The sequence below is a fragment of the Salmo salar genome, chromosome 11 (assembly GCF_965601325.2).
Source record: "Salmo salar chromosome 11, fSalSal1, whole genome shotgun sequence".
Lineage (NCBI taxonomy): Eukaryota > Metazoa > Chordata > Actinopteri > Salmoniformes > Salmonidae > Salmo > Salmo salar.
The window spans coordinates 114155433-114290512 of record NC_138301.1 but is presented as its reverse complement, the minus strand read 5'-3'; the positions used below and the strand labels follow the sequence as shown (position 1 = coordinate 114290512).

The window sequence follows — 135080 nt, the reverse complement described above, 5'->3', positions numbered from 1 at the left end:
CATGGCTTCTGGTTGGGATATGTACGTATGGTTGCTGTGGGGACGATGCACTTATTGATGAAGCCGGTGACTGAGGTGGTATACCCCTCAATGCCATTGGAAGAATCCCGGAACATATTCCAGTCTGTGCTAGCAAAACAGTCCTGTAGCGTAGCATCTGCGTCATCTGACCACTTCTGTATTGAGTGAGTCACGGGTACTTCCTGTTTTAGTTTTTTCTCGTAAGCAGGAATCAAGAGGATATAATTATGGTCATATTTACCAAATGGAGGGCGAGGGAGAGCTTTGTATGCATCTCTGTGTGTGGAGTAAAGGTGGAGTTTAGGTAAAATGGATTTAAGTTGGTCTGCGTTACAGTCCCCCGCCACTAGGAGCGCCGCTTCTGGATGAGCATTTTCCTGTTTGCTTATGGCCTTATACAGTTTGTTGAGTGCGGTCTTAGTGCCGGCATCGGTTTGTGGCAGTGCTGTAAAGTACTTCAAGTAAAAATACTTTAAAGTACTACTTAACCTCTATGGGACTCCTTCCCGTTCTCATCCCGGTAACGGGATTGCTTGACAAGATAGCAAAAATCTAATAATTTCAATTTCTCAAACAATCAACTATTTTACACCATTTGAAAGATAAACATCTCCTTAATCCAACCACATTGGCTGATTTCAAAGAGGCTTTACGGCAAAAGCATAAAGTTAGATTATGGTAGGACAGTACATTGACAAAACATTACACACAGCTATTTTCAATGCAAAGACAGGTGTCACCAAAAGCAGAAAAACAGCTAAAATTATGCACTAACCTTTGACAATCTTCATCAGATGACACTCCTAGGACATTATGTTAGACAATACATGCATTTTTTGTTCTATCAAGTTCATATTTATATCCAAAAAGAGCATTTTACAATGGCGGTGATGTTCAGAAAATATTTAGCCTCCAAAACTGCCGGTGAATCTGCGCTACAATTTACAAAATTACTATTCTAAAACATTGGTAAAATATAATATTGTCATTCAAAGAATTATAGATTAACATCTCGTGAATGCAACCGCATTGCCAGATTTCAAAATAACTTTACTGGGAAATCACACTTTGCAATAAACGAGGTACTATGCTCAGAAAAATAGGCTAGGCGATACAGACTAGCGTCATCTTGGAACCATCTAAAATCAAATATATCTATTGTAAATATTCCCTTACCTTTGATTATCTTCATCAGAAGGCACTTCCAGGAATCCCAGGTCCACAACAAATGTTGTTTTGTTCGAAGAAGTTCATAATTTATGTCCAAATAGCTCCTTGTTAGTGCGTTCCGAAGGCTACTCAAAATGTACAAAGCGCGCGGGACTTGTCGTCACGAATGTGAAAAAAAATGTATTTACGTTCGTTCAAACATGTCAAACGTTGTATAACATAAATCTTTCGGGCCTTTTTCAATCAGAACTTCAATAATATTCAAGGCGGACGATTGCAATGTCTTACAAAACGTTTCGGAATGAAAGAGTACCCACGGGCACGGGCATCATAGTAGTAATGGCCCTCCCCCTATGACAAACTTTCCAGGCCTCTCGTTCGGTCAGTTTTTACAGGAGAAGACTCAAACCACTTTGTAAAGACTGTTGACATCTAGTGGAAGCCGTAGGAAGTGCTAAATTAATCCTAACTCACGGTGTGTTTCATAGGCAAAGGCTTGAAAGTGATTCCACAAATCAGATTTCCACTTCCTGTTAGGATTTGTCTCAGGGTTATGACTGCCATATGAGTTCTGTTATACTCACAGACACCATTCAAACAGTTTTAGAAACTTTAGAGTGTTTTCTATCCAAATCTATTAATTATATGCATATTCTCATTTCTGGGTAAGAGTAGTAACCAGTTTAAATCGGGTACGTTTTTTATCCGGCTGTGAAAATACTGCCCCCTAGCCTCAACATGTTTTAAGTAAACTCAGCAAAAAAAGAAATGTCCCTTTTTCAGGACCCTGTCTTTCGAAGATAATTCGTTGCCTATGGGCACACACCCACCGTCGCTGGACCAGACAGGACTGGCAAAAAGTGCTCTTCACTGACAAGTTGTGGTTTTGTCTCACCAGGGGTGATGGTCGGATTCGCGTTTATCTTCGAAGGAATGAGCATTACACCGAGGCCTGTACTCTAGAGTGGGATTGAGGTGGAGGGTCCATCATGGTCTGGGGCGGTGTGTCACAGCATCATCGGACTGAGCTTGTTGTCATTGCAGGCAATCTCAATGCTGTGCGTTACAGGGATGACATCCTCCTCCCTCATGTGTTACCCTTCCTGCAGGCTCATCCTGACATGACCCTCCAGCATGACAATAGCCATACTGCTCGTTCTGTGCATGATTTCCTGCAAGACAGGAATGTCAGTGTTCTGCCATGGCCAGCGAAGAGCCCGGATCTCAATCCCATTGAGCACGTCTGGGACCTGTTGGATCGGAGGGTTAGGTCTAGGGCCATTCCCCCCAGAAATGTTCGGGAACTTGCAGGTGCCTTGGTGGAAGAGTGGGGAAACATGTCACAGCAAGAACTGGCACATCTGGTGCAGTCCATGAGGAGGAGATGCACTGCAGTACTTAGTATCTAGTGTGACCACCAGCTGCATTGACTGTTACTTTTGATTTTGACACCCCCTTTGTTCAGGGACACATTATTCAATTTCTGTTAGTCACATGTCTGTGGAACTTGTTCAGTTTATGTCTCAGTTGTTGAATCTTGTTATGTTCTTACAAATATTTACACGTTAAGCTTGCTGAAAATAAACACAGTTGACAGTGACAAGACGTTTCTTTTTTTAGTTTAGTTTTTTTTTGCTATCTGTACCTTACTATTTATATTTTTGATAACTTTTACTTGTACTTCACTGCATTCCTAAAGAAAATAATGTATTTTTTAGTCCGTCCGTTTCCCCTGACACCGAAAAGTAGTCGTTACATTTTAAATGCTTAGCAGGACAAAAAATTGTCCAATTCACACACTTATCAAGGGAAGACCCCTTGTCCTCCCCAATGCCTCTGATCTGACTGACTCACTAAACACAAATGCTTTGTTTGTAAATTATGCCTGAGTGTGCCCCTGGCTATCCAAATATTTAAAAAAAAATTAATTGTGAAGTCTGGTTTGCGTAATTTAAGGAATTTTTTATTATTTGTACTTTTGCTTTTGATACTTACGTGTATTTTAGCAATTACATTACATTTTGATACTTAAATATATTTAAAACCAAATACTTTTAGACTTTTACTCAAGTAGTATTTTACTAGGTGACTTTCACATGAGTCATTTTCTATTAAGATATTTTTACTTTTACTCAAGTATCAAATCAAATTTTATTGGTCACATACACATGGTTAGCAGATGTAATTGCGATTTTAGCTAAATGCTTGTGCTTCTAGATCCGACAGTGCAGCAGTATCTAACAGGTAATATCTAACAACTCCACAACAAAACCTAATACACACAATCTAGTAAAGGAATGGGATAAAAATATAAAATATATGGATGAGCAGTGACAGAGCGGCTAAGATGCAACAGAATAGATAATGTAGTATACAGTATATACATATGAGATATGTAAACATTCTTAAAGTGGCATTTATTAAAGTGACTAGTGTTCCATTTATTAAAGTGGCCAATGATATCAAGTCTGTCGGTAGGCAGGTGCCTCTCTGTGCTAGCGATGGCTCTTTAACTATCTGATGGCCTTGAGATAGAAGCTGTTTTTAAATCTCTCTGTCGCAGTTTTGATTCACCTGGATCAGACCTCGCCTTCTGGATGGAAGCGGGGTGAACAGGCAGTGGCTCGGGTGGTTGTTATCCTTAATTATCTTTTTGGCCTTCCTGTGACATCGGGTGTTGTAGGTGTCCTGGGGGTCAGGTAGTTTGCCCCTGGTGATGCGTTGTGCAGACTGCACCACCCTCTGGAGAGCTCTGCGGTTGTGGGTAGGGATGCACGATATATCGGTGAACATATCGTAATAGGGACGATATTAGCTAAAAATGCCAACATCGGTATCGGCCGATGTCTAGTTTAACGCCGATGTGCAAAACCAATGTCAAAGCTGACGTGCATACCTATATAACGTATGTACATGACGTAATGACGCCTCGTAAAATGTTGCGCTACACATGCAACACAGCATTCCTAACCCAGCCCACAATGTCTGCTGTATGGATTGAGCAGTCAACAAGTCGAGCAGTCATTTGGAAGAGTGAGTTGTCTCGCTGAAATTTTCTTAAATGCAAAATCCATTAAAGCCAAAATAATGGAATTCATTGCCCTTGACAATCAACCGTTCTCTGTCGTGGGTGACGTTGGCTTTCACCGACTGGTCGAGCACCGGTACACACTACCAAGTGCACTATTTTTCAGATGTTGCCCTACCGGAGTTACACAGTAATATCACTGCTATTAGCCTCACGACATACATACTATCGAACACCATTTGGGTCTTTGCCTAGTCAAACAGTAGCACTGTCAAAGCTGTAGAAAAAAAGTCTGCAAACACCGGCCACGAACGATGCGTTTACAATACGGCGTTGGTAATAAAGCATCATTTGTTTGACCGCAACTTCTGGGGTAGCTAGCTTTAGCTTGGTACCTAGATAGCACCAATACAACCAGCCTGAAAACAATGACCAGTAGAAACTGCAGTCATTTTCATTATTCTTAGCAATGATTAAGGAATCCTTGTGAGTAAGTATTAGCTAGGTTGCCACTTGTTTTTGGCCTATTGAAATTGAACTTCAGTTCATGAAAATAAATAGCTAGCCAGCTACTTAACCCTGTTGCCCAAAGCTAAAGTTATAAGCAGCCAGCTAGCTTCATCTGGCTAGTGAGGCTCGACCGGACCGTGTTATGTGTTGTGAAGCTAGCCACAATAAGGATTAGGCACAATAATGGAATTTTCGGTTTGCCCTCAAAATAAAAGTATGTCATTGACAGCGACGCAAATGAATACAAATAGTAGAATTATGCCGTACTTTTATTTTAAAGGCTAACTGCAAAGTCCACTATTGTGGCTAATCCTTATTGTGGCTAGCTTCACATAGATGGGTCCGACCACCATTAATCAAATAATAACTCTCTTATAAATGAGGGTTATTTTAGATGACACCTAGCTATATAGTTAGCTAGCTAACTATAGCTACTGAAACAGATTGTCATTTTGCTATGCATTTGGGGAAGAACATTGTTTGCATCCATGATCTAGCTAGCTTTTTTTATGACCAGGGCTGTAGGTGCGTGAGAACTTTACCAGTATCATAGCATACGTATCGATGAATCGTTGTGACATAAAAAATTTATGAACGTGTTAAATTATTATGTGACTTGCAGTCATATTCAGGTCCTGATTGGTCAACAAGCTTATTTGACACGTCAAATAGTGTTAAATAGTATATTTTTTTACATGCAAAGGGCGTTCCATAGAGATTCTGGTTGAGAATGAAACCACTGAACAATAGAACAACGAAACAGCACAGGAAGTGAAAGAAATCTGTTTTGATTATGTTTTACTGGTAATGGGGACATATGTAAATGCCAACAAAATAAACTTTTTGGTCAGAGTGTGTGTGTGTGTGTGTGTGTGTGTGTAACCTTTTAACTAGGCAAGTCAGTTAAGAACAAATTCTTATTTACAATGACGGCCAAACCCGGACGACGCTGGGCCAATTGTGGGCCGCCCTATGGGACTCCCAATCACGGCCGGATGTGATACAGCCTGGATTCGAACCATGGTCTGTAGTGACGCCTCTTGCACTGAGATGCAGTGCCTTAGACCACTGCGTCCGTGTGTGTGTGTTAACTATTTAACTGTACTAGAATGCTTAAAAGGCCACAAAAATTTATATCGGTATCGGGTTTTTTGTCAAGGAAAATATTGGTATCGGCCAAAAATGTCATATCGGTGTATCACTAGTTGTGGGCGGTGCAGTTGCGGTACCAGGCGGCGATACAGCCTGACAGGATGCTCTCGATTGTGCACCTGTAAAAGGTAGTGAGGGTTTTCGGTGACAAGCCAATTTTTTTTTTTTCAGCCTTCTGAGATTGAAGAGGCGCTGTTGCGCCTTCTTCACCACACTGTCTGTGTACCATTTCAGTTTGTCGGTGATATGTACACAGAGGAACTTAAAACTTTCCACCTTTTCCACTGCTGTCCCGTCGATGTGGATAGGGGGGTGCACCCTCTGCTGTTTCCTGAAGTCCACAACCATCTCTTGTTTTGCTGACATTGAGTGAGAGGTTATTTTTCTGACACCACACTCCGAGGGCCCTCACCTTCTCCTTGTAGGCTGTCTCGTCGTTGTTGTTGGTAATCAAGCCTACCACTGTTGTGTCGTCTGCAAACTTGATGATTGAGTTGGAGGCGTGCATGGCCACGCAGTCGTGGGTGAACAGGGAGTACAGGAGGGGGCTGAGATCGCAAACTTGTGGGGCCCCAGTGTTGAGGATCAGTGGAGATGTTGTTCCCTACCTTCACCACCTGGAGGCGGCCCATCAGGAAGTTTCGAACACAGTTGCACAGGGCGGGGTTCAGACCGGGGGACTCAAGTTTAATGATGAGCTTGGAGGGTACTATGGTGTTGAATGCTGAGCTGTAGTCAATGAACAGCATTATTACAAAGGTATTCCTCTTGTCCAGATGGGATAGGGCAGTGTGCAGTGTGATGGCGATTGCATCGTCTGTGGACCTATTGGGGCTGTAAGCAAATTGAAGTGGGTCTAGGGTGACAGGTAGGGTGATCCTTGCATAGTCTCTCAAAGCACTTCATGATGACAGAAGTGAGTGCTACAGGGCGATAGTCATTTAGTTCAGTTACCTTGGCTTTCTTGGGAACAAGAACAATGGTGGCCATCTTGAAGCATGTGGAAACAGCAGACTGGGATAGGGATTGATTGAATATGTCCGTAAACACACCAGCCAGTTGGTCTGCTCATGATCTGAGGACGTGGCTCTGGTTGCCGTCTGGGCCGGCAGCCTTGCGAGGGTTAACACGTTAACACGTTTAAATGTTTTACTTACATCGGCCACGGAGAAGGGGGGCTCACAGTCTTTGGTAGCGGGCCGCGTCAGTGGCACTGTATTGTCCTCAAAGCGGGCAAAGAAGTTGTTTAATTTGTCTGGAAGCAAGACGTCGATGTCCGCGACGGGCTGGTTTTCTCTTTGTAATGCATCGCGGAAGTTAGAGTAGCAGTGGTCGAGTGTGTTAATCGCTCATGTACTGCAATCGATATGCTGATAGATTTTAGGTAGCTTTGTTCTCAAATTAGTTTTGTTAAAATCCCCAGATATATGGTTTTCAGTTTGCATAAAGTCCAATGAAATTCCTTGATGGCCGTCTTGGTATCCACTTGCGGGGGAATATACACGGCTGTGACAATAACAGAGGAGAGTTCTCTTGGGAGGTAATACGGTCGGCATTTGATTGTGAGGAATTCTAGGTCAGGTCAACAAAAGGACTTGAGTTTCTGTATGTTGTTACAATTACACCATGAGTCGTTAATCATGAAACATACATCCCCGCCCTTCTTCTTACCGGAGAGATGTTTATGCCTGTCGGCACGATGCACTAAAAATCCCGTTTGCTGTACTGCCTCCGACAGCATGTCCCAAGCTAGCCATGTTTCCGTGAAAGAGTATGTTACAATCCCGTATATCTCTTTGGAAAGCAACTCTTGCTCTAATTTGGTCGACTTTGTTAACTAGGGACTGGACATTAGCGAGTAATATACTCAGAAGCGGTGGGTGGTGTGTGCACATCCAAAGCCTCACTCGAAGACAACTCCGGCTCCCTCTCCTCCTCCGGCGTTGTTTTGGGTCGGCCTCTTGAATTTGTTTGAATTCCCTGGGAGGTGCAGACAAAGGATCCGCTTTGGGAAAGTCGTATTCCTGGTTGTAGTGCTGGTTGTGCTGGTAAGTTGACGTCTCTCTGATATACAATAGTTCTTCCCGACTGTATGTAATAACACTTAATGTTTTCTGGGCTAACAATGGAAGAAATAATACATAAAAAAAAAATACAGCAGCAGTTAACTAAGGCCTAGAAGCGACGCTGCCATCTCTTTCAGCACCATCTTTGAGAACAATTGGTTACTTTTTCCACCACTGGTTTGTGGTGGTAAATAGAAGGCTACGAATAATATAGATGAGAACTCTCTTGGTAGATAAACTGTATACCACACTATCATGAGGTATTCTACCACAGGCGAGCAATACCTCGAGACTTCTGCTATTGTTGTACTCTTCATGTATCTGTCTATAAATGTATGGTGTTTTTCTTGTATTATTAATTGATGTATGAAGTACTTTGTACTGCATTTTTATGGTACAAAATGTACTATATAAGATATTATACAATATATACCGGAGCAGACGCTTTTATCCAAAGCAACTTAGTCATTCCTGAGCGGGAATCAAATCCACAACCCTTGGTGTTGCAAGATCCATTACCAACTGAGCCACACTGTCAAGTGAAGTTTGATGTAATTTGTCAGGCTGAGGAGGAAGCCAACTTGTTGAGGAGACAGCGGCAGTACCTGGAGCTGGAGTGTCGACGCTTCAAACGGAGGATACTCATAGCCAGGCACAACGTGGAGCAGGACCTGGCACGAGAGGTACACACATGCAAACACACATCATTCCTATTCACCTCCAAAGGACATGACAGGTTATTGCTCAACACATGGAGCTGTCTTGTGAACATTCCTCTCCTTTCTCAATTCATTTATTATTCATTATCTCTCATGCTCTCTTTCATCCTCTCCTCTCTTAACACCCTCTCTTCCTCCTCCATTTCTGTTTCAACCCTTCTCTCCTCCTCCTCTCCCCTTCCTCCATCCCCTCACCACTTTTCATTCACGCTGTCCTTTCTTCCTGTCCTCCATCTGTTTCAACCCCTCTCCCCTTCACCCTCCCCCCCACATAGGGAGGCAGGTAACCTAACGGTTAGAGTGTTGGACCAGTAACCGAAAGGTCGCTAGTTCGAATCCCTGAGCCGACAAGGGGAAAAATCTGTCTGTGCTCCAGGGTCACCAGGCTGACCCTGGCCATGACCCCACTCCCCGAGGGTGTCTCTGGGAGTTGGGATATGCAAAAAACACATTTCCATTTCAAACATGCGTAAAAAAACACAACGGTACAAGTGTGAAACACTAAATTATTATTATATTACTTGTCATTCAATCTCTCCATCTCTCTTCTTCTCCCTCTCTCTCAGGAGTTGAATAAGCGTCAGACCCAGAAGGACTTGGAGCATGCCATGCTGCTCAGACATCACGAGTCCATGCAGGAGCTGGAGTTCAGACATCTGGGAACCATCCAGAAGATGAGGGCGGAGCTTATCAGGACGCAGCACCAGACGGAACTAACCAATCAGCTGGAGTACAACAAGAGGAGGGAGAGAGAGCTGAGACGCAAACACGTCATGGAGGTCCGACAGCAGCCCAAGAGTTTAAAGGTCAGGAACACACAGACACTGGCATACACACATACCCCACACACATACCCCACACACACACACACACACACACGCTTTACTGTCCCCCACTCCCTCCCCCAGTCTAAGGAGATGCAGATTAAGAAGCAGTTCCAGGACACGTGTAAGATCCAGACCCGTCAGTACAAGGCCCTGAGGAACCACCTGTTGGAGAGCACTCCCAAGGCCGACCACAAGGCGGTGCTCAAGAGACTGAAGGAGGAGCAGACCAGGAAACTGGCCATCCTGGCCGAGCAGTATGACCACTCCATCAACAACATGCTGTCCACACAGGCTGTGAGTACCACATACACGCACACGCTGTTGTCTCTCTAAACAGGTATCAAACACAGGCAAATTAAAAACGACTTTTTGGGAAGACTTAATAAAAATATGTTCAATCCCTAGTCCTAACCCCAAGGGGCTACTGTTTGTGGTAGGGCTGCATAATTAATCAAATTCACGTCAAAATCGCAATATTGACATGTGCAATCCATATTGCAAGTGATCCATATCGCATTGAATTGTTTAAATGCTGCTCAGCTGCCATCTTTTTTTTTTTTACGTTTATTTTGTTATAGTTGACTTTTTGTAGCGTCTTTCCCACTCCTCTTGTGACTGCTTTCCCACAGACACCAAGCCATCCAATGATTTCAGATCTATTTACTACTGGTCTCCACCTTTTGTTTTGTCCCCATGCCCTCTGTCCACCCTTCTCCCTCCCCAGCTGCGATTGGACGAGGCCCAGGAAGGGGAGTGTCAGGTACTGAGGATGCAGCTGCAGCAGGAGTTGGAGCTGCTGAACGCCTACCAGAGTAAGATCAAGATGCAGACAGACGCCCAGCACGACAGAGAGAGGAAGGATCTGGAGCAGAGAGTGTCGCTCCGCAGGGCTCTACTGGAACACAAGGTAGGGACGAGGGGTGTGTGTATGTGTGATATAGTAGGTGTTGGCATCGCTGTGTGTTTCTGATGGTCTCTCGTCCCCATCTCTCTCTGTGTGTGTGTGTCTCCAGATTGAGGAGGAGATGCTGTCTCTGCAGAAAGAGCGTGTGGAGCGCATCAGGTCCCTGTTGGAGCGCCAGGCCAGAGAGATAGAGGCCTTTGACTCAGAGTCCATGAGACTAGGCTTCAGCAACATGGTCCTGTCTAACCTGCAGGGCTCTGGCTCAGACACACAGGGCAGCCCAGGGGGGTGGGGAGGAGGGGGGTCCGGACTGTCTCATCATGGTCACAGCCACCACCAGGGGGGGTCCAGCTCCCAGCAGCCGTGGGGTCACCCTGTGCTCGCTGGAGGCCCCCCTCCCTGGAGCCTGCACCAGCCCTCTGGAGGGGGGAGTCAGAGGGGGAGTGTGGGAGGGGTGGTGGGGGGGGCCAGGAACAGCCCCCAGGCAACGAGGAGGGCGTCGACGTCAGGAGGGGGGCGGAGCGAACAGGCTATGAGCATGAGCGCCAGCATCACCTCTCAGATCTCCAACGGATCACACCTGTCATACACCTAGACACACACACCTAGACACACACACACACACACCTAGACACACACACACACACACCTAGACACACACACACACACACACACACACACACCTAGACACACACACACACACAACTAGACACACACACACACACCTAGACACACACACACCTAGACACACACACACACACCTAGACACACACACACACACCTAGACACACACACCTGTCATACACCTAGACACACACACCTGTCATACACCTAGACACACACACCTGTCATACACCTGTCATACACCTAGACACACACCTAGACACACACACACACCTAGACGCACACACACACCTACACACACCTAGACGCACACACACACCCACACACACCTAGACGCGCACACACACACACACACACCTAGACGAGCACACACACCTGTCATACTCCTAGACACACACACCTAAACACACACACACACCTAGACACACACACACCTGTCATACACCTAAACACACACACACCTAGACACACACACACCTGTCATACACCTAAACACACACACACCCCCCTAGACAGCGTTTAGAGGGTGGGGTCAGTAACCAAAAGGTCTCTAGTTTAAATCCTCAAGCCGACAAGTTGGGGGGGGTGGGGGTGGGGGGGGCGGATCTGTCGACGTGCCCTTGAGCAAGGCACTTAACCCGAACTGCTTTCAGTCGCCGTTGATAATGGCTGACCCTAGCTGTGATCCCAAAAAACACATTTCCAATTCACACACGTGTATTAATACACACTGGTACGTGTGAAATAGGACTGATATAAACAGACCAAATGGTGATTATTAACTGAACACACTACAGATATACATACCGTTTCTGTCTGATGAAAACCTTGGAACTCCATTTTATCCCAGAACATTTGTATTGAATGCAGTAACTCCCCTCAATAGACTCTGAGACTAAGAACATATGTTTATAATAGCTCCTGAAGTTTGGTAATTATATCTTCGTTAAAAATATAACACTTTTTTTTTTTTGTCAATTTCCTGAAGTGTCTGTTTTGGAGATGGGCCTACAGGGTTCTCATCAGAAAGCGATGATACGTGTGTGTGTGTGTGTGTGTGTACAAATCTGAGAGTCAAACACCCACAGCTGGAGTGTAACACACTTGTCATACACCTGACCGAACGCGTGTGTGTGCGTGCGCACGTGCGCACACACACACACACACACAGGCCCAACTGTTACATTGTCACACAGCCATACATACACAGTGGATACAGCACACTAAGTTGGGAGTCATAGGGGAAACCAATATCTGTTACTGCATGTGTGTGTATGGATGTGGGTACGTAGACCCGCAAGGCACTGTGGCCCCCCACCCCATTAAAGTTGCCCATCCTTGGTATGGACTGACAGGAGACTGTGTTAGAACGAACTGTAACTGTGCCATAGTCTAATAGTGGCTCAACCACGTCTGCTCATGTCATGCTGTTTACATTTTAGTCATTTAGCAGACGCTCTTATCCAGAGCGACTTACAGTAGTGAATGCATACATTTCATACATTATATATTTTTTTTGTACTGGTCCCCCGTGGGAATCGAACCCACAACCCTGGCGTTGCAAACACCATGCTCTACCAACTGAGCCACACGGGACCACGTGTTTGACATACACACACACTTAGTCACTTTTTTAAAATATATATATATATATATATATTTTTTTTTTTAAAGCACTTGACGTTTGGCAATCCTTTACTTGAAACGTCAGGATGCTTATAAACTGGTTATAATACTTTGTGTTCGCCACTGTTTTCAGACCGTGACGGACGCATTTAGCAGAGAGTTGTTCCGTATGCTAGTTTGGAACATTGCAGAAAACTTTGCTAGGGTTTTAATCAGTCACGTCCCTGTCAGTCTCTGGTCTGGATGGCCATTTTGTTCCAATGACAACAGCACTTTGGTGGCACTTACTGTACAAACAGACGTAAACACACACTTCATGAGAGTGGATCTCACATGATCCATATTCACCATTTCTTTCTCTTACCTTTTCTCGCTCTCCTTCACCTTTTTATCTCCATCCTTCAAATATCCCCCCTCCCCCCCAAACTATGGGGCATGGTGTATGTGAACAGAGTGATACGAGAGGGTGGGATTATAGAACTGGTAAAGGAAGCTGAGGTCAAGTCATAGAGGGATTTAAGGGAAGATGGGTGGAAGTGAGGATCTGGGGGTTACTGAATAAGAAGATAACTTTCAGTGTGGGGTTTACAGAATGTTCAAAGGAGAGTTCTAGAATGGTGGAGGTTGTCTGGGGGTAAAAATACTATACAAATACTAACCCCTGTACAGACTAGTACACTACAGTATGCAGTACAGACTAGAACAGAACAGGTGTAGTACGCTACAGTATGCCATACAGACTAGTACAGAACAGGTGTAGTACACTACAGTATGCCATACAGACTAGTACAGAACAGGTGTAGTACACTACAGTATGCCATACAGACAAGTACAGTACAGGTGTAGTACACTACAGTATGCCGTACAGACTAGTACAGTACAGGTGTAGTACACTACAGTATGCCGTACAGACTTTAGTACAGAACAGGTGTAGTATACTACAGTATGCCATACAGACTTTAGTACAGAACAGAACAGGTGTAGTACACTACAGTATGCCATACAGACTTTAGAACAGAACAGGTGTAGTACACTACAGTATGCCATACAGACTTTCGAACAGAACAGGTGTAGTACACTACAGTATGCCATACAGACTTTAGTACAGAACAGAACAGGTGTAGTACACTACAGTATGCCATACAGACTTTAGAACAGGTGTAGTACACTACAGTATGCCATACAGACTTTAGTACAGAACAGAACAGGTGTAGTACACTACAGTATGCCATACAGACTTTAGTACAGAACAGAACAGGTGTAGTACACTACAGTATGACATACAGACTTTAGTACAGAACAGTACAGGTGTTGGTTTATGACTGCTGAATGTCCTTTTGGGTGGGTGGTGATGCTGCTGTTGCTCCTGCACCGCCCCCTGTCGTTACCCCCCTACCCCTTTCTCCCTACCGGACCACCGTCCGACCCCCTCCTCAAATACAGACAGACCCCTCTCTCTCTCTCTCTATATATATATATATATATATATATATATATAAGGTGGGGGGAGGTGTGGTAAAATAATATATATATATATATATATATAAATAGTTGATTTAACAGCAATTTCATGTGGGATGTATAGGAAATAATGTGTTAATATTGTACATGTTTAGAATTGTAAAAAGAAAATCGCCATTTAAAACAAATCCATGTTGAGACCAATTAACTGCGTGTATTGTGAAGACACAAATCGCTGTGATAACTGACATGGTCTCTAACGATGCTTTGAAACAAGGAAATGAATGAAAAAAACATGATCAACAACACCTTGTACATACACACACACAACGTGTGGTCCTGGAGTAGTGTTATTAGATTCCATTGGGGTTCTATCGAGTTCTGTTGGATCCCATTAGATTCTATTGTCTCTACTAGTTCAGACTTGCCACTGACCTGTGAACTATTCTCCATCTTCTCTTGTCCACTCATTCTTTCTGCAAAGAACCTTCAGCTCTCTCCCCAAACTGAGGAGGATGTGCTGTACTGCTCTTCCTTTTAATGGTTTTAATTTACTGTTCAGGTTTTATTTCTCTTATCGAGAGAAATGGTTGGTTTTTATCTACATCGATTGATGTAATTCAGTTGGTCAGATTATGATGCCATCTAGATTATACTCTGAATGGTCAGATTAAAATAAGAGATCCACTCTGGTTCATCCTTGGAGAGGCGGGATCTCTGTACAGTCTGATCAGTATTCCTTCTGATCGTTACAGTTACAGGAACGATTCCCACGCCATGCAATCTGTATTAAACTGTATAGGTTGTGCAAAAAAGATGAATGTCTTACATAAAAGAATATATACAATTATAGAAAAGGTGATTTTAAAATGTTTAAAAGAAATTGAGAAAGAATGTTTTAGGAGACAAATGTAATATTTTGTTTGTAATTACTTATTTTGTTTGGCAGAGGGCTACTGAACAAAGATTCCACTGTAATAAAGTAATTTTAGTACTTCTGTGTCCTGTCAGTGTAGTGGCGGTTCAGCGTGAGTGTGTGTACTGCTTATTTAGAAACTGCAAGGCAATGAGTATGGTTACATGCACACAATAATATGATTATTGTGAATATTCCAATGTAATATAAGTTTGATTTAAACGTTTACTTGCTTTCCAAGAATAACGATTTCCCAAATAATCCTGTTTACATGGACACATCTGAAATCAGGCTGCCTGATGGGACTTTGATAAATGCAGAAAATCGGCAGTTGAAATAAACTTTATTTTTGGGAAGCCTATTTTATATAATAATAATCATTTCAAAGATTGCTCAGAAAACCATGTTTTAACCGGCGTACGCTTAAGATCAGCAGAGTAAGGTGTTTACATGACAATCAGTTTAATACTGAGTTATTAGTGTGGGTACTCAATGACAGTAGATGAATATAAATCCTTATCTTTAAATATAAACCAAACACATGACCAGGAGTTTTTCTTCTGTCAGGTCACGTGGTTGGACAGGTATGGCACCTTGACCTGTTGAAAGTCTCATTCCCTATAGGCCCCTTTCTGTGTTTGCAAATATTGTTGCACAAGGGCGTTAAGGGCTCAATTTGGTTGCAGAAACCCCTCCCTGATAATATGGACATCTGCTTGGAGCTCAAATGCAGAGAAAAAGTTTGTAGTTTTTTTTTCTGACTTTACTGAGAGAGAGTGACAGTGAGGAAAGATATCGGCCAAAGGGCAGCAGGCCGGATTCTAACCGATGCCGGCATAGGTGACACCATAGACCTGTGCCGTAGACCACCCTGGGCCACTGCTGAGTGAAGGTTTTGTTTAATCACAATCTATTGTGAATATTACAGATAGCCAATGTACGAAGCACAATGTCCTTATCACGACTCAGGATATGACCCAGATGCAGACACAGGAGGTAGATGGTTCAGGTCTCAGAATATATATTATAAGAAAGGAGTAGGCAAAGGGCATGCTCAGGACAGGCAAGTAAGGTTGGAACCGGGAAGACTAGAAAACAAACACTTGAGAAACGGGAAACACGATGGTAAGACCTGACAAAACAATACGAACTTTCAACAGACAAACGGAAAACACAGGTATAAATACACAGGGGATAATGGGGAAGAATAGGAGACACCTGGTCGGGGGTGGAGACAAGCACTAGACAGGTGAAACAGATCAGGGTGTGACAGTCCTATAAACCAGGGGTTCCCAACCTAGGGTAGCATGACCAAGAGCAGTAGTTCCCAAACTGTGGGTCGGCCCCCACTTGTGGGTCGTGGCAGGGGTCCAGGTGGGTCGCAGGATGACATTGCCAAATACATCTTTTGGATAGAAAAATGCTTTCAGTGTAAACTTAAATGACTAAAACCTAATAGAAAGTATGTAGAAAAGATGATGGACATTTTTCAATAGTAGCCTTTCAGGTTATGTCAATGTAGGACTCGTTTTACTGTGGATATAGATACTTTTGTACCTGTTTCCTCCAGCATCTTCACAAGTTCCTTTGCTGCTGTTCTGGGATTGAATTGCACTTTTCGCATCAAAGTATCAACTAGCTAGTTAGTTAACATTAGCTCACCATTCATGTAGTCAGACTTCTAAGTGGTGACATTCTAGCTAACCAACAATCCTTGCCATAGCGCTGGCCTAACTTTAGCTAGCAAGTCTGACTACACGAACAATGAGTTAATGTTAACTAGCTAGCTAAATATCAATTTCCTGGTGGGCTAACGCTAGCTAGCATGTCACCACGTAAAAAGTTACTACACTAAAGACTTGTCAACAAAAAGGTCAAAATAGTCATTATGCTAGCCTATGCTGGTTTTCTTTTTACTTGTAAGGATGGTAACATGCGTTGTACATGTAACTACAGTCGGTGGTTATCTAGCAAATTTTCATAAGCACCTAGCTGACCACAGATCTTTGACCTAACCAAAATAGCTTGTTAGCAGCTAGCAAACAGGGCTTATCTTATCACACAGCTCCAGTTCATGCAGGAACCAATGGGGTGCTGCATACAATGCTTTCGGGAAAGTATTCAGACCCCTTGACTTTTTCCACATTTTGTTACGTTACAGCCTTATTCTAAAATGGATAAAATCAATAAAAATATGCAGCAATCTACAGTACACACAATACCCCATAATGACAAAGCAAAAACAAGTTTTTAAAAATGTATTAAAATAAAAAACAGATTCCTTATTTACATAAGTATTCAGACCCTTTGCTATGAGACTCGAAAATTAGTTCAGTTGCATCCTGTTTCCATTGATCATCCTTGATGTTTCCACAACTAGATTGGTGTCCACATGTGGTAAATTCAATTGATTGGACATGATTTGGAAAGGCAGACACCTGTCTATATAAGGTCCCACAGATGACAGTGCATGTCAGAGCAAAAGCTAAGCCAAGAGGTCGAAGGAATTGTCCGTAAAGCTCAGAGACAGGATTGTGTTGAGGCACAGATCTGGGGAACGGTACCAAAAAATGTCTGCAGCATTGAAGTCCCCAAGAACACACTGTCCTCCATTATTCTTAGATGGAAAAAGTTTGGAACCACCAAGACTCCTCCTAGAGCTGGCCGCCCGGCCAAACTGAGCAATCGGGTAGAAGAGCCTTGGTCAGGGAGGTGAACATGAACCCGAGAGTTCTCTATGGAGATGGGAGAACCTTCCAGAAGGACAACCATCTCTGCAGCACTCCAACAATCAGGCCTTTATGGTAGAGTGGCCAGACGGAAGCCACTCCTCAGTAAAAGGCTCATGACAGCCCGCTTGGAGTTTGCCAAAAGGCACCTAAAGACTCTCAGACCATGAAACCAAGATTGAATTCTTTGGCCTGAATGCCAAGCGTCATATCTGGAGGAAACCTGGCACCATTCTTATGGTGAAGCATGTTGGTGGCAGCATCATGCTGTGGGGGTGTTTTTCAGCTGTAGGGACTGGGAGACTAGTCAGGATCGAGGCAAAGATGAAGAGAGCAAAGTACAGAGATCCTTGATGAAAACTTGCTCCAGAGCGCTCAAGAACTTAGACTGGGTTAAGGTTCACTTTCCAACAGGACAACGACCCTAAGCACACAGCCAAGACAATGCAGGAGTGGCTTCGGACAAGTCTCTGAATGTCCTTGAGTGGCCCAGCCAGAGCCCGGACTTGAACCTGATCGAACAAGTCTAGAGAGACCTGAAAATAGCTGTGCAGCAACGCTCCCCATCCAACCTGACAGAACTTGAGATGATGTGCAAAGTTCAATGGGAGAAATTACCCAAATACATGTGTGCCAAGCTTGTAGCTTCATACCCAAGAAGACTCGAGACTAATCGTTGCCAAAGGTGCTTCAACAAAGTACTGCGTAAAGGGCCTGAATACTTATGTAAATGTGATATTTCAGGGGTTTTTTAAACAGTTTTTTCTTTGTCATTATGGGGAGTTATGTGTAGCTTGATCAGGAAAAAAACCATTTAATCCCTTTTAGAATTAGGCTGTAACGTAACAAAATGTGGAAAAACTGACATTTACTCCCGAGGTGCTGACCTGTTGCACCCTCGACAACTACTGTGATTATTATTATTTGACAATGCTGGTCATTTATGAACATTTTAACATCTTGGCTATGTTCTGTTATAATCTCCACCTGGCACAGCCAGAAGAGGACTGGCCACCCTTCATAGCCTGGTTCCTGTCTAGGTTTCTTCCGAGGTTTTGGCCTTTCTAGGGAGTTTTTCCTAGCCACTGTGCTTCTACACCTGCATTGCTTGCTGTTTGGGGATTTAGGCTGGGTTTCTGTACAGCACTTTGAGATATCAGCTGATGTAAGAAGGGCTATATAAATAGATTTGATTTGAAAAAGTAAAGGGATCTGAATACACTGTATACAGGAATACCCACATTCACTGGAATGCCCCGAATTGAGGGCTGCAGTTGCACACTATTGAAACATCTGGATAAAAACAAAAAGCTTCCAGCAGAGATCCCTGCTCTCAGTTATGAGTTCCTAAACTTGTCAGATGGTAGTGTGACATCCAAGGATTCGAACTTCATCATGTGGTATTCTTACTTTGACACAGGGGTTTAGAAGTTTTAGAAGTAGTGGGGGGGTGGGGCATTAGATTTATTGTATTTATATTTTTTTTTTGAGGGGGTGGTAGGTTTGCTTTAATATTGCAGATAGATTGATGGAAATTACAATGTAATTATTTGCATTATTCCAATCCCCCATATACTTTTTTGTAAATACACTACCAGTCAATTTTTAGAACACCTACTCATTCAAGTTTTTTAAAATGTATTTTTACTATTTTCTACGTCAAATTTTATTGGTCACATACACATGGTTAGCAGATGTTATTGTCAGTGTAGCGAAATGCTTGTACAAAAATAGTGAAGACATGAAAACTATGAAATAACACATGGAATTATGTAGTAACCAAATCAAAATATATTTGATACTTGAGATACTTCAAATAGCCACCCTTTGCCTTGACTTTGCACACTCTTGGCATTCTCTCAACCAGCTTCATGAGGTAGTCACCTGGAATGCATTTCAATTAACAGGTGTGCCTTGTTAAAAGTTGAGCCAATCAGTTGTGTTGTGACAAGGTGGTGGGGGTATATCAAAGATAGCCCTATTTGGTAAAAGACCAAGTCCATATTATGGCAAGAACAGCTCAAATAAGCAAAGAGAAATGACACATCTCCACATCAACTCTTCAGAGGAGACTGTATGAATCACGCCTTCATGGTCGAATTGCTGCAAAGAAACCACTACTAAAGGACACCAATAAGAAGAAGAGACTTGCTTGGGCCAAGAAACACGAGCAATGGTCGTTAGACCGGTGGAAATTTGTCCTTTGGTCTGGAGTCCAAATTTGAGATTTTTGGATCCAACCGCCGTGTCTTTGTGAGACGCGGTGTGGGTGAACGGATGATCTCCAGATGTGTATTTCCCACAGTAAAGCATGGAGGAGGAGATGTTATGGTGTGGGGGTGCTTTGCTGGTGACACTGTCAGTGATTTATTTAGAATAAGGCACACTTAAAGAGCATGGCTACCACAGCATTCTGCAGCAATACGCCATCCCATCTGGTTTGGGCTTAGTGGGACTATCATTTGTTTTTCAACAGGACAATGACCCAACACACCTCCAGGCTGTGTAAGGGATGTTTGACCAAGAAGGAGAGTGATGGAGTGCTGCATCAGATGACCTGGCCTCCACAATCACCCAACCTCAACCAAATTGAGATGGTTTGGGATGAGTCGGACCGCAGAGTGAAGGAAAGGCAACAAACAAGTGCTCAGCATATGTGGGAAATCCTTCAAGACTGTTGGAAAAGCTTTCTGGTGAAGCTGGTTGAGAGAATGCCAAGAGTGTGCAAAGCTGTCATCAAGGCGAATGGAATCTGAAATATCTTTTGATTTAACACTTTTTTGGTTACTACAAGGTTCCATATGTGTAATTTAATAGTTTTGATGTCTTCACTATTATTCTACAATGTAGAACATAGTAAAAATAAAGAAAACCTCTTGAATGAGTATGTGTTCTAAAACTTTTGACTGGTAGTGTGTCAGACATGTTCTGGATTCTCTTTCTCATGGTGTCATTGGATAGGGGTCTGGTTTTAAGTTTGTTGGCGGCTGACTCCCGCGATTTCAGTGCCCATATCAATCGCAGCAGGGAGTTTGAGATCCTCTGCGCCGGTGTGGTCTTTTTTGCACTTAGCAATACGCTGGGCCACAAGGTACGATGCGCAAAGTTACTTTTCTTGTACCATGCATACGTTGTTCAATGAATCTTGTGAGGCCTCCAGATATTGACATTTCCTTTTAAAAGTCAGATGTCTTACCTTTGTGGCTTGGATGCTTGGTGCCCAGATGCCTTTTCATTTTGGAGGGTTTTATGCTCTTATTAGCTAACAGCTTGTTGCATAGGACCCACTGCGGTCTACACTCACCCTGCCTGTCTTCTATATATGTAAAACCATATTTTATGAAGTCAGTGTCGTATTTTCTCTTCTTGACATGGACCGGGTTGTCTGCCTTGTTGTTGACCTTGGAAGCAGCAGTAGATGAAGAGGGAGCTGCATGTCATAAAAACTGGCCCATGACTTTACTCTGACAGCTAGACTACATATGTTAAATGACCGCTGACTATCCACATGTGCAATGCCTGCAGAAAACATCTGCATATGTAGCTGTCAATTAAGCTAGCTGTCAGAAGAAGATCTGTATTATCTGATTGGATGTGTCACATTTAAAACAAAGTTACAGAATGATTTTTTTTATTGGATCAACGTGTCAAACCAAATGTTTATTGGTCACATACACATATTTAGATGTTGTTGCGGGTGTTGCGGGTGTAGCGAAATGCTTGTGTTTGTGTGTGTCGAGAAATCTGTCATTTCATTGTGTGTGTGTGTGTGTGTGTGTGTGTGTGTGTGTGTGTGTGTGTGTGTGTGTGGGGCGAGAATGTTATTGTATTGGTCAGTGAGTGAGCGCAGCGCGAAAAGCCTCCGAGTCCGAACATAGCTTGCCATTTCACCACTGAGGACGCACTGCATGTGTTAAGTCAGCAATAATAAGCGGTGCGGCGGTATATATATATATATATACACACACACACACACACACACGTAACCCTCTCCAGGCTCGAATATGACTCTCACAATATGAACTTATGCAGAGTATCTCAGCAGCATGGGATGTTAGGTGAGAAGGACATCTCCAATAACAATTCCTATTGTAAACTGTCTAGGGTTATGACAATAGGGTATTAACTTCAGATGAAATGATTATAGGTTTCTGTTATTGAATCAGGATAAACCATCCCATGCATTACATGAAATTGAAACAATCAATGACTCCACCAAGGCAATATACATAACGTTCCATATGTGTCTTAAACATTTTCAAACAAATATACATTTTCAGACACAACATCAAAATAAATAAAAAATAATCCCCAATGAGTCGTGCACAACCCGTGTCCAAATTATTTCAAGTTTGCTTAATTAACCTTTCTAGGGTATGTGGGACAAATCGTCCCACCTACTCAACAGCCAGTGGAAACCAGCTTTTTACATTAGCATGTGACGTTCAGAACTAGCATACCCACCGCAAACTTCCGGTGAATTTACTAAATTACTCACGATAAACGTTCACAAAAAACATATCAATTATTTTAAGAATTATAGATACAGAACTCCTTTATGCAATCGCGGTGTCCGATTTTAAAATAGCTTTTCGGCAAAAGCACATTTTGCAATATTCTGAGTAGATAGCTCGCCATCACGGGCTAGCTATTTTGACACCCACCAAGTTTGGCACTCACCAAACACAGATTTACTATAAGAAAAATTGGATTACCTTTGCTGTTCTTCGTCAGAATGCACTCCCAGGACTTCTACTTCATCCACAAATGTTGTTTTGGTTCAAAATAATCCATAGTTATGTTCAAATATCCTCTGTTTTGTTCTTGCGTTCAAGACACTATCCGAATGGTGACGCGCGGACGCGTATCGTGACAAAAAAAATTCAAAATATTCCATTACCGTACTTCGAAGCATGTCAAACGCTGTTTAAAATCAATTTTTATGCGATTTTTCTCATAAAAAAGCGATAATATTCCGACCGGGAGACGTCCTTTCTGTTCAGACTCAAAATCTAAAATGGACTCTTCACGTGCATGCGCGCCCTCGTCTCATTGTTCTCAGATCGACCACTTACCAAATGCGCTACTGTTTTTCAGCCATGGGCTGCAAAGTCATCATTCAACGTTCTGGCGCCTTCTGTGAGCCTATGGGAGCCTCAGAAAGTGTCACGTTACAGCAGAGATCCTTTGTTTTCAATAAAGAGAGTGTAGAAGGCCAAGAAATGGTCAGAGAGGGCACTTCCTGTACAGAATCTTCTCAGGTTTTTGCCTGCCATATGAGTTCTGTTATACTCACAGACACCATTCAAACAGTTTTGGAAACTTTAGGGTGTTTTCTATCTAAATCAAACAATTATATGCATATTCTAGTTTCTGGGCAGTAGTAATAACCAGATTAAATCGGGTACGTTTTTTATCCGGATGTGAAAATACTGCCCCCTACCCTAGAGAGGTTAAATAAACCGTTGGTGACGACGCACAGACATATCCTGAAGCACCTCACGTTGTGGTTACTCACTGCTTGGTAGATATTCCCTCAGCGAAGTATGGTAGTTCCATGCAGGTTTCCTCACAAAGTCCCAGGCAAGCACAGCTACCCATGCAGACAGTACTCCTTAGCCGTAACCGATATCCCCATGGGAACACGAACTCGTTAACCTCTTGGGGCTAGGTGGGACGCTAGCGTGCCACCCGTGGTGCACTCCATCAACAGCAGGTGCATTTCAAGAGCGGCAAATTTGAATCCAAATAAATGTCAAAATTCAAATTTTTCAAAAATACAACTATTTTACACCATTTGAAAGATAAACATCTCCTTAATCTAACCACGTTTTACGATTTCAAAAAGGTTTTACGGCGAAAGCATAAATTTAGAGTATGTTAGGACAGTACATTTACAAGAGTTGTGTGTAATGTTTTGTCAAGTCAAAGACAGGGTCACCAAAACCATAAAACCAGCTAAAATGATGCACTAACCTTTTACAATCTCCATCAGATGACACTCCTAGGACATTATGTTAGACAATGCATGCATTTTTAGTTCTATCAAGTTCATATTTATATCCAAAAACAGCGTTTTACTATGGCATTGATGTTGAGGAAATCGTTTCCCTCCAATAACCGGCAGTCAAGTCAGCGTCACAAATTAAATAATTAAAATTAGAAAACATTGGTAAAATATTATATTGTCATTTAAAGAATTATAGATTTACATCTCTTGAACTCAATCAACTTGCCAGATTTAAAAATAACCTTAATGGGAAATCACACTATGCAATAATCTGAGCACTGCGCCCAGAAAAATACGCGTTGCGATACAGACTAGACGTCATGTTGGGGAGATCTAAAATCGAAAATACTATGTAAATAATCCATTACCTTTGATTCTCTTCATCAGATGTCACTTCCAGGTATCACAGGTCCATAACGAATGTAGTTTTGTTCAAAAAAGCTCATCATTTATGTCCAAAAATCTCCGTCTCGTTAGCACATGATGTAAGCCAGCCGGACTTCTCGTCATGAACGAGGGGATAAAATATATTTCCGTTCGTTCAAACATGTCAAACGTTGTATAGCATAAATCATTAGGGCCTTTTTTAACCAGAACATGAATAATATTCAAGGTGGACGAATGCATACTCTTTTATAACGTATTGGAACGAGGGTACCCAACATGAACTCGCGCGCCAGGTGTCTAATGGGACATCATCGTTCCATGGCTCTTGTTCGGTCAGATCTCCCTCCAGAAGACTCAAAACACTTCGTAAAGGCTGGTGACATCTAGTGGAAGCAATAGGAAGTGCCAAAATATTCCTAAGCCCCTGTGTTTTTCAATGGGATAGGTTTAAAGTCAATACAACACATCAGGTATCCACTTCCTGTCAGAAAATGTCTCAGGGTTTTGCCTGCCAAATGAGTTCTGTTATACTCACAGACACCATTCAAACAGTTTTAGAAACTTTAGAGTGTTTTCTATCCATATATAATAAGTATATGCATATTCTAGTTACTGGGTAGGATTAGTAACCAGATTAAATCGGGTACATTTCTTTTATCCAGACGTGCAAATGCTGCCCCCTAGACCCAACAGGTTAAGCTTCCCCAGCAATTATCTCCCGGTGTCACACGATGCTAGGCTAACCTCAAGGCTGGCTAATACCTCCACGACGAGACGATAGCTTCAGTCTTTACTAAGTTTTAACAAAATTATAACTCTTTTATAAAATAAAATATGTATTTCCCTTCATGTCTTAGTAGGTATGGGTTTTGTTCTAGTTCTGTCGTCTTCTTTTATAATTTTTCTTCACCAACCGTCCTAGGGTAAAACGTCCGTCCTTTCATCAACGTCTTTTTCCCTCTCCTTTTTTCCCAGGCCTCCCGTTAACCAGGTCAACTCCCATTGGCCACAACTTAACAAGCGACCTTTTTGGTCAAAACTTAAACTTCAAAGTAAAACAAACTATTCACTTATACATTGAATAAATATTTCTTCAAAAAGCATAATGCATTAACAACATTACAGTTTAGGAGCAATTCAATCATCTTTTAAATATAACACCAATTAATTATAACAAATAAACTCAATACCTGGTTCAAACAAGGGTATTACACACACATATATATATATATATATTCCTTACTGAGGAGTTGGCAACACTGTTCTTTCAGTATCACGAGCCTGGTCCAATAGGTATTAAATATATATATATATATATATATATATATATATATATATATATATATATATATATATATATATATATATATATATATATATTCTTGCAAGAGTTGGTTTATACTACCCTTAAAATCATCCCAAATCAAATTGTATTGGTCACATACACATGGTTTGCAGATGTTATTGCGAGTGTACACAACGAAACCTAATATCTAACAAATTCCAGAACAAAACCTAATACACACAATCTAGTAAAGGAATGGGATGAGAATATAATATATGGATGAGCAGTGACAGAGCGGCTAAGATGCAACAGATTGTAAAGAATAGTGAAGGATACAGTATATACATACATCTGGCATTACTCATCTCATATGTAAACATTCTTAAAGTGGCATTATTATTATCCCATGACCCCCCAGTTGAGAATCACTGCACTAGTGACACCTGGTTGTCAAAATGATTGTGTAGCCTTGTCTTCTATCGAAACCAATACCTCATTGGTTTGACGAAACGAAACTTTGGTCTTTATAACGTACTTCTGATAAAGCAGATACATGCATCAGCACACCGCTTCGAAATAAACTGCTTAACGATTTCGACACATGCCTCAGAGCTCCGGTATCAAACATAACATCACTATCAATACGTTGTTGTGTCAAGTTGTAACGTTAGTGCTTTGAAAACTGGTTCTATTGGCATCGGAGCTCAGGTGTCAATCGTCCCATCACTACAGAGACGTGGAGAAGTGAAGTACAGTGAACTATGAAGCCGGGTCGATGGAAAGGTCTCAGCGGGGTCCAATTTTACTTTTCACTGCTCTGTGTCATTCTGGACTTCCAGTTGGACGGTAAGACAAGCAGTATTGTAGACGGGTCTCGAGACCACCTATTGAGTGTCTCGGTCTTAACTCTGTGTCGGATAGATTTCTACTCCGTCTTGTATGGACTCGAGACCCAGGTCAAATATATTCACTCCTTTCTTTAAACAATGTTCTTATTGCCTATTGAAACCTGGGATTTCTACATTACTCGTAACATTAGGCTACAATCCTTTACTTTAATTGAAAAATAACCCCAAACATTGTCCGAATTTCCTTGACTAATTGGTAGGGAAGAGTGGGGCAAATTGTTGTTAAGTTGCGAGCTCACTATTAGTTAATGGAAGACCTGTTTGCGCAATAGCGAACCTACGTATTGGACCAGGCTCGTGATACTGAAAGAACAGTGTTGCCAACTCCTCAGTAAGGAAAGTAGCTATTGGCTGTCCTAAAAGTCGCTAAATCACCTCATCACCTAATTTGCATAATTGGTCATGTGCATGTAATTGTGATGGAAGCTGTAGGAGAGAGGAATAACGTCGTGGGAGAGACAAAAAGTGAGTAGAAAATACCCTAAATATGTTTAGAACTACAAATGAACTTATTTCTGTCGATTCTTCTTTTTTTTTTTTTTTTATGTCACAATTCCAACCCTCCTCCTTTATTTGGGCTTGGGACCGGCAAAAGTGACCCAAAAGAGACACTCTGGCAGAGTTACTTCGTTTTTTATAATTTATTTAATTTTGTTTTTTAGTTTAGTTTTTTATATCCCGCCCTGGCTTAACCTCTTACATCTAGACGTTCCGCTAGCGGAACACCTGCTCCAATATCCAATGATAGGCGTGGCGCGAATTACAAATTCCTCAAAAATACAAAAACTTCAATTTTTCAAACATATGACTATTTCACAGCATTTTAAAGACAAGACTCTCCTTTATCTAACCACACTGTCCGATTTCAAAAAGGCTTTACAGCGAAAGCAAAACATTAGATTATGTCAGCAGAGTACCCAGCCAGAAATAATCAGACACACATTTTTCAAGCTAGCATATAATGTCACAAAAACCCAGAAGACAGCTAAATGCAGCACTAACCTTTGATGATCTTCATCAGATGACAACCCTAGGACATTATGTTATACAATACATGCATGTTTTGTTCAATCAAGTTCATATTTATATCAAAAAACAGTTTTTTACATTAGCATGTGACGTTCAGAACTAGCATACCCCCCGCAAACTTCCGGGGAATTTACTAACAATTTACTAAATTACTCACGATAAACGTTCACAAAAAGCATAACAATTATTTTAAGAATTATAGATACAGAACTCCTCTATGCACTCGATATGTCCGATTTTAAAATAGCTTTTTGGTGAAAGCACATTTTGCAATATTCTAAGTACATAGCCCAGCCATCACGGGCTAGCTATTTAGACACCCGGCAAGTTTAGCCTTCATCAAAATCAGATTTACTATTATAAAAGTTTAATTACCTTTTGTTGTCTTTGTCAGAATGCACTCCCAGGACTGCTACTTCAATAACAAATGTTGGTTTGGTCCAAAATAATCCATCGTTATATCCGAATAGCGCCGTTTTCTTCGTGCGTCCCAGACACTATCCGAAATGGTAAATCAGGGTCGTGCGCATGGCGCAATTCGTGACAAAAAAATTCTAAATATTCCAATACCGTACTTCGAAGCATGTCAACCGCTGTTTAAAATCAATTTTTATGCAATTTATCTCGTAAAAAAAGCGATAATATTCCGACCGGGAATCTCCTTTTCGGCAAACAGAGGAAAAAATCACAAAGACGGGGGCGGCCAGGGCACGCGCCTAAGCCCACAGTCCCTTGATCGGCCACTTGAGAAAGGCGATAATGTGTTTCAGCCTGGGCTGGGATGACGACATTCAGGTTTTTCCCGGGCTCTGAGCGCCCATGGAAGACGTAGGAAGTGTCACGTTAGAGCAGAGATCCTTTGTAAAAGATAGAGATGGCAAAGAAGTTCAAGAAATGGTCAGACAGGCCACTTCCTGTAAAGGAATCACTCAGGTTTTGACCTGCCATTTGAGTTCTGTTATACTCACAGACACCATTCAAACAGTTTTAGAAACTTTGGAGTGTTTTCTATCCAAAGCCAATAATTATATGCATATTCTAGTTACTGGGCAGGAGTAGTAACCAGATTAAATCGGGTACGTTTTTTATCCAGCCGTGAAAATACTGCCCCCTAGCCATAACAGGTTAAGCGGCGGCTTCCCGCATGCGCGATTCATTTGCAGTCTGGACGCGGAGAGGTGAACATCTCCTGCTCTGACTGCAGCTGGGAGGGACTGGGCCGCCTGTGAGTGCTTTGGGATGGGGGTGGGGCCCACGGCAGCACCCGCTGCTCGTTGAGAAGAGTAAGAACGATACGTGCTTTCACGTCAGAGTCTCCAAAAGTCTCCAATAACACCAGAAAAAGTCGCTAGATTTGTCGCTAGTCGCTTTTTTGAAAATGTGTCGCTAGAGGGTTCTGAATACTCGCTAAATATAGCGACAAAGTTGCTAAGTTGGCAACACTGACAGCAACCGTAATACCAGCGCAATGACGGAGGAGAGTGCAGTTTTTGTAAAACACAAAGGGCCAGTGGTGTGGTGGAAGCTATAAGCAGTTATACGCCCTATACCCATTTTTTTTTTTCAGTGGGCATTGCCTATACTCACTTCTTAATCACTTCTGTTGCATATCAAAGTAGTGTAGTGGAGGTTTACTACTTATTAATTATGTAGTACAATAGAGATCATACACAAAAGTCGCCTACAGAATCACAAAGCACGTGAAATACACTGCTCAAAAAAATAAAGGGAACACTTAAACAACACAATGTAACTCCAAGTCAATCACACTTCTGTGAAATCAAACTGTCCACTTAGGAAGCAACACTGATTGACAATAAATTTCACATGCAGTTGTGCAAATGGAATAGACAACAGGTGGAAATTATAGGCAATTAGCAAGACACCCCCAATAAAGGAGTGGTTCTGCAGGTGGGGACCACAGACCACTTCTCAGTTCCTATGCTTCCTGGCTGATGTTTTGGTCACTTTTGAATGCTGGCGGTGCTTTCACTCTAGTGGTAGCATGAGACGGAGTCTACAACCCACACAAGTGGCTCAGGTAGTGCAGCTCATCCAGGACGGCACATCAATGCGAGCTGTGGCAAGAAGGTTTGCTGTGTCTGTCAGCCTAGTGTCCAGAGCATGGAGGCGCTACCAGGAGACAGGCCAGTACATCAGGAGACGTGGAGGAGGCCGTAGGAGGGCAACAACCCAGCAGCAGGACCGCTACCTCCGCCTTTGTGCAAGGAGGAGCAGGAGGAGCACTGCCAGAGCCCTGCAAAATGACCTCCAGCAGGCCACAAATGTGCATGTGTCTGCTCAAACGGTCAGAAACAGACTCCATGAGGGTGGTATGAGGGCCCGACATCCACAGGTGGGGGTTGTGCTTACAGCCCAACACCGTGCAGGACGTTTGGCATTTGCCAGAGAACACCAAGATTGGCAAATTCGCCACTGGCGCCCTGTGCTCTTCACAGATGAAAGCAGGTTCACACTGAGCACTTGACAGACGTGACAGAGTTTGGAGACGCCGTGGAGAACGTTCTGCTGCCTGCAACATCCTCCAGCATGACCGGTTTGGCGGTGGGTCAGTCATGGTGTGGGGTGGCATTTCTTTGGGGGGCCGCACAGCCCTCCATATGCTCGCCAGAGGTAGCCTGACTGCCATTAGGTACCGAGATGAGATCCTCAGACCCCTTCTGAGACCCTATGCTTGTGCGGTTGGCCCTGGGTTCCTCCTAATGCAAGACAATGCTAGACCTCATGTGGCTGGAGTGTGTCAGCAGTTCCTGCAAGAGGAAGGCATTGATGCTATGGACTGGCCCGCCCGTTCCCCAGACCTGAATCCAATTGAGCACATCTGGGACATCATGTCTCGCTCCATCCACCAACGCCACGTTGCACCACAGACTGTCCAGGAGTTGGCGGATGCTTTAGTCCAGGTCTGGGAGGAGATCCCTCAGGAGACCATCTGCCACCTCATCAGGAGCATGCCCAGGCGTTGTAGGGAGGTCATACAGGCACGTGGAGGCCACACACACTACTGAGCCTCATTTTGACTTGTTTTAACCTCTATGGGACCGGCGGGACGAATTCGTCCCACCTACGTAACAGCCACTGCCATCCTGTGGCGCGATTTTCAAAATCTTCAAAATCATATTACTTCAATTTCTCAAACATATGACTATTTTACAGCCATTTAAAGATAAGACTCTCGTTAATCTAACCACACTGTCCGATTTCAAAAAGGCTTTACAACGAAAGCAAAACATTAGATTATGTCAGCAGAGTACCAAGCCAGAAATAATCAGACACCCATTTTTCAAGCCAGCATATAATGTCACCAAAACCCAGAAGACAGCTAAATGCAGCACTCACCTTTGATGATCTTCATCAGATGACAACCCTAGGACATTATGTTATACAATACATGCATGTTTTGTTCAATCAAGTTCATATTTATATCAAAAACCAGCTTTTTACATTAGCATGTGACGTTCAGAACTAGCATACCCCCCGCAAACTTACGGGGAATTCGCTAACATTTTACTAAATTACTCACGATAAACGTTCACAAAAAGCATAACAATTATTTTAAGAATTATAGATACAGACCTCCTCTATGCACTCGATATGTCCGATTTTAAAATAGCTTTTTGGTGAAAGCACATTTTGCAATATTCTAAGTACATAGCCCAGGCATCACGGGCTCGCTATTTAGACACCCGGCAAGTTTAGCACTCACCATAATCATATTTACTATTATAAAAATGTCATTACCTTTTGTTGTCTTCGTCAGAATGCACACCCAGGACGTCTACTTCAATAACAAATGTTGGTTTGGTCCAAAATAATCCATCGTTATATCCGAATAGCGGCGTTTTGTTCGTGCGTTCCAGACACTATCCGAAATAGTAAAGAAGTGTCGCGCGCTTGGCGCAATTCCTGACAATAAAATTCAAAGTATTCAATTGCCGTACGTCGAAGCATGTCAACCGCTGTTTAAAATCAATTTTTACGTCATTTTTCTCGTAGAAAAGCGATAAAATTCCGACAGGGAATCTCCTTTTCGGCAAACAGAGGAAAAAATCCCAAAGGCGGGGGCGGTCGGGGTCACGCGCATAAGCTAGTGTCTCTTGATGGGCCACTTGAGAAAGGCGATAATGTGTTTCAGCCTGGGGCTGGAATGACGACATTCTCTTTTTTCCCGGGCTCTGAGAGCCTATGGACGACGTGGGAAGTGTCACGTTAGAGCAGAGATCCTTAGTAAATGATAGAGATGGCAAAGAAGTTCCAGAAATGGTCAGACAGGCCACTTCCTGTAAAGGAATCTCTCAGGTTTTGACCTGCCATTTGAGTTCTGTTATACTCACAGACACCATTCAAACAGTTTTAGAAAATTTAGGGTGTTTTCTATCCATATGTAATAAGTATATGCATATTCTAGTTACTGAGTAGGAGTGGTAACCAGATTAAATCGGGTATGTTTTTTATCCAGCCGTGTCAATGCTGCCCCCTAGCCCTAATTAAGGACATTACATCAAAGTTGGATCAGCCTGTAGTGTGGTTTTTCACTTTAATTTTGAGTGTGACTCGAAATCCAGACCTCCATGGGCTGATAAATTGGATTTCCATTGATTATTTCTGTGTGATTTTGTTGTCAGCACATTCAACTATGTAAAGAAAAAAGTATTTAATAAGATTATTTCTTTCATTCAGATCTAGGATGTGTTGTTTAAGTGTTCCCTTTATTTTTTTAAGCAGTATATATTCACATGAGTGCAGCACACAGCCTTGTTTCAGCGGAATATCATCTGCAGCCAGCAAAAGTTTGCCACATGGAGCAGCTCACTGAAGAATGACATCGTTAGCCGGTAGGGTAGGAAAGACAATCCGTTGTGTTGTGACAAGGTAGGGGTGGTATACAGAAGATGGCTCTATTTGGTAAAGACCAAGTCCATATTATGGCAAGAACAGCTCAAATAAGCAACGAGAAACGACAGTCCATCATTACGTTAAGACATGAATGTCAGTTAATCCAGAAAATTTCGAGGACTTTAAAAGTTTCTTCCAAGTGCAGTCGCAAAAACCATCAAGCGCTATGATGAAACTGGCTGTCATGAGGACCACTACAGGAAAGGAAGACCCAGAGTTAGCTCACCAATAATAAGAGACTTGCCTAGGCAAAGAAAAACGAGCAATGGTCATTAGACCGGTGGAAATTTGTTTTTTGGTCTGGAGTCCATATTGGAGATTTCTGGTTCCAACCGCAGTGTCTTTGTGAGATGCAGAGTAGGTGAATGGATGATCTCCGCATGTGTAGTTCCCACTGTGAATTATGGAGAAGGAGGTGTGATGGTGTGGGGGTGCTTTGCTGGTGACACTGTCAGTGATTTATTTAGAATTCAATGCACACTTAACCAGCATGGCTACCACAGCATTCTGCAGAGATACGCCATCCCATCTGTTTTGTGGGACTATCATTTGGCTTCTCAAATGACTGCCTCGCCTGGTTCACCGACTAATTCTCAGACAGAGTTCAGTGTGTCAAATCGGAGGGCCGAGGACCGGACCTCTGGCAGTCTCTATGGGGGTGCCACAGGGTTCAACTCTCGGGCCGACTCTTTTCTCTGTATGTATCAATGATGTTGCTCTTGCTGCTGCTGATTCTCTGATCCACCTCTACGCAGACGACACCATTCTGTATACATCTGGCTCTTCTTTGGACACTGTGCTAACAAACCTCCAAATGAGCTTCAATGCCATACGGCAGTCCTTCCGTGGCCTCCAACTGCTTTTAAATGCTAGTAAAACTAAGTGCATGCTCTTCAACTGATTTCTGCCTGAACCCTCCCACCCGACTAGAATCACTACTCTGGACGGTTCTGACCTAGAATATGTGGACAACTACAAATACCTAGGTGTCTGGTTAGACTGTAAACTCTCCTTCCAGACTCACATTAAGCATTTCCAATCCAAAATTAAATCTAGAATCAGCTTCCTATTTCGCAACAAAGCCTCGTAAAACTGACTATCCTACCGATCCTTGACTTCGGCGATGTCATTTACAAAATAGCTCCCAACACGCTACTCAGCAAACTGGATATAGTCTATCGCAGTGCCATCCGTTTTATCACCAAAGCCCCATATACTACCCACCACTGCGACCTGTATGCTCTCGTTGGCTGGCCCTCACTATCCGTCGCCAAACCCACTGGCTCCAGGTCATCTGTAAGTCTTTGCTAGGTAACGCCCCGCCTAATCTCAGCTCACTGGTCACCATAGCAACACCCACCCATAGCACGCACTCCAGCAGGTATATTGCGCTGGTCATCCCCAAAGACAACACTTAATTTGGCCGCCTTTCCTTCCAGTTCTCTGCTGCCAATGACTGGAACGAATTACAAAAATCTCTGAAGCTGTAGTCTTATATCTCCCTCTCTAACTTTAAGTATCAGCTGTCTGAGAAGCTTACTGATCACTGTGCCTGTACACAGCCAATCTGTAAATAGCAAACCTGACTACCTCATCCCCATATTATTACTTCCCCTCTTGCTCTTTTGCACCCCAGTATCTCTACTTGCACATCATCATCTGCACATCTATCACTCCAGTGTTAATGCTAAATTGTAATTATTTTCGCCTCTATGGCCTATTTATTGCTTTACCTCCCAACTTTTCTACATTTGCACACACTGTGTATATATATATATATATATATATATATATATATATATATATATATATATATTTTTTTTTATTCTATTGTGTTATTGACTGTACGTATGTTTTTGTGTAACTCTGTGTTGTTGTTTTTTGTCGCACTGCTTTGCTTGCTGGTACTGCATATATTATTTTTTTATTCTTCAAGGGGTCCTAAAATTCGAATCAAATAGTCATACTATGGATCAATTAGCTATCTTAAAACAGACTTATAAGAATAATAAGGGCAAATTATCTTTTATCTTGAGACATATTCAAGTTCCTTCATTACATAATTTCATAGCTTGCAATAATTATTTTAATGAAAATACATTTTGCTTCTAACATCGTTATATATTCCTTAATAAGGAAAAAGGAGTTTACTGTATAAATATGGCAACTCTTGCTGTGAAAAAAAAATAGATTTGGTCTAGTTTTAAGGCTTTTTGTGTGGGTTTTGAGTGGTCATTGGTCTCAAAATTTTACATAGACCTGACAACCCTGTTAGTGAGTCTGCCAGATCGTAGGCAGTAGGGATGAACAGGGATGTTCTCTTGATAAGTGCGTGACTTCGACAATTGTCCTGTCCTGCTAAGCATTCAAAATGTAACGAGTACTTTTGGTTGACAGGGAAAATGTATGGCGTAAAAAGTACATTATTTTCTTTAAAAATGTAGTGAAGTATATGTTTTCAAAAATGTAAACAGTAAAGTACAGATACCACAAAAAAACAACTGAAGTAGTACTTTAAAGATTTTTACTTAAGAACTTTACATCACTGAAAATAACCATACCACAATATAGCCGTCTGCACCAAAAAATGTCCTGTCAACAAAAGCATATGTATAATCTCACTATCAAATAAACGTCAGAATCCAAGTTTTCTCCGAACCACACCATATTCCTACAAAGTGAGACAGTGGGCTGTCATTAGACTACTCACTTCACACGAGACTTCCTACCTTTGTTTAGACAGAAGGAATGTGGTTTGGCCAAAAGTTGGATTCAAATGTTTATTTGATAACGAGGGACACATTTCACTTTACGTCTGGCAAGTAGTGTTGCTTTGTGGGCTTCCAAAGAGGCTCACACAAATATTGTGTTTCAGGTGTCTTGGGGGATAACGTGGAGATTGAGCAACATCTTGAGATGGGCCGTAAATTGTTGGAATCTGGTCAACTTGCTGGGGCCCTGTCCCACTACCACTCTGCAGTGGGTAAGGTTACCAATCAGACACACATCATCATAGCTCTAACATCTTTAGATGTCTGCTTGTAGCCTGTTTGTGATTCTCTCCCTCTGTCTGTACGCTCTCTTAAAAATAAATTGGGCTGCTACTGCATTGCATAAGTCTTTCGAAAGGATGGATCATTGTATATCAACGTTGTCATGCATCCCTTTCTGATGTCTTTCTCCCTTCACTCTGTCTCTTTCATCTATTCACTTAGATAAACACATTGAACATTTAAACCTACACACTTTCAGTCGATGGATAGCCATGTAATCAATATAGCTACATGAAAATAGCTAGATATAAACTATGTGATAACCTACTGTGTTTAACCCTATGCCTTCCCTCAGAGGGAGACTAAGAACTACAGATGTTGGATCTTAATTTGATCAGTCTTTTGTTGCAGAGAATTTTCCTGATGCATCTGGAAATTCAAATGAGCAGTTCTCTTTCTCTCTATTCGGGGGCAGTCGAGTCATTGGGATCAGGGTTCGCTATCTTAAAATAATGTTTTCTCTCGCTCCCACAAATGCTATAGGCCTAGGTCCAATTACTGCAAATTCAAATGTACAAAAATATGACTCGTTTCAGGAAACTAGGCGTATGTCGCGCGTCACTACTTCACAGGAGAGGCAGTTGAACGTAAATGCAATTTCTTAAAATCAAATTGCGTTTTTTTTCGCAGAAATTCCTTTTGGAACATGTTCACTTTTATGTGCCTTAATAAGAAACTTGTATGCCATCTGTAAATACAAATAAAATTGTTAAATTAGGAGCCTAGTTGGTTTAGCCACGGAAAAAGGCAGGAACCTTCTCGCTAGCCATGATTGGCTGAGATAGTAGATGGAGGGGTATAATAGACTTAGTATAAACCAGCGTTTAGTCTTGACATCTTTGGTAGTTTAGAACATGGCCTCACATGTGAATCCTTAAAGAGATGGGTGGGGCTGAGGCATTAGAGGGTGTGATTGATGCTGAATGGGTGTAGACAAAGAGCTCTCCAGTAGGTTTACCAAAACATAGAAGGGCCCTTTACTCAAAAGTTGGGTTACAAGTTTATCAACTTTCAAAGCAGAATGACTTTCCCATTGTTCCTCAGCTGTAGTGTATGATATACCATTTTCTAGCTCTGAGTCTCTACTTTTATCCAATGTAAAAAAATACAATTTCAAATTTTGCTACATACTGTACGTCACACATGTATCTGAATTGCAGCCGTACATATCAGCAACTGTTGTTTTATACAGCTCAATCAAACAAGATAGTTATTGGTCTCCACTAGGCTACCACATACGTGTCTAGTGTATCCTAAGGTTGCAAATGAACTGTCAGAATGTAGTTCAGTCGTGTCCTGGGATGGACTAGTCTAACAGTTAGGACCACTGCCTTCAGCATGCACATATAGGCCTACCTTGTCGGTATGGGTTTGTTTCCGGCCCAAGCCGTTCTGGCAAAGATAACGCATTCTCCAGATTGACTTGATGTTGTTCCACATTTCAAATATATATATTTTTTCTTGAAAAGAAATGACCATACAAGACACCAGTGGCGTTTTTAGCATGTACATCTTGATGGGGCAAAGATAAACAAAAAGATGTGGGATGATTGCCAGCAAAGCCACTACACAACACTTAACAATACATCAATTGCACTATAACGGTGACAAACGGTGCCCACAAACTGTTACTGTAAAGCTGTCCCAACAGCAGAGACCCAACAGCAGTCTCAACATCTTATCACTGCTACACCTGGTTATCAGCGGAGCCTTGTCTGGCAGTGAAACAGATTATTCAACCTCATTTACTGCCTTTAAAAAAACATGGCTGAATTGCTTAAACAAATGGGGTTTCTACTGACTATTGAGATGTACAAACTATGGTATAAGGGTATGACAAGCGGATAAGAGGCAATCCGTAATTTGGATTAAGACATTAATGAGCGAGCTAGTACGGACGTAGTCAATATAACTATTTGTTAAGCACTTTTGAAATGTACAGCTACAGAATTCAGAACATGGGCAGTTCTTAGTGTTCTCCCTGTACACCAAGTCAGAACCGTAGGATAAATAAAGGGGGCATATAAGCAGACAATGAAAGCTCTTACAATATTCAATGATTACATTTCTCTAAAACAGGTTATAGGCTACATGTGCACCACCAAGTCAGAACAGTAGGCAAAATTAAGGGGGGAAACTAGACCAAATTATTAGGCTACTAACAGCTTACTACATTTACATTTTTACTTTTACGTAATTTAGCAGACGCTCTTATCCAGAGCGACTTAGAAATTGGTGCATTCACCTTATGATATCCAGTGGAACAACCACTTACAATAGTACACAACATACACTTAGTATTACTGTCTCCGCTACAATATACATATCTCCCTGGCATATTACATCATTTATGCAGCAGCATATAAGACATTTTTGGACTCACCTTGTTGTGCTGTGCTCACTTAAACAGGAAGGTGGCGCGGCGGAACTTCGTGGGCAAATTTTGTCATCAAACTTTGTCATCAAAGTCTGGCATTCTCTGTATTTGTAGTGCTTTCAAGACAACTGGAAACTCAGAAAAAAACAAGGTGGAATCATGATGACGATCTTCAGGTCGTAGCTCTAAAAAGAGGCCAGAGTTCCCAATTTACAATTCTGAGTTGGATGACCGTTCAAAATGTATTTTCCCAGTCAGAGCTCGCTTTTCCCCAAGTTCCCAGTTGTCTTGAACTCACTGCAATCAGATTTCCCAGTTCTGAGTTTACAGTTGTTTTGAGCGCGGCACAAATCATACTTCATTGACAGCATGGTCAATGTTGAATGTTTATCATTTTAAGCTTGGAAAAGAGACCCTTATTCCCAGATTTGGGACCATACAGCCACTACACTGAATAACAGGCTAGTAATTGCTTTACGATGCTTGCAGTTAGCCACTGATTCCTTCCAAACCACTCATTGTTGAATTTGCGATTTCCAACTTGTGTAATGTTTATGACCGATGAGCACTGATACGTTTTATCTATCATTTCTATTCATTATTATCTTCATTTCACAAGGATTAAAAAGGATGTGCCAGTAGATTGTCGACTTGATTCATGATGCTGACTCCTAGCTAAGATTTTTGAAATTATGATCAGTCCAACCAAAGCTAGTGTAGATATAACGTGATTTGATGTCTTGGATGGGCACTTCTAATGTAACTCTATTGGCAGCACCCAAGGGGCTTCCGAGCTCTACCCTTAGAATTGGCGGTGACGTAGTGCCCCCATGACTGACAGAACACTGAGCCAATCACGGCGCAACTAGAGAACATTACCAACCCTTATGCTCCGTATTTTCCGCTTGCTGCCCCACCACCACAGAAAGCGCTGAGCTAGACTGAAACACCTGCATTTTGGAGCTGCCTTACTAAAGAAAACAAAAAAGAGACCATGTTTGTATGCGGCTTTATTAACTCAATGATTTTTAATTTATTTTTTACTTTGTTTGCAAACTGATATGTGACACGTATTAACGCCAAAATAACATGCAAAACAGGCAAGTGGTAAACAAATAAAATAACAGTACAGCAACATCATTTCCATTCCTACAAAGTGTTGGGTAAAATGTCGTGGTAAACAAGGAAATACTTCATTTTTTTTGTATAGAATGCTTGTGAAATAAATATATCGCCCGTAGTCTGTTAAAAAAGACTAAATTGTTCTGGTGAAAATATCCAACCAGAAGGTGAACATATCTTGAAAGACTTTGGTTGCAAGCAGGACTAAGGCAGAGAGGAAGAGGTGAAGCAAGATGTCTTGCTTTCGCCAAAATAAGCTCAATGTGTTTCTATGGGCTTAATATGCAGACCTAAGCTTGTCGCCTGCCTTTGGGACAACTCCCATTGTTAGGGCAGAGACATGACCATCTCACCATTAAATACAGATCTCTGACTAAGGTAACACCGACATAATATTTTAGGGAGTGGTATAGGTGACCAATAGTAGTTGCAATTGAGATCAGCTGTGGGGGTGAATTTAGTGCATATTGATGGTTTAACAAGACATCAACTGGTGATGATCTAGCACCATCGATGGTTGCAATAGGCCCCTTGTTATTTCATTATATTCCTATAGGCTACATTTTGTAGGCTACCTGTTAGCCTATCAATAGTCACATAATTAAAGGTGTGAAAACCGATAATCTACCGTTTGTGCAATTTATTTGACATTAATTTATTATTAAAGCCTGCCAGAACCATCTTGCAGATGTCCCCCAGCACAGGTACTCTCCAATGAAGACTGACATCCAACAAAGTCCATAGGCTGTACAGTTTAAATTACGGTCATTCAATTAAATTGACTTAATATCTATAAATGTGCACAATTTCATGAAAAGTTATATGGTTGGAATAATTTTACAATTTCAATAGCATTATTGAGAATAAATTTCATTATAATATCAAGTACCTGTGATGGTGAATGCATTCCAAAAATATATACACCAAGAGTGACGTTGCATTTTTAAAATCAGAATGAACAGGTAAGTGTTACAACAGTCAAACGATCAATCCCGAAATGTGACTATCAATCATGTTAATAATATGCAAATCAGACATCTCACAATGGAATTAAATTGATGTAAAAACATGTTTTTGTTGTATTTCAACTAACCCTAACCCTTTTCTTAACCTACTCCTCCAAACCTGCTACATTAATTCTCCTAACCTACTGCTAAAAGTACATTTTTGACAAAAGCTGTATCCCTGCTAGACAAAACCGGATTGACCCTCCATCCTCCTCCTCTTCTGAACCACTCCTTTCCACTTTAAAAGGTGTTCTCTTTTCTTGTCTATATATATATACATTTTTCACCTTTATATAACCAGGTAGGCCAGTTGAGAACAAGTTCTCATTTACAACTGCGACCTGGCCAAGATAACGCAAAGCAGTACGACAAAAAACAACAACACAGAGTTACACGTGGGATAAACAAAAGTACAGTCAATAACACAATATAAAAATCTATATACAGTGTGTGCAAATGGCGAAAGGAGGTAAGGTAATAAATAGGCCGAAGTAATTACCATTTAGCAAATTAACACTGGAGTGATAGATGTGCAGATGATGATGTGCAAGTAGAAATACTGGTGTGCAAAAGAGCAAAAAAAGTAAATAAAAACAATATGGGGATGAGGTAGGTAGTTGGATGGGCTATTTACAGATAAGCTGTGTACAGCTGCAGCGATCGGTAAGCTGCTCAGATAGCTGATGCTTAAAGTTAGTGAGGGAGATATAAGTCTCCAACTTCAGCGATTTTTGCAATTTGTTCCAGTCATTGGCAGCAGAGAACTGGAAGGAAAGGTGCCCAAAGAGGTGTTGGCTTTGGGGATGACCAGTGAGATATACCTGCTGGTGCGCGTGCTACGGGTGGGTGTTGTTATGGTGACCAGTGAGCTGAGATAAGGCGGAGCTTTACCTAGCAAAGACTTATAGATGACCTGGAGCCAGTGGGTCTGGCGACAAAAATATGTAGTGAGGGCCAGCCGACGAGAGCATACAGGTCCCAGTGGTGGGTGGTATATGGGGCTTTGGTGACAAAACGGATGGCACTGTAATAGACTGCATCCAGTTTGCTGAGTATAGTGTTGGAGGCTATTTTGTAAATGACATTGCCGAAGTCGAGGATCGGTAGGATAGTCAGTTTTACGAGGGTATGTTTGGCAGCATGAGTGAAGGAGGCTTTGTTGCTAAATAGTAAGCCGATTCTAGATTTAATATTTGATTGGAGATGTTTAGTATGAGTCTGGAAGGAGAGTTTACAGTCTAGCCAGACACCTAGGTATTTGTAGTTTCCACATAGTCTAAGTCAGAACCGTCCAGAGTAGTGATGCTAGTCGGGCAGGCAGGTGCGAGCTGCGATCGGTTGAAGATGCATTTATGCATTTAGTTTTATTAGCGTTTAAGAAGAGTTGGAGGCCACGGAAGGAGTGCTGTATGGAATTGAAGCTCGTTTTGAAGGTTTGTTAACACCGTGTCCAAAGAAGGGCCAGATGTATACAGAATGGTGTCGTCTGCGTAGAGGTGGATCAAGGAATCACACGCAGCAAGAGCGACATTGTTGATATATACAAAGAAAAGAGTCGGCCGACCGATTTGACACACTGAACTCTATCTGAGAAGTAGTTGGTGAACCAGGCGAGGCAGTCATTTGAGAAACCAAGGCTGTTGAGTCTGCCGATAAGAATAAGTGATTGACAGAGTCGAAAGCCTTGGCCAGGTCGTTGAAGATGGCTGCACGGTACTGTCTTAAATCGATGGCAGTTATGATATCGTTTAGTACCTTGAGCGTGGCTGAGGTACATCTGTGACCAGCTTGGAAACCGGATTGCACAGCGGAGAATGTACGGTGGGATTCGAAATGGGCAGTGATCTGTTTGTTAACTTTGCTTTCGAAGACTTTAGAAAGTCAGGGCAGGATGGATATAGGTCTGTAACAGTTTGGGTCTAGAGTGTCACCCCCTTTGACGAGGGGGATGACCACGGCAGCTTTCCAATTTTTAGGAATCTCGGATGATACGAAAGAGAGGTTGAACAGACTGGTAATAGGGGTTGCAACAATGGCGGTGTATAATTTTAGAAAGAGAGGGTCCAGATTGTCTAGCCCAGCTGATTTGTACGGGTCCAGGTTTTTCAGCTCTTTCAGAACATCTGCTATCTGGATTTGGGTGAAGGAGAAGCTGGGGAGGCTTGGGCAAGTAGCTGTTGGCTGGGGTTGGGGTAGCCAGGAGGAAAGCATGGCCAGCTGTAGAGAAATGCTTATTGAAATTCTCAATTATCATGGATTTATCGGTGGTGACAGTGTTTCCTAGCCTCAGTGCAGTGGACAGCTGGGAGGAGGTGCTCTTATTCTCCATGGACTTTACAGTGTCCCAAAACTTTTTGGAGTTACAGGATGCAAATTTCTGTTAGGAAAGCAAAGGCTAGCTTTTTCAAACTGCCTGTGTATATTAGTTCCTAACTTCCCTGAAAAGTTGCATATCGCGGGGGCTATTCAATGCTAATGCAGTACGCCACAGGATGTTTTTATGCTGGTTGAGGGCAGTCAGGTCTGGAGTGAACCAAGGGCTATATCTGTTCTTAGTTCAACATTTTTTGAATGGGGCATGCTTATTTAAGATGGTGAGGAAAGCACTTTTAAAGAATAACCAGGCATCCTTTACTGATGGAAGGAGGTAAATATCCTTCCAGGATAGCCGGGCCAGGTCGATTAGAAAGGCCTGCTCGCTGAAGTGTTTTAGGGAGCGTTTGACAGTGATGAGGGGTGGACGTTTGACCGCGGACCCATAACGGATGCAAACAATGAGGCAGTGATCGCTGAGATCCTGACTGAAAACAGCAGAGGTGTATTTAGAGGGCAAGTTGGTCAGGATTTATGAGGGTGCCCATGTTTACGGATTTAGGGTTGTAACTGGTGGGTTCCTTGATAATTTGTGTGAGATTGAGGGCATCTAGTTTAGATTGTAGGACTGCCGGGGTGTTAAGCATATCCCAGTTTAGGTCACCGAACAGAATGAACTCTGAAGATAGATGGGGGGCAATCAATTCACATATGGTGTCAATGGCAAAGCTGGGAGCTGAGGGGGGTCTATAACAGGCGGCAACAGTGAGATACTTATTTCTGGAGAGACCTGGAAAGTATGACAGAACTTTGTACGCTATCTCTGCAGTAGATTGCAACTCCTCCCCCTTTGGCAGTTCTATCTTGATGGAAAATGTTGTAGTTGGGGATGGAAATCTCAGAATTTTTGGTGGCCTTCCTAAACCAGGATTCAGACACGGAAAGGACATCAGGGTTGGCGGAGTGTGCTAAAGCAGTGAATAAAACAAACTTAGGGAGGAGGCTTCTGATGTTAACATGCATGAAACCAAGGCTTTTACAGTTACAGAAGTCAACAAATGAGAGCGCCTGGGGACACATAGGGCCTGGGTTAACCTCTACATCACCCGAGGAACAGAGGAGGAGTAGGATGAGGGTACGGCTAAAGGCTAGCAAAACTGTTCGTCTAGTGCGTTGGGGACAGAGAATAAAAAGAGCAGATTTCTGGGCGTGGTAGAATAGATTCAGGGCATAATGTACAGACGGATATGGTAGGGTGCGGGAACAGTGGAGGTAAACCTAGGCATTGAGTGACAATAAGAGAGGTTGCATCTCTGGATGCCCTAGTTATGCTGGGTGAGGTCACCACATGTGTGGGGGGTGGGACAAAAGAGGTATCTGAGGCATGTTGAGTGGGACTAGGTGCTCCGCAGTAAAATAAAACAATGGTAACTATCCTAAACAACAGTATACAAGTCATATTGACATTAGAGAGAGGCATAAAGCAATCACAGGTGTTGATTAGGAGAGATAGCTAAGACAACAACAGCTAATCAACTAAGACAACAACAACAGGTAAAATGGTGATGAATGGGCAGAGAGGGTCAGTTAACTACACACAGGGCCTGAGTTCGAGGCTGGGGCTGACAGATAAACAAAATGGAGTACCGTGATTAATGAACAGTCCAGCAGGCATCAGCTATGTAGCCAAGTGATCATAGGGTCCAGTGAACAGAAATAGATAAAACAGGGAAGCTGCTAGGTAGTCGTTACTACGCTAGCAAGCGGGAGACACGGTGTTCAAAAAAGTTAGCAGGCCGGGGCTAGTAGAAGCATCTTCACCAAAGTCTGGCAAAGGCCGGTTGAGGGCACAATGGATGGAATTACTTCGGGAGACTAGTCGTGATGGATCGGCAGGGCTCCGTGTCGACAAAGGGTCCAGGCCTGTTGGCAAAAGAGGTATCAATGATGTCGCTCTTGCTGCTGGTGATTCTCTGATCCACCTCTACGCAGACGACACCATTCTGTATACATCTGGCCCTTCTTTGGACACTGTGTTTGACAGTGATGAGGGGTGGTCGTTTGACCGCAGACCCATTATGGATGCAGGCAATAAGGCAGTGATCGCTGAGATCTTGGTTGAAAACAGCAGAGGTGTTGGTTAGGATGATATCTATGAGGGTGCCCGTGTTTACAGATTTGGGGTTGTAACTGGTAGGTTCATTGATAATTTGTGTGAGATTGAGGGCATCAAGCCTAGATTGTAGGATGGCCGGGGTGTTAAGCATGTCACAGTTTAGGTCACCTAACAGCACGAGCTCTGAAGATAGAAGGGGGGCAATCAATTCACATATGGTGTCCAGGGGGACAGCTGGGGGCAGAGGGTGGTCTATAGCAAGTGGCAACAGTGAGAAACTTGTTTCTGGAAAGGTGGATTTTTAAAAGTCAAAGCTCGAATTGTTTGGGCACAGACCTGGATAGTAAGACAGAACTCTGCAGGCTATCTCTGCAGTAGATTGCAACCCCGCCCCCTTTGGCAGTTCTATCTTGTCGGAAAATGTTATAGTTAGGGATGGAAATTTCAGGGTTTTTGGTGGTCTTCCTAAGCCAGGATTCAGACACTGCTAGGACATCCGGGTTGGCAGATTGTGCTAAAGCAGTGAATAAAACAAACTTAGGGAGGAGGCTTCTAATGTTAACATGCATGAATCCAAGGCTTTTACAGAAGTCAACAAATGAGAGCACCTGGGGAGTAGGAGTGGAGCTAGGCACTGCAGGGCCTGGATGAACCTCTACATCACCAGAGGAACAGAGGAGGGTTAGGATAAGGGTACGGCTAAATGCTATCAGAACTGGTTGTCTATTACGTTCAGAAGAGAGAGTAAAAGGAGCAGGTTTCTGGGCGCGATAGAATAGATTCCAGGCATAATGTACAGAGGGACGTCTAGAGGGACGTCTCGATGGAGGAAAGTCTGTTTTAGCCTCCGTGTGCGGTGATGTCGATAGACCAGTCGTGATGGATTAGTAGGGTTCCTTGTAGCAGAGGGGTCCAGGTCCAAATGGCAAAATAGGTATAGTGGACCAAGAAATTGGCAGATGGATCTATACAGCTAACAGTCCAATGTGCTCTAGACAGCTAGTGGGCCACGGCTAGCAGCTAGCGGGCCGCGGCTAGCAGATGGGCATTCAGGGGACGTCGTGATGTAGAGGCCAGTTGAGTACCCCCTCGAAATGATTACGTCGTAGTCCAGTCGTGAAGGATCAAAGGATTTGATTTTCACTTGTCCTCAACACAATTTCTAGAGCAGAATTAGAGCAGAATCTTATAAATACTTATCTTACTCTAGAGCAGAATCTTATAAATACTTATCTTACTCCAGAAATATAATACTACAAAGGCATAAGGTAATTAAAGTGCAACTTACCTCTCTCTGGCTAAGAAAGTTTTGACAAGCTATTTTGAATGCATTTCATTGTTCAAGGCCCACTGAGAGTAACTAGAAAAGTACAAGTTCCTCCAAAAAGGGCAGTGGGCCCGATTCAAACCCATGCCTACCCTGACATATGTGCCGTTGTCATTGACTACCCACTGGACCACTCAGGGACTGAGACACGTATTCATGTGTTTTGACTACCCACTGGACCACTCAGGGACTGAGACACGTATTCATGTATTTTGCCTATTGCTTGCCTTGAACATATAATAAACCAATTGTACAAAAAAAAAAGATTTTCCCTAATAAAAAAATACATCTACCCCTTACAAATATTGTCACTTTATTTTAATTCACATGAGACACATGTAGCCTACATAGGCTACTTGAACTGACGCCCAGTGGACCTGTAAAACACCACTTCCAGCAGCTCCCTAGCAGTGATTCTAAATATTAAATAGACCTTTAAAATCCTCCTGCTGTAGGATTCATTTCCTCCTGCAATGAAATGGTTCATATTAAGATCCAACATCTTTACCTGACCTACTATGAGCGGGCAGCTGTGTTTCTGGCAATGGGGAAGTCCAAGTCAGCCCTGTCGGACCTGACCAGAGCTATCCGACTCAAACCAGATGACGTCATTGTGAGTGGACATAGACAATTGTCAACAATAACATAATCTCTGTTTCATGACAAGTCACGGTTATGGACAACAACGTTGTGATATTGTTATTAACGTTCTTTCTCCATCCATCTCTGCCTTTCTACCTGTATCTATCTTTCTCTTTCTGTCTGGCTACTACCTCACTCACTCGCTTACTTACTTTACTACTACTACCACTACTACTACCACTACTACCACTACCACCACCACTACTACTACTACCACTACTACTACCACTACTACTACTACCACCACTACTACCACTACTACTACCACTACCACCACTACTACCACTACTACTACCACCACTACTACTACCACTACAACTATCACTACTACTACCACCACCACTACTACCACCACTACTACCACCACTACTACTACCACTACTACCACTACTACCACCACTACTACTACTACCACTACTACCACCACTACTACTACCACCACTACTACTACCACCACTACTACCACTACTACCACCACTACTACTACTACTACTACTACTACCACTACCACTACTACTACTACCACTACTACCACCACTACCACTACCACCTCTCTTTCTCTCTCTATTTCTCCCCCTCTCCATGTTTTCAGGCCAGAGTGCAGATGGGGAATATCCTTCTAAAGCAGGGCAACACCCAGAAGGCCCGGGAGAAATTTCAGGCTGTGGTAAGTCTCGATAAATAGAAATATAACTACTAGAATGCTACTACTAGAATAATATTATTTTTCTATGTCTAGATGCACATTATCCTTCTGTCAATCAAAATCTCACCGCTGTATTTTTTTCCCAATGCTCATTCCATCATCGCATCCTCTCGCTGTCTCATATTGCCGTTACATTTGTTTCTCATTCATTATCCTTTTGTAGTTGCAGTTATGTGATGTGGGCTAAGTAAAGTAAATCTGAAGTGTTAGATGAAACTTGATATGAGTTGAGTGCTATTATGTATTTATAGATATGAGTGATCTATTATGTATTTATAGATATGAGTGATCTATTATGTATTTATTACAAGTTATATTTGCTTCAGAAACTTTACCTTTTTTATTTTTCTGCTCCTCAGCTGCAGCGCTCCCCTGACCAGGAGGAAGCGTGGCACCAGCTGATGAGGGCCAACGAGCTGGAGGAGCTGCAGGAAAAGGCCCACGCGACCCACCACAGAAGAGACTACAGGACCACCATCAATGTGTTGGATCGGGTCATAGTGGTAGGGGCTAGCTCCGCCACAGCGCCTAGTCGTTAGGCATGGTGGTGGAGGTATAGGTTAGCGCTGCCCCAGGACCTAGGCATTGGGCCTGGTCATGGAGGTAGGGGTTAGCTCTGCCACAGTGCCTAGTCGTTGGGCCTGGTGGTGGAGGTACAGGTTAGCCACAGGGCCTAGTCGGAGGATGGAAAGTAATGCCTATTTTCCTAAACAATACCTTCATCATCAAACAGTGCTATATTATACTTCAACAGTCTTTGTATCAAATTGTAAAAAGGTAAAATTCACACCACTGACCCTACCTTCCTTTTTTCAAAAGCTGTCCCCCTGGGACCCTGAGTCTCTGGAGCTCCGGGCTGAATGTTACATCCACCTGGGAAACACCAGGAAGGCCATTCAGGACCTGACTCCCACCGCCTGGCTGAGGAATGACAACCGAGCTGCCTTCCTCAAGCTCAGTACCCTGCACTATAGCCTGGGGGAGAACAAGGAGTCAATAGGGTACGCTCACTAGGAATTTCTATTAGTAATAGGGAAGAGTGATTAAACAAACAACCACCCACATGTATCAAGCAAATACATATAAATTAAGAGGTTTTCGGCTTCAGGGCCACATTGATTTGTGTTTTTCTATCTGTCATTGATTTTGTGACACTTGAAGTTTGACAGTTGGTAAAGAATGCACAATGTCTTTCGAAAACAGTGCATTCGGAAAGTATTCAGACCCCTAGACTTTTTACACATTTTGTTATGTTACAGCCTTATTCTAAAATGTATTAAATTGTTTTTCCCCCTTATCAATTTGGGGCAGCAGTTGGCCTAGTGGTTAGAGCGTTGGGCCAGTAACCGAAAGGTTGCTGGAACGAATCCCCGAGCTGACAAGATAAAAATCTGTCATTCTGCCCCTGAACAAGGTAGTTAACTCACTGTTCCCCAGTAGGCCATAATTGTAAATAAGAATTTGTTCTTAACTGACTTGCCTAGTTAGATAAAGGTTAAATTTAAAACATTTAAATCAATCTACACACAATACCTGTAAGGTCTGTCGTCAGGAATGGACCAAGGCACAGCGGGAATGTGGATACTCATATTTTTAATAAACACAAGTAAAGCATCCACAGGAAAAAAAACAATAAACACGACAGGAACAGTTTTGCAGGCACACAAAACGCAGTGCAAAAACAACTACCCACAACCACAAGGAAAAACACACACTACTATATAGGACTCCCAATCAAAGGCAACTCAACACACCTGCCTTCAATTGGGAGTCCAACAACCAACTCACACGTAACACAAAAATCTCTGCCACGTCCTGACCAAAACTAATACAATTGCTCCCTCTGCTGGTCAGGACGTGACAGTACCCCCCCCAAAGGTGCAGACCCCGGAATGCACCTTAAAAAAGAAAACACAAAAAATCCCCAATACCCCAACAAAACCAATAAACAATACCCCCTAAACAACAAGGGAGGGAAGGGAGGGTGGCTGCCGTCAACGACGGCACTGTGCTACACCCTCCCTCCCCAACCCACCTATCCTGGAGGTGGCTAAGGTGCGGGACGTGAACCTCGCTCCACCTTCGGCGTCGCCCACTTCGGTGGCGCCGATAGCTGCGCCGGACAGACGGGCCACTCGGGCTGGGCCGGAGGACAGGCGGGGCACTCGGGCTGGGCCGGAGGACAGGCGGGGCACTCTGGCTGATCCGGAGGACAGGCGGGGCACTCTGGCTGATCCGGAGGACAGGTGGGGCACTCTGGCTGATCCGGAGGACAGGCGGGGCACTCTGGCTGATCCGGAGGACAGGCGGGGCACTCTGGCTGATCCGGAGGACAGGCGGGGCACTCTGGCTGATCCGGGCAGTCGGGACACTCTGGCTGATCCGGGCAGTCGGGACACTCTGGCTGACCCCAAACTTTTGAATGGTAGTGTACATTGTGTAAATCTCTCTCTCTCTTTCCTCTCCTTCTGCAGTCACGTCCGGGAGTGTCTGAAGCTGAACCAGGATGACAAGAAGTGTTTATCCCACTTCAAACAGGTGAAGAAGCTCATCGAGCTGCTGTACTCTGCCGAGGAGCATATCAAGGAGGAGAGGTCCGTACTACTGCATTTAGTATGAACATTTCGAGAGTCTTTTGGTTGCCTGAAGAATATGATCACTTGCCCGAAAATGTTGTCAAGTTGTTTGGATGTCCTTTGGGTGGTGGACCATTCTTGATACACATGGGAAACTGTTGAGCGTGAAAAACCCAGCAGCTTTGCAGTTCTTGACAAACTCTAACCGGTGTACTGGTCTTTTGTCTTGCCCATTCACCCTCTGAATGGCACACATACACAATCCATGTCTCAATTGTCTCAAGGCTTAGAAATCTTTCTTTAACCTGTCTCCTCCCCTTCATCTACACTGATGGAAGTGGATTTAACAAGTGACATCAATAAGGGATCATAGCTTTCACCTGTATTCACCTGGTCAGTCTGTCATGGAAAGTTCTTAATGTTTTGTACATTCAATGTACAACACACTGTATGCCTTTCACCTACACATAGGGGAGGAATAGGAAAGATCAGAACTGGAGTTCTTTGTATCTGAGGAAACTCAACTTCCCCGACTGCCAAAAATGCCATACATTGTTTGTCTTTCACTTAAAGAATGGGGAAGAACCAGAAAGATCAGTTTAACAATGTTTATGTCTCTGTTTCCAGTATGAAGGAAGTTAGAGGTAGTTTCACGAGCCGATGCTAGATACCCATAGACTTCCAGTAATTGTGCTAATGCTAGTTAGCATTGGCTCGCAAAAATATGTCCCAACTTCCTTCATACTGGACACAGAGACATAAAAATGGTGCCTATGAGTTAATCTGACTCTGGGTAAGTAGATAAAGGGCCTTATTGCCAAAATCCCGAAGTATCCCTTTAAGGCTACTGGAATTCGTTGCAGTTTGGTTGTTTTCACTAGTTTTTTTTTTTTTACACCTAACCAATGGGGCAACGTCAGAGCAGGCTCAAATTCCATGCTTGCTCAGTTCACTTGCCCCAGGCAATAGGGCCACTCTAAATGTGGACTTATGTGTCAGTCCCTATGTGAGTTTTATATTTCAGTCCTTTTTTGTTCCTTTGACAGTTTTATATTTTAGGTTTCTTTGACAGTTTTATCAATAAACCTATTCTATTTGTACCCACTTTGATTGATTTTAGTTATGACTATTGTTTAACTCTTGTTGCCCTAAAATGAAAATGTATTATTAAATATTTTGTTCTCAGGTATCAAATGGCCATATACAACTATGAGTCAGTGATGAAGGCAGAACCTAATGTCCCCTACTACACCAATAAGACAAAAGAGAGGATCTGCTTCTGCCTGGTCAAGGTGGGTCCCATCACATAGAAACAGATGGATTGTGCCGTTGCCATGGCCATTTGATAGAAATAACTTGGCCTGTTCTAAAGTCAGAAATTAATTGGTAGTGTGATCAAATTCTCAGAACTACTTTCACAGCTACTGATTTCACAACTTTTTAAAAAGTATATTACTTAATGATTAGGGAACCACTAATAATTAAGCAATAAGACCCGAGGGGGTGTGGTATATAGTATGGCCAATATACCACGGCTAAGGGCTGTTCCTTGCACGACACAACGCGGAGTCCTTAGCCGTGGTATATTGGCCAAATATCACAAACCCCCGAGGTGCCTTATTGCTATTATAAACTGATTACCAACGTAATTAGAGCAGTAAAAATAAATGTTTTGTCATACCTGTGGTATACGGTCTAATATACCACGGCTGTCAGCCAATCAGCATTCAGGCTTCGAACCACCCAGTTATAATGCTTTATATACGTACGTTGCTCCATTATTCTCCCCCAGAAAAAGATGGCTGCCAAGGCAATAGACATCTGCTCTGAAGCCCACCAGAGAGATCCACGCAACATCAACATCCTTCGAGACAGAGCTGAGGCCTTCATCCTCAACCAGGACTACGAAGAAGGTACTTTCACCATGTTACTACTGTAGTATAGGGAACGATGACATGGAATGATAACCAACCAGAACTATGGAGACGGTACTATCACCATGTTACTACTGTAGTATAGGGAACGATGACATGGAATGATAACCAACCAGAACTATGGAGACGGTACTATCACCATGTTACTACTGTGGCATAGGGAACGATGACATGGAATGATAACCAACCAGAACTATGGAGACGGTACTATCACCATGTTACTACTGTAGTATAGGGAACGATGACATGGAATGATAACCAACCAGAACTATGGAGACGGTACTATCACCATGTTACTACTGTAGTATAGGGAACGATGACATGGAATGATAACCAACCAGAACTATGGAGACGGTACTATCACCATGTTACTACTGTAGTATAGGGAACGATGACATGGAATGATAACCAACCAGAACTATGGAGACGGTACTATCACCATGTTACTACTGTAGCATAGGGAACGATGACATGGAATGATAACCAACCAGAACTATGGAGACGGTACTATCACCATGTTACTACTGTAGTATAGGGAACGATGACATGGAATGATAACCAACCAGAACTATGGAGACGGTACTATCACCATGTTACTACTGTAGCATAGGGAACGATGACATGGAATGATAACCAACCAGAACTATGGAGACGGTACTATCACCATGTTACTACTGTAGCATAGGGAACGATGACATGGAATGATAACCAACCAGAACTATGGAGACGGTACTATCACCATGTTACTACTGTAGTATAGGGAACGATGACATGGAATGATAACCAACCAGAACTATGGAGACGGTACTATCACCATGTTACTACTGTAGCATAGGGAACGATGACATGGAATGATAACCAACCAGAACTATGGAGACGGTACTATCACCATGTTACTACTGTAGCATAGGGAACGATGACATGGAATGATAACCAACCAGAACTATGGAGACGGTACTATCACCATGTTACTACTGTAGCATAGGGAACGATGACATGGAATGATAACCAACCAGAACTATGGAGACGGTACTATCACCATGTTACTACTGTAGCATAGGGAACGATGACATGGAATGATAACCAACCAGAACTATGGAGACGGTACTATCACCATGTTACTACTGTAGTATAGGGAACGATGACATGGAATGATAACCAACCAGAACTATGGAGACGGTACTATCACCATGCTACTACTGTAGCATAGGGAACGATGACATGGAATGATAACCAACCAGAACTATGGAGACGGTACTATCACCATGTTACTACTGTAGCATAGGGAACGATGACATGGAATGATAACCAACCAGAACTATGGAGACGGTACTATCACCATGTTACTACTGTAGCATAGGGAACGATGACATGGAATGATAACCAACCAGAACTATGGAGACGGTACTATCACCATGTTACTACTGTAGCATAGGGAACGATGACATGGAATGATAACCAACCAGAACTATGGAGACGGTACTATCACCATGTTACTACTGTAGCATAGGGAACGATGACATGGAATGATAACCAACCAGAACTATGGAGACGGTACTATCACCATGTTACTACTGTAGTATAGGGAACGATGACATGGAATGATAACCAACCAGAACTATGGAGACGGTACTTTCACCATGTTACTACTGTAGCATAGGGAACGATGACATGGAATGATAACCAACCAGAACTATGGAGACGGTACTATCACCATGTTACTACTGTAGCATAGGGAACGATGACATGGAATGATAACCAACCAGAACTATGGAGAAGGTACTATCACCATGTTACTACTGTAGCATAGGGAACGATGACATGGAATGATAACCAACCAGAACTATGGAGACGGTACTATCACCATGTTACTACTGTAGTATAGGGAACGATGACATGGAATGATAACCAACCAGAACTATGGAGACGGTACTATCACCATGTTACTACTGTAGCATAGGGAACGATGACATGGAATGATAACCAACCAGAACTATGGAGACGGTACTATCACCATGTTACTACTGTAGCATAGGGAACGATGACATGGAATGATAACCAACCAGAACTATGGAGACGGTACTATCACCATGTTACTACTGTAGCATAGGGAACGATGACATGGAATGATAACCAACCAGAACTATGGAGACGGTACTATCACCATGTTACTACTGTAGCATAGGGAACGATGACATGGAATGATAACCAACCAGAACTATGGAGACGGTACTATCACCATGCTACTACTGTAGTATAGGGAACGATGACATGGAATGAAAGCACTTTGTCGCATTGTTTTTAACTCCCTCAAGTACTCTGGCTTTGTTCACTTGTGGGCTTGTTGTAGCTCAGGGACTCCCACACGTGCCATGTAACCCAGTGTTTATAGCCAGGAGCCTGAACTGACACTTGCACTTGACTTTTTTCCACCCTGACTAGCTCGGTCTTTGCTGATAGCTACTTTATTGAGGAAACATGTACTTACTGTGACTGTGATACAGTATGTGGTTGTCTCTCCTGATGAATGGTGAGACAACCACATAGATGAATTGAACTGTAAGTCACTCTGGATAAAAGCATCTGCTAAATGACTAAAATGTAAGTCCTAATTACTGCACAGCCAAACTCTCTCTGCCTTTTTTTCTTTACCCCTCCTTAGCGGTGGAAGACTACAAGGAAGTGATGGAGTTTGACAAGGAGAACAATGAGATCAGGGATGGTTTAAAGCGAGCCCAGGAACTGCTCGAGTTCACCCCGAAGAAAGACTATTACAAGATCTTAGGTGTCAAAAGGTATGCCTGACCTAGAGAAGGGAATCGTGTTCAAATACTTCTTCAAAACATAATTCCTGTCTATATGTGATCTGTCTATATGTGATCTACAAGTGATTGGACAAGGGAAAAGTTCATTCTTTTGAAATTGATTTCTATTCTCTTCTTTTCACCAACCTCTGTGATCACTTCAGGGAAATTGGAATGCATTTACTCCTTGTATTCAAACAAGCTTTTACCTTATGTTATTTTTCTCCAGGAGTGCCAACAAAGAGGAAATTATCCATGCGTACAGGCAGCAGGCCAAAAAGTGGCATCCTGACAAGTACAGAAAGGATTGGGAGAAGAGGAAGGCAGGGAAAAGGTTCATCGACATCACCTCTGCAAAACAGGTGCTCACCGACCCAGGTACTGTACTGTATATGCACCTGATAATGTTGATCAAGCCTAGTATGATTGTATTTAGGAAGCTGTGACCTATTTGGAGTATGAGGACATCCTGTCAAACAGTTTTCAGCAATCAAAATGTGTTGAAAGCATAGCCGGAAACAAGATTAACTTGTTGTTTATTCGCATGTCTCTCCATCCACTGTAGAAATGCGTAAGAAGTTTGACTCAGAAGTTTGATCCCTGGACCCAGAGAGCCTGCAGGGTGGAGGAGGGGGTCAGGGTGGCCAGGGATGGCCCTTCCACTTTAACCCGTTTGAGTCCGGTGGCAACTACTGCTTCAAGTTCCACCACTAGTACTACATAATACAATGCAAAATATATATATTAAAAAAGTCTGTCTCTTCACAGTAACCGTCATGCCGTAAGGTGTTCTTTAATCTTTTTTTTTCTGGTTTTATTGCTAGCTTGAGTTACCTGGGGTGGCAGAGAGTTCCATGTAGTCATGGCTCTATGCAATACTGCGTTTTCCCAGCCTCTCTTCTAGACCTGGGGACTGTGAAGAGGCCTCTGATTGCATGTCTTCTGTTGTACTGATGAGTGTCCGACCTGTGTACCAACTGCTTGAACAGACAGTTTGGTACCTTTTTAAATCAAATCAAATTTATTTTTATATAGCCCTTCGTACATCAGCTGATATTCTCAAAGTGCTGTACAGAAACCCAGCCTAAAACCCCAAACAGCAAGCAAAGCATGTGAAAGAAGCACGGTGGCTAGGAAAAACTCCCTAGGAAAAACTCCCTAGAAAGGCCAAAAACCTAGGAAGAAACCTAGAGAGGAACCAGGCTATGAGGGGTGGCCAGTCCTCTTCTGGCTGTGCAGGGTGGATATTATAACAGAACATGGTCAAAATGTTAAAATGTTAAAATGTTCATAAATGACCAGCATGGTCAAATAATAATAATCATAGTAGTTGTCGAGGGTGCAACAAGCACGTCCGGTGAACAGGTCAGGGTTCCATAGCCGCAGGCAGAACAGTTGAAACTGGAGCAGCAGCACGGCCAGGTGAACTGGGGACAGCAAGGAGTCATCATACCAGGTAGTCCTGAGGCATGGTCCTAGGGCTCAGGTCCTCCGAGAGAAAGACAGAAAGAGAGAAAGAGAGAATTAGAGAGAGCATATTTAAATACACACAGGACACCGGATAAGACAAGAGAAATACTCCAGATGTAACAGACTGACCCTAGCCCTCCGACACATAAACTACTGCAGCATAAATACTGGAGGCTGAGACAGGAGGGATCAGAAGACACTGTGGCCCCATCCGATGATACCCCCGGACAGGGCCAAACAGGCAGGATATAACCCCACCCACTTTGCCAAAGCACAGCCCCCACACCACTAGAGGGATGTCTCCAACCACCAACTTACCGTCCTAAGACAAGGCCGAGTATAGCCCACAACGATCTCCGCCATGGCACAACCCAAGGGGGGGGGGGGGGGGGGGGCGCCAACCCAGACAGGAAGACCACGTCAGTGACTCAACCCACTCAAGTGACGCACCCCTCCCATGGACGGCATGGAAGAACACCAGTAGGCCAGTGACTCATCCTCTGTAAAAGGGTTAGAGGCAGAGAATCCCAGTGGAAAGAGGGGAACCGGCAAGGCAGAGACAGCAAGGGCGGTTCGTTGCTCCAGCCTTTCCGTTCACCTTCACACTCCTGGGCCAGACTATACTTAATCATAGGACCTACTGAAGAGATAAGTCTTCAGTAAAGACTTAAAGGTTGAGACTGAGTCTGCGTCTCTCACATTGGTAGGCAGACCATTCCATAAAAATGGAGCTCTATAGGAGAAAGCCCTACCTCCAGCCGTTTGCTTAGAAATTCTAGGGACAATTAGGAGGCCTGCGTCTTGTGACCGTAGCGTACGTGTAGGTATGTACGGCAGGACCAAATCGGAAAGATAGGTAGGAGCAAGCCCATGTAATGCTTTGTAGGTTAGCAGTAAAACCTTGAAATCAGCCCTTGCCTTAACAGGAAGCCAGTGTAGGGAGGCTAACACTGGAGTAATATGATCACATTTTTTGGTTCTAGTCAGGATTCTAGCAGCCGTATTTAGCACTAACTGAAGTTTATTTAGTGCTTTATCCGGGTAGCCGGAAAGTAGAGCATTGCAGTAGTCCAGCCTAGAAGTAACAAAAGCATGGATTAATTTTTCTGCGTCATTTTTGGACAAAGTTTCTGATTTTTGCAATGTTACGTAGATGGAAAAAAGCTGTCCTTGAAACAGTCTTGATATGTTCTTCAAAAGAGAGATCAGGGTCCAGAGTAACGCCGAGGTCCTTCACAGTTTTATTTGAGACGACTGTACAACCATCCAGATTAATTGTCAGATTCAACAGAAGATCTCTTTGTTTCTTGGGACCTAGAACAAGCATCTCTGTTTTGTCCGAGTTTAAAAGTAGAAAGTTTGCAGCCATCCACTTCTTTATGTCTGAAACACAGGCTTCTAGCGAGGGCAATTTTGGGGCTTCACCATGTTTCATTGAAATGTACAGCTGTGTGTCGTCCGCATAGCAGTGAAATTTAACATTATGTTTTCGAATGACATCCCCAAGAGGTAAAATATATAGTGAAAACAATAGCGGTCCTAAAACGGAACCTTGAGGAACACCGAAATTTACAATTGATTTGTCAGAGGACAAACCATTCACAGAGACAAACTGATATCTTTCCGACAGATAAGATCTAAACCAGGCCAGAACTTGTCCATGTAGACCAATTTGGGTTTCCAATCTCTCCAAAAGAATGTGGTGATCGATGGTATCAAAAGCGGCACTAAGATCTAGGAGCACGAGGACAGATGCAGAGCCTCGGTCTGACGTCATTAAAAGGTCATTTACCACCTTCACAAGTGCAGTCTCAGTGCTATGATGGGGTCTAAAACCAGACTGAAGCGTTTCGTATACATTGTTTGTCTTCAGGAAGGCAGTCAGTTGCTGTGCAACAGCTTTTTCTAAAATTTTGGAGAGGAATGGAAGATTCGATATAGGCCGATAGTTTTTTATAATTTCTGGATCAAGATTCGGCTTTTTCAAGAGAGGCTTTATTACTGCCACTTTTAGTGAGCTTGGTACACATCCGGTGGATAGAGAGCCGTTTATTATGTTCAACATAGGAGGGCCAAGCACAGGAAGCAGCTCTTTCAGTAGTTTAGTTGGAATAGGGTCCAGTATGCAGCTTGAGGGTTTGGAGGCCATGATTATTTTCATCATTGCGTCAAGAGATATAGTACTAAAACACTTTAGTATCTCCCTTGATCCTAGGTCCTGGCAGAGTTGTGCAGACTCAGGACAATGGAGCTTTGGAGGAATACCCAGATTTAAAGAGGAGTCTGTAATTTGCTTTCTAATGATCATGATCTTTTCCTCAAAGAAGTTCATAAATTTATTTCTGCTGAAGTGAAAGCCATCCTCCATTTGCGAAGGCTGCTTTTTAGTTAGCTTTGCGACAGTATCAAAAAGAAATTTCGGATTGTTCTTATTTTCCTCAATTAAGTTGGAAAAATAGGATGATCGAGCAGCAGTAAGGGCTCTTCGATACTGCACGGTACTGTCTTTCCAAGCTAGTCGGAAGACTTCCAGTTTGGTGTGGCGCCATTTCCGTTCCAATTTTCTGGAAGCTTGCTTCAGAGCTCGTGTATTTTCTGTATACCAGGGAGCTAGTTTCTTATGACAGATGTTTTTAGTTTTTAGGGGTGCAACTGCATCTAGGGTATTTCGCAAGGTTAAATTGAGTTCCTCGGTTAGGTGGTTAACTGATTTTTGTCCTCTGACGTCCTTGGGTAGGCAGAGGCAGTCTGGAAGGGCATCAAGGAATCTTTGGGTTGTCTGAGAATTTATAGCACGACTTTTAATGCTCCTTGGTTGGGGTCTGAGCAGATTATTTGTTGCAATTGCAAACGTAATAAAATGGTGGTCCGATAGTCCAGGATTATGAGGAAAAACATTTAGATCCACAACATTTATTCCATGGGACAAAACTAGGTCCAGAGTATGACTGTGGCAGTGAGTAGGTCCAGAGACATGTTGGACAAAACCCACCTCAACACAAAGACCAATAGAGGCGATACAGTCAATCTCCCCTCAACTTTGAGCCTGTAGAGACTGACATGCATACCACTGACATTCGCCCTCCGTGTACATCTAAGTGCAATACGTGCTGCTTTGTTCTGGACCAACTGCAATTTTTCACTCGAGTGGTCAAAGACACAAAGTCCTGTATAGGTGTGCCTTTCAGTCCTCCCATCTAGGCCCAGGCTGTTGATGCTGTCATTACATTCCTCAAACTACCCATGTTGTTTTTCTTTAGGATGTCAGTCTGCTGCTTTTACTTTTGCTTTGTGGTTGTGCCTTTTTCTTCCAACCTCATTATTCCTCAAAGGGCTTGTTTTGGTAGCAGCATAGCTTGTTTTGGTTTTTGCTCTGCTAGAATAGCCTGGGTGCTGGACTGTTTCTCCATTTATTTAATAACGCTAAGCCAAGCTCAAGTCGCATAAAAACAGATTCAGAATGACACCCAAATTATTCAAACAGATTATAATCAGAGATGCACAACGTTCAGAACTTTCAGAATGTTTTATAAGAGATGTTTGTTCTCTTCACCACATGAACAATATAAGTGTCTGTTCTGTTTGTTATATTTCTATCTGCAAAGCTTCAACGTTCTCCACTGAATATACCCTTGACTCGACTTAATTGACACAACAGGTGTTATGAAATATTTAGTGACTTAATCCTTCCTGGTTGTGTACCCAATCACCATAGAGAATGATAGATGCCTCTAGTTGCCATAAGGCAGTTTTAGCATTGGCAGTGCCATTTGAGGACTTAGACCATTTTAATGTAGTCAACTGGGTGGGACTTTCAACTTCATTGGCTGAACCCTTCTGATGACCTGGTTGGAGTGAAATCAAATAAAAATTTGATGGTTATCAAAACGTCATGCCAGGGTAAGCCTACACCAAACACAGACCTTATATGAAGTAGTTTAAAAAAACGATTGGAACCATTACTGGGTTTTACTGCTAGGTTTTAAATGGTACTATGACGCGTCCACTGTGCCGGAATATTCAGAATTGTTTAGAATCTTTGGTGCGCTGCAAGGTGTTATGGGACAGCCTTCCTGGAAAATTCATTTAGCAGACACCCTTATCCAGAGAAATTTACAGGAGCAATTAGGTTTAAGTGACTTGCTCAAGGGCACAATTGACAGATTTTTCACCTTGTCGGCTTGGGGATTCAAACCAGCTACCTTTTGGTTACTGGTCCAACACTCTTAACCGCTAGGCTACCTGTCACGAAACTACAGCCCCACCACAGATTACTGGAAGATTGTTCTCATATTTGCACAACAATAAAGACAACTCAAACACAAGAGCTAGAAATAGTGTGCCATTAAGTTTTGCACCTAAAAATCTACTTGACGTATGGACCAAATAAGATCATGATGACAGTATAAAGAAACTACACCATTCACATAAGGAGAACAGGGTTTGTTTTTTAATACAGTCGAGTAATACAGTATTTTTTTAATACAGTCGAGCATTTCAGTTGATTCTGTTTGGCAATGTAAAAACTGTCCATAGAAACTAAAACCATAAAATAACCAAGTAGTTTAGCAGTCAGTGACGTTCAAAGCTTTCAGTTACAGCTATACTGTATCCTTAGAATTCAAATTCAACTTATAGTTGATATTGACAATCCAATCAAATGTATTTATAAAACCCTTTTTACATCAGCAGTTGTCATAAAGTGCTTACACAGAAACCAAACCTAAGCCAGAGAGCAAGCCATGCAGATGTAGAAGCACGGTGGCTTGGAATGTTTTTAATGCTAATTAGCAACAGAGAAGACCTCAGCAAGAATACAACTTCCTGCAGGAAGTTCCTGCACATCATCTCTAACCGACACTGTCAGCTACCATTCACCAGCGCGATGAGAGCACCCCATACAATAGCAATCTGTCGATATAATCGAGAACTATCATCAGAAATCACGCAATATGAATCCGACTGTGGGGCACCGCCTGACCCACTAGTTGGCCAGAAGGTTCAAATCAACGTTTCATATCGTGGTGTAGATGGTATTGACAATGGCACAATAATGGCACAATAACGCAAGATCACATTTCCAGCATGGCCGACAACCAGAACTCACTTGCCTGCCATAGGAAGCAAAATGTTAATTAATAAATAATAAGTGAGCATGGCATTTGCAGCTCCTAAATTAATAAAAACATTTCAAATGTAGTTTGCTCTGGCAACTCGTGGCATAGCTGGCTGGCTAGCTTGACCGACATTGCTAGCCCGCGGGTGCGTTGCAGGTCGACACGAGTGCGTTCCAGGTGGACTTCATTGCTTCTAAATTTATGGGTGTATTACAACGCTTGGATAGTTAACATAACAGATTACCATAATTGGTTCAGATTATTTGATGATTTAATGGTCTCTACTTTAATAAATTTTTTACAAATCCCAAATCACTATTTCAGGGCTGACCAACTCTGTTCCTGGAGAGCTACTATAGTGTAAGTTTTTGCTCCAAACCCAGTAGTAACTAACGTGATGCAGTTAGTACGGTGCGCTAGATAAGGGTTTGCACAAAAACCTACACACCCATTCAAACCCAGAATCCTATACTTTGTAGTGGAAATTCTAACCAGAAAGGAAGAGACTGTAGATTCTTCAAACAACAACTTTTTATTCAAAATCTGGAGCAGTGAACAATCCACTCAACATTGCAGAGTTAAGCTTGGGTCTCAGAGTTGGGTCTCAGCTTTTATAACCTTTGTCTACGTGGCAGTTTAGCAGATGTGTGAGATCATGATGGGAACATAGCATACAAACAAGTGATAACGGCAGTTTTGTTACTCCTTTCTGCTGTTAGAATTGTTACTACTGCTCAAGCTAGCGTCTGTTCTCTTCATATCTCCACACAGCTGTGCCCTTGAAAGACATGAAAATAACAGGATGGACCAGAAACCGGTCACAATCAGGCAGCCCTTAGTCACATGGCCAAAGACAAAGTTACTCTCAAACAAGAGAGGAAAAATCCTGGCTTCTTCTTCCATGACAGAAATGGACTGTGAAAATGTACAGGTTTAAGGCTTATACAGCGCATGTGCATAAGAGTTTGTAATTTTCCCCATCATATTCCTCCGCTTTGAGACTAATTTCAAACTATACAAAATTACAAGTAAGCATGTAAGTAATAATTCATAATGTAAGCCAATTGTCATAATCTAAGCAAAACTTCAAACAAGCAAAATATAAAGCATTGTAGGCTCTCTTACAGTACATTTAAGGCACACTTAACCAGTACATTATCTTTGTCAATGGCTTCCGTTTAGTTTTTTTCCCTTCATGGTGCAAAACATTTAAGGGAATAATTTAAACAGTTACAAATAATTTAAACAGTTACACAGGAGTACACTCTTTGTCTGTACAAAGAGGACAATCATCACATTGACACTGTCCATACTACCACAGTTCAGCATGGACCTACTGCTTCTTCTAGAAATGGGGCGGCTATTGTTTGCTGGACACCCGTCCTGAGCCTGACGTTGGCTCGAGCTGGAGCGGGTGTTATTTAAGTCCACCGTGGGACTATGCTGGTGTTGTATACTTCAGTTGCATTGTGGCCACTTCTCCCAGGGCCCATACAACAGCTGCAATGATAAGTCTGACCACGAAAGCAATAAACATGATGCGTAGTCTGGTCTTGGTCCTCCCATGGCCACTGGGGTCGCCTATGACGATCCATCAGCTGGTACATCTTTGTCTGGGTTGTGGAGCACCATCCTGCAGTAGCTGGCGTGAACCCACGTAGACCTCTGCAACCTTCACCTCTGTCTGGGTTGTCAGGAGCACCTGGAATGGACCAGTCCGGCGATGTTGGTGCGAAGTCTTTCTGCAATCTTGTATTGTGCCCTATATATATATATAAACACTGGATTAGATATGTCTTAAGTGTCATTCTGTTTTAGGACAAAGAAGAATGTAAATGTTTCCTGATCAGAGGTTTTGAAAGCATTATTTGACCAGGGAATGACCAGGATAGGGTCACCTCTACAGTTTACCTCTTACTATTTGTCTGTCTATCCCTGTGAAGTATGTCCTGTGATATCTATGTTGTATTTAAGTGAAGTGTTGAATGTTCTGTGATGTTGCATGTGTGCCATTATTCCCAAACAAATGCCGCTATGGTACAATGAAGTGTTCATTCATCCATTGTCGTTGGGCTATTGGACTCCCTACCCCTTCGATAGCTATCAGAGGGTTATGACTTAAAATTCATTTAAAAAAATAACATGCAAATCCTGGATCCTATCCTCTCTTATGATAATAAATGTTGATTCTTATGTTATTTAAAAGTCAAAGATTATTTAAGACGGCTGAAATCAATGGTGGAAATATATAGGGTCACAATAGTAAATCATGACATTTTGAAACTTTTACTTGAAAAAAGTAATGTTAGATTTGAGGTACAGATTTAAGATAGAGAGAACAGGCATTTGTAGGTATTGTCGTTTTTTTTACATCTAATTTCATTTATTTATCTTGCCTATTTCTACATAATTTTTATTAGTTTACCGAGTTGGAAGGTATGGGGGGGGGGGGGGGGGTGTGACACAGCATTTCTTGTCCACAACCCAGAGGACCCCAAACCACTCAGCACAGGCTAATCTGGGAGGAGAAAGGAATTTATTGAGGGCCAGGATCTGATCGCCAAGTTCTGTACACTTTTCTTGTACACATTTTTTTATTTACTTTGGTAACACTTAACCTCAAGCATACAGATGTAGGATCTTACTTTGATCACCCTGTTGCAGGACAACTTTTCTGCAATGCAGGACATTTTTACCTTGTAGTGTATTTGAGGTTTGATACGGCTTCTGAAATTTGACTTGATTTTCCCTTAAAAATATATCACCCCCGACAAAAACACAATTTATTATAATCCACATTTCCTGTTACTGCAGAATTATTTTCCTGCTGTAGCAAACTGACTCAAATTAAGATCAATAATAACCTTTAAACACACTCATACAGTACTGGGCCTTTTTTATTGTTACATCTAGGCAAACCTGCAGCTTCACAGTCAAAGATCAAGGGGTTTGACAAGGCTAGGATGCAACCAGAAGTATTCAACCAGAATTATAGTATGTATCATTGTATTTGAAATGTACTATATATCTGTGATTCAACAATACAATAACAGTCCTGCACTGCTTTTAAGCAAGCTTAAAAAATGTAACCACTAATATTCACAGGCAGAGTTCTGGATACAAGGGCTGACATTTGATTTATCAATTAGCTCAAAACTGCTAACTAGTAAAACAAATTGTATAGTTTACATATATACAGTTTACAAAACAATATGAACACCTGTGCCCAGATTCACAAAACAGTTTTTAAGCAAAAACTTAATTTAGCTAGCTAGCAAGCAATGGTAATCATGTTTGCATATTTCTTAGTGAGATTACTGTTCTTGGGTTTAAAATAATCAATACTGAAACTTTCAGATGAAGTTTGTGTGAATTAAACAGGTTCAATTGCTTTCATTATATATTTCCTGTCACTGCCCTGAGTTTAAGACAAGGGTTTAACCATCTTAGAATAAAGAACATTTCCAATGAAATTTGATTATGGAAAAATTAAGTTCTCTTAACTTTTTGCTTAAGGAGAAACATAATAAATAGCACAAGAACATTTCCAAGAACCTTTTAGAGGAATAGCAGCTTTACTTAACTTTCTTCTTAAGTCTAAAGTTTAGGAAAAAATGGCAGTTAAGAAGAAATGTCTTCGTAAGAAGGTTTTGTGAATCTGGGCCCTGGCCTCTCCACTGCCACATTTATTCCTTTTAAATCCTTTGGAGTGCCAGGAAAAGCCTGACTACAAAGCCTGTTGGACACTTATTTCGACTTATTTTATTTAGCCTACTAACAACCTATTGGAGGAGAGATGCATGCTTACTCTTACTTCAAGACAACTGGGAACTCTGAAAAAAACAAGCTCCGGCTGGGAAAAAACTCGGAATTCCAAGTCAGGAACTTGGACCTCTATCTTGAGCTCCGACATGAAGATCACGGATGTCATGATTCAACTTTGTTCCCCCCCAGTTATCTTGAAAGCTCCATATATCCAGAGAATTAGAATTACCAGCCTCAGAAATTGCAGCCCAAATACATTCTTCACAGAGTTCAAGTAACAGACATCTCAACATTAAATCAGGCCTTCATGGTCGAATTGCCGCAAAGAAACCACTACTAAAGGACCCCACCGTGAAACATGGAGTAGGAGGTGTGATGGTGCTGGTGACACTGTCAGTCATTTATTTAGAATTTAAGGCACACTTAACCAGCATGGCTACCACAGCATTCTGCAGCGATATGCCATCTCATCTGGTTTGCGCTTAGTGGGACTATCATTTGTTTTTCAACAGGACAATGACCCAACACAACACACCTCCAGGCAGTGTAGGGGATATATGACCAAGAAGGAGAGTGATGGAGTGCTGCATCAGATGACCTGGCCTCCACAATCACCCAACTTCAACCCAATTAAGATGGTTTGGGATGAGTTGGACCGCAGATTGAAGGAAAAGCAGCCAACAAGTGCTCAGCACATGTGGGAACTCCTTACAGACTGTTGGAAAAGCATTCCAGGTGAAGCTGGTTGAGAGAATGCCAAGTGTGCAAAGCTGTCAAAGCCAAGGGTGGCTACTTTGAAGAATCTAAAATCTAAAATCTATTTTGATTTGTTTAAAACTTTTTTGGTTACTACATGATTCCATATATGTCATTTCATAATTGTGATGTCTTCACTATTATTCTACAATGTAGAAAATAGTAAAAATAAAGAAAATCCCTTGAATGAGTAGGGGTGTCCAAACTTTTGACTGGTACTCTATATAGATGGGATTGATAGACCTAACTACTAGAAATGGGCAGATGTTTTAGTAAGTGGTGTCAGGTGTGGTCACGGGACGTTTCAAGTGTCCCTAAACCTCTCCAAAGTGGCATGTCTGTAAATGATATATTCCAGTGCTATTGCATATTTTAAATCCCTAAATGCTATTTGCTCTGCATAAAAACACAATTTATACCATATCAACCTCACTCACACTTTGTGGTGGTGTTATGGTGTATCCAGGGTACATTTCAGTGTCCATTCAACCTCTCCAAAGTGTCTGAATGTGGTAATTGCACTATTTTTGCACACTGGATGTGGCTAAAAGTTATTTTTCACTATAAAAACTAAATTTCTACAACACCAACCTCTCTTAAACATTGTGATGGTGGTAGGGGACATACAGAGGATATCCAAGTGTTTTGTCAACCTAGTGATTCGGTGGACATTTGATGTTGCCATTAAGTCATACATCATCAGGTAACATCGGCTAGATTTGTTCCTACCAACATCAGGATTAATGTGATACCCCCCATGTAGCTATAGATCAAAAACAGACCAAACTGAATCTTACCTTGTAAAATGTTTGCTGTTTGGTGAAAATGTTGTGTAAAAAAAAATAGTCAGGTGATCAATAATGGCAGACAAATAAAATATCCTCATGATCTGTGGAGTCCCGGCTTTCGGTGTGTATCAAGGTATTCCGTGTTTATTTCCTTTATGCTTCACAACGATAACCCGGATGTAGGTTGCAGCCGTCTTGAAATGAGGTCATCTGCTCGGCTTTCCCTTATATATTCTTATGCCCATATATGGTAGTAAGATTTGAAGGCACCGATCAATAGCCAAGATACTCAGCTTTTCCGCAGACACCCTGCTTTTGCAGATAGGGGCTACCGTTCTCATACCAAACTGAATTCAATAAAACAAATCAAATAGGGTCCACAAATATGGGGACTTTACTATAGCTCTGAGGTCAGGTCTAGGGTTGAATGGCGGAAACCCAGTTACTGAGATTTACCAGGATTTACCGCCCAAAATACCTCCCTTTTCCTGGGATAAATAACTTGCGAGAAACCGGTAAATTATAATAAATTATTTATATGAACAGCATGGCGTGAAATGGAACTGAAATTTAATGCAATGTCTAAATCTGGATTCTCTACGGCCTCTGCATGATGAATCATCAACGCTCAGGGTAGGGACATACAGCCCATCTCAGTATGGAGCGCAGTTCACAATGCATGCAGACATATCATCTCATCATGGTAACTTTTTTTATTGTGACAGGTAGGCCTACATTTGCTGAAGCATAGCCTACGCTACGGTAATAGGGGGGAGGAGAAAAGAGATAATAGGGGATTTGGTGCCCCCTTCTGGCTTAATACCTACACAATAGCCAGTAGGGTTTAACCTTTTACTCCAGTGGGCTAAATCAGTGTTTCTTGGAAGTCTTAAACAAATCTATTTTGAAACAAAAGTATACACCTCACACACGTGGTTATGGGCTTAAAAAGAAGAAGACACCTGTAGCATGTCAGATATAGAGTTACAATTTTGAGTTTGCATCCCAATATTACACTTTATATACCTCACAGAAAACTGAAATATAACAAAACCATTTGACATAGAAACACCGGATTTTTGGCATATTTTTGTATTTTTATGTTTATTAATTATATATTTTTTTAATAACATTCCACCCATGACACCACTAGAGGGTGATTTGGTCATTGGACTGCAGGAAAGGGTTTTAATAGCAGGAAGCAGGTTATCGAAATTTACAGAGTTCCCCCCCCAAACCCACTCCCGTTTCCCCGGGAAAATAACTGCGAAAAAACAGTCAATTATAATAAAATATTTATATAAAAAGTAAGATGTGAAATGGAACTGTTAAATGATATGCGATGTCTAAATCTGTCTTCTTCACGGCCTGCTCTGCTATCTGCATGATCAATCATCAACGCTAAGGTTGGGGACAGATAGGGCATTTCATACCGAGCGCAGACAATGCATGGACCAGCTGGTAACTTCTTTTTCTTGTCACAAGTAAATTTGCTGCAGCATCGCCTATGCTACAGTAAAAGGGAATAATATATTTGAAAGCACATCTAATTTACACATCTCCATCTGGCTTTCTGGGGTCACCGTATTTTTTTATGTAAAGATGATTTATCTTTTAATTGCAGCTGCAGAGTTTTTAAAAGTGCCTCTCACTCGAATTTCGTTGCTTTAAATCAGTGCGCATGTGAGCACTCTCTGTCTTTCTCTCTCTCCATCAATTCCATTCAAATTGCATCCAAAATAGATCATCCTGTTCATAGATATACTATATTTAGTACCAGTCAAAAGTTTGGACACACCTAGTCATTTTTTATTTTTATTGTACCTTTATTTAACTAGGCAAGTCAGTTAAGAACAAATTCTTATTTTCAATGACGGCCTAGGAACAGTGGGTTAACTGCCTTGTTCAGGGGCAGAACGACATATTTTTACCTTGTCAGCTTAGGGATTCAATATTGCAACCTTTCGGTTACTAGTCCAACGCTCTAACTACTAGGCTTCCTGCCGCCCCATCAAGGTTTTTTTTTATTTTTACTATTTTCTACATTGTAGAATAATAGTGAAGACATAAACACTATGAAATAACACATATGGAATCATGTAGTAACCAAAATAGTGTTAAACAAATCAAAATATATTTTAGATTTTAGATTCTTCAAAGTAGCCACCCTTTGCCTTGATGACAGCTTTGCGCACTCTAGGCATTCTCTCAACCATCTTCACCTGGAATGCTTCTCTAACAGTCTTGAAGGAGTTCCCACATATGCTGAGCACTTGTTGGCTGCTTTTCCAGCAATCTGCGGTTCAACTCATCCCAAACCATCACAATTGGGTTGAGGTCAGGTGATTGTGGAGGCCAGGTCATCTGATGCAGCACTCTATAACCCTCCTTCTTGGTCAAATAGCCCTTACACAGCCTGCAGGTGTGTTTGTCATTGTCCTGTTGAAAAGCAAATGATAGTCCCACTAAGCACAAACCAGATGAGATGGCGTATCGCTGCAGAATGCTGTGGTAGCCATGCTGGTTAAGTGTGCCATGAATTCTAAATAAATCACTGACCGTGTCACCAGCAAAGCACCATCACACCTCCTCCTCCATGCTTCACGGTGGGAACCACACATGCGTAGGTCATCTGTTCACCTACTCTGCGTCTCACAAAGACATGGCGGTTGGAACCAAAAATCTCAAATTTGGACTCATCAGACCAAAGGACAGATTTCCACCGGTTTAATGTCCATTGCTTGTGTTTCTTGGCCCAAGCAAGTCTCTTCTTCTTATTGGTGTCCTTTAGTAGTGGTTGCTTTGCAGCAATTGGGCATGAAGACCTGATTCACGTAGTCTCCTCTGAACGGTTGATGTTGAGATGTGTCTGTTAATTGAACTCTGTGAAGCATTTATTTGGGCTGCAATTTCTGAGGATGGTAATTATAATGAACTTATCCTCTGCAGCAGAGGTAACTTTGGGTCTTCCTTTCCTGTGGCGGTCCTCATGAGAGCCAGTTTCATCATAGCACTTGATGGTTTTTGTGACTGCACTTGAAGAAACGTTCAAAGTTCTTGAAATGTTCCGCATCGACTGACCTTCATGTCTTTAAGTAATGATGGACTGTTGATTCTCTTTGCTTATTTGAGCTGTTCTTGCCATAATATGGATTTGGTCTTTTACCAAATAAGTCTGGATACCACCCCTACCTTGTCACAACACAACTGATTGGCTCAAACACATTAAAAAGGAAAGAAATTCTCCAAATTAACATTTAACAAGGCACACCTGTTAATTGAAATTGATTCCAGGTGACTACCTCATGAAGCTGGTGGAGAGAATGCCAAAAGTGTACAAAGCTGTCATCAAGGCAAAGGGTGACTTTGTTGAAGAATCTCAAATATAAAATATATTTAGATTTTTTCAAATACTTTTTTGGTTACTACATGATTCCATATGTGTTATTTCATAGTTTTGATGTCTTCAATATTATTCTACAATGTATAAAATAGTCAAAATAAAGAAAAACCCTGCAATGAGTAGGCGTGTTCCATCTTTTGACTGTTACTGTAGATATATAGATACAGTATATAGATGTCCTAGCCTACCTCTTTTAGGAAATACATTCAATGCAGTATTAGCCTGATATTTAGTTAATGAATGAAGGGTAAATATGAATAAGCTTCAAACTTAGCCTCTGTCTTCCCTCTTGTGCATTAGGCACCTGCTCTCCGCTGCCTTCTCTCCTTAGCTCTTGTGGAGACCCAGGAAAAGCTACACTAGAATAGCTTGTTGGGCTTTTTTCTTCTTCTTGCATTTCTTATACTAATAGGAAGAGGGAAGCAATCCTGCTCTTGTGTTAAATACAGCAGCCAAAAGAGCTGGCGGGGAGTTTGAAAGAAGAGAACACGCAATGGAGATAGTCTATAGCAGTTATTTAGTCTGACCCATAATGATTCATTCTCGTTGAATAGAAGTGAAAGCCGTCTGCATCTAATTTAGTCCTATATTATTCAAGCAAGTCATTACAATGATGAAGATTAGGATAACAAAGGGTACACTATTTACAGTTGAAGTCGGAGGTTTACATATACTTAGGTTGGAATCATTAAAACTCGTTTTTCAACCACTCCACAAATTTCTTGTTAACAAACTATAATTTTGGCAAGTCGGTTAGGACATCTACTGTGGACATGACACAAGTAATTGAAAAAAAAATTGTTTACGGACAGATTATTTCACTTATAATTCACTGTATCACAATTCCAGTGGGTCAGAAGTTTACATACACTAAGTAGACTGTGCCTTTAAACAGCTTGGAAAATTCCAGAAAATGATGTCATGGCTTTAGAAGCTTCTGATACGCTAATTGACATCATTTGAGTCAATTGGAGGTGCACCTGTGGATGTATTTCAAGGCCTACCTTCAAACTCAGTGCCTATTTGCTTGACATCATGGGAAAATCAAAAGAAATCAGCCAAGACCTTAGAAAGAAATTGTAGACCTCCACAAGTCTGGTTCATCCTTGGGAGCAATTTCCAAACGCCTGAAGGCACCATGTTCATCTGTACAAACAATAGTACACAAGTATAAACACCATGGGACCACGCAGCCGTCATACCGCTCAGGAAGGGGACACGTTCTGTCTTCTAGAGATGAACGTACTTTGGTGCGAAAAGTGCAAATCAATCCCAGAACAACAGCAAAGGACCTTGTGAAGATGCTGGAGGAAACAGGTACAAATATATCTATATCCACGGTAAAACGAGTCCTATATCGACATAACCTGAAAGTCCACTCAGCAAGGAAGAAGCCACTGCTCCAAAACCGCCATAAAGAAGCCAGACTACAGTTTGCAACTGTACATGGGGACAAAAATCGTATTTTCTGGAGAAATGTCCTCTGGTCTGATGAAACAAAAATAGAACTGTTTGGCCATAATGACCATCGTTATGTTTGGAGGAAAAAGGGGGAGGCTTGCAAGCCGAAGAACACCATCCCAATCGTGAAGCATGGGGGTGGCAGCATCATGTTGTGAGGGTGCTTTGCTGCAGGAGGGACTGGTGTACTTCACAAAATAGATAACATCATGTGCCAGGGGAAAGTGGGCATCCAGCCAGTAGGGGTGATGCCAGTCCTGCGCTCAAGACCGCCAGTGCGCCTCTACGGTCCAGTGTTTCCTGCTACACGCACGAGCCATGAGGTGCGTGTCTCCAGGCTGGCACGTCCAGTACCAGCCCCATGCATCAGGCTTCTAGTGCGTCAGCCCAGCCTCGCCAGTCTGGAGCCGCCAGCCAGTCTGGAGCCGCCAGAGCCGCCAGCCAGTCTGGAGCCGCCAGAGCCGCCAGCCAGTCTGGAGCCGCCAGAGCCGCCAGCCAGTCTGGAGCCGCCAACCAGTCTGGAGCCGCCAGCCAGTCTGGAGCCACCAGAGCCGCCAGCCAGTCTGGAGCCGCCAGCCAGTCTGGAGCCACCAGAGCCGCCAGCCAGTCAGGAGCCGCCAGAGCCACCAGCCAGGCCGGAGCCGCCAGGGTCATCAGCCAGGCGAGCGCAGCAAGTGTCGCCCGCCAGCCGGGTGCAGCCAGGATCGCCCGCCAGCCGGGCGCAGTCAGGGTCGCCCACCGGTCCTCCGACGCGGCCAGGAGCGCCACCTAAGTGGGCGACGCCGAGCTGTGGAGCGGGGTCCACGTCCCGCACCTGAGCCGCCTCCGATATAGGTGGGTTGGGGAGGGGGGGTGTAGCACAGTGCCGTTGTTGACGGCAGCCACCCTCCCTTCCCTCCCTTTAGTTTAGGGGGATATTTTTGTTGTTTGGGGTTTTTTGTCTTTTCTTTTAGGTGCTTTCGGGGTCTGCACCTTTGGGGGGGGGGGGGGGGGGGGGGGTGGGGGGTACTGTCACGTCCTGACCAGCAGAGGGAGTAATTGTATTAGTTTTGGTCAGGACGTGGCAGAGGGTTTGTGTTTTGTATGTATTTCTACGTTCTGTCTAGTTTAGTTTTTCTATGTTTAGGTTTGGGTGTTGGACTCTCAATTGGAGGCAGGTGTTTCTAGTTGCCTCTGATTGAGAGTCCTATATAGAGGTGTGTATTTGGTTTGGGGTTTGGTGGGTAGTTGATTTTGCACTGCTGTATGTGAGTACCTAGCCTGTAAAACTGTCGGTCTGTCGTTCTCTTTTGTTTATTGTTTTTCCGTGTTCACGTTTATTTAATAAATTATCATGATGAACACGCAACCCGCTGCGTATTGGTCCACCTTTTCTGACAGTGATTTTAACATATCGTCAGATGAAGGAGAAGACTGTTACACCAACTTATTGTGGGAAGCTTGTGGAAGGCTACCCGAAACGTTTGACCCAAGTTAAACTATTTAAAGGCAATGCTACCAAATACTAATTGAATGTATGTAAACTTCTGACCCACTGGGAATGCGATGAGAGAAATAAAAGCTGAAATAAATATTTTTTTACTAGGATTAAATGTCAGGAATTGTGAAAAACTGAGGTTAAATGTATTTGGCTAAGGTGTATGTAAACTTCTGACTTCAACTGTAACTGTGGAGAACAAGGAAGGAATGAAGCAACACAGGAGGTAATATGCACGTCACACATTAGGGGAAATATTATGAAAGGCATGCTAATAACATTAGGGGAAATATTATGAAAGGCATGCTAATAACAATAGGGGAAATATTATGAAAGGCATGCTAATAACATTAGGGGAAATATTATGAAAGGCATGCTAATAACAATAGGGGAAATATTATGAAAGGCATGCTAATAACAATAGGGGAAATATTATGAAAGGCATGCTAATAACATTAGGGGAAATATTATGAAAGGCATGCTAATAACAATAGGGGAAATATTATGAAAGGCATGCTAATAACATTAGGGGAAATATTATGAAAGGCATGCTAATAACAATAGGGGAAATATTATGAAAGGCATGCTAATAACAATAGGGGAAATATTATGAAAGGCATGCTAATAACATTAGGGGAAATATTATGAAAGGCATGCTAATAACAATAGGGGAAATATTATGAAAGGCATGCTAATAACATTAGGGGAAATATTATGAAAGGCATGCTAATAACAATAGGGGAAATATTATGAAAGGCATGCTAATAACAATAGGGGAAATATTATGAAAGGCATGCTAATAACAATAGGGGAAATATTATGAAAGGCATGCTAATAACATTAGGGGAAATATTATTAAAGGCATGCTAATAACATTAGGGGAAATATTATGAAAGATTGGCTAATGCATCAGCCTAGTAATTATAAAAATGTAAAATATGCCCTATTATATATTTTTTTAAATATCAAATTGTAGGCTGTGTGTCCTGCACCAGCATCACATCTTCTCTCCCAGCTTCATAGTCTGAACGAGGTGCTTAATAATTCTAGTTCATATAATACAGTATAATACAATACTGTAATACAGCTCCCAGCCAAAAATATTACTGGAGCTTGTTTCATTTATTTACCCAAGAGAGAATAATTGTATGTTTTTCTTTGGTGCCGTAGCCTATAATACTGTATGTATTGGATAACGGCACAATCATTTGGCCTTTTTTGGGATTGGGCTCATAAAATGTCTTTAATGTAGGGAGTGATTTATTCTCAGGATGGAACATTTGTAAAACACAGGGAAAACATGCCATAACAAATAAAATCAGCTCCATGACACAAGAAAAGGAAAAGGTTAGTCCAACCAGTTTAAAAAAAAAAGATTGTTTTAATTGATGTCATCACGTGTCTCATGTATAATCATTTACAGAACACACTAAAGTCTTCTTACATTTGATTTTTTTTCACAAATGTGGGTATTTTTTAAAACCTTTTTTCCCCCAAACTTTTTTGCTTTATCGCACTATTTACATTTTGAGAAGGTTGACTGAGATCCACGGATAGTTATTACTGAGGGTTGGTCGGTGATGGATGGATGGGGATGGGGACAGTGTGTGTATGTGTGTAGCCTATGATACTGTTTGTATTGGATAACGACACAATCATTTGGGCTTTTTTGGGCTTGGGCTCATAAAATGTCTTTAATGTAGTGTGTGTGTGTGTGTGTGTGTGTAGTCTATGAGTGTGTGTGTGTGTGTGTGTGTGTGTGTGTGTGTGTGTGTGTGTGTGTGTGTGTGTGTGTGTGTGTGTGTGTGTGTGTGTGTGTGTGTGTGTGTGTGTGTGTGTGTGTGTGTGTGTGTGTGGTGTGTGTGTGTGCGATCCAATTTCCAGACGCACCTAGAGAGAGAGATCTTTCGGTAAAACCTAACCACAGGAACTCCTTCAACCAGACCTATAGGAATATTTTCAACTGTGAGTTAATACAAACTCACAACTAGGTTTTCAAAATTCCAGTAACTTTCACAAAATGTCAAAGTTTTCCAGAAATCCTACTAACAAGTCACTCTCTCACAACCCGACTCAAACATTATTTTTAACTGACACTCTTTCTCTCTCTAGGTACTGAGCATTGGTTGGGGGGGGGGGTTGTGTGTGTGTTTGTGAGTACACGTGTGTGTGTGTTTGGGGGGTGGGGGTTATATGTGTTTGAAGTTAGGGGTTATTGGGGTTTCTAGAGTGGAATTTACTCAAAGGCAGGTTGCAGAGCTGCGAACTACACGAACGACAATGCGCCTTTTAAAAGACAATTTCACAGTTGTTCACGGAGATCACATTCATGGTATACACCCGCGGATTTCAGCTCAATCGTAAATGACCTTTAAAAGTCAAGTGCAATGTGCTTGTTGCTAACAGCTTTGATTGAATGTTGGCCTGGCTGTGTATGTAAGGCAGTAAGGCTATTGTGTAGGGGTGTGGCGGTGTATGTGGATAGTGGAATTGTGTGTGTGGACTGTTACAGAGTGTTGTCGTGGTGTATGTGTGTGTGTGTGAAGGATGTGTGTGTGTGTATTAGGCTGTGCCGTTGGTGTACTTGGAGAGTTTATTCTCCAAGTCACAGATTCTCTTCTCCTGAGACAGAACTGTTGCCTTGAGATTCTGAACTTCTTCCAACAACCGCTCTACCAACTGAGGCTGGAGAGAGGGAAGGAGGGAGAGGTAGGGAGGGAGGGGTAGGGAGAGAGGGAAGGAGGGAGAGGTAGGGAGGGAGGGGTAGGGAGAGAGGGAAGGAGGGAGAGGTAGGGAGGGAGGGGTAAGGGAGAGAGGGAAGGAGGGAGAGGTAGGGAGGGAGGGGTAAGGGAGAGAGGGAAGGAGGGAGAGGTAGGGAGGGAGGGGTAGGGAGAGAGGGAAGGAGGGAGGGAGAGGTAGGGAGGGAGGGGTAGGGAGAGAGGGAAGGAGGGAGAGGGAAGGAGGGAGAGGTAGGGAGGGAGGGGTAAGGGAGAGAGGGAAGGAGGGAGAGGTAGGGAGGGAGGGGTAGGGAGAGAGGGAAGGAGGGAGAGGTAGGGAGGGAGGGGTAGGGAGAGAGGGAAGGAGGGAGAGGTAGGGAGGGAGGGGTAAGGGAGAGAGGGAAGGAGGGAGATGTAGGGAGGGAGGGGTAAGGGAGAGAGGGAAGGAGGGAGAGGTAGGGAGGGAGGGGAAGGGAGAGAGGGAAGGAGGGAGAGGTAGGGAGGGAGGGGTAAGGGAGAGAGGGAAGGAGGGAGAGGTAGAGAGGGAGGGGTAAGGGAGAGAGGGAAGGAGGGAGAGGTAGGGAGGGAGGGGTAAGGGAGAGAGGGAAGGAGGGAGAGGTAGGGAGGGAGGGGAAGGGAGAGAGGGAAGGAGGGAGAGGTAGGGAGGGAGGGGTAAGGGAGAGAGGGAAGGAGGGAGAGGTAGAGAGGGAGGGGTAAGGGAGGGAGAGGGAAGGAGGGAGAGGGAAGGAGGGAGAGGTAGGGAGGGGGGGTAAGGGAGAGAGGGAAGGAGAGGGAGGGAGGGGTAAGGGAGAGAGGGAAGCAGGGAGAGGTAGGGAGGGGGGGGTAAGGGAGGGAGAGGGAAGGAGGGGTAAGGGAGAGAGGGAAGGAGGGAGAGGTAGAGAGGGAGGGGTAAGGGAGGGAGAGGGAAGGAGGGAGAGGTAGGGAGGGGGGTAAGGGAGGGAGAGGGAAGGAGGGAGAGGTAGGGAGGGAGGGGTAAGGGAGAAAGGGAAGGAGGGAGAGGTAGGGAGGGAGGGGTAAGGGAGAGAGGGAAGGAGGGAGAGGTAGAGAGGGAGGGGTAAGGGAGGGAGAGGGAAGGAGGGAGAGGTAGGGAGGGAGGGGTAAGGGAGGGAGAGGGAAGGAGGGAGAGGTAGGGAGGGGGGGTAAGGGAGGGAGAGGGAAGGAGGGAGAGGTAGGGAGGGAGGGGTAAGGGAGAGAGGGAAGGAGGGAGAGGTAGAGAGGGAGGGGTAAGGGAGGGAGAGGGAAGGAGGGAGAGGTAGGGAGGGAGGGGTAAGGGAGGGAAAGGGAAGGAGGGAGAGGTAGGGAGGGGGGGTAAGGGAGGGAGAGGGAAGGAGGGAGAGGTAGGGAGGGAGGGGTAAGGGAGGGAGAGGGAAGGAGGGAGAGGTAGGGAGGGGGGGTAAGGGAGGGGCAGAGTGGGGAAAGAGGAAGGCAGGAAGGGAAAGAAGGAAGGGGAGAAAAAGGTAGGAGATGGAAAGGTAAGAAAAAAGGAAAAAGATGAAAGATAGGTCAGGGACAGGCAGCTACAGAAAAAAAACTGGAAAACAACAGGAAAACAGGCAGCTACAGGAACACAACAGGAAAACAACAGGCAGGTAGAGGAAAACAACAGGCAGGTAGAGGAAAACAACAGGCAGGTAGAGGAAAACAACAGGCAGGTAGAGGAAAACAACAGGCAGGTAGAGGAAAACAACAGGCAGGTAGAGGAAAACAACAGGCAGGTAGAGGAAAACAACAGGCAGGTAGAGGAAAACAACAGGAAAACAACAGGCAGCTACAGGAAAACAACAGGAAAACAACAGGCAGGTAGAGGAAAACAACAGGAAAACAACAGGAAAACAACAGGCAGCTACAGGAAAACAACAGGAAAACAACATGCAGCTACAGGAAAACAACAGGAAAACAACAGGCAGGTAGAGGAAAACAACAGGAAAACAACAGGAAAACAACAGGCAGGTAGAGGAAAACAACAGGCAGGTAGAGGAAAACAACAGGAAAACAACAGGAAAACAACAGGCAGCTAGAAGAAAACAACAGGAAAACAACAGGAAAACAACAGGAAAACAACAGGCAGGTAGAGGAAAACAACAGGCAGGTAGAGGAAAACAACAGGAAAACAACAGGAAAACAACAGGCAGCTAGAAGAAAACAACAGGAAAACAACAGGCAGCTACAGGAAAACAACAGTAAAACAACAGGCAGCTACAGGAAAACAACAGGAAAACAACAGGCAGGTAGAGGAAAACAACAGGAAAACAACAGGAAAACAACAGGAAAACAACAGGAAAACAACAGGCAGCTACAGGAAAACAACAGTAAAACAACAGGCAGCGAGAGGAAAACAACAGGCAGCTAGAGGAAAACAACAGGAAAACAACAGGCAGCTACAGGAAAACAACAGGAAAACAACAGGCAGCTAGAGGAAAACAACAGGAAAACAACAGGCAGCTAGAGGAAAACAACAGGAAAACAACAGGCAGCTACAGGAAAACAACAGGAAAACAACAGGCAGCTAGAGGAAAACAACAGGAAAACAACAGGAAAACAACAGGCAGCTACAGGAAAACAACAGTAAAACAACAGGCAGCTACAGGAAAACAACAGGAAAACAACAGGCAGCTAGAGGAAAACAACAGGAAAACAACAGGCAGCGAGAGGAAAACAACAGGAAAACAACAGGAAAACAACAGGAAAACAACAGGCAGCTAGAAGAAAACAACAGGAAAACAACAGGAAAACAACAGGCAGCTACAGGAAAACAACAGTAAAACAACAGGCAGCGAGAGGAAAACAACAGGAAAACAACAGGAAAACAACAGGCAGCTAGAGGAAAACAACAGGAAAACAACAGGCAGCGAGAGGAAAACAACAGGAAAACAACAGGAAAACAACAGGCAGCTAGAGGAAAACAACAGGAAAACAACAGGCAGCGAGAGGAAAACAACAGGCAGCTACAGGAAAACAACAGGAAAACAACAGGCAGCTACAGGAAAACAACAGGCAGCTACAGGAAAACAACAGGAAAACAACAGGAAAACAACAGGCAGCTAGAGGAAAACAACAGGAAAACAACAGGCAGCTACAGGAAAACAACAGGCAGCTACAGGAAAACAACAGGAAAACAACAGGAAAACAACAGGCAGCGAGAGGAAAACAACAGGCAGCTACAGGAAAACAACAGGAAAACAACAGGAAAACAACAGGCAGCTAGAGGAAAACAACAGGAAAACAACAGGCAGCTACAGGAAAACAACAGGCAGCTACAGGAAAACAACAGGAAAACAACAGGAAAACAACAGGCAGCTACAGGAAAACAACAGGAAAACAACATGCAGCTACAGGAAAACAACAGGAAAACAACAGGCAGCTAGAGGAAAACAACAGGAAAACAACAGGCAGCTACAGGAAAACAACATGCAGCTACAGGAAAACAACAGGAAAACAACATGCAGCTACAGGAAAACAACAGGAAAACAACAGGCAGCTACAGGAAAACAACAGGAAAACAACAGGCAGCTGTAGGGAAACAACAGGAAAACAACATGCAGCTACAGGAAAACAACAGGCAGCTACAGGAAAACAACAGGAAAACAACATGCAGCTACAGGAAAACAAGAGTAAAACAACAGGCAGCTACAGGAAAACAACAGGAAAACAACAGGAAGCTATAGGAAAACAACAGGAAACCAACAGGTAGCTACAGGAAAACAACAGGCAGCTACAGGAAAACAACAGGAAACCAACAGGCAGCTATAGGAAAACTACAGGAATACAACAGGCAGCTATAGGAAAACAACAGGAAACCAACAGGCAGCTATAGGAAAACAACAGGAAACCAACAGGCAGCTATAGGAAAACTACAGGAAAACAACATGCAGCTACAGGAAAACAACAGGAAAACAACAGGCAGCTACAGGAAAACAACAGGAAAACAATAGGCAGCTACAGGAAAACAACAGGAAAACAACATGCAGCTACAGGAAAACAACAGGAAAACAACAGGCAGCTACAGGAAAACAACAGGAAAACAACATGCAGCTACAGGAAAACAACAGGCAGCTACAGGAAAACAACAGGAAAACAACATGCAGCTACAGGAAAACAACAGGCAGCTACAGGAAAACAACAGGAAAACAACATGCAGCTACAGGAAAACAACAGGAAAACAACAGGCAGCTACAGGAAAACAACAGGCAGCTACAGGAAAACAACATGCAGCTACAGGAAAACAACAGGAAAACAACAGGCAGCTACAGGAAAACAACAGGAAAACAACAGGCAGCTACAGGAAAACAACAGGAAAACAACAGGCAGCTACAGGAAAACAACAGGAAAACAACATGCAGCTACAGGAAAACAACAGGAAAACAACAGGCAGCTACAGGAAAACAACAGGAAAACAACAGGCAGCTACAGGAAAACAACAGGAAAACAACAGGCAGCTACAGGAAAACAACAGGAAAACAACATGCAGCTACAGGAAAACAACAGGAAAACAACAGGCAGCTACAGGAAAACAACAGGAAAACAACAGGCAGCTACAGGAAAACAACAGGAAAACAACAGGCAGCTACAGGAAAACAACAGGCAGCTACAGGAAAACAACAGGAAAACAACATGCAGCTACAGGAAAACAACAGGAAAACAACAGGCAGCTACAGGAAAACAACAGGAAAACAACATGCAGCTACAGGAAAACAACAGGAAAACAACAGGCAGCTACAGGAAAACAACAGGAAAACAACAGGCAGCTACAGGAAAACAACAGGAAAACAACAGGCAGCTACAGGAAAACAACAGGAAAACAACAGGCAGCTACAGGAAAACAACAGGAAAACAACATGCAGCTACAGGAAAACAACAGGAAAACAACATGCAGCTACAGGAAAACAACAGGAAAACAACAGGCAGCTACAGGAAAACAACAGGAAAATAACAGTAGTCAGAATTTCTAAAGATCAGAATAAGGCCTAATGATAGAGAGCGAGAGAGAGAGAGAGAGAGAGAGAGAGAGGAGAAATTAGAGGGAGAGTAGACATTGGAAAATGAGGGTTGATAAAGGGGTGATTATATACATAGTGACTCACAGGCAGGTTGGTGGTTAGGGACAGACAGACAGACAGACAGACAGACAGACAGACAGACAGACAGACAGACAGACAGACAGACAGACAGACAGACAGACAGACAGACAGACAGACAGACAGACAGACAGACAGACAGACAGACAGACAGAGTGTGACTCACAGGCAGGTTGGCTGAGCCGTCGCAGGAGGACATGCTGCGTCTGGTGGTGGGTCTGGAGTCCAGAACGTTCTTCTTGGCCACTTTGAGCTCGCGGCTCTTAGGGGGAACGTAGCCATCTCTCAAGGACTGGAGGATGGGGTCCTCGTCTCGCCCCTCCAGCCACTCCTCTGGCTCCAGAGCCGGGTCTGAACCCGCCGTGTCTGGGTACAGGTCATCCTGAAACAGGTCTGACTGGAGGGAGGAGGAGAGGGTGGAGGGGGAGAGAGAGGGAAGGTAAGGATGGAGGGGGGAGAGAGAGAGGGAGAGCAAGGGAGGAGAGAGGGAAGGGAGAGATGGAGGATGGGGAGAGAGAGGGAGGAGGGGGGAGAGAGAGGGGGGTAGGGTTAGGAAGGGGAGAGAGAGAGAGTGATGTGGAGGAGAGGGGGAAGAGAGGAAGGAAAGTTTTAACAAGCTGTAAATATAGGGAGGGAGAGAGGGAGAGGAGGAGAGGGAACGAGATAGAGGCTTACCTTTCTAGGTACTGTCATGGCGATGGGCTCACACTTCTTGTCATGAAGCTTATATAACCTGGAGATCAGGGTTGGAGTCAGAGAACAGCCACAACAAAAACATTACCCTGCTCAGCTAAGCCTACGCATTTTTGTATTTGTATATATAATGGATCTCCATTCGTTCTTGCCAAGGCAGCAGCTACTCTTCCTGGGGTCCAGCAAAATTAAGGCAGTTATACAATTAAAAAAACAAATTGTACAGTATATGAGAATATATCACTATGTTGCCAAAAAAGTTCAAGACTGTTATTTGTTCCCTTCAATAAAATGCATTCAAAACTACTTTCTGCACATTTCTGCTACTTTCTTAGGCTATACAAGTGCTATCTCTTGCTAAAAAATGTATGTTTACACCTATGCAGTACCAATAATAATAATAAACTTCTACTTCAGTAAAGAAAACAATTCTGACAGGTGTGTTGTAATAAAAACGAGTGGTGTCCACTGATTAAATGCAGTCTTTCTGCATTGTAAAGAGGGAAAACCCAGATATACACAAATTTTGTGATGAATGACAGGTTGTTTCTTCATGCAAAATAGATTTGGGGTTTAAAGTTCAATTAAGCTGCTTTATTTTAGGGGTTTAGTGAAGGCGGGTAATTTTTTACCCTTAGGACAAGGGGACTATACAGAATGTTAAGACTACACAAGAGTTAAAATCTCATTTTTACTGCTTGCATCAGTTCCTTGATGTGGAATAGTTCCATGTAATTATGGCTCTATGTAGCACGGTGCGCCTCCCATAGTCTGTTCTAGACTTGGGGACTGTGAAGAGACCTCTGGTGGCATGTCTTGTGGGGTATGCATGTGTGTCTGAGATGTGCACCAGTAGTTCAAACAGACAGCTCGGTGCATTCAGCAAGTCAATACTTCTTACAAAAACAAGTAGTGATGAAGTCACTCTCCTCCACTTTGAGCCAGGAGAGATTGACATGCATATTACTAATGTTAGCTCTCTGTGTACATCCAAGGGCCAGCCGTGCTGCTCTGTTCTGAGCCAATTGCAATTTTCCTAAGTCCCTTTTTGTGTGACCACATGAATGAACAGTAGTCCAGGTACAACAAAACTAGTGCATGTAGGACCTGCCTTGTTGATAGTGTTGTTAAGAATGCAGAGCAGCACTTAATTATAGACAGGCTTCTCCCAATCTTACCTACTGTCGTATCAATATGTTTTGACCATGACAGTTTACAATCCAGGGTTACTCCAGGCAGTTTAGTCATCTCAACTTGCTCAATTTCCACATTATTTATTACAAGATTTAGTTGAGGTTTAGGGTTTAGTGAATGATTTGTCCCAAATACAATGCTTTTAGTTTTAGACATTTTTAGGACTTATTCCTTGCCACCCACTCTGAAACTAACTGCAGCTCTTTGTTAAAACCTCTACAGGATCGGTGGGTCCCCCGTGGGACGGTTGAGCTAACGTAGGCTAATGCGATTAGCATGAGGTTGTAAGTAACAAGAAAGTTTCCCAGGACATAGACATATCTGAAATTGACAGAAAGCTTAAATTCTTGTTCATCCAACTGCACTGTCCAATTTACAGTAGCTATTACAGTGAAAGAATACCATGCTATTGTTTGAGGAGAGTGCACAGTTATGAACTTGAAAATGTATTAATTAACCAATTAGGCACATTTGGGAAGTCTTGATACAATATATTTTACAGAAATGCACTGGTTCATTGGATCAGTCTAAAACTTTGCCCATACACTGCTGCCATCTAGTGGCCAAAATCTAAATTGTGCCTGGGCTGGAATAATACATTATGGCTTTTCGCTTGCATTTCAAAACGCATGTTTTTTTCTTTGTATTATCTTTTACCAGATCTAATGTGTTATATTCTCCTACATTCATTTCACATTTCCACAAACTTCAGTGTTTCCTTTCAAATGGTATTAAGAATATGCGTATCCTTGCTTCAGGTCCTGAGCTACAAGCAGTTAGATTTGGATATCTAATTTTAGGCGAAAATTGAAAAAGCGGGTTCGATCCTTAAGAGGTTTTAAGTCTTGCAGTCATTTCAGTCTGTATAGTAGCTGACGTGTATAGTGTTGAGTCATCCACATACATAGACACATTTGCTTTACTCAAAGCTGTGTTCAGTTAGACAAGTAACTCTTTATCCACAGTATAACAGGGGGTGTAAAGCCATAACACATATGTTTTTCCAGCAGCAGACTATGATGGATAATGTCAAAAGCTGCACTGAAGTCTAACGAAACAGCCCCCACAATCTTTTTTTATCATCAGTATCTCTCAGCCAGTCATCAGTCATTTGTGTAAGTGCTGTGCTTGTTGAATGTCCTTCCCTTTAAGCATGCTGAAAGTCTGTAAAATAGCATTGTATCTGGTCAAACACAATTTTTTCCAAAAGTTTACTAAGGGTTGGTAACAGGCTGATTGGTGGGCTATTTGAGCCAGTAAAGGGGGCTTTACTATTCTTGGGTAGTGGAATGACTTTTTCTTCCCTCCAGGCCTGAGGGCACATACTTTCTTGTAGGCTTAGATTGAAGATGTGGCAAATAGGAGAGGCAATATCGTCCTCTATTATCCTCAGTAGTTTTCCATCCAAGTTGTCAGACCCCGGTGGCTTGTCATTGTTGGTATACAACAAAACATTTTCACCTCTTCCACACTCACTTTACAGAATTTAAAATTACAATGCTCGTCTTTCATAATTTGGTCAGATATACTTGGATGTGTAGTGTCAGCGTTTGTTGCTGGCATTTCATGCCTAAGTTTGCTAATCTTGCCAATGAAAAAATATCAATATCAGTTGGTTTTGTGATGAATGAGCCATCTGATTAAATGAATGATGGAGCTGAGTTTGACTTTTTCCCCAAAATGTCATTGAAGGTGCTCCAAAGCTTTTTACTATCATTCTTTGTCATTTATTTTTGTTTCATAGTGTAGTTTCTTCTTTTTACTCAGCCACATCATTTCTGAACACATTTGCCAATCAGTTGTGCAGCAAGACTTATTTGCCATTCCTTTTGCCTCATCCCTCTCAAACATACAATTATTCAATTCCTCATCAATCCACTGGGATTTTTACCTTTATTTATCTAGGCAAGTCAGTTAAGAACAAATTCTTATTTTCAATGTCGGCCTTGTTCAGGGGCAGAACAACAGATTTTTACCTTGTCAGCTCGGGGATTCGAACTTGCAACCTTTCGGTTACTAGTCCAACGCTCTAACCACTAGGCTACCTGCTGGTTACTAGTCCAATGCTCTAACCACTAGGCTACCTGCCGCCCCAATGGGTGCATGCTTATTAGTAACTCGAATAAGCAATTTCATAAATGTATCAAGTGCAGCGTCTGTTTGCTCCTCATTACACACCACAGACCAACAAATATTCTTTACATAAACAACATAGTTTTCACTACAAAACTTCTTGTATGACCTCTTATACACTATATTAGGCCCAGTCTGTGGAACTTTGGTTTTCCTAGATGTGGCTACTATATTGTGATCACTACATCCGATGGATCTGGATACTTCTTGCAAGCTAATTTCTGTAGCATTAGTAAAGATGTGATCAGTACATGTTGATGATTTAATTCCTGTGCTGTTTGTAACTACCCTGGTAGGTTGACTGATAACCTGAACCAGGTTGCAGGCACTGGTTACAGTTTGAAGCTTTTTCTTGAGTGGGCAGCCAGTCAATATTTAAATCACCCAGAAAATATACCTCTCTGTTGATATCACATACATTATCAAGCATTTCACACATTATCCAGATACTGACTTGGTGGTCGAAAGCAGTTTCCCATGAGATCCTCTTTAAGCTTTACAGGAATGTAGTTCTGAATATAAACAGTAACACCTCCACCATTGGCATTTCTGTCTTTTCTGTAAATGTTATAACCTTGTATTGCTACCACTGTATCATCAAAGGTATTATCTAAGTGAGGCTCCGAGATAGAATATGAATGTCACCTAGCAAATGATTGATTTCATGAACCTTGTTTCTTCAGCTACATATGTTAACGTGGGCTATTTTGAGCACTTTTCTTCTGCGTTGCTTGATTGTTTTCATTGCTTTACTGGGAAGCTTATCAGAAGTAGATATTCTCATGATATTTATGTTAGTGCAGGGTGAGCTGCACACAGTGGACTTCCTACTAGGGCACACCACCTCAGTGCTAACAGTATAACTCTGGTTCATAGGCATATGATTACTGTATACATTTACATTACATTTACATTTTAGTCATTTAGCAGACGCTCTTATCCAGAGCGACTTACAGTAGTGAATGCATACATTTCATTTCATAAATTTCATACAATCCTGGCGTTGCAAACACCATGCTCTACCAACTGAGCCACAGGGAAGGCTATATATACAATAGCTGTAGGATCAGCAGAAGCATTCAGGGCAGTAAGAGGGACATGAATTAGGTTACTTACATTGTGTCTACCAGCGCCTCTGTGATAATGTACATTTGCTGAAGAATTATGACAACTCAGCGACACAATGGTAGGGATTAGCTGAGCTGGGTCATTGATAAGTCATTGTCTCAACACAGCCTTATAATGCTGTGAAAGGATCCAGGAACCCAAATGATTTGGGTGGATCCCATCTTCCTTATAAAACTTGTTTTGTTTCCAAAAGGTATCAAAATTGCATTGCATATACCTGTGCGTAATGTCCATCCCTGATTGGGAGTGTGTGTGCGTGCGTCCGTGTGTGTCTGTGCGTGTGTGTCTGTGCAGTTTCCTACCTGGCGATCTCACACTTGCTGACATCCACCCCTCTCTTAGGCATGAAGCCCATCCCCCTCTGAGGCTCCTTGCTGCTGAAGGTACTGAGGTAGTGGACATAGGGAGGCTCCTCTGTTATCTCAAAGTACCGGATACTACTGTCCCCCTGGAGAGGAGGGGAGGAGTGAGTAGACGAGAGGGGAGGAGAGGCAAGAGGAGGAAAGGAGAGGGGAGAAGAAGGGAGGGGAGAGGAGGAAAGGAGAGGGGGAGAGGAGGAAAAGAGAGGGGGGAGAAGGGAGGGGAGAGGAGGAAAGGAGAGGGGGAGAGGAAGAAAAGAGAGGGGGGGAGAGAGGGGAGGAGAGGGGGAGAGGAGGAAAAGAGAGGGGGGGAGGAGGAAAAGAGAGGGGGGGAGAAGGGAGAAGGGAGGGTAGAGGAGGAAAGGAGAGGGGGAGAGGAGGAAAAGAGAGGGGGGAGAAGGGAGGGGAGAGGAGGAAAGGAGAGGGGGAGAGGAGGAAAAGAGAGGGGGGGAGAGAGGGGAGGAGGGGAGGAGAGGGGGAGAGGAGGAAAAGAGAGGGGGGGAGGAGGAAAAGAGAGGGGGGGAGAAGGGAGAAGGGAGGGGAGAGGAGGAAAGAAGAGGGGGAGAGGAGGAAAAGAGAGGGGGGAGAAGGGAGAAGGGAGGGGAGAGGAGGAAAGGAGAGGGGGGGAGAAGGGAGAAGGGAGGGGAGAGGAGGAAAGGAGAGGGGGGGAGAAGGGAGAAGGGAGGGGAGAGGAGGAAAGGAGAGGGGGAGAGGAGGAAAAGAGAGGGGGGAGAAGGGAGAAGGGAGGGGAGAGGAGGAAAGGAGAAGGGGGAGAGGAGGAAAAGAGAGGGGGGGAGAAGGGAGAAGGGAGGGGAGAGGAGGAAAAGAGAGGGGGGGAGAAGGGAGAAGGGAGGGGAGAGGAGGAAAGGAGAGGGGGAGAGGAGGAAAAGAGAGGGGGGGAGAAGGGAGAAGGGAGGGGAGAGGAGGAAAGGAGAGGGAGGGGAGAGAGGGGAGGAGGGGAGGAGAGGGGGGAGGAGGAAAGGAGAGGGGGAGGGGGAGAAGGGAGGGGAGGGGAGGAAAGAAGAGGGGGAGAGGAGGAAAAGAGAGGGGGGGAGAAGGGAGAAGGGAGGGGAGAGGAGGAAAGGAGAGGGGGAGAGGAGGAAAAGAGAGGGGGGAGAAGGGAGGGGAGAGGAGGAAAGAAGAGGGGGGGGAGAGAGGGGAGGAGGGGGGAGGGGGAAAGGAGAGGGGGAGGGGGAGAAGGGAGGGGAGGAAAGAAGAGGGTTAGAGGAGGAGAGGGGAGGATTTATAGTAGTGGTATCAAGGTAATGGATAATACTGTTACTGTGTGTGTGCGTGCGTGCGTGCGTGCGTGTGTGTGTGTGTGTTTATACCTTTCCACAGAGGTAAACCATGTTGGTGTCTGGGTCGTAGTATGGTAACAACACACCGTTACTTGTGTCCAACTCCAGCAGTGCAATAGGCTCCTCAAAACTTGTCTGGTAGGAACAGAGCAAAGAAGGACAACATGAGAGGAGAGGGACGAGAGGAATTCATTGGACCGATGTTCACTGTCCTTCAAGAGGATTGACGAGTGAGGGTGCATGCATGTGTGTCCATATGTGTGTGTGTGTGTGTGTGTGTGTGTGTGTGTGTGTGTGTGTGTGTGTGTGTGTGTGTGTGTGTGTGTGTGTGTGTGTGTGTGTGTGTGTGTATATATTTGTGTGTGCTTGTGTGTATTTGTGTGTGTGTGTTACCGGGTCCCACAAGCCCAGCTCTCTCTGGCTCATCCTAGTGAAGCCGGTAGTGAACAGGTTTCCGTCTCTGGTAAAGATGGCCCTCATCGGTCGGATCCCCTCGTGTGGAGCCATCCTCTCCTATTGGACAGAACGGACAAGCCAGACATCACTAACAGAATTCAGAGCACCCATCGAGGTAGAAAGAGGGCTCATCATGGCTTCTATGAAAGCACAAGCAGTCCCATTGAGTCTAGGCCTACACGATTTGGACTAAATATCTACACTGAACAAAAAATATAAACGCAACATGTAAAGTGTTGGTCCCATGTTTCATGAGCTGAAATAAATGATTCCAGAAGTGTTCCACATATAAAAAAAATGTATTTATCTCAAATTCTGTGCAGAAATTTGTTTACATTCCTGTTAGTGAGCATTTCTCCTTTGCCAAGATAATCCATCCACCTGACACTTGTGGCATATCTAGAGGCTGATTAAAAAGCATGATCATTACACAGGTGCACCTTGTGCTGGGGACAATAAAAGGCCACTTTAAAATATGCAGTCACACAACACAATGCCACAGATGTCTCAAGTTTTGAGGAAGTGTGCAATTGGCATGCTGACTGCAGGAATGTCCACCACAACTGTTGCCAGAGAATGTAATGTTTGTTTCTCTACCATAAGCCGCCTTCAACGACGTTTTAGATAATTTGGCAGTACGTCCAACCGGCCTCACATTGCAGACCACGTGTAAACATGCCAGCCCAGGACCTCCACATCCGGTTTCTTCACCTGTGGGATCATCTGACACCAGCCAGCTAATGTAACCGTTGGTTTGCACAACTGAAAAAGTTCTGCACAAACTGTCAGAAACAGTCTCAGGGAAGTTCTTTTGCGTGCTCGTCGTCCTCACCAGGGTCTTGACCTGACTGCAGTTTGGCGTCGTAACCGGCTTCAGTGGGCAAATGCTCACCCTTGATGGCCACTGTCATGCTGGAGAAGTATGGTCTTCATGGATTAACCCCAGTTTCAACTGTACCGGGCAGATGGCAGACAGCGTAGTGTGTATGGCGTTGTGTGGGCGAGAAGTTTGCTTATGTCAACGTTGTGAACAGAGTGCCCCACGGTGGCGGTGGGGTTATGCTATGGGCAGGCATAAGCTATGTACAACGAACACAATTGCATTTTATCGATGGCAATTTGAATGCACAGAGATACCGTGACGAGATCCTGAGGCCCATTGTTGTGCCTTTCATCCGCCGCCATCACCTTATTCAGCATGATAATGCACAGTCCCATGTCGCAAGGGTCTGTACGAAATTCCTGGAAGCTGAAAATGTCCCAGTTATTCCATGGCCTGCATACTCACCAGACATGTTACCCAATGAGCATGTTTGGAATGCTCTGGGTCGACGTGTACGACAGAAGAGGAGTGGGACAACATTTCAAACGCCACAACCAACAGCCTGATAAACTCAATGCGAAGGAGATGTGTCGTGCTGCATGAGGCAAATGGTGGTCACACTAAATGCTTGTGTTCCTAGCTCCAACAATGCAGTAATATCTAACAATACACAACAATACACACAAATCAACAAGTAAAAGAATGGAATGAAGAAATATAAAAATATTAGATCGAGCAATGGAGTATAAATATTTATATATACACTACATGACCAAAAGTATGTGGACACCTGTTGGTCGAACATCTCATTCCAAAAATATAGGCATTAATATGGAGTTGGTCCCCCCTTTGCTGCTATAACACATCTAGGCTTTCCACTAGATGTTGGAACATTGCAGCGGGAACTTTCTTCCATTCAGCCACAAGAGCATTAGTGTTGTCGGGCACTGATGTTTGGCTATTAGGCCTGACTCGCAGTCAGCATTCCAATTCATCCCAAAGGTGTTGGATGGGGTTGAGGTCAGGGCTCTGTGCAGGCCAGTCAAGTTTTTCAACACTGATCTCGACAAACCATTTCTGTATGGACCTCGCTTTGTACCCGGGGGCATTGGCAAGCTGAAACAGGAAAGAGCCTTCCCCAAACTGTTGCCACAAAGTTGGAAGCACAGAATCATCTAGAATGTATGCTGTAGCATTAACTGATGTTGCTACCAGAGGCAGTTTGGAACTTGGTAGTGTGTTGCAACTGAGGACAGACGAATTTTACGAGCTACACGCTTCAGCACTCGGTGGTCCCGTTCTGTGAGCTTGTGTGGCCCACCACTTCGCGGCTGAGCCGTTGTTGCTCCTAGACATTTCCACTTCACAATAACAGGACTTACAGTTGACCGAGGCAGGTACAGCAGGAAACAAAATTGACGAACTGACTTGTAAAGGTGGCATCCTATGACAGTTCCACGTTGAAAGTCACTGAGCTCTTCAGTAAGGCCATTCTACTACCAATGTTTGTCTATGGAGATTGCATGGCTGTGTGCTCGATTTTATACACCTGTCAGCAACAGGTGTGGCTGAAATAGCCGAATCCACTAATTTGAAGGTGTGTCCACATACTTTTGTATATATAGTGTATATAAATACTGTATATTTGTGTGATGGGATGTATAGACATTATGGACAGTATTTGGATAGAATATGTAGTATATCTGAAGAATACATGGATAGAGTAGTATATATACAGCAATAGTTGACTAAAATACAGTATATACTGTACACATAGTATGAAATGAGTAAAACAGTACGCAAACATTATTAAAGTGACCAGTGCTCCTTGTCTATGTACATAGGCAGCAGCCTCTAAGGTGCAGGGTAGAGTAAGGAGGGCAGGCGGTGTGCTCCCGGTGATGCGTTGGGCTGACCACACCCCCCTCTGGAGAGCCCTGCGGTGGCGGACAGTGCAGTTGTCGTACCAGGCGGGGATACAGCCCAACAGAATGTTTTCAATGGTGCATCTGCATTTCTTCAGTCTCCTGAGGTTATTCACCACACTGTCTGTGTGGGTGGACCATTTCAGATTGTCAGTGATGTGAACGCCGCGGAACTTAATAAAGCTTGCATATGCACATCTGTATTTCCAGTCATGTGAAATCCATAAATTAGGGTCTAATGAATATATTTAAATTGGCTGATTTCCTTATATGAACTGTAACTCAGTAAAATATTTGAAGGTTTTGGCCTTTCTAGGGAGTTTTTCCTAGCCACCGTGCTTCTACACCTGCATTGCTGGCTGTTTGGGGTTTTAGGCTGGGTTTCTGTACAGCACTTTGAGACATCAGCTGATGTAAGAAGGGCTTTATAAATAAATTTGATTGATTGATTGATTGAAATTGTTGCATGTTGCATTTATTATTTTGTTGGGATGTAAGGTAAGGAAGTATGTTGTTTTACTTCACACAAACATACATGCCTGCACGCACACACACACACATACATGCCTGCACGCACACACACACACACACACACACACCTGCACGCACACACACACACATACATGCCTGCACGCACACACACACACACACACACACACCTGCACGCACGCACACACACACACATACATGCCTGCACGCACACACACACACACATGCCTGCACGCACACACACACACACATACATGCTTGCACGCACGCACACACACACACACACACATGCCTGCACAGACACACATACACACACACATGCCTGCACGCACACACACACACATACATGCCTGCACACACACACATGCCTGCACGCACACACACACACACATACATGCCTGCACGCACACACACACACATACATGCCTGCACACACACACACACACAAACACACATTCCTGCACGCACACACACACACACACACACACACACACACACACACACACACACACACACACACATACATGCCTGCACGCACACACACACACATACATGCCTGCACGCACACACACACACAGACATACATGCCTGCACACACACACACACACACACACACATACATGCCTGCACTCACACACACACACAGACATACATGCCTGCACACACACACACACACAGACATACATGCCTGCACACACACACACACACACAGACATACATGCCTGCACGCACACACACACACACACATATACATGCCTGCACGCACACACACACAGACATACATGCCTGCACACACACACACACACACACACATACAGACATACATGCCTGCATGCACAAATACATGCCTGCACGCACGCACACACACACACGCACACATACATGCCTGCACGCACACACACACACATACATGCCTGCACGCACACACACACACACACACACACACACACACACACACACACACACACACACACACACACACACATACATGCCTGCACACACACACACACACATACATGCCTGCACGCACACGCACACACACACACACACACACACACACACACACACACACACACACACACACACACACACACACACACCACACACACACACACACACACACATGCCTGCACACACACACACACAATTCCACTGTTTGTTTGCTGTTGTATATGTGCTGTTGCCAGTGTCTTCTGTCTGTGTTGTCCATTTTGTCCTACATAGTTTTTTTGTTTTGTTATTATCCCCCGTCTCCACTGGAGGCCTTTTGCCATGCCGTCATTGTAAATAAGAATCACTCACTTTGAGTACAGAGTCTAGGTCTGGGAAACTGTGACCTTTGACCTCTCCGCGACCACCTCTCTCTTACCCCGTCATCTTTATTTCTTCCCCTCCCAGCTCCCCCATTCACCAACTCACCTCGACCACCTCACTCTTACCCCGTCATCTTTATTTCTTCCCCTCCCAGCTCCCCCATTCACCAACTCACCTCGACCACCTCACTCTTACCCCGTCATCTTTATTTCTTCCCCTCCCAGCTCCCCCATTCACCAACTCACCTCGACCACCTCACTCTTACCCCATCATCTTTATTTCTTCCCCTCCCAGCTCCCCCATTCACCACCTCACTCTTACCCCATCATCTTTATTTCTTCCCCTCCCAGCTCCCCCATTCACCAACTCACCTCGACCACCTCACTCTTACCCCGTCATCTTTATTTCTTCCCCTCCCAGCTCCCCCATTCACCAACTCACCTCGACCACCTCTCTCTTACCCCGTCATCTTTATTTCTTCCCCTCCCAGCTCCCCCATTCACCAACTCACCTCGACCACCTCACTCTTACCCCATCATCTTTATTTCTTCCCCTCCCAGCTCCCCCATTCACCAACTCACCTCGACCACCTCACTCTTACCCCATCATCTTTATTTCTTCCCCTCCCAGCTCCCCCATTCACCAACTCACCTCGACCACCTCACTCTTACCCCGTCATCTTTATTTCTTCCCCTCCCAGCTCCCCCATTCACCAACTCACCTCGACCACCTCACTCTTACCCCGTCATCTTTATTTCTTCCCCTCCCAGCTCCCCCATTCACCAACTCACCTCGACCACCTCACTCTTACCCCATCATCTTTATTTCTTCCCCTCCCAGCTCCCCCATTCACCAACTCACCTCGACCACCTCACTCTTACCCCGTCATCTTTATTTCTTCCCCTCCCAGCTCCCCCATTCACCAACTCACCTCGACCACCTCTCTCTTACCCCGTCATCTTTATTTCTTCCCCTCCCAGCTCCCCCATTCACCAACTCACCTCGACCACCTCTCTCTTACCCCGTCATCTTTATTTCTTCCCCTCCCAGCTCCCCCATTCACCAACTCACCTCGACCACCTCTCTCTTACCCCGTCATCTTTATTTCTTCCCCTCCCAGCTCCCCCATTCACCAACTCACCTCGACCACCTCACTCTTACCCCATCATCTTTATTTCTTCCCCTCCCAGCTCCCCCATTCACCAACTCACCTCGACCACCTCACTCTTACCCCATCATCTTTATTTCTTCCCCTCCCAGCTCCCCCATTCACCAACTCACCTCGACCACCTCACTCTTACCCCATCATCTTTATTTCTTCCCCTCCCAGCTCCCCCATTCACCAACTCACCTCGACCACCTCACTCTTACCCCGTCATCTTTATTTCTTCCCCTCCCAGCTCCCCCATTCACCAACTCACCTCGACCACCTCACTCTTACCCCATCATCTTTATTTCTTCCCCTCCCAGCTCCCCCATTCACCAACTCACCTCGACCACCTCTCTCTTACCCCATCATCTTTATTTCTTCCCCTCCCAGCTCCCCCATTCACCAACTCACCTCGACCACCTCACTCTTACCCCATCATCTTTATTTCTTCCCCTCCCAGCTCCCCCATTCACCAACTCACCTCGACCACCTCACTCTTACCCCATCATCTTTATTTCTTCCCCTCCCAGCTCCCCCATTCACCAACTCACCTCGACCACCTCACTCTTACCCCATCATCTTTATTTCTTCCCCTCCCAGCTCCCCCATTCACCAACTCACCGCGACCACCTCTCTCTTGCGGGGGTCACATACACGGAGGCGTCGGTCCTTACAGGTGGTGCAGAACAGGCTGCCGTTACGGTTCCAGCTGACATTGTAGATGAGGTCTGGGTGGTCGTCCATGGAGATGAGCGCCTCGCCAGTTCCCACGTTCCAGATTATTATCAGGTTATCACTGCCTGGGGGTAGGGAGGGAGGAGTAGGGTGAGAGAGTGTGTGAGTGAATGCATGATTGTCTGTCTGTCTGTCTGTCTGTCTGTCTGTCTGTCTGTCTGTCTGTCTGTCTGTCTGTCTGTCTGTCTGTCTGTCTGTCTGTCTGTGTGTCTGTGTGTCTGTGTGTCTGTCTGTGTGTGTGTGTACCTGCAGTGAGTAGTATGTTGCGTGCAGTGGGGTGCCAGGTGACAATGCCGACGCGTTTGGAGTGTCCCTCCAGGACCACGATGGGCTCTGATATGGGCCGGGTCCCCATCTGGTCAGGGATCTGCCACACCTGCAGGGGGACACAATATAACTTAACACCTACAGGGGGACACAAAAAATCATTACACCTATAGAAGGACACAAAATAATGTTCCACCTAGAGGAGGAAAAACAATGCTACACCTATAGAAGGACACAAAATAATGTTCCACCTAGAGGGGGAAAAACAATGTTACACCTGTAGAAGGACACAAAATAATGTTCCACCTAGAGGGGGAAAAACAATGTTACACCTATAGAAGGACACAAAATAATGTTCCACCTAGAGGGGGAAAAACAATGTTACACCTATAGAAGGACACAAAATAATGTTCCACCTAGAGGGGGAAAAACAATGTTACACCAACACGGTCGCGTCATGCCATTGTTATGAACTTTCTCAAGCCGTGTATCCGCCATAGTAGTGTCCAAAAGTCAGGATAAGCGCGGTCATTTTGAACGGAGGCTAACAGAGGCTAACGCAGGCTAACGGAGACTAACGGAGGCTAATGACTGTTTCGCCTGGAAATACAATAACATTGCTAAAGTAGGAAAATATTTAGTAGGAAACAACTTTGCCCTCATTATCATGCCGTCAAATTTACTTTAGACTGATGGCAATGTTGTCATTAGCTAGCAATGTTTGTCAGAAATAGCTAGCTAATGTAAGCATTGCTGGAAGCACGAACATCCGATTGGTCTCTCCTTAATCATAGCTAGCTAGCTAATGTTGTACTGCATCTAAAGTCAATCTGGCAACATCACAATGGCAAAAGGTTTTCCTATAATTATCTGTCTCCTTTAGAAATGTTATTGTATTTCCAAGCCACAGTAATGTATTTTTTAGGAAATATTCATCAGTGCCAATTGACAATGCATTGAGTAGAATGCTCAGTCGGGCATCAGTCCTAAAACGAATGTTTCAAACAATATTGTGACGAAACGTGCAAACCCTGAATAAGGGGACACAATACAATGTTACACCTACAGGAGGACACAATGGGTGTGTTCGTAAATTCCATCTGGAGCACTCGGGGCGTTCATAAATTCAATCTGGAGTGCGCTCAGAGTGCGCTCTGGGTGTTCGCAAATTCAGAGCATTTTGCTCTAGGAGCGTTCAGAGCGCACACTGGACGCTCTGGCCGAGGAGTAGCGTTGATCCGAGCACGGCAGTCAAGCACCCAAGCTAACTGGCTAACGTTGGCTAGCTATTTCCAGATACAAATGAGAGAACACATCACTCTGACCATTTTACTCATCCTAGCAGAGCCGGTTAGGCTGTTTTCATGTTTTCCAGAGTGTTGGTGACTGTAACTGTGCTGCTGGCAACAATTGAATTACTATTTTTTTGCCGACGTTTACTGGCACCGGCCATATTCAACGGGTGTTGAGCGTTCGTAAATTCATCAGTTATTCTGCGCTCCAGGCACAGTTAGAGGAGAGTGCTCTGAAATCGGAGTAGATACCCAGAGTGAATATACGAACGCACCCAACAATATAACATTACACGCCTAAAGGATGACACATAACAACGTTACACCCATAGAAATAGAATAACTAGAACAGTCTTGGACCCTCTAAGCCTGGCAATTTGACTGGTAGACTCATGGAGATATGCCATATCTATATTTATGTAAGGGTTGACTCATAGCAGCGAGGAAGAGGCGGAGTGAAGAGGATCCCCTCCCGTCAAAATTTGTCCACGCGGGAATGTAGCGATAAGCAGATCACCTGCCTCCCCGCCTTTGGGACAACGTCTCCCATTGTTAAGGCAACGTCTCTTCATTATATACAGTATCACGGGTACATTCGCAAATGGCTGCTTGGTTTTGTGATGCAAAAATGTACACGTTAATGTAGAATATTCATTCAAATGATGCTAACTGATGTGGCTCATGCAATGGAATGTATTTTTTGTAATGTCAGTTGAGTTGATTCAACAAATTACAGCACAGATTGACTTCCTGCTTTTACTCTCGGCTGAAGGTAACAAAGGGGAGAATCTCAATTGCATATTCCTCACATCTTCTCTCCTCCTTTCTCGTCTCCCTCTCAAAACCCATTGGATGAGAGATCTCGTTGTCTTAAACTTAGTCATCTTCAACCATAGAGAAAGATAGAGGACTCATTTTTATATCTGTGCCATTATTATTAGATATATTTTTTAGTGTCTGTGAGAGCATGGGCCGCGCCATTTAGGCTGTAACCCATAATAATCCCATCCCAGTTGACTATTTTGACTACTTTAATAATATAATATAATAATATATGCCATGGTGGAAGTCCTCAATGGCACTGCCCATGCTATAACGGTCTTCTGGCCACTAGAGGCCTCTATCATTCTCTATGTCTTCAACCTACTGTAGCTTTTACTTCCTGCTTTGCTCCTATGGGTACACCCAAACATGGCCGCCAGTCCACCCATTATGCCATCATTAACTTGAATGGAGACACCCATTCTATTGTTACACTTACACATGGACATAATACAATGTTACACCTACAGTCGTGGCCAAAAGTTTTGAGAATGACACAAATATTAATTTTCACAAAGTCTGCTGCCTCAGTTTGTATGATGGCAATTTGCATATACTCCAGAATGTTATGAAGAGTGATCAGATGAATTGCAATTAATTGCAAAGTCTGTCTTTGCCATGCAAATGAACTGAATCCCCAAAAAACATTTCCACTGCATTTCAGCCCTGCCATAAAAGGACCAGCTGACATCATGTCAGTGATTCACTCGTTAACACAGGTGTGAGTGTTGACGAGGACAAGGCTGGAGATCACTCTGTCATGTTGATTAAGTTCGAATAACAGACTGGAAGCTTCAAAAGGAGGGTGGTGCTTGGAATCATTGTTCTTCCTCTGTCATCCATGGTTACCTGCAAGGAATCATGTGCCGTCATCATTGCTTTGCACAAAAAGGGCTTCACAGGCAAGGATATTTCTGCCAGTAAGATTGCACCTAAATCAACCATTTATCGGATCATCAAGAACTTCAAGGAGAGCGGTTCAATTGTTGTGAAGAAGGCTTCAGGGCGCCCAAGAAAGTCCAGCAAGCGCCAGGACCGTCTCCCAAAGTTGATTCAGCTGCGGGATCGGGGCACCACCAGTACAGAGCTGGCTCAGGAATGGCAGCAGGCAGGTGTGAGTGCATCTGCACGCACAGTGAGGCAAAGACTTTTGGAGGATGGCCTGTTGTCAAGAAGGGCAGCAAAGAAGCCACTTCTCTCCAGGAAAAACATCAGGGACAGACTGGTATTCTACAAAAGGTACAGGGATTGGACTGCTGAGGACTGAGGTAAAGTCATTTTCTCTGATGAATCCCCTTTCCGATTGTTTGGGGCATCCGGAAAAAAAGTTTGTCCGGAGAAGACAAGGTGAGCGCTACCATCAGTCCTGTGTCATGCCAACAGTAAAGCATCCTGAGACCATTCATGTGTGGGGTTGCTTCTCAGCCAAGGGAGAGGCTCACTCACAATTTTACCTTAGAACACAGCCATGAATAAAGAATGGTACCAACACATCCTCGAGAGCAACTTCTCCCAACCATCCAGGAACAGTTTGGTGACGAACAATGCCTTTTCCAGCATGATGGAACACCTTGCCATAAGGCAAAATTGATAACTAAGTGGCTCGGGGAACAAAACATTGATATTTTGGGTTCATGGCCAGGAAACACCTCAGACCTTAATCCCATTGAGAACTTGTGGTCAATCCTCAAGAGGCGGGTGGACAAACAAAAACCCACAAATTCTGACAAAATCCAAGCATTGATTATGCAAGAATGGGCTGCCATCAGTCAGGATGTGGCCCAGAAGTTAATTGACAGCATGCCAGGGCGGATTGCAGAGGTCTTGAAAAAGAAGGGTCAACACTGTCCCAGACCTTCTGGGACCTGCTGTCCCAGACCTGCTGGAACCCTGACCTGTTCACCGGACGTGCTACCTGTCCCAGACCTGCTGTTTTCAATCTCTAGAGACAGCAGGAGCGGTAGAGATACTCTCAAAGATCGGCTATGAAAAAGTCAACTGACACTTACGCTTGAGTTGCTGACTTGTTGCACCCTCGACAACTACTATGATTATTATTATTTGACCATGCTGGACCATGCATTTATGAACATTTGAACATCTTGGCCATGTGCTGTTATAATCTCCACCCGGCACAGCCAGAAGAGGACTGGCCACCCCTCATAGCCTGGTTCCTCTCTAGGTTTCTTCCTAGGTTCTGGCCTTTCTAGGGAGTTTTTCCTAGCCACCGTGCTTCTACACCTGCATTACTTGCTGTTTGGGGTTTTAGGCTGGGTTTCTGTACAGCACTTTGAGATATTAGCTGATGTAAGAAGGGCTATATAAATAAATGTGATTTTGACTTGATTTGAACACTGCAAATATTGACTCTTTGCATCAACTTGACACAATACAATGTTATAGCTACAGGGGGACACATAATAATGTTACACCTACATGGTGACACAATTCAATGTTACACCTACAGGGGGACACATAATAACGTTACAACTACATGGTGACACAATACAATGTTACACCTACAGGGGGACACAATAACGTTACAACTACACAGGGACACAGTACAATGTTATACCTACAGGGGGACACATAATAATGTTACACCTACAGGGGGACACATAATAATGTTACACCTACATGGTGACACAATACAATGTTACACCTACAGGGGGACACATAATAATGTTACACCTACAGGGGGACACAATACAATGTTACACCTACAGGGAGACACATAAAATTCTCAACATTAAATGTGCTACTCCAACCCCCCCCCCCCCCCCCCCCCCACCACCAATGTTCTCTCTGTGTGTGTGTGTGTGTGTGTGTGTGTGTGTGTGTGTGTGTGTGTGTGTGTGTGTGTGTGTGTGTGTGTGTGTGTGCGTGTGTTTTCAAACACAAACACACACTCTCTCCCCCCTTCACACACACATAATCACACTCTAATGATAGCCAAGTTAGCTGGCCCAGTAAGCCAAGTCTTTTTGTCTGTGAAATCCAAAGGATGACATTACAGCTAAGGCCTTCTTCTCTGGTCACAATGCCAAGCCTGGACAGCTGTTATCTATCTATATATCCTATATATCCTATATATCCTATATCTATATATCCTATATATATCTATCCTATATCTATCTATCTATCTATCCTATATCTATCTATCTATCTATCTATCTATCTATCTATCTATCTATCTATCTATCTATCTATCTATCTATCTATCTATCTATCTATCTATCTATCTATCTATCTATCTATCTATCTATCTATATATATATATCCTATATCTATCTATCTATCTATCTATCTATCTATCTATCTATCTATCTATCTATCTATCTATCTATCTATCTATCTATCTATCTATCTATCTATCTATCTATCTATCTATCTATCTATCTATATATCCTATATCTATATATCCTATATCTATATATCCTATATCTATCTATCTATCTATCTATCTATCTATCTATCTATCTATCTATCTATCTATCTATCTATCTATCTGTCTGTCTGTCTGTCTGTCTGTCTGTCTGTCTGTCTGTCTGTCTGTCTGTCTGTCTGTCTGTCTGTCTGTCTGTCTGTCTGTCTGTCTGTCTGTCTGTCTGTCTGTCTGTCTGTCTGTCTGTCTGTCTGTCTGTCTGTCACCATGATCTATCCCATTTCCAGAACACACAAGGCATCAGTGTAGTAACACGTGTCATCATAAACAGCCAGTACTGTACATCATTAGTTCACACAAGCAGCCGCTTCAAGACAGAACCTCTGGTTTGAATCTTACTGACTGTATCATCATATGATATCTACTCCTTTAGCTTGATTTCACTATAATATATACTATATGTGTTCTTTAGCACAAAATCCCTTGTTTGCATCAACACGTTCCTTATTTGATAAAACCAGAATGCAATAAAACACACACACACACACACACACACACTTGTCCTTGTGCTGCCCTTGTGATGCAAGGTCTTGGTGGACTGTAGCACTAGGAGGTCTGATAAACTACATTCCTTGCACACACACACACACACACACACACACACACACACACACACACACACACACACACACACACACACACACACACACACACACACACACACACACACACACACACACACACACACACACACAGCTTTGATATCTCATCCCTGCTCATCCTGAGAGGCTCTGTCATCTGATTGGTGGATGAGGCAGAGGGGTATTCAGGGGAGCTGTGTTAACACATGTTTATAAATACCAACCAGCCGTTACCCCAACAACCCAACCCAACCCCCCCCCCCCCCCCCCGCCCAAGACCACCCACACCCCACCCCTCCGCAGGCAGCACCCCTTCCCTCCACCTAACACGCCGTCCCCGTAACACCACCCACCTTTCTATTCTCCCATACACGCCAAGCCTGAGTCCTCAGCGCTTGTTATAAGTGAGGGTTTTAGGCAGGACACCGAGGCTAACATCCCACACTACAGTACTATAGTACTCCTCATGGGATCATTACTGACCACCGAGTCAGGACCTTTGGTTAAACAGCTCATTAGATGAACAGCAGTCCAGGGCCAGTTCTTAAAAAAACACTGACAGTTCATACATTATAATGTTTCCCTATGATATAACACACACACACAGGCTGCCAGCCTTACCATGGCTGTGGTGTCCTCTGAGCAGGATGCCAGGATGTTGTCGTTGTGAGGGCACCAGTCGATGTCCAGGACAGGCCCAGTATGGCCAGTCACCAAAGGGTGGTTCTTATCCAGACGACCCATCTACATCACATAGAGCAGGACAGACAGGCAGACAGCATCACATTACACTGCAATATACACAGTGTACACTCTAGTTAGAAAAACTCTACATTTTAGCAACAGCAATACAAATGTAGAAGTTATGCCCCACATCTTAGAAGATAGCTATATAATAATGATGTGGTTCCTAAGATGTTAAACATCTGATAATCTGCACAGCGGGACTGACAATAAAGACTCAATTCAAACCATAATTACACAATGCATCATACATCATTTCACATACTACACTTCTTTACTTTAGCCATGCCTGAAACACACACCAGGAACATGCGCAGTACTGACCAATGATGTCACTTCCTGTGCTATTTCACCACTTCCTGTTCCGTTAATGTGAACAACGTGTCTCTCAACCCCGTCACACATATACCCACGCACGTATACACACACACACACATACATACACACATCCTACCCTCCTGAAGTGTGTATTTATAGAGGTCTGATGAGGTGTTGAAAGGGGAGTTTTTCTTTTGGCTCGGACCCTGTGCAGGATGGATGGAGAGTAGCACAGATATATATAGACTGACTATCCAGCCCTCTAATGTACAGTGGGGTCTGAAATGATTGGCACCCTTGATAAAGACTAGCAAAACAAACTGTATAAAATAATACAGATACTGAGTTATATTGTATCCTCCACAAAATGGGGAAATTATATTATTTTATACCAATACCATTTCCCAGAGAAAGATATTTTGTTTAACAAGTAATCATTTCGACGCCAAACCCACCACTGGTGTGCGTGGCCAAAGGGCTCTATTTTCATGTCATCTGACCAAAGCACTGGTTCCAATCCAAGTCCCAACGCCGTTTAGGAAACTCCAGGCGGTTACGTTGTTTGGATGACATGGAAATAGAGCTCTTTGACCAGTGTTGAGTTTAACGTCGACATGAGCAGAAAATAACCTCAAACCTACTGTAAAATATGTTGGTGGATCTTTGATGTTATGGTCAAGGACATCACAAACTTTACCCAGTACCAGGACATTTTAGCCAAAAACCTGGTGGTCTCTGCCAGGAGGCTGGAACTAGGCCACAAGTGGTTCTTCCAGCAAAACAATAACCACAAGCACACATCAAAATCTACAAAGAAATGGTTCATTGGACACAAAATCCGCATTTTGTAATGGCCATCTCAGTCTCTGGACTTGAAACCTATTGAAAACCTATGGTTTGAAGTGAAGAGTGTAGAACAGAAGTGCAGATGAAGGATATCAAGGATCTGGAAGGATTCTGTATGGAGGAATGGTCTACGATCCCTCCCAATGGGTTCTCCAACTCACAAAACATTTTAAGAAAAAGCTCAGTGCCTTTATTCTCATAAGATGATGTGTTGAAAGGTATTGAAAACAGCGGTGTCAATCATTTTGACACCTACCATTAAACTAAATAAAAAAATTCTACTTGTTGAACAAAATCTCTTTCTCTGAGCAATTCTATTAGTATAAAATAATATAATAAAACATTTTTTAAATAGCATACAATGTAGCTCAGTATTTGTATTTATTAAATAGTCATTTTTGCTCATCTTTATTAAGTGTATCAGACTCCACAGTATAACCATCTCTCTCCCTCTCTCCCACTCCTCTTCCCTCTGTCTGTCCAGCCCTGTAATATACAGTATAACCATGTCTCTCTCTCCCTCTCTCCCACTCCTCTTCCCTCTGTCTGTCCAGCCCTGTAATATACAGTATAACCATGTCTCTCTCTCCCTCTCTCCCACTCCTCTTCCCTCTGTCTGTCCAGTCCTGTAATATACAGTATAACCATGTCTCTCCCTCTCTCCCACTCCTCTTCCCTCTGTCTGTCCAGCCCTGTAATATACAGTATAACCATGTCTCTCTCTCCCTCTCTCCCACTCCTCTTCCCTCTGTCTGTCCAGCCCTGTAATATACAGTATAACCATGTCTCTCTCTCCCTCTCTCCCACTCCTCTTCCCTCTCTCTGTCCAGCCCTGTAATATACAGTATAACCATGTCTCTCTCCCTCTCTCTCACTCCTCTTCCCTCTGTCTGTCCAGTCCTGTAATATACAGTATAACCATGTCTCTCTCTCCCTCTCTCCCACTCCTCTTCCCTCTGTCTGTCCAGTCCTGTAATATACAGTATAACCATGTCTCCCTCTCCCTCTCTCCCACTCCTCTTCCCTCTGTCTGTCCAGCTCTGTAATATACAGTATAACCATGTCTCTCTCTCCCTCTCTCCCACTCCTCTTCCCTCTGTCTGTCCAGTCCTGTAATATACAGTATAACCATGTCTCTCTCTCCCTCTCTCCCACTCCTCTTCCCTCTGTCTGTCCAGTCCTGTAATATACAGTATAACCATGTCTCTCTCTCCCTCTCTCCCACTCCTCTTCCCTCTGTCTGTCCAGCCCTGTAATATACAGTATAACCATGTCTCTCTCTCCCTCTCTCCCACTCCTCTTCCCTCTGTCTGTCCAGTCCTGTAATATACAGTATAACCATGTCTCTCTCTCCCTCTCTCCCACTCCTCTTCCCTCTGTCTGTCCAGTCCTGTAATATACAGTATAACCATGTCTCTCTCTCTCTCCCACTCCTCTTCCCTCTGTCTGTCCAGCCCTGTAATATACAGTATAACCATGTCTCTCTCTCCCTCTCTCCCACTCCTCTTCCCTCTGTCTGTCCAGTCCTGTAATATACAGTATAACCATGTCTCTCTCTCCCTCTCTCCCACTCCTCTTCCCTCTGTCTGTCCAGCCCTGTAATATACAGTATAACCATGTCTCTCTCTCCCTCTCTCCCACTCCTCTTCCCTCTGTCTGTCCAGTCCTGTAATATACAGTATAACCATGTCTCTCTCTCTCTCTCCCACTCCTCTTCCCTCTGTCTGTCCAGTCCTGTAATATACAGTATAACCATGTCTCTCTCTCCCTCTCTCCCACTCCTCTTCCCTCTGTCTGTCCAGCCCTGTAATATACAGTATAACCATGTCTCTCTCTCCCTCTCTCCCACTCCTCTTCCCTCTGTCTGTCCAGCTCTGTAATATACAGTATAACCATGTCTCTCTCTCCCTCTCCTCTTCCCTCTGTCTGTCCAGCCCTGTAATATACAGTATAACCATGTCTCTCTCTCCCTCTCTCCCACTCCTCTTCCCTCTGTCTGTCCAGCCCTGTAATATACAGTATAACCATGTCTCTCCCTCTCTCCCACTCCTCTTCCCTCTGTCTGTCCAGCCCTGTAATATACAGTATAACCATGTTTCTCTCTCCCTCTCTCCCACTCCTCTTCCCTCTGTCTGTCCAGTCCTGTAATATACAGTATAACCATGTCTCTCTCTCCCTCTCTCCCACTCCTCTTCCCTCTGTCTGTCCAGCCCTGTAATATACAGTATAACCATGTCTCTCTCTCCCTCTCCTCTTCCCTCTGTCTGTCCAGCCCTGTAATATACAGTATAACCATGTCTCTCTCCCTCTCTCCCACTCCTCTTCCCTCTGTCTGTCCAGCCCTGTAATATACAGTATAACCATGTCTCTCTCTCCCTCTCTCCCACTCCTCTTCCCTCTGTCTGTCCAGCCCTGTAATATACAGTATAACCATGTCTCTCTCCCTCTCTCTCACTCCTCTTCCCTCTGTCTGTCCAGCCCTGTAATATACAGTATAACCATGTCTCTCTCTCCCTCTCTCCCACTCCTCTTCCCTCGGTCTGTCCAGCCCTGTAATATACAGTATAACCATGTCTCTCTCTCCCTCTCTCCCACTCCTCTTCCCTCTGTCTGTCCAGCCCTGTAATATACAGTATAACCATGTCTCTCTCTCCCTCTCTCCCACTCCTCTTCCCTCTGTCTGTCCAGCCCTGTAATATACAGTATAACCATGTCTCTCTCTCCCTCTCTCCCACTCCTCTTCCCTCTCTCTGTCCAGCCCTGTAATATACAGTATAACCATGTCTCCCTCTCTCCCACTCCTCTTCCCTCTGTCTGTCCAGCCCTGTAATATACAGTATAACCATGTCTCTCTCTCCCTCTCTCCCACTCCTCTTCCCTCTGTCTGTCCAGCCCTGTAATATACAGTATAACCATGTCTCTCCCTCTCTCCCACTCCTCTTCCCTCTGTCTGTCCAGCCCTGTAATATACAGTATAACCATGTCTCTCTCTCCCTCTCTCCCACTCCTCTTCCCTCTGTCTGTCCAGCCCTGTAATATACAGTATAACCATGTCTCTCTCTCCCTCTCTCCCACTCCTCTTCCCTCTGTCTGTCCAGCCCTGTAATATACAGTATAACCATGTCTCTCTCTCCCTCTCTCCCACTCCTCTTCCCTCTGTCTGTCCAGCCCTGTAATATACAGTATAACCATGTCTCTCTCTCCCTCTCTCCCACTCCTCTTCCCTCTGTCTGTCCAGCTCTGTAATATACAGTATAACCATGTCTCTCTCTCCCTCTCTCCCACTCCTCTTCCCTCTGTCTGTCCAGTCCTGTAATATACAGTATAACCATGTCTCTCTCTCTCTCTCCCACTCCTCTTCCCTCTGTCTGTCCAGTCCTGTAATATACAGTATAACCATGTCTCTCTCTCCCTCTCTCCCACTCCTCTTCCCTCTGTCTGTCCAGTCCTGTAATATACAGTATAACCATGTCTCCCTCTCTCCCACTCCTCTTCCCTCTGTCTGTCCAGCCCTGTAATATACAGTATAACCATGTCTCCCTCTCTCCCACTCCTCTTCCCTCTGTCTGTCCAGCCCTGTAATATACAGTATAACCATGTCTCTCTCTCCCTCTCTCCCACTCCTCTTCCCTCTGTCTGTCCAGCCCTGTAATATACAGTATAACCATGTCTCTCTCTCCCTCTCTCCCTCTCTCCCACTCCTCTTCCCTCTGTCTGTCCAGCCCTGTAATATACAATATAACCATGTCTCTCTCTCCCTCTCTCCCACTCCTCTTCCCTCTGTCTGTCCAGCCCTGTAATATACAGTATAACCATGTCTCTCTCTCCCTCTCTCCCTCTCTCCCTCTCCTCTTCCCTCTGTCTGTCCAGTCCTGTAATATACAATATAACCATGTCTCTCTCTCCCTCTCTCCCACTCCTCTTCCCTCTGTCTGTCCAGCCCTGTAATATACAGTATAACCATGTCTCTCTCCCTCTCTCCCACTCCACTTCCCTCTGTCTGTCCAGCCCTGTAATATACAATATAACCATGTCTCTCTCTCCCTCTCTCCCACTCCTCTTCCCTCTGTCTGTCCAGCCCTGTAATATACAGTATAACCATGTCTCTCTCTCTCTCCCACTCCTCTTCCCTCTGTCTGTCCAGCCCTGTAATATACAGTATAACCATGTCTCTCTCCCTCTCTCCCACTCCTCTTCCCTCTGTCTGTCCAGCCCTGTAATATACAGTATAACCATGTCTCTCTCTCCCTCTCTCCCACTCCTCTTCCCTCTGTCTGTCCAGCCCTGTAATATACAGTATAACCATGTCTCTCTCTCCCTCTCTCCCACTCCTCTTCCCTCTGTCTGTCCAGCCCTGTAATATACAGTATAACCATGTCTCTCTCCCTCTCTCCCACTCCACTTCCCTCTGTCTGTCCAGTCCTGTAATATACAGTATAACCATGTCTCTCTCTCCCTCTCTCCCACTCCTCTTCCCTCTGTCTGTCCAGCCCTGTAATATACAGTATAACCATGTCTCTCTCTCCCTCTCTCCCACTCCTCTTCCCTCTGTCTGTCCAGCCCTGTAATATACAGTATAAGCATGTCTCTCTCTCCCTCTCTCCCACTCCTCTTCCCTCTGTCTGTCCAGCCCTGTAATATACAGTATAACCATGTCTCTCTCTCCCTCTCTCCCACTCCTCTTCCCTCTGTCTGTCCAGTCCTGTAATATACAGTATAACCATGTCTCTCTCTCCCTCTCCTCTTCCCTCTGTCTGTCCAGCCCTGTAATATACAGTATAACCATGTCTCTCCCTCTCTCCCACTCCTCTTCCCTCTGTCTGTCCAGCCCTGTAATATACAGTATAACCATGTCTCTCTCTCTCTCTCCCACTCCACTTCCCTCTGTCTGTCCAGCCCTGTAATATACAGTATAACCATGTCTCTCCCTCTCTCCCACTCCTCTTCCCTCTGTCTGTCCAGCCCTGTAATATACAGTATAACCATGTCTCTCTCTCTCTCTCCCACTCCACTTCCCTCTGTCTGTCCAGCCCTGTAATATACAGTATAACCATGTCTCTCTCTCCCTCTCTCCCACTCCTCTTCCCTCTGTCTGTCCAGCCCTGTAATATACAGTATAACCATGTCTCTCTCTCCCTCTCTCCCACTCCTCTTCCCTCTGTCTGTCCAGTCCTGTAATATACAGTATAACCATGTCTCTCTCTCCCTCTCCTCTTCCCTCTGTCTGTCCAGCCCTGTAATATACAGTATAACCATGTCTCTCTCTCCCTCTCTCCCACTCCTCTTCCCTCTGTCTGTCCAGCCCTGTAATATACAGTATAACCATGTCTCTCTCTCCCTCTCTCCCACTCCTCTTCCCTCTGTCTGTCCAGCCCTGTAATATACAGTATAACCATGTCTCTCTCTCCCTCTCTCCCACTCCTCTTCCCTCTGTCTGTCCAGCCCTGTAATATACAGTATAACCATGTCTCTCTCTCCCTCTCTCCCACTCCTCTTCCCTCTGTCTGTCCAGCCCTGTAATATACAGTATAACCATGTCTCTCTCTCCCTCTCTCCCACTCCTCTTCCCTCTGTCTGTCCAGCCCTGTAATATACAGTATAACCATGTCTCTCTCTCCCTCTCTCCCACTCCTCTTCCCTCTGTCTGTCCAGCCCTGTAATATACAGTATAACCATGTCTCTCTCTCCCTCTCTCCCACTCCTCTTCCCTCTGTCTGTCCAGCCCTGTAATATACAGTATAACCATGTCTCTCTCCCTCTCTCTCACTCCTCTTCACTCTCTCTGTCCAGCCCTGTAATATACAGTATAACCATGTCTCTCTCCCTCTCTCTCACTCCTCTTCCCTCTGTCTGTCCAGCCCTGTAATATACAGTATAACCATGTCTCTCTCTCCCTCTCTCCCACTCCTCTTCCCTCTGTCTGTCCAGCCCTGTAATATACAGTATAACCATGTCTCTCTCTCTCTCCCACTCCTCTTCCCTCTGTCTGTCCAGCTCTGTAATATACAGTATAACCATGTCTCTCTCTCCCTCTCTCCCACTCCTCTTCCCTCTGTCTGTCCAGCCCTGTAATATACAGTATAACCATGTCTCTCTCTCTCTCTCCCACTCCTCTTCACTCTCTCTGTCCAGCCCTGTAATATACAGTATAACCATGTCTCTCTCTCCCTCTCTCCCACTCCTCTTCCCTCTGTCTGTCCAGCTCTGTAATATACAGTATAACCATGTCTCTCTCTCCCTCTCTCCCACTCCTCTTCACTCTCTCTGTCCAGCCCTGTAATATACAGTATAACCATGTCTCTCTCTCTCTCTCTCCCACTCCTCTTCACTCTCTCTGTCCAGCCCTGTAATATACAGTATAACCATGTCTCTCTCTCTCTCCCACTCCTCTTCCCTCTGTCTGTCCAGCCCTGTAATATACAGTATAACCATGTCTCTCTCCCTCTCTCCCACTCCTCTTCCCTCTGTCTGTCCAGCCCTGTAATATACAGTATAACCATGTCTCTCTCTCCCTCTCTCCCACTCCTCTTCCCTCTGTCTGTCCAGCCCTGTAATATACAGTATAACCATGTCTCTCTCTCCCTCTCTCCCACTCCTCTTCCCTCTGTCTGTCCAGCCCTGTAATATACAGTATAACCATGTCTCTCCCTCTCTCTCCACTCCTCTTCCCTCTGTCTGTCCAGCCCTGTAATATACAGTATAACCATGTCTCTCTCTCCCTCTCTCCCACTCCTCTTCACTCTCTCTGTCCAGCCCTGTAATATACAGTATAACCATGTCTCTCTCTCTCTCCCACTCCTCTTCCCTCGGTCTGTCCAGCCCTGTAATATACAGTATAACCATGTCTCTCCCTCTCTCCCACTCCTCTTCCCTCTGTCTGTCCAGCCCTGTAATATACAGTATAACCATGTCTCTCTCTCTCTCCCACTCCTCTTCCCTCTGTCTGTCCAGCCCTGTAATATACAGTATAACCATGTCTCTCTCTCCCTCTCTCCCACTCCTCTTCCCTCTGTCTGTCCAGTCCTGTAATATACAGTATAACCATGTCTCTCTCTCCCTCTCTCCCACTCCTCTTCCCTCTGTCTGTCCAGCCCTGTAATATACAGTATAACCATGTCTCTCTCTCCCTCTCTCCCACTCCTCTTCCCTCTGTCTGTCCAGTCCTGTAATATACAGTATAACCATGTCTCTCTCTCTCTCCCACTCCTCTTCCCTCTGTCTGTCCAGCCCTGTAATATACAGTATAACCATGTCTCTCTCTCCCTCTCTCCCACTCCTCTTCCCTCTGTCTGTCCAGTCCTGTAATATACAGTATAACCATGTCTCTCTCTCCCTCTCTCCCACTCCTCTTCCCTCTGTCTGTCCAGCCCTGTAATATACAGTATAACCATGTCTCTCTCTCTCTCCCTCTCTCTCACTCCTCTTCCCTCTGTCTGTCCAGTCCTGTAATATACAGTATAACCATGTCTCTCTCTCCCTCTCTCCCACTCCTCTTCCCTCTGTCTGTCCAGCCCTGTAATATACAGTATAACCATGTCTCTCTCTCCCTCTCTCCCTCTCCTCTTCCCTCTGTTTGTCCAGCCCTGTAATATACAGTATAACCATGTCTCTCTCCCTCTCTCCCACTCCTCTTCCCTCTGTCTGTCCAGTCCTGTAATATACAGTATAACCATGTCTCTCTCTCCCTCTCTCCCACTCCTCTTCCCTCTGTCTGTCCAGCCCTGTAATATACAGTATAACCATGTCTCTCTCTCTCTCCCACTCCTCTTCCCTCTGTCTGTCCAGCCCTGTAATATACAGTATAACCATGTCTCTCTCTCCCTCTCTCCCACTCCTCTTCCCTCTGTCTGTCCAGCCCTGTAATATACAGTATAACCATGTCTCTCTCTCCCTCTCTCCCACTCCTCTTCCCTCTCTCTGTCCAGCCCTGTAATATACAGTATAACCATGTCTCTCTCTCCCTCTCTCCCACTCCTCTTCCCTCTGTCTGTCCAGCTCTGTAATATACAGTATAACCATGTCTCTCTCTCCCTCTCTCCCACTCCTCTTCCCTCTGTCTGTCCAGCTCTGTAATATACAATATAACCATGTCTCTCTCTCCCTCTCTCCCACTCCACTTCCCTCTGTCTGTCCAGCCCTGTAATATACAGTATAACCATGTCTCTCTCTCTCTCTCTCCCACTCCACTTCCCTCTGTCTGTCCAGCCCTGTAATATACAGTATAACCATGTCTCTCTCTCCCTCTCTCCCACTCCTCTTCCCTCTGTCTGTCCAGCCCTGTAATATACAGTATAACCATGTCTCTCTCTCTCTCCCACTCCTCTTCCCTCTGTCTGTCCAGCCCTGTAATATACAGTATAACCATGTCTCTCTCTCCCTCTCTCCCACTCCTCTTCCCTCTGTCTGTCCAGCCCTGTAATATACAGTATAACCATGTCTCTCTCTCCCTCTCTCCCACTCCTCTTCCCTCTGTCTGTCCAGCCCTGTAATATACAGTATAACCATGTCTCTCTCTCCCTCTCTCCCACTCCTCTTCCCTCTGTCTGTCCAGCCCTGTAATATACAGTATAACCATGTCTCTCTCTCCCTCTCTCCCACTCCTCTTCCCTCTGTCTGTCCAGCCCTGTAATATACAGTATAACCATGTCTCTCTCTCTCTCCCTCTCTCTCACTCCTCTTCCCTCTGTCTGTCCAGTCCTGTAATATACAGTATAACCATGTCTCTCTCCCTCTCTCCCACTCCTCTTCCCTCTGTCTGTCCAGCCCTGTAATATACAGTATAACCATGTCTCTCTCTCTCTCCCACTCCTCTTCCCTCTGTCTGTCCAGCCCTGTAATATACAGTATAACCATGTCTCTCTCTCCCTCTCTCCCACTCCTCTTCCCTCGGTCTGTCCAGCCCTGTAATATACAGTATAACCATGTCTCTCCCTCTCTCCCACTCCTCTTCCCTCTGTCTGTCCAGCCCTGTAATATACAGTATAACCATGTCTCTCTCTCCCTCTCTCCCACTCCTCTTCCCTCTGTCTGTCCAGCCCTGTAATATACAGTATAACCATGTCTCTCTCTCCCTCTCTCCCACTCCTCTTCCCTCTGTCTGTCCAGCTCTGTAATATACAGTATAACCATCTCTCTCTCCCTCTTCCCTCGGTCTGTCCAGCCCTGTAATATACAGTATAACCATGTCTCTCTCTCCCTCTCTCCCACTCCTCTTCCCTCTGTCTGTCCAGCCCTGTAATATACAGTATAACCATGTCTCTCTCTCCCTCTCTCCCACTCCTCTTCCCTCTGTCTGTCCAGCCCTGTAATATACAGTATAACCATGTCTCTCTCTCCCTCTCTCCCACTCCTCTTCCCTCTGTCTGTCCAGCTCTGTAATATACAGTATAACCATGTCTCTCTCTCCCTCTCTCCCACTCCTCTTCCCTCTGTCTGTCCAGCCCTGTAATATACAGTATAACCATGTCTCCCTCTCTCCCACTCCTCTTCCCTCTGTCTGTCCAGTCCTGTAATATACAGTATAACCATGTCTCTCCCTCCCTCTCTCCCACTCCTCTTCCCTCTGTCTGTCCAGCCCTGTAATATACAGTATAACCATGTCTCTCTCTCCCTCTCTCCCACTCCTCTTCCCTCTGTCTGTCCAGCTCTGTAATATACAGTATAACCATGTCTCTCCCTCTCTCCCACTCCTCTTCCCTCTGTCTGTCCAGCCCTGTAATATACAGTATAACCATGTCTCTCTCTCCCTCTCTCCCACTCCTCTTCCCTCTGTCTGTCCAGTCCTGTAATATACAGTATAACCATGTCTCTCTCTCTCTCTCTCTCTCCCACTCCTCTTCCCTCTGTCTGTCCAGCCCTGTAATATACAGTATAACCATGTCTCTCTCTCCCTCTCTCCCACTCCTTTTCCCTCTGTCTGTCCAGTCCTGTAATATACAGTATAACCATGTCTCTCTCTCTCCCTCTCTCCCACTCCTCTTCCCTCTGTCTGTCCAGCCCTGTAATATACAGTATAACCATGTCTCTCTCTCCCTCTCTCCCACTCCTCTTCCCTCTGTCTGTCCAGCCCTGTAATATACAGTATAACCATGTCTCTCTCTCTCTCTCTCCCACTCCTCTTCCCTCTGTCTGTCCAGCCCTGTAATATACAGTATAACCATGTCTCTCTCTCCTCTCCCACTCCTCTTCCCTCTGTCTGTCCAGCCCTGTAATATACAGTATAACCATGTCTCTCTCTCCCTCTCTCCCACTCCTCTTCCCTCTGTCTGTCCAGCCCTGTAATATACAGTATAACCATGTCTCTCTCTCCCTCTCTCCCACTCCTCTTCCCTCTGTCTGTCCAGCCCTGTAATATACAGTATAACCATGTCTCTCTCTCTCTCCCACTCCTCTTCCCTCTGTCTGTCCAGCCCTGTAATATACAGTATAACCATGTCTCTCTCTCCCTCTCTCCCACTCCTCTTCCCTCTGTCTGTCCAGCCCTGTAATATACAGTATAACCATGTCTCTCTCTCCCTCTCTCCCACTCCTCTTCCCTCTGTCTGTCCAGCTCTGTAATATACAGTATAACCATGTCTCTCTCTCCCTCTCTCCCACTCCTCTTCCCTCTGTCTGTCCAGTCCTGTAATATACAGTATAACCATGTCTCTCTCTCCCTCTCTCCCACTCCTCTTCCCTCTGTCTGTCCAGTCCTGTAATATACAGTATAACCATGTCTCTCTCTCCCTCTCTCCCACTCCTCTTCCCTCTGTCTGTCCAGTCCTGTAATATACAGTATAACCATGTCTCTCTCTCCCTCTCTCCCACTCCTCTTCCCTCGGTCTGTCCAGTCCTGTAATATACAGTATAACCATGTCTCTCTCTCCCTCTCTCCCACTCCTCTTCCCTCTGTCTGTCCAGCCCTGTAATATACAGTATAACCATGTCTCTCTCTCCCTCTCTCCCACTCCTCTTCCCTCTGTCTGTCCAGCCCTGTAATATACAGTATAACCATGTCTCTCTCTCCCTCTCTCCCACTCCTCTTCCCTCTGTCTGTCCAGCCCTGTAATATACAGTATAACCATGTCTCTCTCTCCCTCTCTCCCACTCCTCTTCCCTCTGTCTGTCCAGTCCTGTAATATACAGTATAACCATGTCTCTCTCTCCCTCTCTCCCACTCCTCTTCCCTCGGTCTGTCCAGCCCTGTAATATACAATATAACCATGTCTCTCTCTCCCTCTCTCCCACTCCTCTTCCCTCTGTCTGTCCAGCCCTGTAATATACAGTATAACCATGTCTCTCCCTCTCTCTCACTCCTCTTCCCTCTGTCTGTCCAGTCCTGTAATATACAGTATAACCATGTCTCTCCCTCTCTCCCACTCCTCTTCCCTCTGTCTGTCCAGCCCTGTAATATACAGTATAACCATGTCTCTCTCTCCCTCTCTCCCACTCCTCTTCCCTCTGTCTGTCCAGCCCTGTAATATACAGTATAACCATGTCTCTCTCTCCCTCTCTCCCACTCCTCTTCCCTCTGTCTGTCCAGCCCTGTAATATACAGTATAACCATGTCTCTCTCTCCCTCCCTCTCTCCCACTCCTCTTCCCTCTGTCTGTCCAGCCCTGTAATATACAGTATAACCATGTCTCTCTCCCTCTCTCCCACTCCTCTTCCCTCTGTCTGTCCAGCCCTGTAATATACAGTATAACCATGTCTCTCTCTCCCTCTCTCCCACTCCTCTTCCCTCTGTCTGTCCAGCCCTGTAATATACAGTATAACCATGTCTCTCTCTCCCTCTCTCCCACTCCTCTTCCCTCTGTCTGTCCAGCCCTGTAATATACAATATAACCATGTCTCTCTCTCTCTCTCTCCCACTCCTCTTCCCTCTGTCTGTCCAGCCCTGTAATATACAGTATAACCATGTCTCTCTCCCTCTCTCCCACTCCTCTTCCCTCTGTCTGTCCAGCCCTGTAATATACAGTATAAGCATGTCTCTCTCTCCCTCTCTCCCACTCCTCTTCCCTCTGTCTGTCCAGTCCTGTAATATACAGTATAACCATGTCTCTCTCTCCCTCTCTCCCACTCCTCTTCCCTCTGTCTGTCCAGCCCTGTAATATACAGTATAACCATGTCTCTCTCTCCCTCTCTCCCACTCCTCTTCCCTCTGTCTGTCCAGCCCTGTAATATACAGTATAACCATGTCTCTCTCCCTCTCTCCCACTCCTCTTCCCTCTGTCTGTCCAGTCCTGTAATATACAGTATAACCATGTCTCTCTCTCCCTCTCTCTCACTCCTCTTCCCTCTCTTTGTCCAGCCCTGTAATATACAGTATAACCATGTCTCTCTCTCCCTCTCTCCCACTCCTCTTCCCTCTGTCTGTCCAGCCCTGTAATATACAGTATAACCATGTCTCTCTCTCTCTCTCCCACTCCTCTTCCCTCTGTTTGTCCAGTCCTGTAATATACAGTATAACCATGTCTCTCTCTCCCTCTCTCCCACTCCTCTTCCCTCTGTCTGTCCAGCCCTGTAATATACAGTATAACCATGTCTCTCTCTCCCTCTCTCCCACTCCTCTTCCCTCTGTCTGTCCAGCCCTGTAATATACAATATAACCATGTCTCTCTCTCTCTCTCTCCCACTCCTCTTCACTCTCTCTGTCCAGCCCTGTAATATACAGTATAACCATCTCTCTCCCTCTCTCTCTCCCACTCCTCTTCCCTCTGTCTGTCCAGCCCTGTAATATACAGTATAACCATGTCTCCCTCTCTCCCACTCCTCTTCCCTCTGTCTGTCCAGCCCTGTAATATACAGTATAACCATGTCTCTCTCTCCCTCTCTCCCACTCCTCTTCCCTCTGTCTGTCCAGCCCTGTAATATACAATATAACCATGTCTCTCTCTCTCCCTCTCTCCCACTCCTCTTCCCTCTGTCTGTCCAGCCCTGTAATATACAGTATAACCATGTCTCTCTCTCTCCCTCTCTCCCACTCCTCTTCCCTCTGTCTGTCCAGCCCTGTAATATACAGTATAACCATGTCTCTCTCTCTCCCTCTCTCCCACTCCTCTTCCCTCTGTCTGTCCAGCCCTGTAATATACAGTATAACCATGTCTCTCTCTCTCTCCCACTCCTCTTCCCTCTGTCTGTCCAGCCCTGTAATATACAGTATAACCATGTCTCTCTCTCCCTCTCTCCCACTCCTCTTCCCTCTGTCTGTCCAGCCCTGTAATATACAATATAACCATGTCTCTCTCTCTCTCTCTCCCACTCCTCTTCACTCTCTCTGTCCAGCCCTGTAATATACAGTATAACCATGTCTCTCTCTCCCTCCTCCTCTTCCCTCTGTCTGTCCAGCCCTGTAATATACAGTATAACCATGTCTCTCTCCCTCTCTCTCACTCCTCTTCCCTCTCTTTGTCCAGCCCTGTAATATACAGTATAACCATGTCTCTCTCTCCCTCTCTCCCACTCCTCTTCCCTCTGTCTGTCCAGCCCTGTAATATACAGTATAACCATGTCTCTCTCTCCCTCTCTCCCACTCCTCTTCCCTCTGTCTGTCCAGTCCTGTAATATACAGTATAACCATGTCTCTCTCTCCCTCTCTCCCACTCCTCTTCCCTCTGTCTGTCCAGCCCTGTAATATACAGTATAACCATGTCTCTCTCTCCCTCTCCCCTCTCTCCCACTCCTCTTCCCTCTGTCTGTCCAGCCCTGTAATATACAATATAACCATGTCTCTCTCTCCCTCTCTCCCACTCCTCTTCCCTCTGTCTGTCCAGCCCTGTAATATACAGTATAACCATGTCTCTCTCTCCCTCTCTCCCACTCCTCTTCCCTCTGTCTGTCCAGCCCTGTAATATACAGTATAACCATGTCTCTCTCTCCCTCTCTCCCACTCCTCTTCCCTCTGTCTGTCCAGCCCTGTAATATACAGTATAACCATGTCTCTCTCCCCTCTCTCCCACTCCTCTTCCCTCTGTCTGTCCAGTCCTGTAATATACAGTATAACCATGTCTCTCTCTCTCTCCCACTCCTCTTCCCTCTGTCTGTCCAGCTCTGTAATATACAGTATAACCATGTCTCTCTCTCTCTCCCACTCCTCTTCCCTCTGTCTGTCCAGCCCTGTAATATACAGTATAACCATGTCTCTCTCTCCCTCTCTCCCACTCCTCTTCCCTCTGTCTGTCCAGCCCTGTAATATACAGTATAACCATGTCTCTCTCTCCCTCTCTCCCACTCCTCTTCCCTCTGTCTGTCCAGTCCTGTAATATACAGTATAACCATGTCTCTCTCTCCCTCTCTCCCACTCCTCTTCCCTCTGTCTGTCCAGCCCTGTAATATACAGTATAACCATGTCTCTCTCTCCCTCTCTCCCACTCCTCTTCCCTCTGTCTGTCCAGTCCTGTAATATACAGTATAACCATGTCTCTCTCCCTCTCTCTCACTCCTCTTCCCTCTGTCTGTCCAGCTCTGTAATATACAGTATAACCATGTCTCTCTCCCTCTCTCTCACTCCTCTTCCCTCTGTCTGTCCAGCTCTGTAATATACAGTATAACCATGTCTCTCTCCCTCTCTCTCACTCCTCTTCCCTCTGTCTGTCCAGCTCTGTAATATACAATATAACCATGTCTCTCTCTCCCTCTCTCCCACGCCTCTTCCCTCTGTCTGTCCAGCCCTGTAATATACAGTATAACCATGTCTCTCCCTCTCTCCCACTCCTCTTCCCTCTGTCTGTCCAGCCCTGTAATATACAGTATAACCATGTCTCTCCCTCTCTCCCACTCCTCTTCCCTCTGTCTGTCCAGCCCTGTAATATACAGTATAACCATGTCTCTCTCCCTCTCTCTCACTCCTCTTCCCTCTGTCTGTCCAGCTCTGTAATATACAATATAACCATGTCTCTCTCTCCCTCTCTCCCACTCCTCTTCCCTCTGTCTGTCCAGCCCTGTAATATACAGTATAACCATGTCTCTCTCTCCCTCTCTCCCACTCCTCTTCCCTCTGTCTGTCCAGCCCTGTAATATACAGTATAACCATGTCTCTCTCTCCCTCTCTCCCACTCCTCTTCCCTCTGTCTGTCCAGTCCTGTAATATACAGTATAACCATGTCTCTCTCTCTCTCTCTCTCCCTCTCCTCTTCCCTCTGTCTGTCCAGCCCTGTAATATACAGTATAACCATGTCTCTCTCTCCCTCTCCCCTCTGTCTGTCCAGCCCTGTAATATACAGTATAACCATGTCTCTCTCTCCCTCTCCCCTCTGTCTGTCCAGCCCTGTAATATACAGTATAACCATGTCTCTCTCTCCCTCTCTCCCACTCCTCTTCCCTCTGTCTGTCCAGCCCTGTAATATACAGTATAACCATGTCTCTCTCTCCCTCTCTCCCACTCCTCTTCCCTCTGTCTGTCCAGCCCTGTAATATACAGTATAACCATGTTTCTCTCTCCCTCTCTCCCACTCCTCTTCCCTCTGTCTGTCCAGCCCTGTAATATACAGTATAACCATGTCTCTCTCTCCCTCTCTCCCACTCCACTTCCCTCTGTCTGTCCAGCTCTGTAATATACAGTATAACCATGTCTCTCTCTCCCTCTCTCCCACTCCTCTTCCCTCGGTCTGTCCAGCCCTGTAATATACAGTATAACCATGTCTCTCTCTCCCTCTCTCCCACTCCTCTTCCCTCTGTCTGTCCAGTCCTGTAATATACAGTATAACCATGTCTCTCTCTCCCTCTCTCCCACTCCTCTTCCCTCTCTCTGTCCAGCCCTGTAATATACAGTATAACCATGTCTCTCCCTCTCTCCCACTCCTCTTCCCTCTGTCTGTCCAGCCCTGTAATATACAGTATAACCATGTCTCTCTCCCTCTCTCCCACTCCTCTTCCCTCTGTCTGTCCAGCCCTGTAATATACAGTATAACCATGTCTCTCTCTCCCTCTCTCCCACTCCTCTTCCCTCTGTCTGTCCAGCCCTGTAATATACAGTATAACCATGTCTCCCTCTCTCCCTCTCTCCCACTCCTCTTCCCTCTGTCTGTCCAGCCCTGTAATATACAGTATAACCATGTCTCTCCCTCTCTCCCACTCCTCTTCCCTCTGTCTGTCCAGCCCTGTAATATACAGTATAACCATGTCTCTCTCTCCCTCTCCTCTTCCCTCTGTCTGTCCAGCCCTCTAATATACATTATAACCATGTCTCCCTCTCTCCCACTCCTCTTCCCTCTCTCTGTCCAGCCCTGCAGCATATATATAACTCTCCTCACTCTGAAGTGAAGAGGATATTCAGTAACTTCAGTTCACCTTGGTTGGAGAGAGAGGTAGCGGCAGTGTTCCTTTCCTCTCTTTCTCTCTCCCCCTCGCTCTCCCCCTCGCTCTCCCCCTCGCTCTCTTTGTCTGTCTGTTTTTCACTAATAGATAGACAGACAGTTGTTGAGATTTACTGTCAGTTTCAGAGATCAGAATATGTCTGCATCAATGTGATGTTCCCCGGCCCCAAAACCTTGTCCAGTGGTCACTGCTTATTTTATATTTATTTAACCTGTATTTAACTAGGTAAGTCAGATAAGAACAAAATATTATTTACAATGACGGCCTACCCCGGCCAAACCCAGACAACCCTGGGCCAGTTGTGCACCGCCCTATGGGACTCCCAATAACGTCCGGATGTGATGCAGCCTGGATTAAAACTCGGGGTCTGCAGTGATGCCTCTAGCACTGAGATGCAGTGTCTTAGACCACTGAGCCACCCGGGAACCCCGCTGGAGTGAACATTTGTGAGAATCTCTAGGTCCAATGGCCCCCAAGGAATCAGGGGTGTCAGTTAGGTAAGGCAGGGTATCCCTCTGGGTATGGCAGGGTATCCCTCTGGGTACGGCAGGGTATCCCACTGGGTATGGCAGGGTATCCCTCTGGGTATGGCAGGGTATCCCTCTGGGTACGGCAGGGTATCCCTCTGGGTACGGCAGGGTATCCCACTGGGTATCCCTCTGGGTATGGCAGGGTATCCCTCTGGGTATGGCAGGGTATCCCACTGGGTATGGCAGGGTATCCCTCTGGGTACGGCAGGGTATCCCACTGGGTATCCCACTGGGTATGGCAGGGTATCCCTCTGGGTACGGCAGGGTATCCCACTGGGTATCCCACTGGGTATGGCAGGGTATCCCTCTGGGTACGGCAGGGTATCCCACTGGGTATGTCAGGGTATCCCACTGGGTATGGCAGGGTATCCCACTGGGTATCCCACTGGGTATGGCAGGGTATCCCTCTGGGTACGGCAGGGTATCCCACTGGGTATGTCAGGGTATCCCACTGGGTATCCTACTGGGTATGGCAGGGTATCCCTCTGGGTACGGCAGGGTATCCCTCTGGGTACGGCAGGGTATCCCTCTGGGTACGGCAGGGTATCCCACTGGGTATCCCGGTGGGTATAGCAGGGTATCCCTCTGGGTACGGCAGGGTATCCCTCTGGGTATGGCAGGGTATCCCACTGGGTACGGCAGGGTATCCCTCTGGGTACGGCAGGGTATCCCACTGGGTATCCCACTGGGTACGGCAGGGTATCCCTCTGGGTACGGCAGGGTATCCCTCTGGGTACGGCAGGGTATCCCTCTGGGTACGGCAGGGTATCCCACTGGGTATCCCACTGGGTATGGCAGGGTATCCCTCTGGGTACGGCAGGGTATCCCTCTAGGTATGGCAGGGTATCCCTCTGGGTACGGCAGGGTATCCCACTGGGTATCCCACTGGGTATGGCAGGGTATCCCTCTGGGTACGGCAGGGTATCCCTCTAGGTATGGCAGGGTATCCCTCTGGGTACGGCAGGGTATCCCACTGGGTATGCCAGGGTATCCCACTGGGTACGGCAGGGTATCCCACTGGATACGGCAGGGTATCCCTCTGGGTACGGCAGGGTATCCCACTGGGTATGCCAGGGTATCCCACTGGGTACGGCAGGGTATCCCACTGGATACGGCAGGGTATCCCTCTGGGTACGGCAGGGTATCCCACTGGGTACGGCAGGGTATCCCTCTGGGTACGTTAGGGTATCCCTCTGGGTACGGCAGGGTATCCCAAATAATTCAAATCCCGATTAAAATGCAATGACTGTTTGGTGTATTGAAAGGCTTTCTTTAGGACCATGCAGAGCATCGCTCGGAGAGAAGCTACTAGCCTGCATGCCTTTATCTCAGCAGTGAGCAGACACAGTGCTGTTTTATGCACCGGTTACATTCACCTTGGACAGCATAGGCAGCACATCCTACAGGCTAGGGGATGATAAGCTTTCCCTGAAGTACATTTTATTACATCTGCAAAGATTAGCTATATAATTACTCGTGCATATGTAGAAATTAATGAATTAATTCAAAATACTACATCAGAGAGCATGATTTGGCCACAGAGGATCATTTGCTTCTTTTAAAGAATTTGTTGTGGATTGCTTTAAACGTGCAATTTGGGCAGCGCGTGGCAAATAGCTGATTGTTGAGTTGCAGCAGGCAGTGAAAAGCAGTTCGATATGCCTAGGCCTGTAGCAATATTTCTAAATACAATGGTAGGAAAAACATAGCAAATGGCTTTTGCTGAAAAGAGAAATACTATGTCTACTTATGATAAGGTAAAAGGTTTATGTTTCTGACTCCATATGATATGGTAAATATACGCAATGCAAAAAACATCTACATTTAAATGGTATTAATATTATTTCGCATATATTTCAGTTAATTCCCATATATTCCCATTAATTCCCACAGAAAGTGTCAACCTCTGAATATTCCCCAAAATGTGAAACCCTAATGACAACAAACACTTTATTGAAGAATCCCTACTGTTGACCAATCACCGACAATGGGGCGTTGACTTCGGCGCCGAACTTCGTCTTCCTTCAATAAAAAATGTTGTCTGCCCGAAAAGACTCACTGAATTCCAAAACAAACAAAAACGTCACAGAATGTCGTCATACTACAGTATATGCACAAACTCTTCTGAACTGTTTTGGCTGGGAAGCATGCGGACGCCTTCAGGCAGGGGGCAGAGAGACCTGCCCTGTCTGAGTGAAGGTTGGGAAACCCTGCTTCAGGTAACACCTTGCTGTGTGTGGATAGACTGCGAAGAGAGCAAGGCCTGTGCAGAACCGACAGTAACACATCGGGAGCTTTATCCTCTAGGGAAAAACACGAGAACTCAGATAACAACAACTTCAACACCACCTTAGAGTTCCAGCTGAATTCTTCCCCTAGCAAGGACACTCAACCAAGGGCACCAAACATTCCCTGTTATTAACACAGAAAGAAAAACAAGGCAGCTTGCTTGGAACTCTACTGCTGCAATGCAATACATCTATAACTGTAATTAGCTAACTTTTAGATGATAAGCTGCCTTCATCATGAGGCAAACACTAATATAAACATCTAACTAAACCTTGAATGAATGGCAACTACTATCTTACCAGTCTAGAACTTTGTAAATCCTCTAAGTATCTGTCTTGTCTTGGCAGGTTTTACTAAACAGGTGGTTAGTTAGTCTGAGCTTTCAGTCGGTGGTAGGAACAATCCCCTCCAGTGTATTCTAAAGAGAGAGCAGGGTACTTAAGGCCAGACTAAACCTTCAGCAACCGGCACGTGTAAAGTTTCCATCTGTCATTTTGTTTTAGAGGGGAGTGTGTTAATCTATACTTATCTATCTAGATGATTGCCTTGTCTCCTTTTAACATATTTATTTTGTTCTATTGTTTCTGTGTGTTATTTCCCGTGGAAAGAAACTGGTGCACAAAGAAAACACTTGGTGAATTTGGCTCTAGAGAGAAGGGCGAAACGTGAGACTCGGGGAAAGGGGGGATTCATTTTCTCTCAGCCTAATGGCAAAATGTGTAAAATAACATGACATTAACTATAAAATTGCAAATTGTTCTCTATGCCCTATGGCAAAATAAATCCCCCAAAATAATTAGAAAAATAACATGTTTTTTTTGGGGGGGGGGGCCTTGCTCGCACCTTGAGGGAGGGTCCTGTGAAACTGCGTTATGCCACTGATTAGAAGTGAACTCTCACACATAAACACAATATTGACTGAATATATAACTTTTGAATTGAGCTCAATCATGCCCACACAATCAATGCTGTTCCCATCAGGCATATCAGCTAGACTAGAGAAAGGTAACACACCACTCTGACATTTTAACAAAACACACTTGGGACCTAAGACTTAGCTTGGACTGTAGAAGTTCACTGAGATGTATATATCTGACAACACAGTCCAATTCAACTGCCCAACACAGAAAGCTCATTGTGTTCATAATATTTTGTTAAATCACCTCTAAGGAACTTCAAACCAAGGCTGGTATTCAAACAAACTGACATCGCACTGCACTTGACGTTTAAAGGCCATTTCCCCGACTTTAGCAGAGATCACATTCACTGTAAATGACACAGATATCAGCTGAAGCATAAATCACCTTTAAAGGTCAAGTACAGTGCGATTTGATTTGAACTTGTCCCTGAGTTTTCCCCATCACTTTGGCAGTGGCTATTACGTTAAGTTAGTACTAGTAGTGGCTTTTGAAACAAATCCGAACCATGGATGACAGACTACTTTCAGGATAAGTTCAAATATACAGGCAAAGGTCAAAAACAGATTAAGCGACAATCAGCAGTTGAAACAATAACAAAAGCCACCACCTTGTCTCTGTTTCTGTAAAAAGCTGAGGGATGGGGCTGGAGAAATGTCACGCTCAAATTCATAGACGGCTATGGATGCATGGACAGACCATCCATGATATCAACATTATACTTTTAACCATGTTTTGAGGCTATATCGTGTGTTTTTTTTTTATATTTACTTTGTTCACAAACATTGAAGTAAAACAAGCTTATATTTTCGGTTCTGATGGGCTACGACAGTTGAACTAAGGTCATGAGGCATTTATAAGTAATAAGAGTCAATGGGTATATGTAATTAATTTATAAGTAAAAAAATGGATGTAGCAATTGCAGAATACCCCTTTAAGGTTTGACTGACCTCCAGCCCTGTCCCTGGCAGGGTGTCTACTATGTTGTTGTTTGAATCCCAGATTGCACCTTTAAGGTTTGACTGACCTCCAGCCCTGTCCCTGGCAGGGTGTCTACTATGTTGTTGTTTGAATCCCAGATTGCACCTTTAAGGGCTGACTGACCTCCAGCCCTGTCCCTGGCAGGGTGTCTACTATGTTGTTGTTTTAATCCCAGATTGCACCTTTAAGGTTTGACTGACCTCCAGCCCTGTCCCTGGCAGGGTGTCTACTCTGTTGTTGTTTGAATCCCAGATTGCACCTTTAAGGTTTGACTGACCTCCAGCCCTGTCCCTGGCAGGGTGTCTACTATGTTGTTGTTTGAATCCCAGATTGCACCTTTAAGGGCTGACTGACCTCCAGCCCTGTCCCTGGCAGGGTGTCTACTATGTTGTTGTTTGAATCCCAGATTGCACCTTTAAGGTTTGACTGACCTCCAGCCCTGTCCCTGGCAGGGTGTCTACTATGTTGTTGTTTGAATCCCAGATTGCACCTTTAAGGTTTGACTGACCTCCAGCCCTGTCCCTGGCAGGGTGTCTACTATGTTGTTGTTTGAATCCCAGATTGCACCTTTAAGGGCTGACTGACCTCCAGCCCTGTCCCTGGCAGGGTGTCTACTATGTTGTTGTTTGAATCCCAGATTGCACCTTTAAGGGCTGACTGACCTCCAGCCCTGTCCCTGGCAGGGTGTCTACTATGTTGTTGTTTGAATCCCAGATTGCACCTTTAAGGGCTGACTGACCTCCAGCCCTGTCCCTGGCAGGGTGTCTACTCTGTTGTTGTTTGAATCCCAGATTGCACCTTTAAGGTTTGACTGACCTCCAGCCCTGTCCCTGGCAGGGTGTCTACTATGTTGTTGTTTGAATCCCAGATTGCACCTTTAAGGGCTGACTGACCTTAGAGAGGGGCAGGACGAGGAAGGCTCCGCCCCCGCTGGACTCCACAATGACGGCCAGGAACTTTGGGTTGACGGCACAGAACGAGCTGTCCCACGTCACCTTGGAAACGCGAATGTCATCATAGCCCTGCTCCGTCTTCCCCGCCTGTCCGAAGACATGCCGGAACTTACTCTGTCGTACGATGCTGCGACTCATCGCTATGGAGACAAAGAAGGGAGGGGGTAAAGATGAAGAGAGAGATGGAGAGAGGAAGAGTGAGAGAGGGGCGACGAGGAGGGGGGTGTGGGGGGACAGAGAGATGGAGTGAGGAAGAGTGGGAGAGGGGCGACGAGGAGGGGGGTGTGGGGGGACAGAGAGATGGAGTGAGGAAGAGTGAGAGTGGGGCGACGAGGAGGGGGGTGTGGGGGGACAGAGAGATGGAGAGAGGAAGAGTGAGAGTGGGGCGACGAGGAGGGGGGTGTGGGGGGACAGAGAGATGGAGTGAGGAAGAGTGAGAGAGGGGCGACGAGGAGGGGGGTGTGGGTGGACAGAGAGATGGAGTGAGGAAGAGTGAGAGGGGAAGATACATATGGGAGAGGTGGGGAGAGGGAGAGGGGAGAGAGAGAGAGAAGAAGAGTGAGTGAAGGAGGGAAACATGAGTGAGTGAGGAAGTGACAATTACAGATATGCAATGTCAATCAATCATGCATTTAATCAATCATTCAAGAAATGTTGAAACTCTTATTGACCAAGAGAAGTAATATCAAACCAACTTAAATGATCTGAATCATGGGACTGATCTCACCTCTTCCATTGACAAGCTATGCCTCTTGGCATTCTGCGAAACACACACGATGGTATATTAGGATGGAAGTGTCAAAAGTCAAGTGTAGTTGTTATGTGTCTGTTGCTGATAGTAATATAACACGGTTGAGTTGTTATGTGTCTGTTGCTGATAGTAATATAACACGGTTGAGTTGTTATGTGTCTGTTGCTGATAGTAATATAACACGGTTGAGTTGTTATGTGTCAGTTGCTGATAGTAATATAACACGGTTGAGTTGTTATGTGTCTGTTGCTGATAGTAATATAACACGGTTGAGTTGTTATGTGTCTGTTGCTGATAGTAATACAACACGGTTTAGTTGTTATGTGTCTGTTGCTGATAGTAATACAACACGGTTGAGTTGTTATGTGTCTGTTGCTGATAGTAATATAACACGGTTGAGTTGTTATGTGTCTGTTGCTGATAGTAATATAACACGGTTGAGTTGTTATGTGTCTGTTGCTGATAGTAATATAACACGGTTGAGTTGTTATGTGTCTGTTGCTGATAGTAATATAACACGGTTGAGTTGTTATGTGTCTGTTGCTGATAGTAATATAACACGGTTGAGTTGTCATGTGTCTGTTGCTGATAGTAATATAACACGGTTGAGTTGTTATGTGTCTGTTGCTGATAGTAATATAACACGGTTGAGTTGTTATGTGTCTGTTGCTGATAGTAATATAACACGGTTGAGTTGTTATGTGTCTGTTGCTGATAGTAATATAACACGGTTGAGTTGTTATGTGTCTGTTGCTGATAGTAATATAACACGGTTGAGTTGTTATGTGTCTGTTGCTGATAGTAATACAACACGGTTGAGTTGTTATGTGTCTGTTGCTGATAGTAATATAACACGGTTGAGTTGTTATGTGTCTGTTGCTGATAGTAATATAACACGGTTGAGTTGTTATGTGTCTGTTGCTGATAGTAATATAACACGGTTGAGTTGTTATGTGTCTGTTGCTGATAGTAATATAACACGGTTGAGTTGTTATGTGTCTGTTGCTGATAGTAATATAACACGGTTGAGTTGTCATGTGTCTGTTGCTGATAGTAATATAACACAGTTGAGTTGTTATGTGTCTGTTGCTGATAGTAATATAACACGGTTGAGTTGTCATGTGTCTGTTGCTGATAGTAATATAACACGGTTGAGTTGTTATGTGTCTGTTGCTGATAGTAATATAACACTGTTGAGTTGTTATGTGTCTGTTGCTGATAGTAATATAACACGGTTGAGTTGTTATGTGTCTGTTGCTGATAGTAAAATAACACGGTTGAGTTGTTATGTGTCTGTTGCTGATAGTAATACAACACGGTTTAGTTGTTATGTGTCTGTTGCTGATAGTAATATAACACGGTTGAGTTGTTATGTGTCTGTTGCTGATAGTAATATAACACGGTTGAGTTGTTATGTGTCTGTTGCTGATAGTAATATAACACTTGAGTTGTTATGTGTCTGTTGCTGATAGTAATATAACACGGTTGAGTTGTTATGTGTCTGTTGCTGATAGTAATATAACACGGTTGAGTTGTTATGTGTCTGTTACTGATAGTAATATAACACGGTTGAGTTGTTATGTGTCTGTTGCTGATAGTAATATAACACGGTTGAGTTGTTATGTGTCTGTTGCTGATAGTAATATAACACGGTTGAGTTGTTATGTGTCTGTTGCTGATAGTAATATAACACGGTTGAGTTGTTATGTGTCTGTTGCTGATAGTAATATAACACGGTTGAGTTGTTATGTGTCTGTTGCTGATAGTAATACAACACTCACATACACACATACACACACACACACACAAACACAGCTGATGAAGATATGGGATCAGACCACAAGATAAATGAGTAAAGCATTAAGTCAAGATATAAACTCAAACTGCAGTATCTGTATGTAATGTAATACTATATAGAAGTAAAGCATTAAGTCAAGATATAAACTCAAACTGCAGTAGTCTGTATGTAATGTAATACTATATAGAAGTAAAGCATTAAGTCAAGATATAAACTCAAACTGCAGTATCTGTATGTAACGTAATACTATATAGAAGTAAAGCATTAAGTCAAGATATAAACTCAAACTGCAGTAGTCTGTATGTAACGTAATACTATATAGAAGTAAGTACTGTTGGATAATATGTACATCTGTGATAAACAGAATATTTCCTGTATATATGGAAATGAAGGGTACGTGGACATGGACACACACATACAGAAGAAAGGCCATAGGCTGGCACTAAAACCCACATCCAAAATTACCCAGCTGCCCCTGCAGACAGGAGCCCAGGAGAATTAGGACCTGAGCAATCTCTCTGAATGGCGAAATGAAATACTGTAGTAAAACAACTCTCCGTTCAGAGAAGAAAGTCAAGTTAAGCTGTTGGGATTTTTGGAGATGGAGACCTTTTTGGAGACCCAATGAAGACCGAAACACATAGCAGCATAGAATCAGTGTCTCTACTGGACTACTGGAGATGAACAAACCAGTCCTGTCAATCATGAGTCCTTGGTGTTATAATGGTTCTGATATTGACTCAACTAACCTCAGTTTACTGGAACAACTGCCCTTCAGTAATGTGTATCTAATACGAGCTCTTACTATCAGATAGATGCCGAAAAAGTAGTCCAAGACTAGAAACCATTGAAACTACCTGTAAATCCACAACTGGCTTAATCTGTTTCCAAGATAACAGCCAAATATGTGCTCACCCAAGTGCTTTATGATTTGCCACAGCATGTATGTAAGTATGCAGCATTACACGACCCAACATCTGATAGGCCTTAGTTCCGCTTATTTCTTGGGTGTGTGTTATCAGGGAATTCCAGTCACCACATACAAGGTCTCTGCTGTGTGAGTCCTGATCCCAGCTCTACTCAGCAACATGACACAGTTATCATAAGAAACGTGAACAGAGTGTAATAGAGTGTAACCGAGTGTAACAGAGTGTAACCGAGAGAAAAAGGACTGTAATAGAGTGTAACTGAGTGTAACAGAGTGTAACATAGTGTAAATAGAGTGTAACTGAGTGTAACCGAGTGCAACAGAGTGTAACAGAGTGGTAAATAGAGTGTAACCGAGTGTAACCGAGTGTAACCGAGTGCAACAGAGTGTAACCGAGAGTAAATAGAGTGTAAATAGAGTGTAATAGAGTGTAACAGAGTGTAACCGAGTGCAACAGAGTGTAACGGAGAGTAACTAGAGTGTAACAGAGTATAATAGAGTGTAATAGAGTGTAATATAGTGCGAGTATAATAGAGTGTAATAGAGTGTAACAGAGTATAATAGAGTGTAATAGAGTGTAATACAGTGTAACCGAGTGCAACAGAGTGTAACGGAGAGTAAATAGAGTGTAACAGAGTATAATAGAGTGTAATAGAGTGTAATATAGTGCGAGTATAATAGAGTGTAATAGAGTGTAACAGAGTGTAAATAGAGTGTAATAGAGTGTAACAGAGTGTAATAAAGTGTAATAGAGTGTAACAGAGTGTAAATAGAGTGTAATAGAGTGTAACAGAGTGTAATACAGTGTAACAGAGTGTAATATAGTGTAATAGAGTGTAACAGAGTATAATAGAGTGTAATACAGTGTAATAGAGTGTAATAGGGTGTAATAGAGTGTACTAGGGTGTAACAGAGTGTAATATAGTGTGAGTATAATAGAGTGTAATACAGTGTAACAGAGTGTAATAGAGTGTAATAGGGTGTAACAGAGTGTAATAGGGTGTAACAGAGTGTAATAGGGTGTAATATAGTGCGAGTATAATAGAGTGTAATACAGTGTAACAGAGTGTAATAGAGTGTCATAGAGTGTAACAGAGTGTAATAGGGTGTAATATAGTGCGAGTATAATAGAGTGTAATACATTGTAACAGAGTATAATAGAGTGTCATAGAGTGTAACAGAGTGTAATAGAGTGTAATAGGGTGTAACAGAGTGTAATATAGTGCGAGTATAACAGTATAATAAGGTAAGCCTACTCTTTACTAAACAGTTTATAACAGTATAATAAGGTACTCATTAGAAACAAACCGTTCAGAGCAAAAAGATAGGAATGCATAGATTTCCATTACTGCATGTTTGTTCATATCCCAGAAACCATTCCATTTACATTGTAACCGCCTAGGAAACACTCTTATCCAGAGAGACTAACAATCAATGCATTCAACTACCTCCATTAGAGTACAGACAAGTTCTGTCTGTCTGTCTGTCTGTCTGTCTGTCTGTCTGTCTGTCTGTCTGTCTGTCTGTCTGTCTGTCTGTCTGTCTGTCTGTCTGTCTGTCTGTCTGTCTGTCTGCCTGCCTGCCTGCCTGCCTGCCTGCCTGCCTGCCTGTCTGTCTGTCTGTCTGTAGCTGTGATAGGCCTTAGTTCTTATATTCTCTGCTCTGTTCTGGCATGGCTCTCCAGACAGAGCAAAAGAATGACATGGTCACTTTCCTAATATAGACATGCCAAACTGTCCGTTCCCACCCCCAGCTCTAACCTTACCACTGGGGCTCTGGGGAGAGGGCCTAACCATCCCAAATAGGAAAATGAAACAGATCTCCCTGATCTGTCAATAACAAGAATATTGGCGAATACACACAAATACACGCACACACACAATCCTTATGCGCGTACGCGTAAGCACGCACACATCTGGAAACCTACCACAGTAGCCTAATAATGTTACCCCTATAAGGAAATAAGGGGGGGCAACCCCCCCCCCCCCCCTCCCCCTCCACCCTCTGGCCCTGCACAACGTGCTCCATTTGGTTCAGCAGTCACAACTTAAAGCTCGACACTGTCCGCGGATAAAAAGTGCGCAGTCACATTGTCACAATCTATGACTTTCCCAGCATTACGCACACACTGGCAATGCGGTAAAAGAAGCTGTCGCAGCATTCAACTGCGGCGTCGACGGCTATTGACGTTATTAATGATAGTAGAACACGGCTGCTTTAGGTTAATTGAGGCAACTCACTCAGCTCGGTATTTGTTGGGTATCTCCACCGGTCGTTCGCCCTCCGAATTCTCCACTCCCCCTTCCCTTGGTCGTTTTCTGTTGTCGGTAACGCGCCGTGCTTATTGGAGTGTTTTCTCTGGTTCTCTGTGGTCCAGTTTTGTACACTTGGTGCGGACTTGGCGGCGGACGCGAGGTACAACTATGACGCTGCGAGACGAGCAAGAAGGGAGGGGGTCTGAAAGGGGGACAGAGAGAGAAGGAGAGGAGGGAGGGGATATGGGAAAGGGGTCAAAGGGGTCCCGTCTATTTTCGAAAGGCCCTGTCTGGCTATCTCTCGTATGCCTGGGACAGAGCTATAGGTTGAGCTGCGATCGCGCGCAGGAGTCAGGTGGTCACTGGCTAGGCTGTGCCACACAAGCGCGTGAAGAGGTAGAGGGGGTTAGCGGCTTACCTTAAAACGTAGACAGCCTGCCATGTTCGTAAACTATAGTCTACTTATAAACTGTCAGATATGCTATGGGCATGAATAAATTATTTAGACGAATAAAATATATATTTTTACAAATGTGGGCCAATACACTTTGTTTTCCAAGACTGCTGTCAACATGTGGCAGCCATTTCCTAAACTATCTAGTGTGAGACCTGGTAACAGGCCGACATAAATTCCGTGGGCTACTCGGTCAGTCAGTGGCACAACGGACAACTGTCACTCTGTTACAAACTATCATCTGTCCTCCTCCGTTCGGTTTGACAGCTGCGCGCGGCTCCAGACCGCTGAGATGTACTGCATGCACCCAGACCTAATACCGGTAGAGGGCGACAAACTCAGCACTGGCCTAGTGAAGTCTAGTCGGCCTAGTGAAGTCTAGTCGGCCTAGTGAAGTCTAGTCGGCCTAGTGAAGTCTAGTAGGCCTAGTGAAGTCTAGTCGGCCTAGTGAAGTCTAGTCGGCCTAGTGAAGTCTAGTCGGCCCTAGTGAAGTCTAGTAGGCCCTAGTGAAGTCTAGTAGGCCTAGTGAAGTCTAGTCGGCCTAGTGAAGTCTAGTAGGCCTAGTGAAGTCTAGTCGGCCTAGTGAAGTCTAGTCGGCCTAGTGAAGTCTAGTAGGCCTAGTGAAGTCTAGTAGGCCTAGTGAAGTCTAGTTGGCCTAGTGAAGTCTAGTAGGCCTAGTGAAGTCTAGTAGGCCTAGTGAAGTCTAGTCGGCCTAGTGAAGTCTAGTAGGCCTAGTGAAGTCTAGTCGGCCTAGTGAAGTCTAGTCGGCCTAGTGAAGTCTAGTACGCCTAGTGAAGTCTAGTCGGCCTAGTGAAGTCTAGTCGGCCTAGTGAAGTCTAGTCGGCCTAGTGAAGTCTAGACGGCCTAGGGAAGTCTAGCAGGCCTAGTGAAGTCTAGCCGGCCTAGTGAAGTCTAGCAGGCCTAGTGAAGTCTAGCCGGCCTAGTGAAGTCTAGGCAGCCTAGTGAAGTCCAGCAGGCCTAGTGAAGTCTAGGCGACCTAGTGAAGTCTAGGCGGCCTAGTGAAGTCTAGTAGACCTAGTGAAGTCTAGCCGGCCTAGTGAAGTCTAGTCGGCCTAGTGAAGTCTAGTAGACCTAGTGAAGTCTAGTCGGCCTAGTGAAGTCTAGTAGGCCTAGTGAAGTCTAGCCGGCCTAGTGAAGTCTAGCAGGCCTAGTAAAGTCTAGCAGGCCTAGTGAAGTCTAGTAGGCCTAATGAAGGCTAGTCGGCCTAGTGAAGTCTAGTAGACCTAGTGAAGTCTATGGGCCAATGAAGACTGTAACACACGATTTGTTCACTTCTTCAGTTCACTTTATTGGCCTTGGAGGAATTTAAAAAGTTAAATTAAGATGCAAGACAACATGAGGTTACAACAGGTCACACAACAGGACACACAAGTGACAAGAAGAACTAAGCAGAGAACATTAGGAGGTAGTGTCTTATGGATACCTATTAATGCCTGCCTTTATGGCTATAGGCCAATAAGAATGACAGTGTAACGGCTGTCGGGAGAGAGAGTAGACCAAGGCGCAGCGGAGTTAGTGTTCATCGTGATTTTAATTTAATAAAGAACACTACACAAAACAAAACGAGAAAACTGACAGCCAAACAGTCCTGTCAGGTGCAAAACACTCAACAGAAACAATTACCCACAAAACCCAAAGGAAAAACATGCTCCTTATGTGTGACTCCCAATCAGGAACAACGAACTTCAGCTGTGCCTGATTGGGAGCTACACACGGCCCAAAACAAAGAAATACAAACCTAGAAAACGAACATAGAACGCCCACCCAATGTAACACCCTGGCCTAACCAAAATAAAGAACAAAAAACCCCTCTCTATGGCCAGGGCGTTACAGACAGTGATATCAACATATGAGATGGGGGATCCTGGCGACATTATGGCAAAGGGAAAACCGACCATATCTTCCCTCCATTCTACTGGCCAAGATGGTTGACCTGCGATTGCGGATTCTCGAATGCAATATTCTTTGCTTTTCTGAAACATGGCTCTCAGACAAGATACCCCTCATGGCTATCCAACTCGATGGATTCTCCATTCACCGTGCGGACAGGACAGTGGAATCAGGGAAATCGAGAGGGGGGGAAGTGTTTGCCTCTTCATCAACAACAACTGGTGTGCTGACTCGAAGTGTCGACCCATTGTTCACCCATCTAGGAATATCTGCTGGTCAAATGTTGAACCTTCTACTACCCGAGGGAGTTTTCAGATCTTATGGGGAATGTTGTATAATATGGTTACGGTTGAGGACAGGAACAAGTACAAGAAGTCCCACTATGACCTCCACAGTCATCAAACAAGCAAAAGGACAATACAGAGACGGGACCGAAGCTTTGAGTTCCTCTGATTACACATCGCTGACGATCTGGGGTGGTCCACCCACGCAGACAGTGTGGTAAGGAGGGCGCAACAGCGCCTCTTCGGTCTCGGGAGGCTGAGGAAATTTGCTTTGGCACCTGGAGCCCTCGCAAACTTTTGCAGATGCACAATTGAAAGCATCCTGTCAGGTTGTGTCACCGCCTAGTGCAGCAGTAGCACCGGCCGAAACAGCAGTGCTCTCCAGAGGGTGGTGCGGTTCACCCAACGCATCACCGGGGGCAAACTACCTACCCTCCAGGACACCTACATCACCCGATATCACAAGAAGGACAAGAAGGTCATCAAGAACAAAAACCACCTAAGCCACTACCTGTTCACCCCGCTATCATCCAGAAGGTAAGGTCAGTACAGGTGCATCAAATCTGGGACCGAGAGATTGAAAAACAGCTTCTATCTCAAGGCCACCAGACAGTTAAATACCCATCACTAGGCGGCTTCCACCCGGTTACATAAACCTGCACCTTAGAGGCTGCTGACCCGTATACATAGACATGGAACCTCTGGTCACTTTAATAATAGAACACTAGTCACTCTAATAATGTTTACATATTTTTGCTTTACTCATGTATATACTGTATTCTATTCTACTGTATTTTAGTCTATGCCACTCCGACATTGCTCATCCTAATATTTATACATTCCTTAATTCCATTATTAATATTTTAGGTTGTGTGTATTGTGTGTATAGTTGTGAATTGTTAGATATTACTGCACTGTCGGAGCTAGAAACACAAGCATTTCGCTACACCCGCAATAACATCTGCTAAACACGTGTATGTGACAAATACATTGTGATTTGATTTGATTGATATAAATAAGGTGGAATCATATTATACAGGCTCCGATGCCCACCACATGTGGCAGGGGCTACAGTCCACAACGGATTACAATCAGGTCAACACCTGCAAGGCCGCGGGGATCGAGGTTATTCCAGGGCTCGTTCTCAGAGCATGCGCAGAACAGCTGGCAGGCATATTCACGGTAATTTTCAACCTCTCCTTGACCCAGTCTGTAATCCCCACATGTTTTAAGATGACCATCATTCCTGTTCCTAAAAACTCTAAGACTTCCTGCCACAATGACTACCGCCCTGTAGCACTTACATCTGTAATCTTGAAGTGCTTTGAGAGGCTGGTTATGGAACACATCAACGCCATCATCCCAATTGGAGTGGGTCTGATCAGATCCACAGACAGATCCACAGACAACGCAATCTCAGTTGCACTCCACACTGCCCTCACCCACCTAGATAACAGGAATACCTATGTGAGAATGCTGTTCAGCATTCAACACCAATGTCCCCGCCAAGCTCGTCACCAAGCTTAGGACCCTGGTACTGAGCACCTTCCTCTGCAAAAGGATCCTGGACTTCCTGATGGGCCAACCCCAGGTGGAGAGAGAAGGCAGCATCACCTTTGCCACGCTGACCCTTAACACAGAGGCGAGCACACCCCCATCCACATCGATGGGCTGCAGTGGCGCGGGTTGAGAGCTTCAAGTTGCTCATTGTCCAAATCACTAAGAACTTAAAATGGTTCACATACACACGGACACAGTCACGAAGAAGGTTCTAAAAGTGATTGAAAAGATTTGGCATGGGCCCTCAAATCCTCAAAGCATTCTACAGCTGTACCATTGAGAGCATCTTGACTGGCTGTATCACTGATTGGTTTGGCAACAGCACTGCCCTTGATCGCATGACGCTGCAGTACGTTACTGTGATCGAGCTTCCTGCCATCCAAGACCTCTATATCAGCTGGTGTTAAAGGAAAGCCCGGAAAATCATTAAAGACTCCAGGATGACTGCTTTCTCTGCTTCTGCATGACAAGCGGTACCGGTACAGTTCTTGTGTGTTTTGTTCTACCTTATGATATTTGTTGTATTACATTATGACTGATTACTGCACTGTTGGATGTAGATCTTGCAAGAAATGCATTGCACTGTACTTGTGTACGTGGCATTAAAACTTGAAAACTTAAAAGTAGAGAATTCCTTGGCACTTTGTTATGTTACACTCAGCCAAGTTGACATGAGCTCACGCTTTGGATGAACCCTAAATGGCAAATAGTGCCTTCAGAAAGTATTCACACCCCTTGATTTTTTCCACATTCAGGAGTAAAAATTGGCTCAACAGCTCACATAATAAGTTGCAAGGACTCATACAATTACCTGTAAGGTCCCTAAGCCGAGCAGTGAATTTCGA

The 135080-nt window shown here is 44.2% G+C and overlaps 3 protein-coding genes and 1 non-coding gene across 5 annotated transcripts in view; 2 read left to right on the top strand and 2 right to left on the bottom strand.

Annotated features, from left to right (window-relative positions):
- Positions 1–15102, top strand: part of LOC106563797 (serine/threonine-protein kinase TAO1-B) — a 70755-nt gene extending 55653 nt beyond the window's left edge. The window contains exons 18-22 of the mRNA XM_082958296.1: positions 8511–8630; positions 9233–9472; positions 9575–9787; positions 10218–10400; positions 10507–15102. Coding sequence (XP_082814422.1) covers positions 8511–8630; positions 9233–9472; positions 9575–9787; positions 10218–10400; positions 10507–10992 — 1242 coding nt within the window. The 3' untranslated portion in view covers positions 10993–15102. The remainder of the gene's footprint in view (positions 1–8510; positions 8631–9232; positions 9473–9574; positions 9788–10217; positions 10401–10506) is intronic.
- trnaa-ugc (transfer RNA alanine (anticodon UGC)) lies at positions 12544–12619 on the bottom strand. Its single transcript has one exon. It is a non-coding gene; the product is annotated as a tRNA-Ala (tRNA).
- A 30980-nt stretch (positions 15103–46082) lies between the features above and the next one.
- Positions 46083–54985, top strand: LOC106563796 (dnaJ homolog subfamily C member 3). The gene is made up of 10 exons (XM_014129653.3): positions 46083–46217; positions 46839–46913; positions 47312–47455; positions 47772–47953; positions 49427–49546; positions 50715–50820; positions 51321–51441; positions 54125–54257; positions 54496–54644; positions 54832–54985. Exons 1-10 carry the CDS (start codon positions 46083–46085, stop codon positions 54861–54863), a joined length of 1197 nt encoding a protein of 398 aa, XP_013985128.3. The 3' UTR covers positions 54864–54985.
- A 6381-nt stretch (positions 54986–61366) lies between these two features.
- On the bottom strand, positions 61367–130336 carry coro6 (coronin 6). 2 transcript variants are annotated; one of them, XM_045690171.2, is made up of 11 exons: positions 130012–130336; positions 124235–124434; positions 101045–101167; positions 94263–94392; positions 93903–94081; positions 87518–87637; positions 87155–87259; positions 85767–85912; positions 80992–81049; positions 80483–80713; positions 61367–62615 (listed from the first exon to the last, which is right to left on the bottom strand). In XM_045690171.2, exons 2-11 carry the CDS (start codon positions 124430–124432, stop codon positions 62448–62450), a joined length of 1458 nt encoding a protein of 485 aa, XP_045546127.1. In that variant the 5' UTR covers positions 124433–124434; positions 130012–130336; the 3' UTR covers positions 61367–62447. The 2 variants fall into 2 exon arrangements, with proteins under 2 accessions (XP_045546127.1, XP_045546128.1); XM_045690172.2 differs by lacking the exon at positions 61367–62615 and adding an exon at positions 74366–75188 and having other exon boundaries at positions 130012–130322.
- Between the last annotated feature and the right edge of the window lie 4744 nt (positions 130337–135080).

Excerpts from the sequence above, each read along its gene's own strand:
- LOC106563796 (XM_014129653.3), top strand. The coding sequence starts at position 46,083 with ATGGTTCATATTAAGATCCAACATCTTTACCTGACCTACTATGAGCGG. Across the intron at positions 47,456-47,771 it reads TGTTGGATCGGGTCATAGTG|CTGTCCCCCTGGGACCCTGA; the intron begins GTAGGGGCTAGC and ends TTTTTTCAAAAG. Across the intron at positions 49,547-50,714 it reads GAGCATATCAAGGAGGAGAG|GTATCAAATGGCCATATACA; the intron begins GTCCGTACTACT and ends TTTTGTTCTCAG.
- coro6 (XM_045690171.2), bottom strand. The coding sequence starts at position 124,432 with ATGAGTCGCAGCATCGTACGACAGAGTAAGTTCCGGCATGTCTTCGGA. Across the intron at positions 87,638-93,902 it reads GCAAGAGAGAGGTGGTCGCG|GAGAGGATGGCTCCACACGA; the intron begins GTGAGTTGGTGA and ends TCTGTCCAATAG. Across the intron at positions 81,050-85,766 it reads AGCAAGTGTGAGATCGCCAG|GTTATATAAGCTTCATGACA; the intron begins GTAGGAAACTGC and ends CCTGATCTCCAG.